Source organism: Bicyclus anynana, chromosome 24 (genome assembly GCF_947172395.1).
Source record: "Bicyclus anynana chromosome 24, ilBicAnyn1.1, whole genome shotgun sequence".
Taxonomy (NCBI): Eukaryota; Metazoa; Arthropoda; class Insecta; order Lepidoptera; family Nymphalidae; genus Bicyclus; species Bicyclus anynana.
The window spans coordinates 3,063,687-3,178,705 of record NC_069106.1 but is presented as its reverse complement, the minus strand read 5'-3'; the positions used below and the strand labels follow the sequence as shown (position 1 = coordinate 3,178,705).

Below are 115,019 nucleotides of genomic sequence, written 5' to 3'. Positions count from 1 at the left end.
CCTCCGATTCCGGAGGGTGTGGGTTCGAATCCGGTCCGGGGCATGCACCTCCAACTTTTCAGTTGTGTGCATTTTAAGAAATTAAATATCACGTGTCTCAATCGGTGAAGGAAAACATCGTGAGGAAACCTGCATACCAAAGAATTATCTTAATTCTCTGGGTGTGTGAAGTCTGCCAATCCGCATTGGGCCAGCGTGGTGGACTATTGGCCTAACCCCTCTCATTCTGAGAGGAGACTCGAGCTCAGCAGTGAGCCGAATATGGGTTGATGACGATAAGTCAGTTTAAGTTCCCTATTTTTGTTTTTTAAAGTTAGTTCAATACATATAAATAAAATTGAAATGTGAATTCGGAATAACCGTGTTTTCTCAAGATCTTTTATTATTTACATGATACTGAAACAAAAACGAGTTTTTCTGAAATTTTTGTCTGTCTGTTTTCCGGGCTAATTTTCGAAATGACTGAACCGGAATGATTTTAATTAAGCTTTCACTGAAAGATAGAGGAGGTTATTGAGCAAACACAAAGGCTAATTTTATACCAAAAAATCAATGGTTCTTGCGGGATATGTGAAAAACTGAACTACATAATCAATACATATACAATAAATATTGTAATAAGGTTAAGTGTGGTATTGGGGGTAATCTCTATATCTACTGAACCGATTTTGAAAATTCTTTTACCACTAGAGAGCCACGTTATTTGTAGGGTACGGGTGGTGTAGGAGTAAGGTAGAGGTGGAATAGGAGTTGGGTATGGGTAGGGTAGGGTAGGGTAGGGTAGGGGTAGGGCAGGGATATGGAAGAAGTTAGTGCATATAAATTAAAGTAAAGCTGAAGTGTGTTGTGTTTGTGTGTTTGTTTGTTTGAACTCGCTCATCTCAGGAACTACTGGTCCGATTTGAAAAAATATTTCAGTGTTAGATAGCCCATTTATCGAGGAAGGCTATCGGCTATGTATTATCTCCGTATTGTTACAGGAACGGGAACCACGCGGGTGAGACCGCGCGGTGTCAGCCAGTTTGTTGGATAAAAGTCGTAAACAAAAAGTTCATTCTCATTTTACATGTAGAATTTTAGAATAGGGATGAATTTTTATCCCATAGAGTGGGTTGTCGTTGGATAGGTATTGGTCCATTTTATCCTGATATATTAACAGAAATTGAATATGCAGACGAAACACCGCACAGAACAGATAGTTGATATTCATTTTCAAAGTATTTATAATATTTTCAAATATGGAAGCCTCAGTTCGCGAGTCGTACTAGCTTTGATTTTCCAAATCTAGATTTTAAATACCATTTTTTCCATTCAAAGTTTACTCTTGAAAATTCTTTGAATTCATTTTAATCAATTCCGCAAAACGTTGAATCAATTGATTCGAATTTTTATGAATGCTTTTAATATCTGCCCTTGAAATTTCAAATATTAAAAAGTTTATTAAATTTGTACTCTAAGAGAGCGTGAATAAATTCGTAGGGGTGTTTGATCAAGACTTCTTTATGGTTTGTGGTAATTTGGTTATTAATATAATTTATTTTTTTTAAAGAAAAATCAACAGCATTAATAAACTTCAAATTAATTCTATTAAATATATTCCAATACTTACGAGTTATGATAATCTGTTACAAAATCAAAAAAAAAATTATATATATAATTATTATTAAAGCTTCAAGAATTTCGCGCTTTATGTATGTTCGACTATTCGTGCTTATTTGAACATGTTTTTAAGTAGTTTTTACGAGTTGTAGATGATATTTAACCCCTCTTTTGTAATCAGTGAGCATGGCCATGTAGCGGACGGGCATTTAAATAGGCTGATAATGATGTTGAGTTGATACGTATATAAATACCTACTATAGTGAGTTTTTATTTTTTGAGATTAGAGGTCAATCTGACAATAATATTAATAAAAAAATATTAAAATATTGCATATTTGCCTGCATGTTTACTGTTACCACGTGGCTTCGATCATCAACAATATAACAATCAACGTAAAAAATTGAAACAAACAATATAAAAATTTGCAACTTAATTGATTTATTTGTAAGATTAAAAAAACTGTTTTGCTTATAACTTTTAATTATTTATTTACTAGTCGCGACTGCACGTGTATTTTTTGAATTGTTTTGTCTTTGATCTTAGTATTAATAATATCCTACCACCAGGATTATTTCAAAATTCAGTGATTAAACCGAAAAACACAAACAACTGATGCATTTATATTATGCATACTTGTCTAGCACAACCCTCAAAATTATATCAAACACCCCCTAAATATTTGCCACGCCCTCAATGTGCAAACGTGGCAGAGAGTAACAAACAAAAATGGCATAAAACAAAAAAGACGTTACTGTCTTCGGTGACCTACTCTCTTTGTGGTAAGGACAATTAGTTTCCTCAAAGAAGCTAAGCAGTGCAGTTTTTGATCCAGCTATCACTTTTCTATATTATCTTGATTTCTTCTTAACGGAAAATGAACGTGCCACGTGTACACGAAAATTGGAAAACCGGCGGAGTTATTCGCATATAGATTACAAGCCCGTGAACAAAAATTACCTGTAAAATGAACCAACGTGCAAGCCCGTGAACAAAAATTACCTGTAAAATGAACCAACGTGAATAACGCTTAGAAGGCTGTTACTATGTCAGAAAATAACTCTAAGCACTATGCCGCCATTTCTGAGCGGTACAGGTGAGTACGGGAGTGAATGGAATTTCTCAGGTACAAATGATGAATTATGACTAATTTATTAATTTACGGCTTTGTTATAGTGTTAAAGATGATTAAAAATAAATGTCGAAAATCCTAGTGCCGTACTAAAATGGTGGTGCCGGAAGTCAGAACAAATGTTAATTCGTCGACAACTGTAGAAGCAAAATACCTAGGTCATTTATTATTGTACGGCATTTATGCAATTCATTTTGTACACATATACAGATACTTTACCCGTAAACGCCGTACATTTTTCTAGCGCAGGAGTCGAAAGATAAGACACTCGCATACTCACCTGTACCGCTCAGAAATGACGGTATAGTGCTCAGAGCTATTTTCTGATAAAGTCAGAAACATCAACACATAACAGCCTTCTAAGCGTTATTCATGTTGGATCATTTCACATGTAATTTTTGTTCAAGGGCTTGTAGTCTATTACTCGGTGTCTTTCGAAAGGTAATTAAATAAGGTAAAGGTAATAATTACTTGGCAAGGAGATATATTGATTAATACAATTTTGCAACATTTTTTATGGAATCAATAGAATAAACAATGAAATCCCGCAAAGCAATTCGTTTCTTTTCTTCTTGTGTGTGAATATACTTGGCTTATTCATTATTTTACGTTACCGGTACTGCTTTACTCGGATCATAATGGTATTTATTGGTACAGGTATGTGGCAATTCGATTGCTTTTTAACCGACTTCGGAAAAAGGAGGAGTTTCTCAATTCGACGCGTATGGGCTTCAAACTAATAGTGATAATGTAGTTTTGATAAATAAAGGTTTGTTATTATTATTATAAATTAAAGCTTTTTTTAATTAAACCAATTTTGAAATTTTTTTTTTAAAGAGTATGTACCTACTTCTAGATTGGTCCCATTAAATTTTCATGAAAATCGGTTAAGTAATTTTGTGTTAAAATCAGAATAAATGAAATACGTGTTCGAAGTCCATTCAAGAAGGTTCCATTTTTATGTTAAAAAGATTATGAGAAGTATATTATTGTCTCAGTACTTTTTTTAAGGTTTTTGTGTATTGTACTTTAGTTTACAGTGGGTTGCAGCTAGCCGCTGGATGCTGGCGGCTCGAGAACGTTTTGTTTAGAAGTGGCATGCAAGAGGCTATGTCCAGCAGTGGATGTCCAACGGCTGATAATGATGATGATTTGGCTTTTTGTATAGTATCATCATCATCATCATCACCTAACTTAACGTGCTCTCCGAGGCACAAGGGTGTAGCACCACCAATTTTCCCAACTCCGGGCTGCGAACTTACAATGGGAATTTCTTGTAGTAAAGAAAAGAGCTGTAGAACCGTGATAGCCCAGTGGATATGTCCTCTGCCTTGATTCGTAGGGCATAGGTTCGAATCCGATCCGGGGCATACACCTCAGTTATGTGCATTGTCAGAAATTAAACGCGTCTTAAACGGTGAAGGAAAAACATCGTTAAGAAACCTGCATACCTGAGAATTTCCTAATTCTCTAAGTGAAGTCTGCCAATCCGTATTGGGCCAGCGTGGTGGAATATTAGCCTAACCCATCTCATTCTGAAAGGAGACTCGTGCTCAACAGCGAGCCGAATGTCAGTTGTAAATGATGATGATGAAAGAATAGAGGACTCAGGACTCGAACCTGACGATTAAACTAACGAGGCGGTTAGAAATGACAACATACATTGTAGCAACATTGTAAGTTGTCTAAAAGCTTTTCATTTGAAACAGAACATTTTCATCCGGGAAAATGTTACAAATGAAGAGGATTGTATGAAAATAAACAAGAAAACTCTTCTATTTTTTTGCATAAAAACGTATTTATGAACCGCCTGTGACGTATTTGTATGTTGTTCATTCAAATTTATTGTGTAGGGGAGAATTTAATTAAACACAATACCCATACTCGCGTGGGCTTACGCTGTGAAAATAAGGGAGCGCTCAGACGTAGCAATCCGTGACCGTAAGAGTCGTGATTGCTCAGTGGATATGACCTTTGTCTTTGATTTGGAACGCGTAGGTTTGAATTCAATCCGGGGCATGCACCTCCAAGAATTTGGAGGTGCATGCCCGAATTGAATTCATAAACGCGAAAGTTTGTATGGATGTATGTTTGGATGTTTGTTAGTCTATAACGCCGCTACTACTAAAGCGATTTAGCTGAAATTTGGAATAGAAATAGATTTAACTCTGGATTAACACATAGGCTACTTTTTATCCCGAAAAAAATCATGGTTTCCCGAGATTTGCGAAAACTGATGATTTTGATGATATGAATGTTTGTTACTCTTTCACGCTTTTACTCTTTCACTTTTTTCTTTCTTTTAAGATATATTATAGCCTGGATTAAGACATAGACTTTTTATCCCGGAAAAATCCATGGTTTCCGAGGGATTTGTGAAAAACTAAATTCCACGCAAACGAAATTGCGGACGTCCGCTAGTGAGAAAATAAATATCACGTGTCTCAAACGATGAAGGAAATACATCATGAGGAAATCTGCATACATGAGCATTTTTAACCGACTTCATTAAGGAGGAGGTTCTCAATTTATGTAAATGATATGATTTTTTTTCTTAATTCTTACTGTGCGAAATCCGGAATCAACATCGGGCCAGCGTGGTGGAATATTAGCCTAACCCTAACCCCTCACGTTCCGAGAGGAGACTCGTGATCAACTGTGAGCCTAATATGGGTTGTTAATTATGACAGGCGTAGCAACTTTTCCCTAAAGGCACAGAAAACCATTCTTTCAACGTCTTTTGTTACTGGCTTCTTTTAAACTTATTTTTGACTGTGCTAATTTTGACGCCAAATGGCTGTATCTCAATTAATTTCGTTTATTGTCATTCGCATCTCATTCATTTGCTTCCTTTCTTATAATAATTAAACGTTCCTCTTTTTGTTTTGTTTCAGAATTCATTATTACGTACAAATATTAATTTTGTCTTGTGTAATTAATTAAACTAATGAAAATTACTTTACAAAACTCCGTAACTTTTTTTTTATTTAACTTCTCAAGTTGCGAGGTTATTAAATGTTTGCTCCATCAACTATATGTTATTTACTAGCGGACGCCCGTGACTTCGTTTATGAGAAAATCGGTAATCATTATACGTGATCATTTTCAAATGATATAATGGGTATATTACGTTATATACACATAGTTATCTAAGATATATGCTATATCGAACTATATTGTAGATCATTAAAGACATAAAGAGAGCCGCTGGATGCTGGCGGCTCGAGATCGTTGTGCTTGGAGGTCCATGCAAGAGGCCTATGTCCAGCAGTGGACGTCTATCGGCTGATAAGGTAAGGTAAGGTAAGGTAATGACAGAAATATACCAAAAATACGAATTTTTGGTATATTTCTAAGGCAGCGTTTTCCATGAAAATTCGCTATAGTTCAATCAATGTACACAAATTCGTAACAAGGTTAACCCACCATCTATTGAATCACTTTATCTATTAGTTAAAACCGCATGAAAATCCGTTCAGTAATTTTGAATTTATCGCGAGGATATTGTTATATAAACAGTAGCGGATCCATACAAGCTTTGCTATAGCTCATTCCTAACCCCTATCTACAACTCCCACCCTAAACCTACCCCTACGCTTACCTACCCTACTCCTACCCTCCCATTCCAAAAGAAATGAAGTTAAAAAAACTCCGTGAGTGACTTTCCTTATTTTAACGCTCAAGTTGCGAGGAAACCTGCACGTCATCAGATGGTAATTGGTTACAGTAACCCATCACCCGTGATCATTTGCAACAACAGCCCCCATATGGGTATGGGGGGCGGTTGTTGCAAATCACGGTGGTGGCACGTCGATTCTCTTTCTACGATCGCTAACGCACCGAAAACTGACGGCCTCCGTGGCGCGGTGGATTTACAAGACGGAGATCCTGGGTTCGATCCCCGGCTGGGCCGATTGAGATTTTCTTAATTGGTCCAGGTCTGGCTGGTGGGAGGCTTCGGCCGTGGCTAGTTACCACCCTACCTACAAAGACGTACCGCCAAGCGATTTAGCGTTCCGGTACGATGCCGTGTAGAAACCGAAAGGGGTGAGGATTTTCATCCTCCTCCTAACAAGTTAGTCCGCTTCCATCCACTAGCGGATACAGGGGGGGGGGGGGGTAGGGGGCTCAAGCCCCCCCCCAAAAGGATCTAAGTCCTCACTGTTTTCATATGTTAAGTTTCTTTATTACCTACATTATTTTTTAACGTGACAAATCTAAACTTCGTTCGGTAGCTTGTACTGCCATACTCTGTGGCATCCTGCCGTCGAGTCCGTGAGACAGATTACCTGTTTTCGGCTGTATGTTGATTTCTAAAATATTTGTCTGACAGATGCGAAAGTCAGAGCTTTTTGTTACAGAATTTGCTCTTCTTTTTGAATCTCTTATTAAAATTAAAAAATCTTTAATAGTTTTTCAGATATTTGCAAAAAACCAAACGGCCTTTTCAAGATTCCGTAGTTCACGAGGAAATCTTATAGTTTCGCCATGTCCGTCTGTCTCATTGACCTCTTATAATAAAAAGACACACAATCAGAAGAAAACCTCATTTAAAAACTGGTAAATTTTGCTTTGGCAGTTTTAGAATCATTGATAAAGAAAATTATACCCAAAGTCTTTTAAATATAGTCATATATAATATTCAGTGAAGTCCCAAATTCAGAGCAAATTCGACCTCAAGGGTTGAGTTTAAGGTTGAATTTGCAAATGCGACTACCTGAATTGAGTGCCAAGAAGTTGTGTTTGGCACTCATTGATTGGGGACGTTTTATGGTCGCCAATTGTGCATCCACTTTTTAATAGGAGATCGATGGTCTGTCTGACCATCCGTCTCTCCGCGGTTTAGCGCAGAGACTATTACTGCTTGAAAGCTGTAATTTACCATGAGTATAACCATTAAAAATTTCGTTAAAGTCATAAAGTAAAATCTTGAAAAGTATTTATTTTTTAAATAACCCCCTTACATGTAAAGTGAGGCTGATTTCTTTTCTCTGTTTTAACTATAGTGTGGGAAATGTCTTTAAAAATATTGTGGGTCTGCAAACACTATTTTCCGTTTTAGATAGGTTTTCGGTTCGTAAAAAATAAAGGTTTTAAGGGCTAAGTTTTGGCTAAGAGTCAAGTGTTCCCAGCCTTCTACTAGCTAAACGGTTGTATAATGATGCGTTAAAAGTTTTACAAAGTAGGCTTTATAATGAAATTAGGAGAAAAACTATCAGCTTAATATCGATTGATACTTAAACGTACTTGTAGCACGAGAACTGCATACGACGACCTCCGTGGCACGTGGTATGCCCGGTGGATTTACAAAACGGAGGTCCTGGGTTCGATCCCCAGCTGGGCCGGCTGAGGTTTCCTTAATTGGTCCAGGTCTGGCTGATGGGAGGCTTTGGCCGTGGCTAGTTACCATCCTACCGACAAAGACGTACCGCCAAGCGATTTAGCGTTCCTGTACGATGTCGTGTAGAAACCGAAAGAGGTGTGGATGTTCTTCCTACTCCTCACAAACTAGCCCGCCTCCATCTTAGATTGCATCATCACTTACCATCAGGTGAGATTGTAGTCAAGGGCTAACTTGTAAAGAATAAAAAAAAAACCTTTTTTAAACTCTCCTTAATATAATATATCCTTAGTATAATATATATATCCTTAATATTCATTGACTTAATATTTTGACTTAGTAGTCATAGTTTAGACTCTGGTTTTCTGGGTTGAGACTAGCCTTTTTATTGGAACGATGTCCTTTTATGCAGTGAATTGGCAGAAATCGCCATTTAATATTTTTTGTACCTCTAGATATGTGGGTGTGTTTGTCGATTTGTCTGTTTGACAAGTAGGTAAGTTATTATTTAAACAAAGCCGGCCGCGTGGCGCAGTGAGTAGTGGCCCTGCTTTCTGCATCCATGGCCGTGGGTTCGATTCCCACAACTGGAAAATATTTGTGTGATGAGCATGGGTGTTTTCCAGTGTCTGTGTGTATTTATACATTATATAAGTATTTATATGTAGTATATAATTGTATATTAATATTATAATATCAACTATCTTAGCACCCATAATACAAGCTACTCTGTATGCTTACATTGGGGCTAGATAGTGATGTGTATTGTTTAAGTATATTTATATATTTATATTATATTATAATATTAAAGCCACTATTTTTTAATTTTCTCATCACTGCACCGTAATCTGCGTATTTTACGATTGATTAAAACGAATCTTGAAGTAAAATTAAAATGCCGCCTTTGAGAAATTTATTTCAACTATACCACCAAATATACCAATTTCATACAAAATTAAAAATAAAAAAACCGCTATTTTTAAACTTTTTATTCCTTCACCGATTTCGTTTAAAATTTATATCTGGGCATTGTATGAATGGCGGAAACAGATTCTGAAGTAAAAATTTAAAATCAGGCCGCCATATTTCTGCACAGATTTCTTTCAAAATTGATATCTAGGCATTGCATGCATCGTTAAAACAAATTATGAGTAAAAATTAAAATTTCAAGGCTACCATTTTAGATCAGAGCTCTTTAGGCTTTTAGCCTTTTCGCTTTTATAAAGAGACGCGAGCAGTTTCAAAACGCTAGACTAATATTAATATTAGGGTTCGAAGTTCTGAAAACTAAGACTCTTAAATAGAATTAGACTCTAGGCTAAAGAGCTAATTGGTCTTTTAGCCTTCAAGTGGGCCAAAAACAAAGAGAGTCTTAAAAAAAGAGCTAGGTGACTTGAGTCTTTTAAAATATAAACTATATGTGCTAATTCAATCTATGGAACCCTACACGCGCGTAGCCCGACTAATTCGGGCGGTTTTATATTGTTTTCCTTGATAAAAAATCCTAATCAGGGTAAAGCCCCCCCCAAACCAAAATCCTGGATCCGCCACTGTTCCATCTAAGACTACATCATCACTTAACATCAGGTGAGATTGTAGTCAAGGGCTAACTTGTATATTATATGTAGAATAAAAAAAAAACTAGAAAAATGTATGGGAATGACAGATCTTGATCACGTGACCTATCGATAGCAAATGTGTTTTTTTTTTTTATGATTTATCTAAAAATTTTTGAAACTGTAACTCTAAAAGTGAAGGACTTTCCAAACAAACTTTCAACCACTATTTCACCCCCTTCAATTTGTCAAAAATCAACTCTGTTATGTAGTTTTTACTATCACCATCATTATCATTATCAACCCATACTCCGCTCACTCGAGTCTCCTCTCAGAATGGGGTTAGGCCAATAGTCCACCACGCTGGCCCAATGCGGATTGGCAGACTCTTGTGCTACCTTCTGATCAGTTTGAAGGCAGTGCCAATCTAGTGCCATGTTTTAATTAAAGCCGCTTCTGAAAGAACCACAGAAATTTTGTCATTTAAACGGCTTAAATTCAAACAACACTGGCTTGGCACCGCCTTCAAACTGATCAGAAGGTAGCACATAGGTAAGATGTTATTTTTTGCTTTTTAGTTTAGGTTAATTTTTGAGTTGGAAGTCGGTTGAATTTTTTTTATTAAAATTTTTATTTTTTAATTTTTAGTGTTAGCACACCTACTGAGTGTGAGCAAAAATTAATAAGCAATTAGTTTAAACGTTATTTTTTTATAATAAGTATCTAAGTCCTACAATCCCAATTTTAAAAATACTACCTTGACTCATATACAAAATTTTACTCCCCCTTTATCCACACGTAATATGAATATTCAGAAAAACGTGAAAGGTGACTGTCCTCCGTCTTCATCACCAGACCCCTTATGCAGTCACAACCCATATGGTTGGAAAGTTCTCATCAATATAAAATTTATCAAGTCCAAACACAAGGTAGCTACTGTGAACCGCCGAGGACTTCTCTTCACTGTCCTTCGTCTTCATCACCAGACCATTAATACAGTCACAACCTATCTAGGTGGAAAGTTCTCATCAATACAAATTTATCAAGTCCAAACACAAGGTAGCTACTGTGAACCGTTGAGGAGTTCTCTGAACTGTCCTTCGTCTTCATCATCAGACCCTTAATACAGTCACAACCCATCTAGGTGGAAAGTTCTCATCAATACAAATAAATCAAGCCCAAACAAAAGGTACCTGCTGTAAATCGTTGACGAGTTCCATCGTCTGTGTTTTGGCTCCATCATCAGATCAACTCCAGACCTTCATAAAATTGTAGTGGTTTAAAATACCTTATGGAAACACTAACAAACGCACTAGCCGTCCCTACAATTTTCGAAAGTTCCCCTCGATTTCTCCAGGATGCCATCATCAGATCCTGACATGAAAAAAATGGGACCACCCTGGAATCAAACCCTTCAAAATAAAAAAAGAATTTTTAAAATCGGTCCACAAATGACGGAATTATCGCTGGACATACATAAAAAAAAAACATACAGTCGAACGTAGAACCTCCTCCTTTTTGAAAGTCGGTTAAAATGCACATAACTGAAAAATTGGAGGTGCATACCCCTGATCGGATTCGAACCCATACCCTCCGGAATCGGAGGCAGAGGCCATAGCCACTGGGCTATCTCGGCTCTCGGTTTTTACTATGGGGTTAATATATAGATTAATAAAAAAATCCGCTCAAAGGCTAGCAACTCTAGCTTGCATAAACAATGCCTCTGTGTTTAAAGAATTCTTAAAACTCAACCCCTAAAGTGGTGAAATAGGGGTTGAAAGTTTACATTGATTTTCAAAGTCCGAAGTCGCGGTAGTCCGCTAGTATTATAATAATGGATTTGACTTTCAAATACTATTGGTGGCCATCTACAAATTCATTATTACCAGCACATTTTCAACAGCCCTAATGTCATATATAAGACCCTTTTAGGGCGTTGGTACTCCTACCAGCACAATTTCATTTAAGTTCCGAATATTACGGACGTGCTTAGGTTTTAAGCTGTCACATTTCAAGTCCAAAATATTACTATACTTTGACCATTCTTCTATGTTATATTTGACAGTTCTGTAAAAATATATTCTCTAATATCATAGAATTTCATATAAGAAATCCTACTAATAATATAATTGCGAAAGTTTGTATGGATGTTTGTTACTATTTAAAGCCGGTACTACTGATTTTTATCCCGAAAACATCCATGGTTTCCCGAGATTTGCGCAAACTGATGATTTTGATGATATGAATGTTTGTGACTCTTTCACGCCTCGACTTCTAAACTGAAATAGCTGAAATTTGGTATTGAGATGCATTATAGCCTGGATTATAATTTTATATAGGCCATATATATATAAGCCATAGGCCTATAATTTTTATCCCGGAAAAATCCATGGTTTTCCGAGGGATTTTTGAAAAACTAAATTCCACGCGGATGAAGTCGCGGGCGTCCGCTAGTCAAAAAATAATATACAGTGATCATATAATAATACTAGTACACGCCCGTGACTTCTTCCGCCCTTAGACCTCTTTAACCTACAGGCTAATTCATTATCTTTGACTTAAGCTAGTTGACATTTATGAAATTGAGTTTCTATGTAATAAATGTCATTCGGTGCTTATTGGTGGACATCTAATTGTAGGTAGATGTCATTTTGTCGGGTGATTTGATGTTTATTAATTTAATTTAAATAGTAAGTTAATAATAAAGACTGAATAGTGAATAGGCCGGCAGAACCTCTAATAAAATCCATTCGTAGCGGCTTAACTTTAAACTGCCTCCCTGCCAAATTTCAACTTTTACCTTTCGCTTTAATATATTTTTGCCTGTAGGGTGGTAACTAGCCACGGCCGTAGCCTGCCACCAGACCAAACCTGAGGCAGATATATTTAGACTAGCTGACGCCGCGCGATTTCACCCGCGTGGTTCTCTTCCCCGTTTCTCGATAAAGGGGCTATCTAATACTGAAAGAATTTTTCAAATCGGACCAGTAGTTCCTGAGATTTGGGCGTTCAATCAAACAAACAAACTCTTCAGCTTTATATATTAGTATAGATATTGATTAGAAGACAGTGCATATATGCAAATGTGTATATGTCAATGTACTGGAGTTACTTGTGTGTACCAGTGGCCAATAATTTAAGTTTTCACTTTTACTACTCATACACAAGTATGTAAAAAAATATCTATTTTCATAATTAACGGTCCCTAAAGACTTTTGGAGACCTACCAAAGACTGACAATTAAGAATTTCTACTCTGTATGAAGAAAATCTTGTTAAGTACGTGTCGTATGGTTATTAAATTATCATTATTTATTCAGTAAGTCTGACATTGTTCAGCGAGTCGCAATGCTGAAGTGGCAATGGGCAGGCCACATAGTTCGAAGAGCCGATGGACGTTGGGGTCCCAATGTGCTGGAAATGCGACCCCGCACCGGAAAGCGCAGTGTTGGGCGACCCCCCACTAGGTATTAATATAAACATCATTAGTATAAACTTTAGCAATATCATATATTTTAGATTAATAAATCAAATATGTATTTATACTAAGAATTCTGAAATACATTTCATAGCATAAATTGTGTAAGGTTTCGTTCAAATGTCAAGAAATATATAGAATCGTGGCCGAAGTATAGACAATAGCAATAAACTTATATCTTAGACGATTTTCAACGCACCTTAGATGCTGGTTACACTAAAGAAGAGATAGCGAGTTTGGTGATGTAGAAAGAAGCGCGAGCGTTTGCGACGAGTGCTGTAAGCAAAAAGTAGTGCCTTGTTAGGCTTGTGGTAAGTTTTTCGGGTGAATCACAAGGTCCAGAGTTCAAATCTTAGAATAAACAAAATAATAAGGAAATTTAAATATTCCTAAAAATTATCCACATACATCCAACTACATCAGGGCGACATACACGCACGCAGCAATGCAGATTCGTAGCAAAAATAATCATGACGGTATTATTACCCCGGAAGAGCTATAGCCCAAAGCGTCAACCGCTCTTTGTTTTTTTCACTCCAGAGAAGCGGAAACCCTCACTCAATTGATAACGCGTCGAACAAGTTCTTGATAGAGCACTCTGTATTGCGCTTCGCCCTACGCAAATTCGCTATCTCTTCTGTAGCATAAAACCGAAGCTGGAAGGGCTTTCCAACTTCGTAGCGCTGTCTACGCAGTCTAGCTATAGCTGCTAATGTACACGTCCGCTATCGCTTTTGTTGTATAACCAACCCCTTATCCGGCCAAATTTGGGCGCGTGCGAACAAAGGGTTTTCGTATTTATTTGATTTAGACGGCCAAAGGGGCCGTTTTGTTACAAAACTAACGGCTTTGTTACTGAAACTCAATATACTTGGCATTATCTTTTGGCCTTTTGTCTTATAGCACCGGTTCCTTTATATTTTATTGTTTTATTTTAATGATATATCTGACGCGGCGACGTGCTCAGTGTTTGTGACGTAATAATTATTTTATTTTGGGTCCACGAATAAAATATTTATTCATAACTACTCGTATACTGTCGTAACTTTGTTTATGGGATATTCGTAGAGTGGGATTCATAGTCGAAACGAATGGTGAACCATGGTGGGACGTTTTCCGTTCAAGCTGTCAAAAGTCATAACTCATGTATTTTGATCCGGCATCTAAATATATCACCGACATTGCTCAACGAGTTGCAAAGCTGAAGTGACAATGGGCGGGGCACATAGTTCGAAGAGCCGATGGACGTTGGGGTCCCAAAGTGCTGTCCGTTAAAAAAACTCTCGTGCGAATGAGAAACGCAGAAGACACCTAAAGAAAACAGTGAAAATTCAGTCTGCGTTGTCATTACGCTTACGCAACGTTTTTCCGGATTTTCACCCTTCCCTATTATTACCCAGCGTTTTTGCTCACAATATTAGAAATCTCCTTTGACACGTCAAATTACCGTCTATTTTGGATAACATTTTCAGGAAAATTCAGGAAACGATTTATTTTATATACCTACTTACATGTATTATACAAAAATACGTTTTTTTTCTAAACAAAATGAAATATCAAATAGAATATATTTTTTTTTAAATAGACTTTTGTACTTACATTAAATGTGTAGTGAAAGTATTCACGATACTTATTTAAATTAAAAAATAGCCTATATGTCTATTATTGGTTCAAGTTTATCTCTGGAACTGCTGGACCGATTTTGACGTTACATCCACTGGCAGTTAACTGATAAACTCGTAGCGATAACATGCAGTAAAACAATACGAGTATCATCATCATTATCAACCCATATTCGGCTCACTGCTGAGCTCGTGTCTCCTCTCAGGAGAGGGGTTAGGCCAATAATCCACCACGCTGGCCCAATGCGGATTGACTTCAGACACAGAGAATTAAGAAAATTCTCAGATATGCAGGTTTCCTCACGATGTTATTCCTTCACCGTTTGAGACACGTGATATTTAATTTCTTAAAATTCACACAACTGAAAAGGTGGAGATGCATGCCTCGGACCGGATTCGAACCCCAGCGTGGTGGACAGCCGCTCTTTTTCTGAGAGGAGACTTGTGCTCAACGGTGACCCGAATATGGGTTGTGAATGATGTTGATAACTAATATTTTTATCAAAATCGGGTTCTCCCAAAATCTTACAATATGAGTGCATATAAGAATAACCCGAGATATGAATGCCATATTTATACTAACTCGTTGGTGTAGTAGGTACTTGTGTGGTTTCATATCACGAGGTGCCTGGTTCGAGTCCTGGGTCGGTCTATGAGATATTAAGCTTTACTTTTTTTTTTAAAAAATGGTTCGTGTAAAGATATCTTGTCGCTTTGTCAACCGTTCTCTTTAATTTGGCTGACGCACTTCCGTGCGTCTCAATTCTAGAAACAGCGTTTGATATCAACAATGTACTTACATTTATCTTGCAATCCAATTAAACACAAGTTAAATACTTATACGTTTATCGTCATGGACTAAGAGCCTGTGACAGTCAGACTTGCTTCATTTTATGAAGCCTGACAGTTTGTCAGCTTTTGCTCCTGCCTTATGGATGCAATTATGGACTGAAACTTGGACTATGGTGGCTTTGTAACGTCTTCATTATTATCAACCGATATCCAGCTCACTGCTGAGTACGAGTCTCCACTCAGAATGAGAGGGGTTAGGCCAATGTTCTTTTTAACGACATAAATTATTGTTAAGATAAAAATTATGATTGTAGCTCAAAAGAAATGAGACGATAACAGAATACATACAAACGCAAGAATTATGATTCACAGGTTCACAGGTTCACAATATAACACCTGTGTAGTATTTATAAAAATTTGCAAGTGTCGAAAACGTAATTAAATGCACTATAAAAGTAAAACTTTATTTATAAATTCACGAATTCCAATGGTCCATCACGCTGGCCCAATGCGGTTTGGCAGACTTCACACACGTAGAGAAAGAAGGTTTCATCACGATGTTTTTCCTTCATCGTTTGATACATGTGATATTCAATTTCTTTGATTTTGAACTTTCAGACTTTTTAAAATGTGGTAAGTCAGGCAAACGCAGACTTTCGTTTTAGCAGTTTCTATATTGGAAATAGTTTCGTATATTAGTTGACGACAGCTTTTAATTACAAGAGGTCAGCATCCTTAAGTGGCTAGAAATTTCTATATTAGATTTCCCCTCGGGCCAGTTTGGTTAATTTATTTTCGGCAATAAAGCTGAGACATGAGGTCTACCATACCTCACTCACGTGGTACTTTTGACCTCATATTAAACGCCTCATTTATCATTGGTTAATTTGCTTGGGTCTGGATAATAAGGTTCAAGGTTTGGTCAACATAAAACTTAACAAATTGGGGTTTCTTTCAAGCCTTTTTTTATTTGCTTCAATCTCACCTGATGATAAGTGATGCATTGATAGAAGCGGGCTAACATGTTAGGCACACGACATCGTACCGGAACGCTAAAGCGCTTGGTGGTACGTCTATGGCCGTAGAGTAACTATCCACGGCCGAAGCCGGATGAAGCCTTGAAGCCAGGATGTTTGAAAGTATTTCCCATAACATCAAGGTGTTATTAACACCACATAAAGAAACCGAACATTTTTTTTATTAACTACAAAAGAAATAATCATCATCATCATCACCGATGGACGTCCACTGCAGGACATAGGCCTTTTGTAGGGACTTCCAAACATCACGATACTGAGCTGCCTGCATCCAGCGAATCCCTACGACTCGCTTGATGTCGTCAGTCCACCTGGTGGGGACACAACACTGCGCTTACTAGTGCGGGGTCGCCATTCCAGCACTTTGGGACCCCAACGTCCATCGGCTCTTCTAACTACAGCCACTTTTGCCACTTCAGCTTCGCAACTCGTTGAGCTATGTCGGTGACTTTGATTCTTCTGCGGATCTCCTCATTTCTGATCACGCAGAGATAATCCTAACATAGCTCGTTCCATCGCCTGCTGTGTGACTCTGAGCCAAAATAGTTATGTTTTCATACTCTCTACTCTTCTCTTCTTGGTCGCATTCTTCATTGCTGAAGGTCGTGTCCGCACTGCAGTCCCTTCGATGCGTTGTTAACTATTCCCCTCCACACAGTCCGGTCCTCAGCTTTTTTAATGGCTGTTGTTACAGGGAGTCCAGTGAGTGTTTTCATACAAATGAATTTAAATAATACCGACTATCCATGTAACACACGCCTGTATGTAACAAAGCGACAACGTATCATCTATACTTTACTTACTTAATATTATAAATGTGAAAGTAACTCTGTCTGTCTGTCTGTTACCTTTTCACGGCTAAACGGCTGAAACGATCAAGATGAATTTTGGTATGATCGTAAATAGGACCTTGGGGCAAAACAAAGGATACTTTTTGACCCTAAAATAAAATTAGAAGGGGGTGAAATAGGGGTTGAAAGTTTGTATGGAAAGTCCTTCATTTTTAGAGTTACGAAAAGTCGTCGAAATTTGGAATGGAAATAGATATTACTCTGGTTTAACACATAAGTTACTTTTTATCTCGGTCGGTCCATGGTTTCCGAGGGATTTGTGAAAAACTAAATTTCACGCGAACGAAGTCGCGGGCGTCTGTTAGTTTTAAAATGAATTACTTCATTATTATGGATGCGCATAAGTGACATATTTTAAGATCTATTTGTAAAAGAAATATTATTTACTACGAAAGTATAAATTTTAGAACATGTTCCTTGAACATTTTGAAATGATATTTCTTAAAGAATATAACCTATATTCTTTAAGTATATATATAAATATATAAGAATTTAAGAGAAATACTCTCGAGCATCCTGTATATAACAACAACTAGGTACCTACTTGTGAAATGAAATAAACATAAAAAGAGTTCTAAACCCAGATTATATATAAGCAATTTGTCAGATAAAATCTAGGTCGAACCTGTAATAAATTGATTGTCATTCTGTCTTCCATAAAAATAGGATAATAACTCAAAGCTTGCCTGAGATGGATTAAGGTTTGAAATAAAAAATGTTTGCTGGCGCCATTGACATATCTAGTTATAGATATAATGGTTTTTTTTAAATCATTAGTTACTACTTATATAACTACGTACTGCCACCTTCACACAGGAAATAAAACTATAAGAAATTGTAATTTAATTGTTATCAAATGTAAATTGTAATACTGTATGACTTTTTCAAAAGAGCAACTGTTGAGTTTCTTGCCGGTATCTTCTCAGCAGAACCTGCCTTCCGAACCGGTGGTAGAATCTTTACAAATAGTCAACTGACGTGTCAAAAGTGCTTGTAAACTGAGCCTACTTGAAATAAATGATTTTTGATTTTGATTTTGATTTTTTGCCTTAATTATTCCCATCGAACTATAGAGACTAGAGAGTCCACCTGTGCTTGCGCTAACACTTGTAACCAAGGTTAATAAAACCATATGGTTTATTTACCATATGGTTAACTTCAAAAAGATGAGATTGGCCGCTGTGCTCAAAAAAATAAGAATTCTGTTGGGAGCAATAATATTATGACTAATGCCAGACAAATCTTTTTTTTTATTCTTTACAAATTATCCCTTGACTACAATCTCACCTGATGGTAAATGATGATACAATTTAAGATGGAAGCGGTCTAACGGTCTAGCGGTCTGTTAGGAGGAAGATGAAAATCCACAACCCTTTCGGTTTCTACACGACATCTTACCGGAAAGCTAAATTGGCGTACAGCCTTTGCCAGTCCATACAAATTTTGATGAAAAATCCGAATGAATTATGATCACTCAGCAATACTGAAAGGGTTACAAAAGTTCGTTGACCTTAGTTCGTGCGAAGTTGGCGAGTTTAATAAAAGACCCATAAACATTTTATCTTCAACCTACTTCTTTACATCAATAAAGTTTGTTTACCCTCATATTACTACTTATACGAGTATGTTTCACAACCCCATAACAATGGTATGTAAAACCATAAGGAACACGTGTGAGAGATGACTCAGTGCTTTTATGTTAACCAGAAATGTTTGTTTTGTTTTATCCAATTTTTTTTTAAATTATAGTTGACTAAACATGTAGATGGCTCACTTGATGTTAAGTGAAAAAGCATCGCCTATAAATAGAGCAGTCATTCGCAGAGCATGGAAGAAGTAGGCCCTACAATGAGATACCCTGCGTTTGTGAACCTGAGGCATAGGTGCTGAGTCTCATAAGTGTGTAATAAAAATAGATTTTATTATAAAACTAACAACTTTAACACAAGATATACGAAAATACATTTTCACCAAAGCATCAGACTATTTTGGTTAGATGTAGTACGGTCACGGCTGTCAAAGCCAACATTTTTGATATGATATGATTTAAACTGAACACAAAATAAATCAACGGATGCACACATACACAAAACAAGTCACAATAGTCTATTGACTAAATTTTCATGACCGTCTGGGCCAATATTTTACAAAAAAGGAATGTGTTCCTTTATGTCTATAATCTGTGGTATATGGTCTATAATGTACACGAATCCTTATGAATTCACGTGGAAGTTGAAACTTATAACGAAATTGGGAAAGTTTGTTATGAAAAGTTACAGGCCCGTTCACAATAGAGACGTGTATTGTGGAGTTTTAATACACTTTTTATTTACTTTCATCGTTATTTTCTTTCAAAGAAAAATCTTTTCATCACCGCAAAATACAAAAAGCGTTGGTGTGCTGGTTGTAGCTATTGATTATGTGTTAGGTTTCAATCGTGAGTTGGGCTGTGAAAGTAATAGTTTTCAAAACCAAATCTCAGTGTCACTGCGGAGTTGAACACCTAGTTAGATGAAGAAGTTTAAAGAAATAGGTATACTAACAGTAGCCTGTCAATATATATATATAACAGTATAGTATATGTAAGACAAAATATTAATTTGTACAACCGAAAAGGAGATTTAAACCCACGTCTTACTAGACACGGGCATAAGTTAGTTATTTCTGCATATCGTCTCCAAAGAGTAAAAAAATCTTTTGTAGGTTTGGGTGTACTCTTCTATAATAAGATCTCCAAGACTGTGATGGACCTGCCAATGCGTAGCTTTAAGCAATGTGTTAAAAAACATTTACTTAGTCGAGGGTACTACAACATTGATGAGTTCCTTAATGATAAAGATGCTTGGAGGCCATTGGATCAGCTTCCACCTTCACACAGGAAGTAAAACTATAAGAAATGTAAACAGTAATCGTTATCAATTGTAAATTATAATACTGTATGACTTTTTCAAAAGAGGAACTGTTGAGTTTCTTGCCGGTATCTTCTCAGCAGGACCTGCCTTCCGAACCGGTGGTAGAATCTTTACAAATAGTCAACTCACGTGTCAAAAGTGCTTGTAAACTGAGCCTACTTGAAATAAATGATTTTTGATTTGATTTGATTTGATGTTACATTTAATACAGGAAATCTAGAAAAAAAATCTAGATTTGTAAAAGAATTACATGACTCGAGATTTTTAACCAACGGTAGGGAGCAACCCAACAAGCAATTGTAGATGAGAATGTCCTCTACATTTTTTGTCAAATAAACTTTAATGTTTAACTCATAATTTAGGAGATAAACGCAATCCAAAAATTTTTGAGTTTCTGAGCCACCCCAAGGGGGGGGGGGGTAGATGTACTTAAGTTAAGCTTGTTGGGTTGCTCCCTACGGATGGTTAATAAATCACGAGTCACGTAAGTCTTTTAGTCATATTTCCTAGATTTCCTGTACTAATTCCAATGTTTATAATATTACTAGCGGACGCCTACGACGTCGTCCGCGTGGAAATCAATGTCAAGTTTCAACCCCTATTTCACCACTTTAAGGGGTTTATTTTTAAAAATTCTTAAATCACATTTTATTTCGTATTTTATTTATGATTTATGAACAAAGTGTTTTAAAATTGTAACTCTAAAAATGAAGGACTTTCCATCCAAACTTTCAACCGCTATTTCACCCCCTTCTATTTTTATTTTATGGGTAAAAAGTACCCTATGTTTTGCTCGAAGGTCCCATTTACCATTAAACCGAAATTCACCTTGATTGGTTCAACCGGTTTCACCGTGAAAAGGTAACAGACAGACAGACAGGCAGACTTATTTTCGTGTTTATAATATTCTAAATCCCGAATCAGGACTCGTAACCTGGATGTCATCACTTGAAGCCGTTACTAACCAATGATCCTACGACTGTAAAACCCGCATAAAAAACAGATTTATTTAACCCAAACCAATGTTGGTCAAAAATCGAAATAACATTAGCATAATAACCGCTGTAATAATGGGAGTTTGCAACGAAAATTCAAAACATTTGGTGCGGCACAAACTAAATGTATTTAACGGTTTAAAATTAAACTTATTACGTTTAAACCGGTTTACCTAGTTTGCAACCTATTATCCAATAACAAAGTTTGTTGGGAAAATTTTAACTACGCTATTTTGTTCATATCATCATTATCAACCCATATTCGGCTCACTGCTGAGTCTCCTCTCAGAATGAGAGGGTTTAGGCCAATAGTCCACCACGCTGGCCCAATGCGGATTGGCAGACTTCACACACGCAGAGAATTAAGAAAATTCTCTGGTGTGTAGGTTTCCTACATCGTTTGAGACACGTGATATTTAATTTCTTAAAATGCACACAACTGAAAAGTTGGAGATGCATACCCCGGACCGGATTCGATGCTATGCCCATCGAATCGAAGGCAGAGGCCATATCCACTGGGCTATCGCGGCTCTTATTATATGAATAATGAATCTTTTTGTTCATAATATGATGGAAAATCCTCATCATCATCATCATATCAGCCGATGGACGTCCACTGCAGGACATAGGCCTTTTGTAGGGACTTCCAAACATCACGATACTGAGCCACCTGCATCCAGCGAATCCCTGCGACTCGCTTGATGTCGTCAGTCCACCTGGTGGGGGGTCAGCCAACACTGCGCTTACTAGTGCGGGGTCGCCATTCCAGCACTTCGGGACCCCAACGTCCATCGGCTCTTCGAACTATGTGCCCCGCCCATTGCCACTTCAGCTTCGCAACTCGTTGAGCTATGTCGGTGACTTTGGTTCTTCTGCGGATCTCCTCATTTCTGATTCGATCGCGCATAGATACTCGTAGCATAGCTCGTTCCATCGCCCGCTGTGTGACTCTGAGCCTTCTTATGAGGCCCATAGTTAGCGACCAAGTCTTGGAACCATAGGCCATCACTGGCAACACGCACTTTGGAAAATCCTAATTGTGTCGATTCATCATCATTATGAAAATTATAGCCACATAGTTCGAAGAGCCGATGGACGTTGGGGTTCCAAGGTGCTGGAATGGAGACCCCGCACCGGAAAGCGCAGTGTTGGTCGACCCCGCACTAAGTGGACCGAGGACATCCATGCAAGAGGCATGTGTCCAGCAGTGGACGTCTATCGGCTGATAAAGATGATAACTATTAGTGTAATTCTACAGGGTCAGGCCTTATAGGAGAGGGGATATGGAGCTTAGACTCACCACGCTGCTCTAATGCTGGTTCACTATCAGTGGCCACTAACACTAACATGCAACCAAGAGATGAGAAATGGACAGAGAAAGAAATATATTTATTTTTAAGCAATGCCACATATAACATTCTTAAAATCTAAATTATTACATAGCTTAATTGTCCACGCAAACAGTGGAGCAATAAAAAAAGAATGCCTTGCAATATGTGGCATAACCTAGTGTTTAGATTAATAAGCCAAATACATAACTCAAAACACAGTCATACGTCGTATACAAAACGTTACATACATAACATTCATATTGCAAGCTATCACACAACAAACATTCGTTTAATATGCATACACAACGCACACACGCACATCTATCTTTAGTAAAACAGCTAATAAGTATTAAATCAGTCGCAATAAAACCTTGTCAAAGTGCATACGTATTTTCTTTAAAACATCTCCGTTACCTGCAGGCGGAATTCAACCTTAACAAGTTCAACACCTAGAAAAAAGCCCTAACTCAATAGCATTTTGCCACATACTTCCTATACAAAAAAAAAGTATGCAGCACTGATTTCCAGTTAGGACCCAGTTCAGGACAAAATGAATCATCCAATCGACCTTGTCACAGTTCCTTTTGTTTCGACCCAATGAATGAAAGAGATAGAGATATTTCCGGTTGCGTCGCCATTGTTTGAAGTATGTCTATTTCTCTTCACGAAATAATCTCATTGGTCGCATGATAGCGCCACTGATGTATTAGAAATATAATTACTACCCCCGAGGCACGGGGAACAACACGAGCATCCTCCTAATTCCAGATTGTGATATTTCCTTTTTCGAAGTCGGTTAAAAATAGAAAATAAGCTTTAGAGCGCTTGTAATAAAAGAGAAAGTACAAATTGTAAGAGACGAGTAGTCTAGTTTAATCCGGATTAAGGCGGTTTTAATAGGATTATACTAGTTCGAACTAGTAATACGACATTAACTCATAGTTCCCGTAACCAGGTGTATTGCCATGATAATATAGTATTAATCTGGATTAAGTGCGAAACTTGGGTATAATTCACTTATTTATTGACTTTAAATAGCTATAAACAACGATTTTTTACAATTAGATATGTATCTAACGTGTGCTAATTATTAAATTGACTTAATGTCATTTAATTACTTAGTAAACAACGAAAGTTTTATTTTTTTTTTATTCTTTACAAGTTAGCCCTTGATTACAATCTCACCTGATGGTAAGTGATGATGCAATCTAAGATGCAAGCGGGCTAATTTGTTAGGAGGAGCATGAAAATCCACACCCCTATCGGTTTCTACACGACATCGTACCGGAACACTAAATCGCTTGGCGGTACGTCTTTGTCGGTAGGGTGGTAACTAGCCACGGCCGAAGCCTCCCACCAGCCAAATTATTAAATATTTATACAAATAATACCTAAATATTGTATACAATGTCGAGTTGTGTGTTGAGGAAGTGTAAAAACTACATGTAAATAAATTGTATAATGTAAGTAAACACATAAGCCGTACGTAAGTAGGTAGCTGTGATAGCTCAGTGGATATGACCTCTGCCTTCGACTTCCGAAGGTGTGGGTTCGAATCCGGTCCGGGGCAAGCACCTCCAACTTTTCAGTTGTGTGCATTTTAAGAAATTAAATATCACGTGTCTCAAACGGTGAAGGAAAACATCGTGAGGAAACCTGCATACCAGAGAATTTTCTTAATTCTCTGCGTGTGTGAAGTCTGCCAATCCGCATTGGCGTGGTGGACTTTTGGCTTAACCCCTCTCATTCTGAGAGCAGACTCAAGCTCAGCAGTGAGCCAAATATGGGTTGATAATGATAAACACAAAATTGCGCATGTGTGGAGTAGCTAAATTCACTTTCCCACTTTCATCCCCCAGAACTTTTAAACAGCTCAACCAATTTTCATCAAGCATGTCTAAAAACACTTGCATATAAGTCACTTTTCACACAAAACAAACTAAATTGAAATCGCTTCATCCGTTCTGAAGGTATAGTGCCATAGACAAACTGACAGACACGTCAAACTTATAGCACCCCTCTTTTTGCGTTGGGGGTTAAAATAACTCAGTGGCATCATAAGATAGCCACTTCTAGACACACTAAGTTCTATAATAAGTAATTTACACGTACATCGATTACTCTCTGGAATGGTCTTCCCTGTGTAATACGTAGTTCAAAGACATTGGAACCTTTTAAAAACCGTTAATTCAAATATTACTTGTCTAGTTGTAATTTGTAGTTTCTGTATATTACTCAGGTATATTTATGATTATTTTTAATATATATTTATTTATTTTATAATATAATGAAAACATATATATTTATTATTTATACATGTAGTATATATAAATACACTTTTTTTTGTTGCACTATCCCGCATTTAATAACATTAATTCCTTTATCTAAATGTTGTCTGGCAGATATTGCTATAAGCGATAAAACCGCCTTTGCATATACTTGTTTTCTATGTTTTCTTTGTTGTTGTTTTTGTTTTGTGCAATAAAGTATAAATAAATAACAAGATTGGACGTCGGTTGACAACATAATTGCATCCACGAAAGAAGAATAGCGGCAATACAGTAGCGTCACCTTCATATTAATTAACCAGAGCCCTACATTTTCGCTTGTCCAGCGGTAGGGTGTTATTTCTGGCTCATTAGATTAGTGGTTAAATCATGTAGTTTCTGAACACGAGGTCCTTGGTTCAAATTCAGAGTCGCGCTGAGATGATGAGTTTTTTTTTAATTCTTTTACCAGTTAGCCCTTGACTACAATCTCACCTAACGGTAAGTGATGATGCAATCTAAGATGGAAGTTAGCCCGCTTCCATCTTAGATTGCATCATCACTTACCGTTGTTAGGAGAAGAATGAAAATCCACACCCCTTTTGGTTTGTACACGACATCGTACCGGAATGTTTGGCAGTACGTCTTTGTCGGTAGGGTGGTAACTAGCCACGGCCGAAGTCACCCACCAGCCAAGTTTTTTCTAAAAAAATTTAGTAAAATTCTCGGTCCATCCATTAAAGTCATCCAGTCCAGTTTCAGAAGCTTGGAAAGTTGGTGATGTTACACCCCCGTGCCTCGGAGAGCACGTTAAGCCGTCCCGGTCACGACCAAAATCATCAACTTCTTTAACAACCCTCATTCGGCTCACTGTCGAGCACGAGTCTCCTCTCAGAATGAGAGGGTTAGGCTAATAGCCAATAAAACCACGCTGGCCCAATGCGGATTGGTAGACTTCACACAGGTAGAGAATTAAGAAAATTACCATGCAGGTTTCCTCACGATGTTTTTCCTTCACCGTTTGAGACACGTGATATTTAATTTCTCAAAATGCACATAATTGAAAATTTGATTGGAACTTACGCCCTACGAATCGAAGGCAGAGGTCATATCCATTGGGCTATCACGGTATACGACCAAAGTCCTGCCCCCCTAGCCATGTGGCACGTCGATTCTCTTTCTACGATCGCTAACGCTTCGAAAACTAAAAATGTATAAGAATTACAGATCTTGATCACGTGACGACCTCCGTGGCGCAGTGGTATGCGCGGTGAATTTACAAAACGGAGGTCCTGGGTTCGATCCCCGGCTGGGCAGATTGAGATTTTCTTAATTTGTCCAGGTCTGGCTGGTGGGAGGCTTCGGCCGTGGCTAGTTACCACCCTACCGGCAAAGACGTACCGCCAAGCGATTTAGCGTTCCGGTACGATGCCGTGTAGAAACCGAAAGGGGTGTGGATTTTCATCCTCCTCCTGACAAGTTAGCCCGCTTCCATCTTAGACTGCATCATCACTTACCATCAGGTGAGATTGTAGTCAAGGGCTAACTTGTAAAGAATAAAAAGTAAAAAAAAAGACCTTATCGATAGCAAATGTCATTCCCAAACATCTTTCTAGTTTTTGAAGCGTTAGCGATCGTAGAAAGAGAATCGACGTACCACTTGGCTAGAGCTGGTTTTAAAATATCCACTATCCGAAACTATCGCTTAAACAAACCAAGACATATAGTATAGATACATATAGACGAAGGTTCTGCGTTTGGGTGAGGGTGAATCTATACTTAAACACAAATTAATATCACCGGGTGTTAAAAGTTACAGTGACCCAATTACATGTTAACGAGGGGAGACTAGCGTGTCTGTTTGTTGAGCTTTGTTTACCGACAGCGAGTGCCTGAGATATTAACTACTTTAGAGTGGTTATAGATAGGACAAATCGAAAATAAACCTATTTTAGAATTTAAACTATCGTGAGCGTTATTCATATTAATTTATTATGAAACACGGCTAAAACTCACGTGATATTAGGTCGGAGTATGCCCGACTAGTTTCGAACCCATACGGGGCCCTTAGTCATGAGCTGGTTCTTACATCGCGGCACGATCCAAACTGTCAGTTCAGTTCAGTTTGGATTTTTTCTCAAAGCTCTTCCGTGACTGTTTTGAAATGGGTTGTTTGAATAAGTTATATGGCCATTATTGGACGACATTATTTCACAATATATGTTGCAATGAGTATAATTTCGTCCTGACTAGAGCTAAGGTGTAATGAATTGGCTTCCTCCACAAGATCAGAACACGATTTCTCGTCATCCGATACATTGTACGAAACAAATTCAGCCTCACTATAAACAATTTGCAGGACAAACAATCAAAGTAATTTTTTTTAATAAATTTAATAATGAAATATGTTAGGAAAAGTTACAAAACCTTAAATCTGAAAATAAATTAGCCTTAGAGAAAACTTCGTTTAATTCCTCAAATGGGTCAAAAAAAACCCCACAAACCCTTAGGTTAAAGGATTCATGAGAATAAAAGAAGTAAGGGTAGAAACATATGTAAGGATTATCATCATCATGATGATCTTGATCTTTGCTTACACCTACATAAGACGTGGTGATGCGTATATGTAAGTCTAGCGTTAGATTGAATCTCTACGTAGAGTAGACAAACTTTGACATCGCTTTACTGTATTTACAATATCACTGTTGTATCAGAGCTGTTTTCTCAGTCCCCCGACTGCGTATAACAGTTTGTTAGTTCTAACTGATAGACCCCTCACATGTATAATGTAGTTTTATTTTATTGATTACTAGCAAACGCCTGCGACTTCGTCCGAGTGTAACTCGATGTAAACTTTCAACTACCACTACCCTACTCTACCCTTAACCATTCGCTGCCCGCAAATATGTTATCGAAAAGCCCGTATGCGTTGAAGAAGCCGACAGACAGGGAATGCGGTTTTAATCTACCGTTGTGAGCCATTTAAAAAATCTTTATAGTCCTCTATCTGGAGCATGATACTGTGCTCGCCTATTGCCCTCAGTTTACTTTATATTTTTTTACATGTCACGTAACGGATACGACCGGTCGTCCATTTAGGAGTCAAGTGGTTAAATTAACAATTAACTTTGTGAGATAAAATATATTAAAAAAAACATTTATTTCTTTAATTTTAATAATTTTAACAATAAATGTCAACCATTTATCTGTATCAGAAACACAAAAATATTAATTTACTTTATTACTAATAATTTTTGGTGCATTTGTCTAAAAAACAAACCCTAGTGTGCGCACTTCGTTATCTGTGCAAAAATGACAAGCGTATAAAAATGTCATCAGGAAATCAGGTAAAGATGCAAATTCACTTTCAGAAAGTGTGTTCAAAGTGTGTTTCCTCGCAAAAGTGTTATAAAACGTCGTATGACAGCCTCTGCTTCCTTACTATAGCTCTCGCCTTTGGCTCGAGCTGCAATAAAGCCTCGGCAGTAATTTTCAACTTACCGTACTTATATCATAATGTACTATTACTCGTATCTATTACTTAATTTTATCAAGTGCAATCCAATTATAATTTTAAGTACTTAAAAGGTACTTACTAATTTTATAAAATTGTGTTAATAAGAGGCTTAGTTCTACTAATATTATAAACGCGAAAGTTTGTATGGATTTTTCGTTGGATGTATGTTTAGATGTTTGTTACTCTATAACGCCGCAACTACTGAACCGATTTGGCTGAAATTTAAAACGAAGATAGTTAATACCCAGTATTAACACATAAGCTACCTTTTAACCCGAAAAAATCGATGGTTTTTGCGATATTTGAAAAACTGAAAGTCGCAGGCTTCCGCTAGTACGTAATAAAGCGAGTTGTGAATAACAAGTAGCCTTGTTAATAAATATGTACCTAAATAATAATGAACGCGACAAAAGCTGTTCTATGGCTCCACATGTGACGCATGCTTCAATTTACAGGCGTCTATCGTTTAGGACATAATTGGGTCAAATATTTCTATTATAAAGCTTCGCGCACACTCCTGCATTCTAGTCTCAGTATACTTAGTCCCATAATTATCCCATTTTCATATATGACAGAAACTTTATTTACTTTTAATTACGGCTTGTTATGGAAGAGCGGAGTCTTCTGTCACAGGAGTGTACAACTCTTAAAAGAAGACTCTAGCCTTTAATTATTTGTTACTGATTGATGTTAACGAAATAAACTATTTTTATTTATTTATTTTTTATTTATATTGGCACATGAAGTTATGTATCTAATTTTAAAAAAAATCTATTTTTTATAATTAAAAGCTACGTTAAATAATTCAATCTGCAATATTAGCTCTCGTCATTAGTTGTGACTTAAAGAGTACCTAATTTATATATATTATTATTTTACCAATTTATAATTTAGTGGTTCAAATAAATAAATAGAACTTCGATAATCCACATTATTACCAACTCCTCAGGATATCACCTGCATACAAGAGAATTCTCTGCGTGTGTGAAGTCTGCCAATCCGCATTGGGCTAGTGTGACTCGAGCTCAGCAGTGAGCCCATTATGGGTTGATAATGATGATAATGACGATGAAGAAAGTGTACAAATAAAATAAATAAACAAAATAACCTCTCAATATTAGTATAGATTATACATTGTAAATTTTCCATTTGTGTGACATAAAATTAATTAATTATTTGATAAATATCGAAGAGCTCATATAAGACAGAACATCTTTAAGTTTTAGTATTTTCTCTCTCTATCTCTCTGATACTCTTTTTAACATTCGTCTGTATACTATTCTTCCGAATAATTAATTAAAGCTACATTTTTTCATATTAATTTCTGCAATCATGAATAAACATCACTGGATAAAAATAACATAATTATGTATTTAATTGTAATTCTCACACGTTGTAATGTGCACTAACCCTTATAACAGTGTAATGTATGCGACTGTTCCCAGAATAAACTGCTAAAACTTCCATATTATGTTATATTATGTGACCCAATATATTTACATCATTATTGACTAGCTTACTGGACGTTCTTGAGAATAGTTCTAAGGAGGTCCAAGGTTCTACCCCACTTTACCGTACTAGAAAATCTGTCTGTAACTAGCTTGATATCGTCGGTTCACCTGGTGGGGAGTCGCCATTCCAGCACCTTGGGAACCAACGTCTATCGGCTCTTCGAACTGTATACCCTGTCCTTTGCCATTTCAGCTTTACGACTCATCATCATCAGCCGATGGACGTCCACTGCAAGACATAGGCCTTTTGTAGGGACTTCCAAACATCACGATACTAAGCCACATGCATCCAGCGAATCCCTGCGACTCGCTTGATGTCGTCAGTCCACCTGGTGGGGGGTCGATCAACGCTTTGGGACTCCAACGTCCATTGACTCTTAAAACTATGTGCCCCGCCCATTGCCACTTCAGCTTCGCGGCTCGTTGAGCTATGTCGGTGACTTTGGTTCTTCTGCGGATCTCCTCATTTCTGATTCGATCACGCAGAGATACTCCTAACATAGCTCGTTCCATCACCCGCTGTGTGACTCTGAGCGTTCTTTTGAGACCCATAGTTAGCGACCAAATCTCGGAACCAAAGGTCATCACTGCGACTCGTTGAGCTATGTCTATGACTTTGGTTACCGACATTCTGACTATCAGGACGTGATAGCCCAGTGGATATGACCTCTGCCTCCGATTCCGGAGGGTGTGGAATCCGGTCCAGGATGCACCTCCAACTTTTCAGTTGTGTGCTTTTTAAGAAATTAAATATCACATGTCTCAAACGGTGAAGGAAAAACATGTGACGAAACCTGCATACCAGAGAATTTTCTTAATTCTCTGCGTGTGTGAAGTTTACCAATCTGCATTGGGCAAGCGTGGTGGACTCCTGGCCTGACCCCTCTCATTCTGGAGGGGACTCGTGCTCAGCAGTGAGCTGAATATGGATTGATAATGATGATGATGATGATGAATCACCTGACGTCTAGAAAGTGCTTATAAACTGAGCCTAATTAAAATAAACGAATTTTAAATTTGTATATTTGTAATATTTACCTAAATATATAAAACTCAAAGGTGACTGACTGACATAGTGATCTATCAACGCTCAGCCCAAACCACTGAACAGATCGGGCTGGAATTTAACATGCATATAGATGTTATGATGTAGACATCCGCTAAGAAAGGGTTTCATCAATTCTACCCCTAAGGGGATAAAATAGGGGATGAAAGTTTGCCAATTTTACAGCGATTTGGCTGAATTTAGAATGAAAATAAGATTTTACTCTGGATTAACACATAGGCTACTTTTCATCCAGGAAAAATCCATGATTCCCGCGGGATGTGTGAAAAACCTAATTCGCGGGCGTCCGTTAGTATTGTATAAAGTTCCCAATATTGTGATGATCCCATCAAGATATGCTGGCATTGATCTAGAAATGTGGCGCAATTAAAATGATTGTCTCAATTCAGTGTTCCTGCTACACCCATTCAAACGCCTGTGTGTAAACAAAAAAGTTATACCCTGTGTTTGCTTTAGAAAGTCCACATTCTATTCCACAGTATTTTTGGAATGAAATGTAGCTTCAACTTTACTTTGGCACAAAAAAAGTAAATAACAAAATACAAATACGTACTTGCAAGTGGTCTGTGTTATTAAATTTTAGATTATGCTTATTTGTATTCATAGAACTTAATGTTGATAATTAAAAAAACAAATTGTACATTTATATTTTGTAATTATTGAGTTATATTTTTGAAACTAAAAGTGCAGTGAAAGTTTTGAAAGCGATTTTAATAGTAATTGATTTTAATGGAACCTTTCTAAAATGTATTATCGAATATTATTCATACTACTAGAAATTGTAGTGATATTATGTAAGGATGTTAGTGACGACGAAAGAGCCACTAGAGCTGCTTTCATACAGAGGTTGTTAAATAAACAGAAGTTCTTAGAAGGCAGAGTAAAATTGCTAGGAGGGACGAATAAGTATGAAGGTAAGATTCACTAATCCTACTAATATTATAAATGCCAAAGTTTGTATGGATGTTTGAATGTTTGTTACTCTTTAACGCCGCTACTACTAAAGCGATTTGACTGAAATTTGGAATGGAAATAGATTTTACTCTGGATTGACACATAGGTTATTTTTTATCCCGAAAAAATCCATGGCTTCCCGAAAACTGATGATTTTGATTATATGAATGTTATTACTCTTTCATGCCTCGACTACTGAAAACTGGGGATTTTTTCCAAAATTTTTAATTTTGCTTTTTTATACAATACAAATAGGCTTTTGATCATGATCTCATTTGATGATAAGTGTAGTCTAAGATGAGAGACGATTGCTTAGAAGATGTTCTAAATAGACATCTTGTACGAGTACTTTGAATAAAATTACCATAAATGTTGTTGGACGGACGACATCAAGCGAGTCGCAGGGATTCGCTGGATGCAGGTGGCTCAGTATCGTGATGTTTGGAAATCCCTACAAAAGGCCTATGTCCTGCAGTGGACGTCCATTGGCTGATGTGATGATGATGATGATGAAAGAAGATCAATTTTGAAATTCTGTTTTAGTCTGACTAATCTCTGGCACTGCAAGTATGCGATTGTATTATAATAAAAACATTAATTGATACAATACATTCTAATGAATCCATTTGTATAGGCAACGTCTATATCTACCACGCTGGTCGATGGGGAGCAGTGTGTGATGATTCGTGGGACGATGCAGCAGCTCATGTTGTATGTCGCAAGTTCAACCGCACTGGAAGAGCCACCCACGGTGGACAGTTTGGAGAAGCTAATGGTAATAATATAGGGGAGACTGGGGCTGGTTGTGACATTTTTTTACAAACTGCCATATTTTTTAATTGGTTTGATTGTTTTACCCGAGTATAGCCTTGTTTGATAAAATAACTATCCAGGATTATTATTTAAAATGAAAGTTATGTTGTAGACTAATAGTAATGACATAAATGTGTGATTTGTGGAAAAAAACCGTGTAACATTCAACCCCGTGCTTGGGGCTGGTTATTACACTACATGGGGCAAGTTGTTACAATAAAAAAACAAACGTATTATAGGAGTTTTTATTAGGAACAATCATCATAGTTAGTTACTTTTCTTAATTGAAATAACATAACATACATCTAGAAAGCAGTCTATATTACAAAGAAAACAAAATAATCTAAAATGAAACGACGATTTTCCTGTCCCATCTTCTTTCTTTCTAACGTCACTATTGCGCTCTCTGTTTCGCGGCAATTGCTACTGTAACAACCTATTCCTGTAACATCCAGCCCCGGTCTCCCCTACTTGGAGCTTGCTCAAGAGATTACTGCCATGTGGAATTTTAAGTCAACTGTTATTGTTCCGATTTGACTAAACAACTCATCATCATCATCATCAAATGATAAGATTCAGGAGATGATGATGATGAGTTGTTTCACTCAATGTTCTTATACCGAAAAGCTTCGACCGACACTTTTAGAAGCTTTCGCTTAACTGTTGGATCAAAGTCGGATACAGAAGGCGACGGTGCGTATTGTGAGGAAGTTCGTCACTCTGGATCCCTGACCGCCGTTTGCTTGGACACTCAAATGTCTCGCAACGGGAGGGTTGAATTTTTTTTTTTTTAATTTTTAATGGTGTTTTGTTTTATTACCCGACTGCAAGAAGGGTTATATTTTTCGCGCGTATCTTGTGTGTATGTATGTAATATTCTTTATTACCTCATATCTTCCAAACCGCTGAACGGATCTTCGTAATTAAGATATCGTTAGATTTATCTTAATAACCTTAGTGTCCTTAGATAGGTGAAATTTAAAAAATACCAACAAAACGACTGTAAGACGCTATAGACTCGAGGTGAAAAAAAAAAAAAAATATTGCAACATGGGTATCAAATTCAAGGACTTTTTGAGAGGATTTCAAAATGGTATATCATGACCATGTTAAAAAAACTACAATTAGAAAAACGTTATTTATTAATTGTCTAACAAAATACGCGAGGCGGATGACTATGAGAGCGAGGTTTATGAAGTGAAGGTTTAAAACACCTAAAATAGACTACATTTTATTTTGTATTTTATATTTTATATTTAATTATTAATATTTTTTATTTGTCACATTGTTAAAAATTAAAAAATGACATATAAATTAATGAGAGAAAAAAAATATAATTTACATCATTTATTTACATTCATCCAAATACATAAAATAAAAAATGAAAACGTGAAACTTAATACTAAGGCTTCGGCTGAATGGGGCGCTGCTTGCTTATGTACCTGTAGCGCTGATTTTCAGACATGACCCCAGGGTGAACTCCCAGACCGATCAGGAATGCTTTTCGGTAGGTAATTTTGAGAAGACATTCTACTATAATTAACTAGGGGTGAAATAGGGCTTGAAAGTTTACATTGATTTCCACGCGGACGAAGTCGCGGGCGTCCGCTAGTAATTTAATAAAGAAGTAATAAGATATGGCAAAATCAATAGTTAAATTGTGATTTTTCAGAAAAATACTGGATGGATGATGTAGTCTGCGAAGGCGATGAAAAATCTTTATCCCAATGTATTTTTACTGGTTGGGGATCGACAGATTGTGATAAAACTGAAGCTGCTGGAGTTATATGTACAAACATGACAGATAACACTGCACCGAGTAATTTGAAACAAAAGCCAACTAAACGTTTACATGAAGTCATTGATGTCGGGACTAGTATACGCCTTGTTGGTGGAAGAAGTAGTGCAGAAGGTAGAGTAGAGGTTAGTGTACAAAGCTTTTAAAAATCGGCCAAGTGCGTGTCGGGCCACGCGCATTATAGGGTTCCGTAGATTAAATTATCACTTTAAACAATAAATACCGATAACGATACCCCACGCCATGGAATAGACGATAAAAAATCATCCTCACTTTGCATGTAGGAAAGGAAAGAAACAGGAATTTTATTTTTACCACTTCATAGACGTAATTAACATATACAATTACAGAATGAGTCGTGATAGCCCAGTAGAAATGACCTCTGCCTCCAATTCCGGAGGTTGTGGCTTCGAATCCGGTCCGGGCATGCACCTCCAAGTTTTAACTTGTGTGCATTTTAAGAAATGAAATATCACATATCTCAAACGGTACAGGAAAACATCGTGAGGAACCCTGCATACCAGAGAATTTTCTTAATTCTCTTCGTGTGTGAAGTCTGCCAATTGGACCAGCGTGGTGGATTATGGCCAAACCATTTTCATTCTGAGAGGAGACACGAGCTCAGTCAAATCAGTGCTGCATACTTTTTTATTGAAAGTAAGCGGCAAAATGCTGAGTTGGGGCCTTTTTCTAGGTTTTCTAGGGCATTCTTTAGTGCTCCACTGTTTGAGTGGACAGTTAAGCCATAATATGTTATAATTTAGATTTAATGTGATATGTGGCATTACTTAAAAATAAAGATCTTTTCTTTCTTTCTTTCTTTCTCAGCAGTGAGAATATGGGTTGATAACGAACGAAATTACAGATCTACCACAACAGAAGATGGGGCAGCATATGTCCAGATGGCTGGACGTTATACGAGGCTGCAGCTATATGCCGTCACCTGGCTCTAGGCTATGCTGAACAGGCTCTCCAAACTGACTACTTCGGCAGCTCGGAGATAATCCTTAGTGGTGTACATTGCGAGGGAAACGATACTAACCTCTTTACGTGTAAACATCAAGAGATTGGTGACGTGGCATGTCCTCGTGAAGCTGGTGAGTTCACATCTTATTGAATTTCATGTGATAGCCCAGTGGATATGACCTCTGCCTCCAATTTCGGAGGGTGTGGGTTCGAATCCGGTCCGGGGCATGCAACTTCAACTTTCCAGTTGTGTGCATTTTAAGGAATCATGAGGAAACCTACATATCAGAGAATTTTCTCAATTCTCTGCGTGTGTGAAGTCTGCTAATCCGCATTGGGCCAGCGTGGTGGACTATTGGCCTGACCCCTCTCGAGCGACTCGAACTTACCATTGAGCCCAATAAGGGTTGATAATGATGATGATGAATCAGTTGAATTGTTTACATATTAGTGTAATAGAGAGGAGGTTCTTCACTCTGGGTTGATTCAGCAATCAAATGACCCGCAACGGGAGGGTTAAAGTTTTTTTGTAAATATTTTATAGCACCTCAAAAACTTCTGGATTAACTATCATTCGTCGTCATCAACCCATATTCGGCTCACTGTTGAGCTCTAGTCTCCTCTCAGAATGAGAGGGGTTAGGCCAATAGTCCACCACGCTGGCCCAATGCGGATTGGCAGACTTCACACACGCAGAGAATGAAGATAATTCTCTGGTATGCAGGTTTCCTCACGATGTTTTTCCTTCACCGATTGAGACACGTGATATTTAATTTCTTAAAATGCACACAACTGAAAAGTTGGAGGTGCATGCCCCGGACAGGATTTGAACCCACACCCTCCGGAATTGGAGGCAGAGGTCATTTCTACTGGGCTATCACGACTCATTCTCTAATTGTATATGTTAATTACGTCTATGAAGTGGTAAAAATAAAATTCCTGTTTCTTTCCTTGAACCTTGCAGAGGTCATATCCACTGGGCTATCACTGCTCTTAACTATCATTAGTGATAGTTAATAATAGTTAGACCAGGAAATTTTTAGGTAACCTACACGCAATGTATTTTTAACGTACCTACTAAAGACACACACTATAAATACACACACAATAACACACTTTTTTATCCATTAAACAGATGGGTAAAGGTCGTTTTTATTTCGGAATCCTCGAAGTTTAATTTTAAATTTTCGTGTAATTATTATCACCATTATCTAATCTATACTAATATACTCAGAGGCACAATATCCGCCTACTTTAAAATACTCGCGACATATTAAAGAGAGCGGATAAATTTACCTCTGAGGATATTATAAAGCTGAAGTGTTTATTTGTTTGCGTGAAAGCGCTAATGTCAGGAATTAATAGTCCGATTTGAAAAATTATTCCAGTGTTACATAGCCTGTTTATCGAGGAAGGCTATAGGCTATATATTGTCTCCGTATTCCTACGGAAACGAGGTATATTATATAGCATAATTGAAATCAATTAATAATTAATTAATTTTGATTTAGGCGAATGTTGTAATTTTTGTACAGGTTACGTAGCGGCTGTGGTCTGTACAAAGCAGCTAGCTGATTTACTTCTCGACACAACAGCCATTGAAAGGTCCGCCCATCTGCAAGACGTGCCAATGTTTCAACTTCAATGTGCTATGGAGGAAAATTGTCTGAGCAAATCTGCTTATGAGGTAATCCAATTTTTACCGACTTCCAAAAAGGAGGAGGTTCTATGTTCGGCTGTACATACGTTTTTTTGTTTTTTTTTTTATGTATGTCCAGCGATATTTCCGTCATTTATGGACCGATTTTGAAAATTCTTTTTTTTCGACTCCCATTTGATAATCTATGCAATATGAAACCTCAAACCATATTCTACAGATTGTTTGGTAATGCTCATACCAGACGTTAACCGTGCTGCAATGATCTTTTTTTATTTTTAAATATTTTCATAAAAAATATCATACTAAAAAATTCAAGCTCTATTTTTTTTTTCTTTACAAGTTAGCCCTTGACTACAATCTCACCTGATAGTAAGTGATGATGCAATCTAAAATGGAAGCGGGACAACTTGCTATATTGCTAGCCTATCAGACCAAGAGGTCCTGGATTCGATTCCCAGTCAATTTTCTAAATTAACTCAGGTTTGGTGATAGGATTCGGCCGTGGCTAGTCACCCTACGGGCAAAGACGTACCGCCAAGCGATTTAGCGTTCCGATACGATAACGTGTAGAAACTGAAAGGAGTGTAGATTTTCATCCTCGTCCTAACAAGCTAGCCCGCTTCCATCTTAGACTGCATCATCACTTACTATCAGGTGAGATTGTTGTCAAAGACTAGCTTACTCACATCTCTGTTACAGATACAGAAAACAAATCCCAACTGGCAGTTCGAAACCCGAAGGTTGCTGCGTTTCACTGCGTCTTCCTTGAACATCGGTAATGCAGAGTTCAGACCCTACCTGCCTAAGCATCTCTGGCAATGGCATCTATGTCACATGTAAGTCCATAGCTTTTAGTAAGATCCTTGGCCATTCATTATTTAACACCCATATTTGGCTTACTTAACAAACTTAAATGAAATTATTATATATTATTATATATATTTAACTTAATTTTATGGTTTACATAAATACGTATCCCCCAATATTAAGAGCTCATACTTGGTGGAGATACTCAACAACATACAAGGTATAGTCTCATAATCTGCCATACCATCAAGTCAACGTCCCGAACAATTATTCTATAGAATCCGCAATCTATCTACTAATATGTTCTTATCGCTTCAGGCATTACCACAGCATGGAAGTGTTTGCAACGTTCGACGTACTGGATGCCACTGGTCGGAGGGTGGCTGAGGGTCACAAAGCCTCCTTCTGCTTGGAGGACAACACTTGTCTACCGGGGGTAGAGAAGAAGTACTCCTGCAAGAACTATGGCGATCAAGGTACCAAACTAAAAAAATCTATTCTTATTTTATAGCTGACGCCGCGCGATTTCACCCGCGTGGTTCTCGTTCCTGTAAGAATACGGGGATAATATACAGCCTATAGCCTTCCTCGATAAATGGGCTATCTAACACTGAAAGAATTTTTCAAATCGGACCAGTAGTTCCTGAGATTAGAGTGTTCAATCAAACAAACTCTTCAGCTTCATAAATTAGTATAGATATAAATACGCGTATTCCAATAGTGGTAGTCCAGTGGCAATGACCTCTGCCTACGATTCCGGAGGGTGTGGATTCGAGTCCGGTCCGGGGCATGCACCTCCAACTTTTCAGTTGTGTGCATTTTAAGAAATTAATATCACGTGATTAGGATTATGATTCCTACGGGTAGTCGGGTACGGGAACCACGCGGGTGAAACCGCGCGGCAACTGCTAGTATTTTCAATTTGGTATTGACAATAATGTTTTCAGGTGTATCGGTAAACTGTTCGGACATATACCAATACAACGTGGACTGCCAATGGGTGGACGTCACAGATGTGGAGCCTGGGGATTACTCCTTCAAGGTACTTGTAGTGTTTGTGTATATTCACCGGTAGTGGGAGAAAGCGGGCAGTCTGTCTCTGGCATCGAGAGAAGGTGGACGTGTGCCACTCGGTCCACCTAGTGGGGGGCCGACCAACACTGCGATTTCCGGTGCGGAGTCGCCATTCCAGCACCTTGGGACCCCTACGTCCATCAGCTTCGAAAACGATTACAACAATGAAACAACTGTTGAGCAACATTTGAGTTTCTTGCTGGTTCTTTTCAGCAGAACCTTCTGAACCGTTGGTAGAATCTTTACAAATAATCAACTGACCTTTCAAAAGTGCTTGTAAACTGAGCCTACTTGAAATAAATGAATTTTGAATTTGAAACATATCTATACAGACAGTTTTTATAAACGCGTCATTGACTTCGTACGTACGTACGTTTAAACTACGTATGATACTTTGACATGGGATATTGCCTAGCGAAGCAGGTCCCTATATAATTCGTCTGAGATCGGTCAAGACCCTTATCTCTTGAATTATTATCTCTTGAATAACATATACCAAATAGGTACACAGATCTATAGACCCTTGAAACTTCTAAGTAAACGTAAAATAAAAGATATGGCCGTTTATGGCGTAAAAAACTTTAGGTATTTTAATACTCTTAAGAGAATCAAACTACGAGGGAAACAACAATACCTACTTTTCCAAATTTGGCAAATGATACCCTAAGCAAGTATAAAAAATCTTCAATCACTCTCTCAATTACTTTACAATGAATTTAATTAAAAGTCATAGCTCATCAGCCACCTACTCGTAGTACCAGGCACCATTCTTCGTGCGGTTAGTAATCTAGATTTTGTTAATCTTTTTCTAAAAAAAATTAATATTTTTTTTCAGGTAGCAGTGAACCCTCACGCACGAATTGCCGAGCAAAACTACCACAACAACGCTGCATCGTGTGTTTTGCGCCTTTCGGACACATATGCTTTTGTTTACGCCTGCAAGCTGCTCAGACCTTAGTTATTTAATTTTTCACTGTGTATATACTTTGATTTTCGTAGATTGAGACCGCTTGCACTCTCACTATTGATTAACCCAAAAGTTTATACCACCTTATAAAACAGTCAATAATTGAGGCGGTAGGAAAATAGCGTCGCCATTTTTCTACAATAAAGCCAACTGTTTCGTGTAAAAAGCCGCGAACGATCCAAGGTTGCCAACTGCGCGTCCACAGATTACTCATACTAAATAATAATATACAAAATAAATTAAAAGAAGCCGTGTCCTTAAGATGAAATTCTTTTTTTTCTTATTTTATTTTATTGATTATACTACATACTACATCTTCAATCTGGATAATTATAATTAAACTCATATGTTACTCCAAGTTATGATTTTGTTACATCTTGAAATGATATGTAAATCAATTAAGAAGTTTTGAGGATTAGCGTGACCAAACAGACAATAGAATTTAAAACATGGACTTTTTGTGATCCACCGATACATACAATTTTATAAAAATTCAAATGTTAGTATAACTACTACAAAAATAACTTTAAAACGAGACTATTAAGAGGAAAAATTTAAAAATACAGAAATATTAATATCTACTATAAACCATGAAAAAATATATATTCTTAGTTAAGTACATTATTAGTAAGAAATAAAACAAGAAATAATTAATTCATAAAATTACTTTATTCGTCCATACTTAAATTACTATCACATGGTTACCATATTACATATTATACTTGAGCAAACCACGACTATACTTTTTAGTTACCTATTAACAATTTTCCCAAAATAGCTACGAATATTACCTATTTTACTAATACTAAGTCTTATTTACAGTGATATTTTGAACTTTTTAAGCTTACATTATAATTATGTTTATAAATAAAAGTGATTGTTTGCTTGTCATCTATGCGTACTTAATCCTACAAACTTCAACTAAATTAATGGTAAATTTTTAAATATATGTTTTAAAAAAAAATGTCATCTTCAGATTATTTTAGGGGAACGGAATTGAATCTAGAATCTTAAATGTCACGAAAATATCAAATCGAAAATATTGTATCAAATTATGAATGAATGAAGTGTCCGAGTGGTTCTTACGTATGCATGTTCTAGTACATACATACGTAAGAACCACTCGGCACTCGGATTCGAAGCAATACCCTCACTTATGTAATAAAATATGCATGTGTATCAACTTTTTTACGTAGTGGGATTGCATCAATAGGGTAGTTGACTCATATCAAATTTAATATAATTGATATTAATTTCGTATAGGTAGTACATGGAAATGAGTCCTAAATAAAAAAAAATTAAAAAGTTAAAGTTTTCATAGAAAACTTTTCCAAACGTCCAAAATGCTGTCGTCCATTTTGAGACGTCACGATATTACTGATGTCACTAAGGCATGTCTAACTATTTGCTTCCGTTTGCGTCATAACCTTGTAAATCGATTAAACCGTTAGGTTAGGGTTTAGTGTTTACGGGCTCACGTGATTTCATGAAACAGATAAAATATAGACCATTATGGCCGATAGCGTTTTTGCTTGTATTGTCAAAAAAAAATTAACATGTTTATGTTTTCATGTCTCAAGAAAAAATATTTTTTTCAATCTATTTATATGATAATGAACAATTTAAGACCCATAAAAAAGTGTTAACCAGCCTATTGCAAGCAATCACGAGGCGAGGCGGTGCGGGATGGCTCTAATAAGTTATTACCTTTATGTAATTAATACTAAGCTTATATTTTAGAATATTCTAACAGTTTTTCAGCCTTTCTTAAACTTGATAAGCAGGATACTGAGCGTGAGGTAGACAACGATCCAGACGGTGGTGGAAATGAATCCGGAGTACACGGTCGGCATGGTGATGGACCAGCCTCTCTGCAGCATGGACCGCAGGGACTCCGTTGATTTAGTGAGTGGGAGGACATAGCTGATGTATTGCAGGATGATGTGCATGCCTGGAAAGATAATAGTTTGTTTGATCTATTAAATCTATACTAATATTATAAAGCTGAAGAGTATGTTTGCTTGAACGCGCTAATCTCAGGAACTACTGGTCCGATTTAAAAACTTCTTTCAGTGTTAGATAGCCCATTTGTTGAGGAAGGCTAAAGGCTATCCTTTATCTCCGTATACTTACGGAAACGGGAACCACGTGGGTGAAACCGCGCGGCGTCTACTAGCCTACTATAAAAATCTCGTGTCACAATGTTTTAGGTCGCACTCCTCGAAAAGGACTCAACCGATTTTTAACCGTCTTCAAAAAAGGAGGAGGTATGTTTTTTTTATTTTTAAGTAACCTCAGAACTTCGTCATTTATTAACCAATTTTGAAATTATTTTTTTGTTTGAAAGAGTATACTTTGACAATTAAATGGATTTCATGACAATTAAACGGGACACATAGGTCCCATTTAATTGTCATGAAATTATCAAAATAAGTGTCATACGTCTTTGAAGTCCGTTAAATTTTTATGTCAATAAAATATATTATTATGAAATATTTGTCATAATACGAAAGTCATTTTTCAAGTTATATTTAAGAAAGTTAACATAACTTTAAAGTTATTTTGTTTTATATTCTTTACAAGTTAGCCCTTGACTACAATCTCACCTAATGGTAAATGATGTTGCAATCTAAGATAGAAGCGGGCTAACTTGTTAGGAGGAGGATGAAAATCCACACCCCTTTCAGTTTGTACACGACATCGTACCGGAACGCTAAATCACTAAAGTTAATTGTAGTCTTACCTTCAATAGGCCATATAATTCCACACAGCAGCATCATAGGCAGGAACGAACCCAAGGCCAAATAAGTCGCTGTCCTTTCCTTGTCACACAGACAAGACACGACAAAACCTGCAAAAATAAAAATAAGCATTAAGTACTGTAAGGTCCCTTATCCTTACTGTAATAACAGTAAGTCACTGTCTCACTATTATATACTATAATGGCCAGCGGTACACGTCCGTCTTCTCTCGATGCCAGAGACAGACTGCCCACTACCGGTGTATATATACACAAACACTACAAGTACCAATCAGGAAATTATTTTCCGGGAAAAAGTACTCTAAATTCTATTTAACCCATTTGAGGTCACTGTACGCAACTGAGTACAGACATATCCATAGGTGTAGATTGTAGAACTCGGAAAGTTAAGTAGGGTAATCATATAATTTTACTTTATTATAAAACTGTTTAGATATTTTGTTAAACATTACGCGGGTAGTCTGACATTTTTTGATAAATTGTGTCAGTTGAAGTTGCATCACGGAAACATTGTGCACGTAAGTGAATGATATTATATTTTTTTTCATAACCATCGATTAAAAGTTTGTTTTTTCATAACATTTGTAGAAAATAGATGTCAAAGTAAGATTTGAATTAGAATACAATAAGTTATTTGCAACCACAATGAAACTAGGGTCATACAAATTGTACTGTACGCGTTTGCGTACAATGACAACATACGTAAGTAAAATAACTGGTTTAGTTTACATATTCCTTACAATGAATAAACAACAATTTACACCTCGAGAATGCTACCTAGGGCTTGAGGAAGCTGTTGATGGTGGTTTACGAGATAGTGATGACGAAGAAAGTGATTTTGCTATTATACCACCCGATTCAAGTGCATTGACTGAAGAAGAGGAAGGTGCCGAAGAGGATATAGCAGGGTGTTTCATGCCGCATGATGTACCTGACACTATAGAGGTATTTACAAATCCTGAAGATGGCAGTAACGACGATAGTAATGATGAACCACTGGCGTCAAAAAGAAGACGTCAAGATGTTACCCGCCAATCCGATCCAATGCCAATCTGGCGGAAATGTGCTCCTTCATACACTTCAACATCACAACGTACTAACATACAAGTCAGTGATAGGAAAAGTTACCCCGAGAAACAATGTACTGGTCTCTAGATGAAGACTGGCTTGGAATTCGTCGCCAAATCTATATCAAGACATAAGTTCCGGGATATAAAAAGAAACCTTCATCTTGTTGACAACAACTTAGCAGCAACATCTAATGATAAAAGATAATGCAAAGATAATAACAATAGTGTATGTACAATGGCAACTAACTACGACACCATAGAACCATTATGGACTGTCAAGCGAAGGAGTTCAAAAAAGCGAGAGAAAACAGACGTAGAGATACCACATTTATCTCAAACTTACAACAAAAATATGGGTGGTGTTGATGAACTTGACCAGTCTATCTCGGTATACAGAATTGCTGTTCATGGTAAAAAGTGGTGGTAGGTGTTATTTACTTACATGTTGGATTAGTCTGATGCTAATTCTTTGCGTTTATATGTAATGAGTAATGATACTAGTAACGATAAACGAGTAATGATACTATACTATGAATAGGTCACTTTCCCGTCAAAACTGAAACACCGCTGCAGTGTGTCCTTTGTCTTGCAAGAGTGCGCTGGTAATGCAAGAAGTGTCTTAAAACACTTTGTGTTGAAAAACCGTGTTTAGAAAATTTTTATACATAAGTGGTCATTGTACTCAGTTGTGTACACCCCTGTAATTTCATGAAAACTAATATTTTTCAGTATTTTCTTTAATTTCATGCTTTTTTCTTTGTTTTTTAATAAGTAAGTAAAGATTATTTAAAAATATCATTTGTACTTTTCATTTGACCTCTAATGGGTTAACAACGCCCGAGACACCGTCTGCGTTTTGTTTATACCAAATACCACATAAAACCAAGAATTTTCCGGTATCCGGTAAAAAAAAGTAGCCTGTCTTTTAATCTAGAGTGAAATCTATATCCATTCCAAATTTCAATGAAATCGGTTTAGTAGCCGCAGCGTAAAGGAGGAACAAACATTATTATATTGTAAAGGGTAAAGTTTTTGTCTATTTGTTGCATTTTCGGGTAGCAACAACTGAATCGATTTGGCTGAAATTTAAAACTTTTGTACAAAAATATGTTTTTTTACACTAATATTATAAAGAGGTAAGATTTGATTGTTTGTTTGTTTGCATTAGGCTCTGAAACTGCTGAACAGATTTGAAAAATTCTTTCACTATTGGGAAGCACTATCCCCGAATGCTATTCTACTAATATTATAAACGCGAAAGTTTGTATGGATGTTTGTTTGGATGCTTGGATGTTTGTTACTCTATAACGCCGCTACTACTGAAGTACTGGATTAACACATAGGCTACTTTTTATCCCAAAAAATCCATGGTTTCCCGAGATTTACGAAAACTGATGATTTTGATGATATGAATGTTTGTTACTCTTTCACGCCTCAACTACTGAATCGTACTGAATTAGCTGAAATTTGGTATTAAGATATATTATAGCCTGGATTAACACATAGACTACTTTTTATCCCGGAAAAATCCATGGTTCCCGAGGGATTTGTGAAAAACTAAATTCCATGCGGACGAAGTCGCGGGCGTCCGTAGGTTATATTTATCGGCGTACCCTCCCTTGAATAACACGGTGAATTTTAAATCCATGATTTTTTTTATTATTTATAAGTTAGCGCTTGACTACAATCTCACCAGATGGTAAGTGATGACGCAATCTAAGATGAAAAAGGGCTAACTTGTTAGGAGTACAACCCTCATTGAAACAGAGTGGTGGGTCTAGGATTTCCCCTATTTTATAAGAAGGGAGGTCTAGCCCTGTATTGAACCGGTAAAATAGACTGCAGTTTAATACAAGCCTATTTAGTATTAAAAAAAAAATACTAGAGAGTTGTGTGAATGTCTAGATTCATTAGTTGCTAACAAGGGAAGCCATTTTTTTCTCAGCAGCAGAGAAGTTTTAATGATGCGTTGTAGAACGAGCGTCGGAAAAAATATTTTAGGGTTCCTTAGGAACCTACTATGTCTAACTAAGTAGATATGTGTGTAAAAATGAATGTATTTTTTTTTATTTTACGATATTTTTATTCGTTAATTCTTTTTTTTCCATTCTTGTCAAATTGAAATACATAATTATATTCGTTTACTTTACTTTACGTTTATTTTTTTTGAAAAAAACTTCCACTATTGGAAAGCTACTTTTATTATTTTTTTTTAAAAAAGAATATGCGCCACATCTTTAATAATATAACCAATATTCCCATTGCCCTCCAACTAGTCGGGAAAGACTGTGCTAGGAGTGGGTACGACAATAGACCAACGGGGCGGGGATCGAACCACCACCCCTCGGTGATGAGTCCGACCGCTCTTACCGTTGAGCTATTGAGGCTTTTCGAAACTTTATCAGTGAGTACTTTAAGATACCTATATTTTACCCCCATATCCCTACATTAACAAGAAATACGCAAGTGAAACCGCAGAGCATCCGCTGGTACATACGTCTGTCTATACGGAACCCTTCTCATGTGAATTCAACTCGCGCTTATAACGTTTTTTGTGTATAGTAGCTTCAAGGGTGGTAGCAAATTCGAAATAGGTCAGTAAAGTCTTACGTAGCATCAGTGACGTAGCGTGCCTTGGGCCCTGTATCAAAATTAGTTGGGGGGTCCAAATGGGGAAGGGTAGGTATAGAACAAAAATGGTCTTTTTAACCGATTTCAAAAAGGAGGATTTCAAAAATTTGACACATATGTTTTTTTTTCATGTTTGTTACCTCATAACTTCGTCATTTAACACGTTCACTGCGGGACGAGGTCAATTGACCTTTCACGTCTACAAGAGGTACGAGGTCGATGTCGTGCCATTGATTGTTTTAGTACGAGGTCAAAAAACCTCGTACCACACCAGGGGAAAGTATACAGAAAAATCAGAGCCGCAGCGAACGTTTTAATTACCAATTTTGAAAATTCTTTTTGTGTAAAATAGCTACTTCCAAATTGGATTTTTTTCTTTACCATTTTTTATTTTTTTTTAAATTTTTATTTTTGAATGTCTATATTTTATTTCCGTATTCTCCACAGAAATAGAAACTGCGGTGCGTCAACTAGTCAATAAATATTAGAAGATAAAATCATAGTAAAAATTATTACATAAAAAATTTTTATCGCAACGCAACTTCAGCGTTGTGAAAAAAAAACATTACTCACCAAATGTCATCCCACAAAGCCCGTTAATGAGTGTCAGGATGACCACCCATACCACAGGTCCTCTGAGGGTTAGACCGAAGACCAGGAACCCTATGACCAGCACCGTGGCAGTCTGGACCATCATCACCAACATCTGGACCAGTACATGGGCGAACAGTATCTCAGTACCTGATGAAAAAAAAAATAAAAAAAAATCGAAATTTTTATTTATGGTTACAGTATTGTGTTTACCACTGCGCCACGGAGGCCCTCTAAAATCCCGCGGAAACCATAATTCTTTTTCGGGAAAAACTATTCTATATGTTGCTCCATAACCTCCTCTGTCTTCTAGTAAAAGTCCCGTTAAAATCGATTAATCCGTTCCAAAGATTGGCCCGAATAAACGGAAACACCGGGTAGGTTTACATCCCTACGTCATTGACATTCCTAGGACTCGTAAGCGATTTGCTTCTTTGTTTCTTATACGTATGGCTAGGGTATGGAACTCTATCCCGAAGTCAGTATTTCCTAATTCTTACAACTTGGGCATCTGTAAGATGAGAGTGAATAGGCATTTTTTTTTATTCTTTACAAGTTAGCCCTTGACTACAATCTCACCTGATGGTAAGTGATGATGCAGTCTAAGATGGAAGCGGACTAACTTGTTAGGAGGAGGATGAAAATCCACACCCCTTTCCCTTTACCCGGCATCGGGTAGAAACCGAAAGGGGTAAGCGCTTGCCTAGAAGATGCCTCCGTGGCGCAGTGTTATCCGCGGTGGATTTACAAGACAGAGGTCCTGGGTTCGATCCCCGGCTGGGCCGATTGAGGTTATCTTAATTGCTCCAGGTCTGGCTGATGGGAGGCTTCAGCCGTGGCTAGTTAGTACCCTACCGGCAAAAATATATCGCCAAGCGATTTAGCATTCCAGTACGATGTCGTTTAGAAACCGAAAGAGGTGTGGATTTCATCCTCCTCCTAACAAGTTAGCCCGCTTCCATCTTAGATTGCATCATCACTTTCATCAGGGCTAACTTGTAAAGAATAAAATAAATACTTGAATTTTTATTTACTAGTATTTTATAGTAGTTTCGTGATAGCCCATTGGATATGACCTCTGCCTCTGATTCCGGAGGATGTGGGTTCGAATCCAGTCCGAGGCATGCACCTCCAAATTTTCAATTGTGTGCATTTTAAAAAAATAAATATCACGTGTCTCAAACGGTGAAGGAAAACATCGTGAGGAAACCTGCATACCAGAGAACTTTCTTAATTCTCTGCGTGTGTGAAGTCTGCCAATCCGCATTGGGCCAGCGTGGTGGACTATTGGCCTAACCCCTCTCATTCTGAGAGGAGACTCGAGCTCAGCAGTGAGCCGAATATGGGTTGATAACGATAGTAGAATTTCTAAGTATAGGTGTAACACTTTATTATAAAATTTTCAATGCTCTTTGAGTTTTAGAACTAGGCCAAGCCGAGGGATTAGTGTTCTCTCTAACTCTAATAAAGCCTTCTACTAAGCCTTATCTAACAGAAACATTAATCATCTTTAAATCTTCAACTTAAGAACGGACATGACAACTTTATTCCACTATGAGTTATGTATATTTGATACATCTTAGTCCTTGTTCCCTCGTCATCATCTACTTACTTAGATTATCTTCTAAAATTTAGATTTAGAACTACAATCTCACCTGATGGTAAGTGATGATGAAATCTAAGATGGAAGCAGGCTAACTTGTTAGGAGTAGGATCAAATCCACACTACTTTCGGTTTCTACACGACATCATACCGGAACGCTAAATCGCTTGGCGGTACGTCGTTGCTGGTAGGGTGGTAACTAGCCACGGCCGAAGCCTCCCATCAGACCTGAACCAATTTAGAAAACCTCAATCGGCCCAGCCGGGGATCGAACCCAGGACCTCCGTCTTGTAAATCCACTGCGCATACCACTGCGCCACGGAGGCCGTCAAAATTATAATATATTAAAATTAAAATCAATATTATCTATAATAAACTATATTCTCCTATCACAGTGTTTGTCATTTCGAAACGTCTTAACAGATTTTGATGAATGTATATTCGCTAAGTTGTTATGTTATATTTTTATTTTTTTTTGACTGCTGAAAATGTAAAATCTATTCTACTAATATTATAAACGCGAAAGTTTGTATGGATGTTTGGATGTTTGTTACTCTATAACGGCGCTACTACTGAAGCGATTTAGCTGAAATTTGGAATGGAAATAGATTTTACTCTGGATTAACACATAGACTACTTTTTATCCCGGAAAAATCCATGTTTTCCCGAGATTTGCGAAAACTGATGATTTTGATGATATGAATGTTTGTTACTCTTTCACTCTGGTATTAAGATATATTATAGCCTGGTTTAACACAAACACTACTTTTTATCCCGAAAAAATCCATGGTTTCCGAGGGATTTGTGAAAAACTAAATTCCACGCGGACGAAGTCGCGGGCGTCCGCTAGTATGACTATAATATAGATTGCTAAAAGCACAAATTTCCTCCATTTCCTCGCCGTATTCGAATAAAAAGCAATACTTACGGGTACAAATTCCCAATCGTTTGTCAGAGAAAAATAAAAAATATGTCACCTACCCGTAATTCCCGAAACTAAGGACCGCTCCAGGATCCCTTCGTTCCGCTCCGCTAACATCGAGCCCGATGTCAAAGCGGTCGCCAAGAAAAAGATGATCCTGAAAATATCCAGAAAATATAACTAAAGCGGAAATTCGGACCATTCGTAGATATCGGTCTTTGATAACTTTACCCTACAATGACCATTGGGAGATATTTGGGATTGCTTTTCAACCGTATCTAATTCGATGTAAATTGGTTAATATTTTATTTTATCTATACTAAAAATATTGAGCCGTGATAGCCCAGTGGATATGACCTCTGCCTCCGATTTCGGATCTGGCATGCAACTCCAACTTTTCAGTTATGTGCATTAAAAAAAAAAAAATATCACGTGTGTCAAACGGTGAAGGAAAACATCGCGAGGAAACCTGCATACCTGAGAATTTCCTCAATTTTCTGCGTGAGTGAAGTCTGCCAATCCGCATTGGGCCAACGTGGTCGACTATTGGCCTAACCCCTCTTAATTATTATTCGGCTCACTGCTAAGCTCGAGTCTCCTCTCAGAATGAGCGGCGTTAGGCAAATCCACCACGTTGGCCCAATGCGGATTGGCAGACTTCACTCACGTAGAGAGTTGAGGAAATTCTCTGGTATGCAGGTTTCCTCACGATGTTTTTCCTTCACCGTTTGATACACGTGATATTTAATTTTTTTTAAATGCACATAACTCAAACACGTAATATCTAATTTATTTCTACCACAACTGAAAAGTTGGAGGTGCATGCCCCAGACCGGATTCGAACCGACACCGTCCGATATCGGAAGAAGGAGTCATATCCACTGGGCTATCACGGCTATTACATTTATGTAGCAGTATGGATTTACCACAAATTGACCGATAACAATAATATTTTGAGCTATTTAAGCATAAAACTAAATACACAAACTGTTTTCTCCAAGTTATGGAAACAATTTGTTACTGGTTAGCTTTAATAGTTTAGCGATTTGTAAGCAAAACTGTTTATTTACTTTGATCTTGTATTAAAGTTGGTATTTTGAAAGTTAACGATAATAAGTAGTTGAGAATTATGGTAGGCGTCCACAGATCGTACGTATCCGACGCATCGCATCAAACGGATTTTTAGTTATACGGTAGATAAAATCCGTTCGATGCTATCCGTACGATGCGGATCAGTGGACGCACTTATACGACTTTCTTTACATAGAATGCCATTATTTAATAGAATGCCAAAAAAATCCTTTACAGTTAAAACAGTCAGCCTGTGGAATGACCTACCGAGTGACATAAGACAGTCCGCTTCTGTAAGCATCTTCAAAGATCGTGTTGAAAATTACTACTTATCAACTATACTATAATAACTATTATTTAAGTAGTTCTGTTTATTTATTAGGTATTTTTATAATTATGTATTTAGGTGTACACGTATGTATTTTATTTGTGTATATTTAGTATGTAATTGTATATGTAGTTTAATTTAGTATATTCTTTTTAATAGTTTAATTACTATAGTATTTTATATTGAGGGTAATATCCGCTTTCCTTTCTTTAAATATTTCATTTAAGGTTGTCTGGAGATCGCTTTTAGCAATAAGACCGCCTTTGCGCATCTTACTTTTCTGTTGTATTTTTTTTGTGTGTGTATGTGTTATAAAGAATTAAAATAAATAAATGGAATACTAAAATCCATTTGATGCAATGCGTCCAATACGCACGATGCAGATCTGTGGACTCTTGCCATTATACGACCTTTCTGGCGCAGTTGAAAATTACTTGATTAAACTGATAGGTGCTGAACGAGAGTTAATTTAGAAGTCCTGGTTTTAATTCTCAGCTAGAGCTAAAACTTACGTTTTATATCGTCGTAAAGTAGTTAGGGTTAGATAAGAATATTTATTTCACATTAGTAATAATATCCTCCCGATCGAATTTTTCTCCCAATCTCATGTCGATTAACCATGTACACAGGATATATTATAGTGTACAAGTGTGTGCGCACAGGTGCACTCTCTATTCCCTTGCTCTCATAGTCCGATGGAACGGCAGACCGACACGACCGGTGAGAGATCAGGTGCTAGACCGACGGCGACACCAGGCTGCTATTAAGATTTTTCTTGTAAGAAAAATCTTAATGACTTATTTTTTTTTTTGGGGTTACCAGGGATTGAACCCTGGGACTCATTGTTCTTAGCTGAACCAACTACCTCGGAACGAATGAGGCAATTGTCGTTAACATTAGAGAGGTATTGGCTGCTTTTTTCAGCTCGAGCCAATTTAGAGTTTTGTTTTTGTTGACCTAGATCCAGTGTGGTGACTTAAGCCACAGTATAACTACTGTGCTTAAGCCGTGGCTTTACCATTCTACCGACAAAGACTTGCCGTCAATTTAACTGACGTAGAGGTACGTCTGTAAAACAAACATAACCAACCGCATCAGAGATTAATTCTATAATCTATACTTTTACTTATAATAAAAAATGCTGCTATTCAAAACCATTATTTCAAAGATATTTCCTTAAAGCTATTTTATATAATTTAACTTACGTTAAAATAACGCCTGGGCCAGCGAAATCGGTGAAATTGGGGACTTCCAAACCGAAAATTGGCTTATGAATCTGAAAAAGATATTCCTATATTATTACAGACGTAACATAATAAATAGATTATGGTAAAAATATTATCATAAGTATTAATTACCTACTATTTGTATTTGTGTACCCTATACAACAAGGCCTATTAATGTAACGAAATATTATGTTAGCCGAAATATTATGTTAAGCCGTGATAGCCCAATGGATATGACCTCTGCCTCCGGTTCCGGAGGGCGTGGGATCTAATCCGGTCCGGGGCATGCCTCCAACTTTTCAGTTGTGTGCATTTTATGAAATTAAATATCACGTGTTTTAAACGGTGAAGGAAAACATCGTGAGGAAACCTACATACCAGAGAATTTTCTTAATTCTCTGCGTGTGTCAAGTCTGCCAATTCGCATTGGGCCAGCGTGGTGTACTATTGGCCTTACCCCTCTCATAATGAGAGGAGACTCGAGCTCAGCAGTGAGCCGAATATGGGTTGATGATGACGACCCTATCCATTAAGGCCTATTAAAGTAACGAAATATTATGTTAGCCGAAAGCTTAGTGTTTAAGTTTTATTGATTTTTCTACAAAATAAAAAAAAAACCTCTACTTTACCAGAACAGTAACAATAAATTAATCGTATCATGTGTTGGAAATTTACAGATACCGTTCTGTAGAGTGTGTCGTGCTATTTACGGGACACCCTGTATAGAAATTATTCTTAATTATGGCAGAACAAATCGTGGAATACAGGTTGTAAACGATACGACTAGACTACTCAAACTCAGAGTCACACAGCGGGCGATGGAACGAGCTATGTTAGGAGTATCTCTGCGTGATCGGATCAGAAATGAGGAGATCCGCAGAAGAACCAAAGCCACCGACATAGCTCAACGAGTTGCGAAGCCAATGGACGTGGGTTTCCAAAGTGCTGCAATGGCGACCACCTACCAGGTGGACTGACGACATCAAGCGAGTCGCAGGGATTCGCTGGATGCAGGTGGCTCAGTATCGTGATGTTTGAAAGGCGTGCAGTGGACGTCCATCGGCTGATATGATGATGACTCAGACCAATATAGGAATAGGACCTGCCTCGCTAGATGTTACTTTTCTGTCAAAGTATATGATCAACGATCTAATGCGATTATAAAAGCTGTCTTTATTGAATCGACGTTAAATAGTTGTAATCGTGTTCGTCGGTTAAAGAGCTCCTTAAAAATACCTTTTTGTGTAGTTTAATGGTGTAAAAACGTACAAAAACTTCTAGTTTATTATAAGATACATACCAAATCTAAGCTTGTTTTCCTCAGAAAATAACAGACAATTTTGTTTGTGACTATGAGTGCGATACAGGTCCTTCTATAATTGGTCTGAGGATGATAATGATGATACTCACATACACAGGCGTGGAGAGTAATCTAGTAGGCAAATTACATATTTCAGACAAATGTTCTGTGGCTTCCATGAACGAGAGGAGGAGATCTCTGTTCAGCATCCATTCCACTTGCTTGTCTGAAAGAGATTTATACATTTAAGTTGTTTACAGACGTATTTTGATACAAATTAAGAGTATGCTAATAGTAAAGCAATTTTGTAAAAGGAACAGGGTATCTGCGATCATTACTTTCGGAGCTACAGGGATTTAAAGGGTCAGATTTGCGGCGCTGTCGCGGATCCCTGAAAAACTCTCCATACAAAATGGCACGAGTTAGTGACGTCGTTGGCTCGCTGATCGTTAGATTTGTATGGGCGTTTAAACAAAATTACTAATATCTTTGTTATTTGTGCGTTTATGTTAATAGTTCATTTATTGAAAAATGTCACATTTAATGTAAGAAAGCTAAAACTGTATATATTTTTATCTAATTGCGATAAAAGATTTTTATTAGATTTTGAAATTTTATAATCTTATTTATTTTGCAAATATCCAGTCAATCTTTGCTTTTTATGTATAAATTAGTTAACATTGACCTCATTTATCAGAATTTATTGTAAAAATCAATATATTCCAACCTAGTCATCATCCCCATTATTTTGGTGGTCGCCCTTAGATCTCTTTAATCCAGCCCTTACAGTAGTATCGCTGTAAAAATGGAGTAACTTCTCCCGTTTTCCCAACATTTGCCTTCACTGCTCTGGTCCTACTGATCGTAGAGTGATGAAAAGTATGAGACGAGTGTCTTGGCATTCCATGGATTCACCGTGCAGGTGCCGGGTCCATCGCGTGGTAAAGAGAAAAACACCAAGCAAAGTCCAGAACTTGTGACTACTGAATGTAGGAAGAACGGAATACTGAATGTAGAAGTACTGAAGGAATTCCTTGACAATCGATCAACACTCCACTTCTCTGCTCGTGTTGTTCTCCCTACCTATCCAAATTTGGTAAGATCCTATTAGAGCAGCTTGGGATATAGAACTAGCTGCACTTCTAGAGAGGCCAAGGTTTTTAAGCAAGTTATAGAGATATTTTGCTGGAAATCCTCTATAATTTGCCCAGGAGTATGAAGAATAATTGTACCGAGTTTTGTTAAAATCCGTCGAGTAGTTTTTGTTTCTATAACGAACATACAGACAGACGAAAATTTTACTGATTGCATTTTCGGCATAAGTATCGATTACTAATTACCCCTTGATAGTTATTTTGGAAATATATTTCATGTACATAATTGACCTCTCTACAGATTTATTATATGTATAGTTAAGAATATAGTATACAAGAAGATCAAAGGCCTACTTAGGTATATTGGATTCAAGCGAACGCCCGCGATTTCGTCCACCCTTTGACCTCCTTAATGCGGCCCTATCGTAAAATCCGATATCAGCGGATACCTACTAACCAATAACTACCTCCCTGCCAAATTTCATCTTTGTTATATCAAGCGGTTTCGAGATTTCATGATGAGTGACCTTTCGCGTTTATTATATTAAGATAATATCCCTTCTATGATGTACATGAGCCGTGTCATTGTCCATTGTCAAACGGTAAAGGACAAACATCGTAACCTGCATTCCAGAGAGTTTTCTTAATTCTCTGCGTGTGTGAAGTCTGCCAATCCGCATTGGGCCAGCGTAGTGGAGAGGTTAGGCTAATGCCTAAAATCTCTCCTTCTGAGAGGAGACTCGTGCTCAACAGTGAGCTGAATATGGGTTGATAATGATGATGATGTACATACCTATAATATTTTTATGTACGTAATTTTGAGATGTAGGTGGTGTGACTATTGTGATAAAATAAGTAAGTACTTTGTTCTTATAAAAGTTAATTAAATAACCTAACTTAAACGGTGAAGAAAAAACGTTAAAAAAGCTGCACCTGACAATTTTTCTTATTCTCTACGTGTGTGAAGTCTACCAATTAACATTGTGCCAGCGTGGTGGACTATTGGCTTAACCCCTCTCATTCTGAGAGGAGACTCGAGCTCAGCAGTGAGCCGAATGTTTCTAACGATGATCACTATAATATACACTCGAAAAACATAATCCTTCCGTCGACGGATAAAAAATAACAGGATCATAATATTATAGCGGCTCACTGACAAACCAAGATACAAAATAAAGCCCTCAAAAAATCTTCAAAAGGAGGCTTTTATAAGATTACTAAAAGGCAATTTCGGGGTGTTAAGGGAGGCAGCTGAGCTTTTATCAGCACCATAGAACCTTAAGGTAATATCTGTGTAAATTGGTACATTGGTTATTTAAAGGGAAATTTATTTTTCCTTACCATACAGTTTTATCATGTACTTATCTATACTAATATTATAAAGCTGAAGAGTTTGTTTGTTTGCTTGAACGCGCTAATCTCAGGAACTACTGGTCCGATTTGAAAAATTCTTTCAGTGTTATATAGCCCATTTATCGAGGAATGATATAGGCTATATATTATCCCCGAAGTCTTTCCCTCTGCCCCCGCACCCTTGAATTCACACCCGCGCAGTCCTTTCCCCTCATCGCCCGCATATCATGGGAGAGTCATCAACAAACCTGCCAAGGTATAGCATCGCCCGCTGAGTGACTTTAAGCATTTTTATGAGGGCCACTGTCAGGGACCATTTCCATTCCAAATTTTAGCTGAATCGCTTCAGTAGTAGCGGCATATAAAGAGTAACAAACATCCAAACATACATCCCTACAAACTTTCGAGTTTATTATATTTAGACAATGGTTTTTTTACTAACACTTCCACTTGGGTCTATGTCTATGTAACACATATGTACAAGGGGTTGATTATTGTAACTAACCTAACCGGGATTTTAACCAAAAAAAAAAACGTTTCACGCATATTTTGCCAAAAACGTCGCTTTTTATTCAAAAAAATATACAAAATATACCATGTATTGCCCCCAAAATGAGAATATCGAAGATATTTCGGGGATTTTCCGACAATCTCGTTTGTATGCAAATTAAAGGGTAGGCGTCTTTTTTCATCTTCCCCCGAGTTTTTGTATTCTGTAAAACATTAGAATCGCTTTCAACGTTGATGCAACGTTGGATATACGGTTATATATTTACTTAACATATTATTATTATTCATAATTATTAAAAAATATTCAAACTGCGAACGATCTGGTAATAAACTCTTTACAAATAGACTATTTGAAATAGTCAACTGACGATTCTAAAGTACCTACTTGTGTACAGTGCCTTCTTGAAACAAACCTACCCTTTCAGAATGTTTTATTTTTTTGTCAAGTCAAGTCGGTTGAATTTTTTTATATATACTTATTTAATATAAAATTGCGAGGCATAGCTAATATTTAAATACTAGCTGACGCCGCGCGGTTTTACCCGCGTGGTTCCCGTCCCCGTTGGAATACGGGCATAATATATAGCCTATAGCCTTCCCCGATAAATGGGCTAACTAACTCAGGAATAATTTTTCCAATCGGACCAGTAGTTCCTTAGATTAGCGCGTTCAATCAAACAAAGAAACAAACAAACTCTTCAGCTTTATAATATTAGTATAGATGTCGTATTCTAACATTTTATTTTGATAACTGTAAATGTGTAAATAAATTGAGAAATAGCATTTAGTATACAATACAAGTCAAATAAAACATGTTCGTTAGTTACCAACAAAATTCATTGATGAGCTTGAGTCTCCTCTCAGAATGAGAGGGGCTAAGCTAATTAGTCCACCACGCTGGCCTAATGCGGATTGGCAGACTTTACACACGCAGAGAATTAAGAAAATTCTCTGGTATGGAGGTTTCCTCACGATGTTTTCCTTTCCCGTTTGAGACAAGTGATGTTAAATATTTTAGTATATATTTATATAATATATGAAATTTTAGTGGACTCAAAGGTGATTACAAATATAAGAAAAGTAATGTAGAACAAAGGTTGTTGATTCACAACGCTTGTCAGGACAACTTAATTAACAAATCAAACTGTAACCAAAATAAGACCCTAGAATGGCAGAGAATGACCTTGAGTGAAGTCACGTACTTGTGAACGATGTGAGTAGGGTTAAAGGCGCCTTTAACAGTTAACAAATCGTCGATAACAGAAAGTAACGACGAGCTAAGTGTATTAGAGAATAGGACGGTAAAAGAAACATACGAAAAATTTAGATGTTGGCTTAAAATCCCCTTGTAAGCGTATTGTGTATGTACATAAGTAGGTTTAATCCGGTACACTGACTTGATTTTTATTTCTTTATTCAGCTGGGACTTGAGTTTTGGTGCTTTTGTTAAGGTTTTGTGTTCTAACTTTTTTCAAAGTTCAAGAACATTCTTTCGGTTAATAAAATCTTTTTCAAATTGCCTTGTACAATGTATGGTATAACGATTTTTTTATTTAACTTTATACATAAAAGTTTATCGCAGACTACCGTAATGTCCTGCGCACATTTGCGCATGGTAGGGGTAGGGATTGAGAACTATTCCTCTATCCGGCAATGCACACTGGCAAGAAATCCTACCTACTAATATTATAAACGCGAAATTTTGTATGGATGTTTGGATGTTTGTTACTCTTTAATGCCGTTACTACTGAAGCGATTTGGCTGAAATTTGGAATGGAAATAGATTTTACTCTGGATTGACACATAGGCTACTTTTTATTCCGAAAAAATCCATGGTTTCCCGAGATTTGCGAAAACTGATGATTTTGAGGATATGAATGTTTGTTACTCTTTCACGCCTCAACTACTAAACCGAATTAGCTGAAATATGATATATTATAGCCTGGCTTAACACATAGGCTACTTTTTATCTTGGAAAAATCCATGGTTCCCGAGGGATTTGTGAAAAACTAAATTCCACGCGGACGAATTCGCGGGCATCCGCTAGTCTCAAATATTATCAGTGTCCACCAACTTATCAGCGGATCATTCGCAACTTAATTCTACTAACAAGTCGAAAAGTTTATTTGGAAAAATCTCTACATTTTCTGATGCAAAACGGCGCATAAAGTCAAAGTCAAAATTCATTTCAGAAATTCATTCATTATAGATAATCGTGATTAATATAATTAGTTAAAAACTTAAAATAAAGTTACGAAGGTTTCAAACGCGCCTGTTAGAACCGCATACCGTTGTCTCACGTCGCGGTATCTTCCAGAGTGCTCCGAGAAAACTATTGAAATCTAAATATCACGAAATCTTAAAAACCGCTTGACGCAAAAAGATGAAATTTGGCAGGGAAGTACTACAAGTAGACAAAGTCATGGGCGTCCACTAGTACTTGAATATACCTAATTTATTTCTATTTGATAAGTATTAATTTCAACAAAAGCAACTCAGCCATCTTGTCTTCAGTCTACGAAGGTCACAACAATGCTTTGCCGTGCTAACAGCCAGTTTCTTCATGCAAAGCTAAAGTAAAAGTAGTAAGTAGTAAAGAAGACTTTATTTTTCAGTACATAAGACCGTCACTTTTGATTTATGACGTTACTTTGACTGTTACTTGCGATGAAGAAACTGGCCGTAAGTGTTGCCACTATTGCAGGTAAAGGAAACCTTTTTAGTATCATATATATGTGGCTGGATGTCACAATTTATGACGGTACCTCGAGTCCTGCAGACTTGTGAAGAAGTTTGCGGAAAAGTGTCCGATAATGATCTTATTGACGGCCTCCGTGGCGCAGTGGTGTGCGCGGTAGATTTACTTGAAGGTCCTGTCACCGGCTGGGCCGATTGAGGTTTTCTTAATTGGTCCAGGTCTAGCTGGTGGGATACTTCGGCCGTGGCTAGTTACCACCCTACAAAGACGTACTGCCAAGCGATTTAGTGTTCCAGTACGATGTCGTATAGAAACCGAAAGGGTTGTGGATTTTCATCCTCCTCCTAAGTTAACCCGCTTCCATTTTCGATTGCATCATCACTTACAATCAGGTGAGATTGTAGTCAAGGACTAACTTGTAGAGGATAAATTGCTTGGCTGTCCGTCTTTGACGGTATTACGGTGGTAACTAAAGTTTAAAAGTTTAAAGTTTAAAAGTTTTTTATTTGAGCAGTTTAAAAAGTACATAAAAACAAAACTAGCCATGTTCGTTGCCTACCACCAGACAAGACATAAGATAATAATAATACTATTTCGAAAACAAGAATTCTGAACTAATCCGTGGTAGAAATCGAACCCACGATCTCTCTGTTGACAACTAAAGCACTAAATAATAAAAAAAAAAATATATAGGTACGAATGACGGACGACTTTGGGACCCCAACGTCTAAGATGGAACTTAGATTGCATCATCACATACCATCAGGTGAGACTGTAGTCAAGGGCTAACTTGTAGAGTTCTGTTTATAAGTAAAGTGGATCTCACCAGTATCATCCATATGCGCCTGGATGTCAGAGCTCATGACGGTGTACACATCCGCATGTCTCGGGTCCCGCAGGCGCTCCTGCAGACTGGTGGAGAAGTTGGCGGGAAACACGAGCACCACTCGCGCTTTGCCGTGCTCCGCTTCCGCCATTGCTACGCTCTCTGATGAATAGGCGATCTGTTTTGATAGGTAAATAAATTAAGTTACTTATAGTAAAATCTATAGAATATTATGGGCTTTTTAACCGGTAAGTGGCTCAAGTATGCCTCTCTGACAGAGAGTTACATATTTGTACCTTTTGCCGTGGAGAACCTTGGGCCATGGAGTCGCAGTGCCAAAAGTTTTACAGAATCATTTCACCGCGACTAGTTGGATCAACTGGTGACAGAAGGGCTGGCTCACTTTTTGCGCAAAGGATCAGCCTGGCTGTCAAGTATTCTTGCCACCATTCCACGTGGGCATGATTTGTATAGTTATTAGGATAAGCTTAAGTTCCATATTGTATTCGTTTTTTAAACAATTTTTAAATTCTTTCCCCTAAAATTAATCGTTAAGATGCTGGGAGTTGGTGCATAATAGTCTAAAGGACAAGGATTGTAAATCAAGGACTCAGGTGTTAATCTAGCACCACAATTGTAGAAGTATTGAGGTTTCTGCGCGTTATTGATATTTTAAAAGTTCTAAAACGCTACAGAAATTACATTTTATTTAACATAATATTATTTTCTTTATTATATTTTTTTTATTCGATAGACGCGTCATGAGCGCTTGTTGACGCTTTTGCCTCGTGTTAATTATACTGATAATGAGACACGTTTGTCTAGAAGATGCATATTCACTTTTGTTTTAAAGAAACTTTCTATGAAATGTTAAATATAGTCTATGGATAACCAAGCAAATGAGAAGAAAAGACAAAACGCATTGTCTGAGGAACATCGACAACTTAAGAATGAAAAAATGCGGTCTTGCAGTTTCTATTGTTGCGGTATAAGTTGCAGTGTGTAATGAACTTACAATTCTAACAAACACGGTGTAATTGTAGCAAACAACATAGACTAAAACATTTTTTTTTACCAGGCTACTGAGTCCACACACAGAAATTTAAAATATTTTACTCGCGTAATTTAGTCCAACGTTATAAATACAGCGAATTCATTTTCGTAATAAACAGCGACAGTTACCGTTATGAGGGGTTTAATTTAATATCGTACCCCTTTTCATGTTTACCCCCTTTCATATTTTACCCCCATTCTCAGTACCCTATTGTATCATTCGCAGAGGATCGCGACAGTTTGCAATTAAAATGTTAACGACTTCCTTTGACTTCCGTACTGCGAATTGATGATATACATTTAGGTAGTTAAGGGTGGTTCTCCACAGGATTTTACAAGCTATATCTATACTAATGTTATAAAGCTGAAGAGTGTGTTTGTTTGAAAGCGCTAATCTCAGGAACTACCGATCCGATTTGAAAAATTCTTTCAGCGTTAGATAGTCCACTTATCGAGGAAGGCTATAGGCTATATTTTATCCATATTGTTCCCGTATTCCTACGGGAACGAGACCGACGCGGGTGAAACCGCGCGGCGTCAGCTAGTCGTCGTAGTCGCTTATATATACCTATATTATGGACTGCTCCCTTCTTGATAATGACTTTGACAAATACCAGCTTGCTTGATTCGATTCGGTGGATCACTAGAATAGTTAGCACATTGGTAACGAAGCGTTAAAGGGGTTACTTTAATGACCCAAAACTACGTTTCAAAATAGCCGAATGGTGGTAATGCTATCAGATATATTTCAGTGAATATACTCAGAATAAATACGCCGTACGTCGTGAACCTTTCTGAGCAAGCGTGTCCAATTGTAGGCTGCAACTGCTCTATACCGTCATCATCATCATATCAGCCGATGGACGTCCACTGCAGGACATAGGCCTTTTGTAGGGACTTCCAAACATCACGATACTGAGCCACCTGCATCCAGCAAATCCCTGCAACTCGCTTGATGTCGTCAGTCCACCTGGTGGGGGGTCGGCCAACACTGCGCTTACTAGTGCGAGGTCGCCACTCCAGCACTTTGTGACCCCAACGTCCATCGGCTCTTCGAACTATGTGCCCTGCCCATTGCCACTTCAGCTTCGCAACTCATTGAGCTATGTCAGTGACTTTGGTTCTTCTGCGGATCTCCTCATTTCTGATTCGATCACGCAGAGATACTTATTCCTAACATAGCTTGTTCCATCGCCCGCTGTGTGACTCTGAGCCTTCTTATGAGGCCCATAGTTAGCGACCAAGTCTCGGAACCATAGGTCATCACTGGCAACACGCACTGTTCGAAGACTCTATACTCTATAAGATCGAAAACTATATATCATAATAATATAGTTTTCGATCTTAATTAATGACACAAAGTTTTTCTACTACTAATACTTTTAGAATAAGTGGGTGGTATTCCATAATATCATAGAAATAAAAAAAACTCACCAAATTACTCTGTCTTTTAGACAAAAAGTCTAAATATCGACAGCTGAATCGTGTCAAATTCCATTCCCACGTGTCAGGGTCTTGTGGGCAGTCGTCCTTGTCGTATTGGCATAAAACGTTGGTGTTGTTGGCACCCATTTCGTGGTTGACCACCGCTATTGGCAGGCCAACGGGGTAGTGGCCAATGGCAAGGCAGAAGAGGAACATTTGTGAAATTGGCAGACCAACGATGAATGCCAATAAACTGTAAAAGAATAAAGTTACCCTTAGATCTCTTCAATCAAGCCCTTACAGCAGTATCGCTGTAAAAATGGAGTAACTTCTCCCGTTTTCCCAACATTTCCCTTCACTTCTCTGCTCCTATTGATCGTAGCGTGATGAAAAGTATACTATAACCTGCCCAGGAGTATGAAGAATAATTACCAAGTTTTGTTGAAATCCGACAAGTAGTTTTTGTTTCTATAACGAACATACAGACAGACAGACGAAAATTTTACTGATTGCATTTTTGGCATCAGTATCGATCACTAATCACCCCCTGATAGTTATTTTGGAAAAATATTTCATGTACAAAATTGACCTCTCTACAGATTTATAAAAGTATCTACCTATAGATATACGAGTATGTTGAGACCCGTGATAGTCTAGACTCTAGATAGTAGTGGATATGACTTTTGCCTTTGATTTGGAGGGTGTAGGTCTGTGATCTCCAACATTTCAGTTAAGTTATTTTAAGAGATTAAATATCACGTATCTTAAACGGTGAAGGAAAAATCGTGAGGAAACCTGCATTTTAAGAATTTTCGTAATTCTTTGCGTGTGTGAAGTCTGGCAATCCGCATTGGGCCAACGTGGTGGACTATTAGCTTAACCCCTCTCATTCTGAGAGGAGAATCGTGCTCAATATTGAGCCGAATATGGATCGTTAATGATGACGATAATAAATATATTGAACTGCTATTGGCAGGTCAACAGGGTAAAGGCGAATGGCAAGGCAGAACAGGAAATAGGATTTGTGAGATTGGCAGACCAACGATGAATGCCAATACACTGTAAAATAATAAAGAAACTCATATTATTTTTTTTACACAATGAACTGCCTTTGGCAGGACAGCGACAAAGTGGCCTATAATAAGGCAGAAAAAGAAGGAATGCAAAAAACTGTAAAAGAATAAAGTTACATATAAGTATTATTTCCCTTTTTCAGTAAACTGCTATTGGCAGGCCAAAAAATCAACAGACAAGTGGCGAATGGTGAGGCAGAAAAGGAACATTTGTAAGATTGTCAGATCAACGAAGCTTCTTACTGCACCAGATTGATAATTTAAAAAAAATATTGTGAATATTAAAAAAAATCCTTACCCAAAGTTTCTAAATAAACTCCAAAAGTTCTTCCAAACCAGTGCCTGCATGTGATGCATCTTCATAGGTTTGATCCTCTCCAGAATACCCCTCGAGTGGTTCTCTTCTGGGGGTAGAGCTTCTACCACGGCTGGTTCGGCGACTATACCCCTTCCTTTGCTGGTCATGGAGACGTTGTCTCCGAACTCTCCGGAGATCTCTCCTATTTCTGGATCTTCAGAGTCTACCCTTGGATCCTGAGGATAAGAATCTCGTCATAATATCTACTTATCTATCTGTATCTATACTATTAATAAAACTGGTCGAATTCTATACATTTAATCGCTATTTCAGATTTTACTTATACCACTAGCGCCACCTAGAATCTATACTCCAAACCGACACAGTCCAAACTCAAAAAGAGGGTAAGCCTACAGTCCTATTAGATGAATAAAGTAGGACTACAGTCTGACGGACTTTCGGCCTTCCTAAAATGAAGTATATCTGGCCCTCACAGATTCTCGGTCTAAGCCCTCATTAGCACGAGCGTTTTTTTAACTGATGATAAAATGCGTTCAAATACAACAAATGCTTTCCTAAGTATATGATCACACGACAGCGTTTTTAAAACACGTTAACGTTTAACGTCCGTTAAAAAAACTCTCGTGCGAATGAGGGCTAATACAACGTAGCATTGGAGTTTGAATATACATTCAGATTTGCATGAAATTTTAACTACATTGAACGCATCCGCAGCGTAAATAGAATTACCATATTTTAGAAACAATGCTCTTAAGAATTTGAATAATCCCTCTAAGTCTAATTTGTTAAATCTCTTGCCATCGTCGAATTTGAATATTTATTGCTATCGTTAACTTTGTTTTAAAGATCCTTGTAAAACTCTAATTGGGTAACATTATGATTTATTACGGATATATTTCTAAAAGCATCTTCTTTCTTACTTAGTAATACAATTTTTATCTCAGAAGTAATGAAAAGGTTTCCTTATTTGAGAAAATCAGGGTGCATAAAGTGAACTTTATTCGCAAGCGACCTTCACCCATCTGTTTATCGGATGAAAATTGTCTTACAACAAATTTAGTACTTTAAAAACCGCCCAAATGCGTGTCGGGCCACTGGCACTGTAGGGTTCCGTAGATTAAGTTAGCACTTTAATCCCTTACGAGATGCACAAAAATACCGATAACGATACACTATAGGATAGACAATAAAAATTCATCCTCAATTTGCATGCCGGGAAGGAACCCCAATTTTTTTCTTTTTTCAAATTTTCTTTTTACCACTTTATAGACGTAATTGTGTATATTACACATCCTTACCAAATAGCATCTTTCTAGTTTTAACAGACTCTGAATTATCATACAACAAAGACTATTTTTTTTTTTAATTAACAACGGAAGTAGTTGTGTAGTTGTAGTAGGAACTAGTATGCAATTTTCGATTTCCAATTACGTTTATTAAGTTGGTCGACTATTACTCTTTAAATAGCAATTGATAATTAGCCGTTATAGTTTTCCTTGTAATTTCATAATATATCCTACTTCTGTGAATTTTTACGTATCCTTAAATAACCGTTTAGCCGTTAGAGGGTGGGGACACTTGACTCTAACAAAAATTAGCTATTAAAAGCTTAATATTTTACAAACGGATCCCTAAATCAACATATGTTGGTATAAGACCCATCACAACTTTCAAAGATCTATCCAACAATACACACTATGAAATAAACGAGCAAAAAATTTCATCCCCACTTTACATGTAGGGGAGATACCCTAAAAAAACAATTTTCAAGATTTTATTTTACGACTTTGTTCAAATTTTAAATTTACATATACATGCTAATTTTCAGCTTTCTAGTAGTTATGGTCTCAACGCAAACGGACGGACGGACAGACAGACATGACGAAACTATAAAAGTGAACCCTCCTTGTGGACTACGGAACCCTAATAACATAAATATAGGCTTACAGGTATAGCAGGAACCTCGACCCTCTCCACCACATCAGCTAAAATGCTGGACCTTCGTCTTTTCCCTCTGTTCTGTAGCACTGACAGCTTCAGGAATACATCTTCTAAGCTCTCTCCGTTGTACCGCCTTATTAGTTCCATCGGTGATTCTTCAGCCAAGAATCTGCCTCCACGCATCAGTCCGATCTACGGAAAATAGACTAAAGTGTTACAAACCAAAGTATATACCAAAATTGGCTAGGCAGAGAGAACAACACGAGCAGAGAACGGGGAGTGTTGATCGATCGCCAAGGAATTCCTTAACCCTACATCCTGTAGTCACAAGTTCAGGACTCTGCTCGGAGTTTTTCTCTCTACCACGCGATGGACCCGGCACCCGCACGGTGAATCCATGGAATGCTAAGATATTCGTCTCAGATAGCATGGGACGGTGACAGTCACCTGTACGACGTTCACAATACGTAATATTATCGTGAATCGCGGCAAACTTTCAAGAGCGAAACGGACTGTCACCCGCATTTTAAGAAATTAAATATCACGAGCATACCAGGGAATTTTCTTAATTCTCTGCGTGTGTGAAGTCTGCCTATCCGCATTGGGCCAGCGCGGTGGACTATTGGCATAACCCCTTACATTCTGAAAGGAGACTCGAGCTCAGCAGTGTGCCGAAACAGCGTGCACATGCTGTTGGCAGCAGGACACGTTGAAATGTGCGCAGAATAGGTTGCGCACAAAAAACGTAACGCTGTCATTTGTTCATCGAATTTTACTGCCCATATTTTTTTCATACCAGGGGCTATATATGAAAAATCGATTTTTATGGAGAAAACTCCACAACATAGTCCATAAGATATTAATATAAACTAATTTCCAGGTCACGGGCAACTCTCCCCGTCAGTTAAGTTTAGTTCCCGGGTAATGTATTTAGTGCCGTCATTTTGACATCGCCCAATATAATAACTGTCAAGTTTGACACCACTAATTTCAAATCCAACTGTCATAGATTATGAATAATAGGCAGATGGTGCGCACGGAAAACGATGGTATCGTAGCCTCTCCAAATACAAAATTCAAAAACTAATACATTCTCGAGTCAGTACGACACGATGCGTCGCATCAGTAACTTTCAATGTTACTCAAGTAAAATGGCGTCTTATGTTTTTAAATATTTTAAAAACTGTTCACAAAAACTAAAGAAGTAAGATGGAGTACTTTTGTATCGGTAATTATTGGTTATTATATTAATTTACGTCTTTGTTATTAGTGTTAAATTTTGAAATACAAACTATGAGAAAAATTTGTATATGCGGATGCATTAACCTCATAAAAAAGGACGCACATTCATGTAGAAAATTTCACTTAAAAACTGGCCAAATTTGCTTTGACAGTTTTAGAGTTATTGGTAAAGAAGTCTTTAAATATAGCCCAATATATAATAAAATCACAAATTCAGAGCAAACACAACCTTAAGGATTGAGTTTAAGGCTAAATTTGCAGATGCGACTACTTGAATTGAGTGCCAAGAAGTTGTGATTGGTACTCATTGAGTGGGGATGTTTTTTGGTCGCTGATTGTGCATCCACTTTTTAATAGGAGATCGATGTGAGGATGTCAAGAAGACGCGTGTCGTTTAGGTTTTTTATGGGTTTCACCGGCTTCACCATGCTGCTTGTGAATACTATCTCTGTATCATATTTACTCTGTGCCCAACTGTCTTAGATTGTAATGTCGGCGTGAAACTGGGGCACTTTATTACATTAACTGAATGTTATCTGTTTTTAATATTAAGAAAGTCAAGTTGGCATTTTCTCTTATAACTTAAAGCCCTTTCATTAACTATGTACTACTCTTTTAATTAGTCTCGCTCTGCTGGCCAAATTCATTAATTTGGTCTTTATTTAACAACTTATTAAAAAATTAAAATCAAGATATAATAAGATAGAAGATAGAATACGAGCCTCAATAACTCAACGGTAAGAGCGGTCGGACTCATCACCGAGGGGTGGTGGTTCGATCCCCGCCCCGTTGGTCTATTGTCGTACCCACTCCTAGCACAGTCTTTCCCGACTAGTTGGAGGGGAGTGGGAATATCGGTCATATTTAAAAAAAATGGCAATATTTAAAAAAAAATAACCACCGTGGCGCAGTGGTATGCGCGGTGCAGTTACAAAACGGAGGTCCTGGGTTCGATCACCGGCTTGACCGATTGAGATTTTCTTAATTGGTCCAGGTCTGGCTAGTGGGAGGCTTCGGCCGTGGCGAGTTACCACCCTACCGACAAAGACGTAGCGAATTAGCGTTCCAGTACGATGTCGTGTAGAAACCGAAAGGAGTGTGGATTTTCATCCTCCTCCTAACAAGTTAGCCCGCTTCCATCTTACATTGCATCATCACTTACCATCAGGTGAGAGTGTAGTCAAGGGCTAATTTATAAGGAATAAAAAAAAAGGTACTTACAATATTAGCTTGTTTAGTCTCGTCGATATAGTGGGTGGTGATGATAACCGTAGTCCTGCCGCCTTTGGTTATTTCCACTAAATGGTCCCATATACTGAAAAAAACAATGATTATTATCATTAGTCTATTTTAAGGTTGCCATTGGCGATAGCTGCATGAAAACCCGTACAGGCAGAGTTTATCGCGAATCGTCAGACAGACAGATGTGGCAGAATTAATTGTTTTGTAATATGTTTGTACTTCGCTTATGAATTGTACCTATGAATAAAAAATATACCCAGAGGCACAATTATCCGCCCACTTTAATATGACGCGAGTATATATATAGCGAGTATAGTTCAGGTACGATGCCGTGTAGAAACCGAAAGGGGTGTGGATTTTCATCCTCCTCCTAACAAGTTAGCCCGCTTCCATCTTAGACTGCATCATCACTTACCATCAGGTGAGATTGTAGTCAAGGGCTAACTTGTAAAGAATAAAAATATATATATATATATATTAAAGTGATTATGGATCCGAGACCTGGTCGCTAACTGTGGCCCTCATAAAAAGGCTCAAAGTCACTCAGCAGGCGATGGAGCGAGCTATGCTTGGGGTTTCTTTACGTGATCAAATTAGAAATTAGGAGATCCGCAGAAGGATCAGAGTCACTGATGGACGTTGGGGTCACAATGGGCCACAGATGGACGTTGAAGTCCCAAGGTGCTGGTATGGCGAGGTGAACCCAGGATCAAGCCATATTCAGCTCAGTGCTGAGCTCTAGTCTCCTCTCAGAATGAAAGGGGTTAGGCCAATTTTCTCTGGTATGCAGGTGTCCTCACGATGTTCTTCCTTTACCGTTTGAGATATGTGATATTTCATAAAATACACACAACTGAAACGCTGGAGGTGCATGCCCCGGATCGGAATCATTCCATCCATACCCTTAGGAATAGAAGGCAGAGGTTTTATCCACTGGGTTATCACGGCAAATAAACATGCCGTGAAAACAGACGTCAATAATTCAAAGGATTTTAGCCAGGAAGTAAGTAATGAGTATTTATTACTATTATAATATGAATGCTTAAAATAACGACTCAATGAAACACAGGGTCAAGGTTTTGCACCTTACACCTTTGACGCCTATTATAGTTTTAACCTGCGGCTTTATCCGCATTGAAGTCTTATTTTGACGAAATACACAAAGACGGTCAGAGGTCAGAAGTTTCACGGCCTCCGTGGCGCAGTGCTATGCGCAGTGGACTTACAAGACGGAGGTCCTGGGTTCGATCCCCGGCTGGAACGATAGAGGTTTTCTTAATTGGTCCAAGTGGCTAGTTACCACCCTACCGGCAAAGACGCACCGCCAAGCGATTTAGCGTTCCGGTACGACGTCGTGTAAAAACCGAAAGGGGTGGATTTCATCCTCCTCCTAACAAGTTAGCCCAATTCCATCTTAAATTTTATCATCCCTTACCATCAAGTGAGATTGTAGTCAAGGGCTAACTTGTAAAGAATAAAAAAATAAAAAAGAGGTCATAGAGTCCTGGTTTTAGAAGCTTCGGCGCATCCAATAACAGAATATAATTTGCCGTCTAAAAATTAGCCAACAAGCTTTGATTTTAAATACAGTAAAAGTTCTGTGTTCTCTATACACGGATTGAAAATTTGCGACCAAACTCATTCAATCACGGCTAAATATTCGTTATTCGCGGAATACTGCCGAAAATGGCGTAAAATGTGCAAGTTTTGGCAAGTATAACCTGCCTGCTATAAGTAATAACCTGGAAATTTTGCCGAAATTGCGAAAGAAATAATGGTGTAGTAGATAAATGTGACGTAGTAAAATTAAGAATTAAGAATGCCACTAATATCAGTCTGATTTAAAAAAGCTTTTAAAACTGTGAAAAAAGAAAATATATTTGATATAACAAAAAGAGTTCTTGCCACCATAAGTATTCCTGCGCTAATCAAGCTGTCAAGAATAAGTCGGGATGATGGCAAGAGTCCTGATGGATTCACGCTGGTTCCCTGGAAAATGGGTCGAGCCCTAATGTGGGACGCTACATGCGTTGACACATTAGCGCCGTGCCAAATCAGGGAGACAGAATCAAGACCGGGAGCCGCAGCAGAAAAAGCTGAAACCGGTAAAAGGCACAAGTATGCCTCTCTGACTGAGAGTTACATTTGTTCCCTTTGCCGTGGAGACCCCTGGGCCAAAAAATTTCATTGAATCATTTCACCGAGGCTAGTTGCCTCGACTGGTGACAGAAGGGCTGTCTCACTTTTTGCGTAAGGATCAGCCTCGCTGTCCAGCGCGGAAATGCAGCCAGTATTCTTGCCACTATTCCATGTGGGCATGATTTGTACAGTTATTAGGATAAGTTCTTGTGTGATGGCTTGGAAGGAAAGCACCACAATGGTTTACGACGTTCATAGTTCGACTGTAAAGGTACACTCTATAAAAATTCTGACGTCTCACCTCTGTCTCAACACAGGGTCTACTCCCACTGTAGGCTCATCCAGGATTAGCAGTTCAGGGTCATGTAACAGCGCCGCAGCCAGGGACACCCTTCGCTGCTGACCCCCAGAAAGGTTCTTCACTTGTCTGTAACAGTATCATTTGTCAGAATGAGAGGGGTTAGGCCAAAAGTCTACCACGTTGGCCCAATGCGGATTCGCAGACTTCACACACGCAGAGAATTGAGAAAAATCACAGGTATGCAGGTTTCCTCACAAAGTTTTTCCTTAGAATGCGCTTAATTGAAAAATTAGAGGTGCATGCCCCGGACGAGATTCAATACGCCGATTTGAAGGCAGAGGTCATATCCACTGGGGTTTTATGGATAATTTTTAAACGTAGGAGCAGCCTGGTGGGCCTATGCTCCATATCCAATCTATACTAATATTATAAAGCTGAAGAGTTTCTTTGTTTCTTAGTTTGTTTGCTTGCTTGTTTGCTTGAACGCGCTAATCTCAGAAACTACTAGTCCGATTTGAAAAATTATTTCAGTGTTAGATAACCCATTTATCGAGGAAGGATATGATCCCAGTATTCTTACGGCAACGGGAACCACGCGGGTGAAACCACGTGGCGTCAGCTAGTCTCGTATAAGATAAAAGGCCTGGCCCCTTAATCTAGGCTGATAATCGCTTAATAAAGCTTTTACTTTTGACGAAATACGTAATCCGAAGTATTCATTTGTAAATTATTAATCAAAAATAAAATTATTAATGAAAAAAATATAAAACTTTTTTTTATATTCTCTTTTGTAAAGTACTAATTTGGTACTTCATAAAATACGATATAGCCTACTTATGTGACTAATTAGTTATTTAACTGTAACCTAAACTTATAATATATTATTATTACACTAAGATAATGTCCAATAACTTAATCTTTGTCTTTCACTAACTACTACGTCATGTTCACGTGATCTTCCATAATATGAATGAAAATATTTAAAAACAAATACCTTGTAGGATTTGGCAACTGCAGTAACGTGACAAGAAAATCGATTCTCTCATCAACTTCTTTTGTGGTCATCCCAGCGATCCAGCCGAAGTAGATCATTGTCTCCCGTATCGAAAACTCGCCGAATAGAGCTGTTTCCTACAAACAGAAAGAAAATAAAAGAATATATATACGTATAGTTATAACCGCGCGTTATATTGATAGCCGCGTGGCGCAGTGGGTAGTGACCCCGCTTTCTGCATCCACGGCCGTGGGTTCGATTCCCACGACTGGAAAATATTTGTGTGATGAACATGGGTGTTTTCCAGTGTCTGTGTGTATTTATACATTATATAAGTATTTATATGTAGTATATAATTGTATATTAATATTATAATATCAACTATCTTAGCACCCATAACACAAGCTTACTTTGGGACTAGATAGTGGTGTGTATTGTTTAAGTATATTTATTTATTTATTTATTAACCCTCTTATTTCCTACTAACAGAGAGACGTGATTTCACGCATGTAGTTCCCAACCCCGTGAGAATATGGGGATAAAATATCTTATTACTCAGTACTATTGACCATTATGTAACGATTTTTATATAATCAACCTCTTTAGCAACTGTGAGTTTTTGAAAATAATGTACGAATGTATTATATCTTTGGTATTCCTATTAAATGGATATATTTTAAGCGAGAAGTACAACTTTGCCTAGTACATTTTTTTTTAATGTGACCGTTAAAAGTACATGCAAAAAAACATTAAACATAAAAAAGTAATTAGGTACTCCCGTTTTTTGGAAAAAAAAAATCATCATTATCAATCCATATTCGGCTTAAAATAAGAGGGGTTAGGCCAATAGTCCACCACGCTGGCCCAATGCGGATTGGCAGACTTCACACACGCAGAGAATTGCGAAAATTCTCTAGTATGCAGGTTTCTTCACGATGTTTTTCCTTCACCATTTGAGACACATGGTATTTAATTTCTTAAAATGCACACAACTGAAAAGAGATGCATGCCTCGGAGCGGATTCGAACCCACGCCCTCCAGAATCGTAGGCAGAAGATATCCACTGGGCTATCACGGCTCTACATTCTTGTTTCCTACTAACAGAGCACCGTGGTTTCACCCACGTAGTCTTTACGACTTTGTTCACATTGTTAAAGTACATACTCATGATAATATTCAGCTTTCAAGTAGTAAGTCACTGCTCTAAACCGCGGATAGACATAGCGAAACTATTAGAGTTCCTTGTGGACTACGGAACCCTAAAAAATCTTCAACCCATCCTGTTTTTTCATCATAAAATAAAGACGAACATTCCGAAAAAGATGACTCAACATTTAGAGTCATTAGTACTATTTTTTGTTCGTAATACAAGTACTAAAATAGTAGTTTTCTGACGTCAATCAAGGTTGTAAAAATATACGCTTACAAAAATATTTCCGACCATTATTTTGTGGTTATTCGAGGTTACATAACTTGAAAAGGATGTAACATAAAGTTAAACTATTTTGGTTCATTCGATAAACATGGAAAATTTTAATTTAGGACAACCATTAATAAATAAATATTTACTAGCGGACGCCCGCGACTCAGTCCGCGTGGAATTTAGTTTTTCACAAACGTCTCGGGAACCATAGATTTTTCCGGGATAAAAAGTAGCCTATGTGTTAATCTATACTACAATATATCTCATTATAATTTCAGCTAATTCGGTTCAGTAGTCGAGGCGTGAAAGAGTAACAAACATTCATATCATCAAAATCATCAGTTTTCGCAAATCTGGGGAAACCATGGATTTTTTCGGGATAAAAAGTAGCTTATGTGTTAATCCAGAGTAAAATCTATTTCCTTTCCAAATTTCAGCCAAATCGCTTCAGTAGTAGTGGCGTTAAAGAGTAACAAACATCCAAACATACATCAAAACGCTTCAGTAGTAGTGGCGTTAAAGAGTAACAAACATCCAAACATACATCAAAACATCCATACAAACATCCATACAAACTTTCGCGTTTATAATATTAGTAGGGTAGGATTATCTACCCATGCCGTGATAGGCCAGTGGATATGACCTCTGCCTCCAATTCCGGAGGATGTGGGTTCGATTCCGGTCCGGGGCATGCACCTCCAACTTTTCAGTTGTGTGCATTTTAAGAAATTAAATATCACGTGTCTCAAACGGTGAAGGAAAAATATAGTGAGGAAACCTGCATACCAGAGAATTTTCTCAATTCTCTATTTATAATCTTCTATTTATAATAGAGAATTGAGAAAATTCTCTGGTCTGCCTACAAGTTATCTAGTTGACGGCCTCCGTGGCGCAGTGGTATGCGCAGTAGATTTACAAGACGGAGGTCCTGGGTTCAATCCCCAGCTGGGCCGATTGAGATTTTCTTAATTGATCCTGGTCTGGCTGATGGGAGGCTTTGGCCGTGGCTAGTTACCACCCTATCTACAAAGACGTACCGCAAAGCGATTTAGCGTTCCGGTACGATTCCGTGTATAAACCGAAAGGGATGGATTTTCGTCCTCCTCCTAACAAGTTAGCCCGATTCCATCTTATATTCCATCACTTACTATCAGGTGAGATTGTAGTCAAGGGCTAACTTGTAAAGAATAAAAAAAAAAAAAATAATAGTTACCACCCTATCTACAAAGACGTAACGCAAAGCGATTTAGCGTTCCGGTACGACGTCGTGTAGAAACCGAAAGAGTGATTTCATCCTCCTCCTAACAAGTTAGCCCGCTTCCATCTTATATTCCATCACTTACTATCAGGTGAGATTGTAGTCAAAGGCTAACTTGAGAATTAAAAAAAAAATCTTAAAAATCGAACCTACCACACGAGCGAAGTCGAAAGTGTTCACTAGTCTATGTATAATCATGATAATGCATTTATTCCATAATGTTCTAATAGAGCTAAAGTACTGGTAATGCCATGTAAGTGCATACATTATGTATTTACTTCAAAGTATATAAAGTTACTTCAATTACTACTTGGTAGTTTACTTGTTATTGACATAGGTCGTATTATTATGGGAATTTGTGTAATTTTCTATTGTTTTGTTATTCGATTTCTACTAGATTTAATAAAGGAAGAGAGAAAAGACGGAAAAAAAACGTGCGACGCTTAACATAATTGATAACATAAACTAATTGTTTTAATTAATTGAATTTAATTAATTATTGAATTTTATTCAGAATGGAGAATGTTACTGGGTATGCAAAATTATTTGAAACGTTCAAACGTTGCAAAATTGGTTTTTTTTTTCAGCAAATTTCGTAAGGCAAATGTACGAAATTGAATAGAAGTACAGATAAAACTACTATCTTTATGGCTTACAAGTAATACTCTATGATTAAAAATTATTTTTAACCGACTTCAAAAAAGGAGGAGGTTATGAATTCGTCGGAATCTTTTTTTATATAATTACTGATATAAAAAGACCAGCAAAGTACGAGTCGGACTCGCGCATGAAGGGTTCCGTACCATATATAAAACTGCAAAAACATTTGTTTGTTTTATGGGAGCAACTCCAGGGTGAGGATCCAACCCAGGACCTCGGGATATGAAGCCACATTGGTTAAATAGGACCAACGAGACAGTAACTTATAGCCGAGGCACTGCGGATTCACCCACGTAGTTTCGGCTCCCGTGAAAATACGGGCATAAAATATGCAGCCTATGACATTCACAAATAACGTTGTTTTCTAGTGGTAGAAGAATTTTCAAAATCGTTTCTGTAAATCCAGAGATTACCCCCTACAATACCACAAACATGACATCTTTGTAATATACTAGCAGACGCCGCGCGGTTTCACCTACGTGGTGCCCGTTCCCGTAGGAATACGGAGATAATATATAGCCTATAGCACTCCGGGATAGTGTAACTTTCCAACAGTGAATGAACAAATAAATCAAAATAAGTCTAGGCCCTAGGGGCTGAAATGAACATTAAAGAATTCTCACTTAAATTCTTTATCTCCCTGAATTCTCAATAATAAAACAAAAATACTTGATTTTTTTTATTCTTTACAAGTTAGCCCTTGACTACAATCTCACCTGATGGTAAGTGATGATGCAATCTAAGATGGAAGCGGGCTAACTTGTTAGGAGGAGGATGAAAATCCACACTCCTTTTGGTTTCTACACGGCATCGTACCGGAACGCTAAACCGCTTGGCGGTACGTCTTTGTCGGTAGGGTGGTAACTAGCCACGGCCAAAGCCTCCCACCAGCCAGACCTAGACCAATTACGAAAATCTCAATCGGCCCAGCCGGGGATCGAACCCAGGACCTCCGTCTTGTAAATCCACCGCGCACACCACTGCGCCACGGAGGCCGTCAAAATAAATATAACTATGATTTAACTTATGCAGGATGTATCCAATTTTTATTAGAACCGCTTAACTCGGGAAAAAAATACTGCTTTTTTTTCTTTTTGTCATTTCCGAAGTGAAAACTATAGAGGTCTTTGGTTTATTTTTTGGAAAGCGCCAGATTAAGTGAGATTGTGGATTACATCTCTTTCAAACGAAAGAGGCCCCTATAGTCCGGGGGTCTATAGGGGCCCCTTTCGTTCACTAATATTATAAAGCTGAAGAGTTTTTTTTATTTGTTTGAACGCGTTAATCTCAAGAACGAGATTAACGCGTTTATCAAGGAAGGCTATAGGTTATATATTATCCCCGTATTCCTACGGGAACGGGAACCACGCGGGTGAGACGGCGCGGCGTCAGCTAGTCATTGATACGGCTGATACGTCGGTAGCTATGTCCCTGAGCCTGTTCAAAACATACAAACAAACCATCAAATCTTTCCTCTTTATAATATTAGTATCAAAGTATAGATGGCTACCATAAATAATGACTTAAGAATACATCCGTCCCTTTAGCATTGAGCTGCGAAGGCCTTAGTTAATCCCACTAAGCAGTTACTTGACCTCACTTAGACCTAACATTTTATAGGTAACCATTACTGCAAGGTTAAGGTTAACTTACACGCATCAGTGCACCGTTTAATGTTACAAAATATCTATTACCTTTACTTAGCTAGGTATACCAACGATATTTTTTACTATAGACATGTTACGTGCCAAAAAAATCACCGCAAAAACTGATCCAAATATTACAACACTGAGCGCACATATGCACAATTTTGTCTTTATTATTCAAAATTCATTTATTTCAAGTAGGCTCAGTTTACAAGCACTTTAGACACGTCAGTTGACTATTTGTAAAGATTCTACCACCGGTTCGGAAAGCAGGATCTGCTGTTAAAAAAACTGGCAAGAAATTCAACAGTTGCTCTTTAAAAAAAATCATACAATAATATAATTTACAATTGATGACAACATTACAATTTCTTATAGTTTTACTACCAGTGTGAAGGTGGAAGCTGATCCAATGGCCTCCAAGCATCTTTATCATTAAGGAACTCATCAATGGTGTAGTAACCTTGACTAAGTAAATGGATCTAAGCTAAGCATTGGCAGATCCATCACAGTCTTGGGGATCTTGTTGTAATGTATATATTGTATGTATGTAATATTATGTATTTATGTATAGTTTTAGTGTTATTTTACACTTCCTCAGCACACAACTCGACATTGTAGACATTATTTTATTATATAAATATATAAATTAAATTAATACAATTATGCACAGTTGTCAGCCTCAGTTTTAATGCGCTAGTGCCCTGTCTATACTGTAAAATATCGTTGGGTAAAACCCGTGCTGTTTCAAGTTCTAGTAATTAGACGTAATGAATTCAATTTATTATCATTTCATAGAATTTTATGTTTTATTGTTTGTTAGAATAACATTATAATTTAAAACAACCTTGTTAATTAACTTGTTACATTTACCAACATCATAGTCAGTCATTATTCATTCATTCGATTTCCGTGGCGCAGTGGTATGCGCGGTGGATTTACAAGAAGGAGGTCCTGCGTTCGATCCCCGTCTGGGCCGATTGAGGTTTTCTTGATTGGTCTAGGTTTGGCTCGTGGGAGGCTTCGGTCTTGGTTAGTTATCATCGAAACCGAAATTTGTGTGGTTCCTCCTAACAAGTTAGCCAGTTTCCATAATAGATCTTGGATTGATCTCTTTCATCGCATAATCACTACTGTACTGTACTATTGTACTGTATATACTGTAATATATACTGTAGTCAAGGGCTAACTTGTAAAGATAAACTAAATAACGTGTAAATTAACTTCTTTGTGAAAAACTGAATTCCACGCGGACGAAGTCGCTGACGTCCGCTAGTTATAAAGATAAAAGTTTTGTATTTTTTAAGTTTGTCGTATCTGTCTGTCTGTCTGTCAGTCTGTATGTGGAACCATTGCTTCCGAACGGACAAAAAGATTTTAATTTAGTAAGTTTACTTATGTGCGAGTATTCTTAGACATGTTTAATGAAAATTATTTCAGCCTTTTAAAAGTTGTGGGGGGTGAAAATGGGGAAGAGTAACCGAATGTCTGCAAATACTCGAGTGGGGTCTCAAATGAAAGCGCACTGAAAGATTATATTGACGACTTGTTCGTGAGTGTATTTAATAATTTCGTGAGATACGGGGTTTTTCAAAATCTTCAATTTTAAATTATCATGTAAGGGTGACCTACACCAACATTTATTTTTCATTTTAGCGAAACGTTTCCCGGATCAGTTACAGTTTACGCTGTATGGTGCGGGTGACAGTTGCCTGTATCATTCATAATACTATTATAATGAATCGCGGCAAGTTTCTAGAGTAAAACGAACTGTCACCAGCACCATGCTACATCTCACGAGCTGTAGGGATACAATAGTGAATCCAACCTGTGGCATGTATCCTATCCTGGGTCCTGGGACCCCGCTCCCGGGTCCTCCCGGTCTGCCACCCAGCACCCATATTTCACCAGAGTTCAGTCTGCGCCTCCCGACTATGCAGGAGAGGAGGGTGGTTTTCCCACACCCTGATGCACCGAGGAGGCCGTATCTGTAAATGTAGAAATAAAAATCAATGGTCTGTTCGTAATTTGCTTTTACGGAGTTTGACGTGGAATCAATGTAAACTTTCAAGCCCTATTTCACCACTTTAGGGGTCGAATCTTAAAAAAAATTTAATTACATTATATTTCGTGTTTTTTTTTTTCGTGTTGATTTATGAACAAATTTTTAAAACTATAACTTTAAAAATGAAGGACTTTCTATACAAACTTGCAACCCCCATTTCAGCCCCTACTTATTTTATTTTCGCAATAAAAAGTATCCTATAACTTTTTTCGTATTATGGTCTTTAATCGTGATAAGTTTCATTTCATATAAATTCATTTAATAGTTTCAGCGTGATGTTAAATAGGGATGATTTTTTTTTACTCGTTTATTTCATAGTTTGAGGTATCTTCGGATAGATCTTTAAAAGATATGAGGGATCTTCTACCAACATTTTTCGATTTAAGAATCCGTTTGTAAAATATTAATCTTTTAAGAGCAAATTGTTGTTAGAGCCAAGTGTACCCACCCTCTACTGGCTAAACGGTTTTTTATGGATACTTAAAAAAATCACAAAAGTAGGCTATTAATGAAATTACATGGAAAACTATAACAACTAAGTAGCAATTGTTATTTTGACGGCCTCCGTGGCGCAGTGGTACGCGCGGTGGATTTACAAGACGGAGGTCCTGGGTTCGATCCCCGGCTGGGCAGATTGAGATTTTCTTAATTGGTCCAGGACTGGCTGGTGGGAGGCTTTGGCCGTGGCTAGTTACCACCCTACCGGCAAAAGACGTACCGCCAAGCGATTTAGCGTTCCGGTAAGATGCCGTGTAGAAACCGAAAGGGGTGTGGATTTTCATCCTCCTCCTTACAAGTTAGCCCGCTTCCATCTAAGACTACATCATCACTTACCATCAGGTGAGATTGTAGTCAAGGGCTAACTTGTAAACAATAAAAAAAAAAAAAAAATTGTTATTTATAGAGTAATATTCGACAACTTAAAAAACGTAATTGGAAATCGAAAATTGCATACTAATTCCGTTATAAATTAAAAAGATAAAGTTGTTAGCCAAATAACTTAGTATTTTAAATCTAGAAAGCTGAAATTTAGTATAGTTATGTACCTATATTAATTACGTCTACAAATCGGTAAAACGAAAAATTTAAAAAAATAAATTAGGTTTTTCTTTCCTACATGCAAAGTGAGGATGCTTTCTTTACGCGTAATATTTAATTTCTTAACACATAACGAAAAAGTTGGAGGTGTAAGCTGCGAACCGGATTCGAACCTACACCCTCCGAATCAAAGGCAAATGTCACATCCACTGGGCGGTCACTGAAGAGACAAATGGATGTCCGAAGTACGGCCTTCGTGGCGCAGTGGTATGCGCCGTGGATTTACAAAACGGAGGTACTGGGTTCGATCCCCAGCTAAGCAGATTGAGATTTTCTTAATTGGTCCAGGTCTGGCTAGTGGAGGCTTCGGCCGTGGCTAGTTACCACCTTACCGGCAAAGACGTACCGACAAGCGATTTAGCGTGGTTCCGGTACGATGTCGTGTAGAAACCGAAAGGAGTGTGGATTTTCATCCTCCTTATAACAAGTTAGCCCGCTTTGATCTTAGACTGCATCATCACTTACCATCAGAAGAGAAATGAAAAAAAGAAAAAAGTAGGTAATAAAGAATACTTACATTGTACCCTTAGGAACAGTCATATTCAAGCCATCCAAAATGACATTAGGATTTGTGGTTGTCCCATACTTCTTATGTGCTCTTCTAACGCAAACAGCTTGCTGTCTTCTAGAAGCTACTGTGGACTGCTGTGTCTTGAACATGCGGTTCCTTCTAGAAGCTAGCTCGTCTTCTATGGTGCTTATTCTTAGTGTACTGTCGTCTGGGTCTCTGACATCTTCCATTGATATGGTTGCCCCCTCGTTATCGTAGGCCGGCATTTTGTGTTTTCTGTGACAAAAAAAAAAAGTTTATTAATATGCCAACTAGGCGTAGTTCCCGTTCCTGTGGGAATTGGGTGATAAAACAATGATATTTTATACCCTAGATAGGGCATTAGAGCATCAAAACCTGAAGCGGACAAATGTGCATAATTGTCTTAATTTCATTTAGGGTTCACTAGCGGACGTCCGCGACTTCGTCCGCCTGAAATTTAGTTTTTTACAAATCAATCGGGAACCATGGATTTTCTGGTATAAAAAGTAGCCTATGTGTTAATCCACGCTATAATATATCTCAATACCAAATTTCAGCTAATTCGGTTCAGTAGTCGATGCGTGAAAGAGTAACAAACATTCATATCATTAAAATCATCAGTCTTCGCAAATCTCGGGAAACCAGATTTTTTTCGGGATATAAAGTAGCCTATGTGTTCAGAGTAAAATCTATTTTCATTCCAAATTTCAGCCAATTAACAAATATCTAAACAAACATCCATACAAACTTTCGCGTTTATAATATTAGTAAGATAATACCTAAATATTATCTACAATTTCGAATTGTGTGTTTAGGAAGGAAACTATATATGTACACATAAATTTAATATGATCTCTCACCTAGGGATACAATCTATTGCATCCCTAAAACACAAAATATTGTAAAATGTAAATATATCAGTGGAGTAGCTAAATTAGGATCACTTTTTGCGTTGATTTTGGAGGCACGTAACATATCTATCGTCGTTATCAACCCATATACGGCTCACTGCTGAGCTCGAGTCTCCTCTCAGAATGAGAGGGGTTAGGCCAATAGTCCACCACGCTGGCCCAATACGGATTGGCAGACTTCACACACGCAGAGAATTAAGAAATTCTTTGGTATGCAAGTTTCCTCACGATGTTTTCCTTCACCGATTGAGACACGTGATATATAATTTCTTAAAATGCACACAACTGAAAAGTTGGAGGTGCATGCCCCGGACCGGATTCGAACCCACACCCTCCGAAATCGGAGGCAGAGGTCATATCCACTGGGCTATCACGGATCAACATATCTATAGTATAGTATAATCATTGGGATAAAATATACACTAACTTCACCTCTTTATAATATAAATAGAAAGAACTTGGCAGAATCTACACAATAGGGTTGACTAGTTGACTCATACTTAATATAAAAATATTAATTTCGAATAGTAGGTACATGAAATACCTAAGAGTCAATAATATATCGATACCTATACTAATATTATAAGGCCGAAGAGTTTGTTTGTTTGATTGAACGCGCGAATCTCTGGAACTACAGGTCCGATTTGAAAAATTCTTTAGCTATAGATAGCCCACTTATCGAGGAAGGCTATAGGCTATATATTATCCCAGTATTCTTATAGGAACGGGAACCACGCAGGTGAAACCGCGCGGCGTCAGCTAGTCACTGAATAAAACTTAAAAGATAAACTTAACTTGTTACTTGATGTCACTAAAGAAATAAACTAATTATCAACTAATAGTTTTGTCAAACACTTGCGTTTGGTTAAGGTTTAGTGTTAATGTGATGTCGTGAAACAGTTAAAATATAGACCATCATGGCCGACAGCATTTTGTCTCTTAATCTTTGTTAAAAATTAAAATTTTTATACTTATATGTCTCATGTCTCACGTCTCAATATTTTTTTTCATATCGGTAAAGAACAATTTAAGACCATTTGATAAAAAGTGTCAAATAGCCTATTATCTTATGGGTGGGAGAAATCTTAGAACAGATTAAATTGTATTACCGTTAGTTGACTTGCTTTAACACTTAATAGTAAGTTAAATTCTTAAACTAATAACACAAAATTGGACTAATAACTGAAAATTATTGCTCAATCAACAACATTGTGATACAAACACAATAGTCCAAAAGCATAGACGTAATAAAAAGTCCAGACACCGTCTTCTGAACTAAAAAGTCATCATCATCATGATCATTAACAGCCGATGGATATCCACTGCTGGTCATAGGCCTCTCGGTGCGGAGTCGCCATTCCAGCACCTTAGAACCCCAACGTCTATCGGCTCTTCAAACTGTGTGGCCTGCTCATTAACACTTTAGCTTTGCGACTCGCTGAGCTACGTCAATTAACAAAAAAATGACGCTCCCCAATTCTAGCAGTTCACATATATACGACGACATGCACACAGATGCACATATGAAGACAGACCGCCATTTTCATATGTCTGGCACTTAACACTCACACACATACCCGGCGCCATTAAGGTGCTTCACTTGTTTGACAGCGAGATACCGTCTGCCTATGTTGTAAGTCTATGTCCAAAGGTACTTTTATAAACTGTCGTAATAATTATTCTGTCAGTTTTTACGATGACAGCTGTGCGATGACAATGGTTTTTTTCCATTGTATCTTTGTTTGTTTGTTTAAGTTGTTTCTTTGTACTTGACACTTGAACCATCTTTAAGAGTTTACGCAGAAATAGTATGTTTTGTTTATTTCTAATATGTGTATAAACATTAGGTTAAGAAACCGGGAAAAATGCGAGCCAGACTAGCCCATCAAGGGTTCCGTAGAGACCATTATCTTTACTATAAATAATGTGAGCGCGGTGGATTTACAAGACGGAGGTCCTGGGTTAGATCCCCGGCTGGGCCGATTGAGGTTTTCTTAATTGGTCCAGGTCTGGCTGGTGGGAAGCTTCGGCCGTGTCTAGTTACCATCCTACCAACAAAGACGTACCAAGCGATTTAGCATTCCGTTACGATACGTAACATTCGAAGCGCAAACGAGACGCCGAATTATGACTTTCACGTGAGTGAAAAGCACGGAGCGATTGACGGGCGACGCAAATTTTATGACGTGAGCGCCAAAACCATTTTTACCTAATTGCAAGTAAATTAAACAACATAACGAAAAACAAAATGGCCATGTTCAAGATATATACCTAATTTTCTATACAAAACAAAAATTTAAGAAAATGAGTTTGCTTTTCCTGAGATTGAAAGCAAAATGTGAGCAAAAAATGTATTTTTCAAAAAAATAAACTATCGAGAAAAGTTTTACAAATTGTGTACCTATTTTGTATAGTCATAACGAAGCTAACACTTTGAAATATCATTTACCTAAATATCAGGCTCCTGACTTTTCCAGAATCTGAGATCCAGAACCATTTGTAGCCACCAAATTACATATTGCAGACTCTTAATCTACCGTTGTGAGCCATTTAAAAAATCTTTATATTCCTCTATCGCGCGGAGCATGATACTGTGCTCGCTATTGCCCTTAGTTTACTTTATATTTTTTTACATGTCACGTAACGGATACGATGGGTGACCGGTCGTCCATTTAGGAGTCAAAAGGTTATGACCTATATTAGTGCCGCGTCTACGGGACTTGTTTTGTGGCGCGAAGTATACATAAATCTTGACTTTTAGCACTTAGAACAGTAACTTATACACTGTATAATGCTGCAGTGAATATTTATAGACGATTTTTGTTGAACATCAGCAAATAACTTCGACCTTGGAAATGCATAAGTTATTACAGTTGTAATATTGATATAGCCAGCACATATTGGATACTTAGGTTATTAGGTATGTTATTAAAGTGTACATAAAACCTCGACATTAAAAACTCAACGAGTACTAATTATGGAACTCATCGTAATATATCTATAGGTACCTACTAATATTATAAAGCTGAAGAGTTTGTTTGTTTGATTGAACGCGCTAATCTCTGGAACTACTTGTCCGATTTAAAAAATTCTTTCAGTGTTAAATAGCCCATTTATCGAGGAAGGCTATAGGCTATATATTATCCCTGTATTCATATAGGAACGGGAACCACGCGGGTGAAACCGAGCGGCGTCAGCTAGTTCTTAATACATACGGAACTAAAAACCCTATTTGTGTATTATTTCAATTTGGTTTGCTAAATGAACCTGTCGCAAATTATATCAAGTCAGACAGTGTTAAATATTACTTACTTCCCTTGCATGACGTCAGATATTAAATGTCACCGCAAAAAATACTCGTCTTGTGACGCAAAATTCACATATTTATCAAAACCTGTTTGATACCGGCGGATCAGTGATCGCACGGTTCCTTTTTTTATTCTTTACTTAGCCCTTGACTACAATCTCACCTGATGGTAAGTGATGATGGAATCTAAGATGAAGCGGGCTAACTTGTTAGGAGGAGGATGAAAATCCACACCTACGGTTTCTACACGAGATCGTGCCGGAAGGTTAAATCGCTTGGCGGTACGTCATGGCCGAAGCCTTCCACTCAATCTGCCCAGCCGGGGATCGAACCCAGTACTCCGTCTTGTAAATCCACCGCGCTTACCACTGCGCCACGGAGGCCGTCCTGATGGTCTATTCACTATTTTGGTCTTTATTATCAACCTATTTAAATAAACATCAAATCAATTGACAAATGTCATTTACCTACTGTGTGATATCCACCAGTAAGCACCGGATGACATTTTTACATAGAATCTTCATCCCCTTCGGTTTCTACACGAGATTGTACCGGAAGGTTAAATCGTTTGACGGTACGTCTTTACCGGTAGGGTGGTAACTAGCCATGGCCGAAGCCTCTTACCCAGCCAGACTTGAACCAATTAAGAAAACTTCAATCAGCCCAGCTGGGGATATAACCCAGGACCTCCGTCTTGTCAAGCGAACTTTAGTCAAGCGAAACGCAGACTACCAAATAAGGTGTGGAGGATTTTGGAGAGTCCAAACCACAGGGATACGCGTATAAATAAAACACGTATATTTTGATTAAATAGAGGTGCGATCGCTTCAGGCTTCGGGAGTGAAGTGTGAATTGTTATTGGGGTGCGGAATTATATTGGATTAGAAGCGCTCGCATTCTCTTAGCTTTATTACAGGTACAAAATTATATACAAAGGAGACAGAGTTACATTTATGAGTGAGATAGCATTACAGTATGAGTGAGATAACAATATTGTGTGAGCAGTACAATGCTTATAGATAAGAATGAGACAATATAACAATCAGAGTGATACAGCAATACATTGCATGATAATATTACAAACTATGGAAATACGGCAATGTATGTATAATAATGATTTACAATATAATGATTATGCTATATACTACATTATGAATAACTAGAATACACTTAACTATAGATAATATGAAAGTAAGGAAGGAACTAATTAACTAATACCTACTTAACATTAACTATATTCTATGCTACATTTATATTTACATTAATCAATGTATCGTCAACTAGAATTAGTTCCCTAACAATTCTTAACAGTCTCCCCCTCGTGCGAAGATAAGATCTGTCAAGATGTAATCTGCAGCACTAAATGTAGGGGTTGACGATACAGGCTAAATTCAAGATCTGTAAGGTCTTATTCAATACAACTTAGTTACAATAGTTAAGATGTAAATATTTCTCGGGTTACAATAATTATCTATTATCTAGTATTAAATTTTGGTTCAAGGAATGTGTATACTTTGTAAGTAAAATAAATATGTAGGTAGTTAATGGTAGTTACTCTCATACTATTATAATAATATTATCAGTTCCCTTCAACTTACATCATACCTAGTAAGTGAATCTAAACCTATAAAAGTTTTTGTGATTTGACTGTTTGTTATTTTGAGAGAGTTTTAATGTTAATATTAATAAATCTAATCTAATCTAATAAAAGTAATAAATAGATTGATTTGTCCTTCCCATGCTTTTACATGGTACTCGATGATAATTACCACCACAGACATATATTTTGATGGTTGCTTTTAGTAATAATAGGTATATTCTCATGTTTAATTAGTTAAATTCAGTTGTAATTTTAAATATTTTTTATAGGATTAAATTTAGAATGTTTATGCCTTGGATTGGTTATTACCGAGACTAAGCGTTCTCAAGTTCTTGAGTCTGGATTTTTTATATGTTCGGTGTGTATATAATATAAATTTGTAGAGATTATCGTAAAACTTCTCCACGTACCGATATTGAGACAACTGCCATGTTATCGTCATAAGTTTTCGTATATTTAATAAACAATCTTCCAAAATATTTATTTGTATTCTAACTATAAGTTGCATTTCTGTAAAGGCTTCTTGGTTATTGATAATTAAGACTTTATTGGTAAAGTGTTGATTAAGTATTTCAACTTGATTTACGTCACGTTTAAAATTACAATTGTGTAGACACTTGACTTCAACGACATCGATAGTTAATTTAATCTCAGATGACTTATAATATTTTTCTTTAAAATTCAATACCTTGGATTTTATGACCAATTTCGGCGTTCCATTGACGTTTTGTTTTAATCTCTGTTTACTGTGATTATTATCAGTAATCCATTTGTCGCTTTGTGGCAATGGTATTGTCCTAGTAAACAGGTGGTCATTAGCAATTACATTAAGTATTGTCTCTTTGTTATTGGCCAATGGCAACAAACTGAGTCCATTTATTTCGAAAATATATTTTATGATGTCTTTTCCTATTGTTATATTTTGTTTTATGATAACGTTAACTGGTTTTTTAAGTATCTTCGTTAGTTTTAAACAATGGCGTTCAGGGATAAGTTGTTTTATGATATTTTTATGGCGGTGTAAGTTCGAGGGATTTATTTTATTATTTGCAGGTGGTATCAATAAACTAGGCTTAGTAGTTTGTTCGGCAAATTGTTGGCCTTTTTTGTTTTTCCAAGTTCTTACTGATTTATGACATTCTATTGTTGGCTTTTTAATTATATTTCTTGTTATTGAACAAAGCGGTTTGCGTATTATAATAATGCTGTTGTGGTTTAAGTTGAAACGTATTAATTGATTACTCACAGGTGGTCGTAATACACTGAGTTTAACTGCTTCTTCGGCAAATGATTGTGATATTTTATTCAATTGTTTTTTTTGAAGATTAATTAAGTGTTCTTGATACTTTAAAACACAGTCTTTGGCATCTTTGCTTGATATATATCTTGCAGCCAATTTGATATTTTTTCTGTTAGTCTGAATATTATAATTATTGTATTTTCTTGTTTGCAAGTTGTTTCGTTTAGTTATTGTGACATATGGCTGGTTTCGTAGTGTTTTAGTTAATATATTCCATGAATATCTTGTATTTGTATTTCTGTTCAATCTGCGCTGATCTTCTGTTGTTAATTTTAAATAAAGTTTCACTGTATTTAAGTTGTTAATTAGGTCGATCTGATGTGGTTTATAATCATTTTTAACTTTGCTACATCGATCAATGATGTTGTATTTTGTCTTCACTTTAGCTGAACTGTGTTTATTATTAGTTTCGCAGTATTTATCTAATTGGCGTAAAATTGTTTGTTCTTCGTCTATACTACAAATGACTACAGCCAGTTTACCTTCTTTTTTAGAAGTACTATCATAACTTGAGCTATAATGACTTTCTTTTATTTGTGATGTGTCGTTTCTTGTAAGAACATTGATAAGAGTGGTGTCCTGATTAATCATTTGACATTCTGGAGTAGCTTTATTATAAGGGTTTTCTTTCGAGGGTGAAGTCATAGTTGTTGCATTTATATACTGTTTGTAGAAATTCTCTGGCATTAGTTTAAAATATGTTATATATAATTTTCTCATAACAATCTTATCAGGTCTATGATTTTTACATATTTTGTAACGTATTTTATTACTGTAGCTTTTCAGTTTACTTTTCTTTAAGCGTTCTTTCTGGTTTGTTACATGGTAACTTTCTTGTTTGTTTGTAAAACTTTGTTTACTAAGTGTAGATGTGACTAATGTAAATACTGTGCTATCGTTAAGGTTGCTGTTAATTATTTCTAAATAACTTGCGTTGTTTTTTGTTATTTCTAATTTGCATTGCTCTGGTTGGCATGAAAGATTTTTCTCTTCTGTAATAGAGTTGGCCAAAACTATTTTAACTTCATCTTCAGAAGCACTATCACTATTACAGGTTGTCTCTGAATGATAATCGTTATTAATTGTTGCTATGATATATCCGGCGTCAATGTCTTTATTTTCATTTATAATTACTTGTGGTAAATCATGGAGGTTATCTGTATAGGTATTAACGATTTCTTCTTCTTTACTAAAACTATTTTCCTCTGTAAATTGCCTAAGCTCTATTTTTAGTTTCGCTATTTCATAGTCTGCATTGGCCCGTTCTAACTGAGCTTGTTTGATATCTATACGTGCCTTTAAAATGGCTCTTTTTCTTGTATAATCTCGTGTCCGTTTATCCATGCGTGGTTCGTCATCTATAGCTTGTGTTCGATTGTTATTTTTGCAGGGGTCTTCATGTGATACTCGTTCTACTTGTAGGTAATTGAATAGCTGTAGTAGTAGTTCATTGCTTATTAAACTATCCATAGTCTTGCGTACGTCGTTGTTTCTATTTGGTTAATAAATTTAACCTGTTCTCTCCGTCTTTGAGGTTTTATTGACTGTACCAATCCTACTGTCCCTAAAACCCTAATAATCCTAACGTTAACCCTAAATAAAATAATTATAAATATCCTAAAATTATAAAAATAAAATACAAAAATACCCTAATAATATATAAATAAAATACATATATACCCTAAAAAATAAAATACATAAATACCCTAATAAACCTAACTTCCCTAATACCCTAACTGCCCTATCAGCCCTAATGCCCTAGCAGTCCTGTTTGAGGGTCTCGAAAGACACACTCTCCCAGGGATGGAGTAATGGGTAAGGTGAGGTGGGAATCGCCCGACAGAGGGTAACACGTGAGGGTTAGAGTGCTCAGGTATCGGGAGGAACGCCCGACACCCTCGGCTGTGCCTACTAGGAGGACCCCTATCTCACGTGAACCGTATCGGCGCGATCAGACTGTTACAGCTGCCGGTTAAGGCAAGCTGGCAGTATCGTCTGGTATACTGCTCCCGCCGTTAGGCGTTAACTCACTGTTCACCGTTTGACACCGTTAGGTGGTGAACAGATGAGGCGCGGTAAACCGCTTAGAGTCTTCTCCAACGCGACGAAGCGATCTTCCCAACAGCCTCGCGGTCTTCAGCAGCTACTCCGAGCTTCGCCTCAATGCACCCGCAGCGAAGGTGGATTCCTCTTCGGTTTGTTGAAGATGACACCCTTGAAGTCTTCTCCAACGCGCCGAAGCGATCTTCCCAACAGCCTCGCGGTCTTCAGCAGCTACTCGGAGCTTCGCCTCAATGCACCCGCAGCGAAGGTGGATTCCTCTTCGTTTTGTTGAAGGTGTGACTCCTTTGAAGGTCTTCTACAGCGCGACGAAACGATCTTCCCCACAGCCTCGCGGTCTTCGGCAGCTACTACTGAGCTTCGCCTCAATGCACCCGCAGCGAAGGTGAATTCCTTTTCGTGGATGCGTCGTAGATCTTCAATTGGTCTGTAGCTCGATGGAACGATCTTCCCCACAAGCCTCGCGGTCTTCGGCAGCTACTACTGAGCTTCGCCTCAATGCACCCGCAGCGAAGGGTCGATGCCTTTTCTTCGGTCTAGGCAGACTTCGATGACGTCACTTCAGTTCCGTGGCCCAACTGAATGATCTTCCAAGCCCGCGGAACCCTGTTCTGCGGCGATAGGTTGATTCCTCTTCAGTTCTTCCACGGAGACGCTCTCTTGCCTGAGCTTATCTTCAAGATGTTTGCCGGCTCGGTGAATCCGGCTCGAAGGACCATGCACTGTGGAGGATTTTGGAGAGTCCAAACCACAGGGATACGCGTATAAATAAAACACGTATATTTTGATTAAATAGAGGTGCGATCGCTTCAGGCTTCGGGAGTGAAGTGTGAATTGTTATTGGGGTGCGGAATTATATTGGATTAGAAGCGCTCGCATTCTCTTAGCTTTATTACAGGTACAAAATTATATACAAAGGAGACAGAGTTACATTTATGAGTGAGATAGCATTACAGTATGAGTGAGATAACAATATTGTGTGAGCAGTACAATGCTTATAGATAAGAATGAGACAATATAACAATCAGAGTGATACAGCAATACATTGCATGATAATATTACAAACTATGGAAATACGGCAATGTATGTATAATAATGATTTACAATATAATGATTATGCTATATACTACATTATGAATAACTAGAATACACTTAACTATAGATAATATGAAAGTAAGGAAGGAACTAATTAACTAATACCTACTTAACATTAACTATATTCTATGCTACATTTATATTTACATTAATCAATGTATCGTCAACTAGAATTAGTTCCCTAACAATTCTTAACATAAGGTATTTTTAACTATCAAATAAGGTAAAGTAATTGTGCATCTTTTGCATACCTTTTAGGGTATACCTTTTAAGGCAAAGGTTATTAATATGTGTCAAGGTTGATCATGCATTCATTGCCAAATCGATTCTTCATTATTAACCATTACTGATACAAGTTTTGGTAATTCTCGGTAAGTGTTTAATTTTCGTTAATGCGACATTGACAAGACTATTACCAGTTCTTTGAATGGTAAGCTTGCCTATTCACTAATTTGAAAGAAAGAAAGAAAAAGCGTTTATTTTAAAATTGTGCCACACACCACAATGCCGAAGCACCGATGCAGCGTCCGATGCCTCCACCACCTGAGCAAGGCAACACAAAAACTCAAGTAGCAGAAGCATCACCACACTGTCATGTTTGGCACTAATATCCGTGGTTCCCGTTCCCGTGGGAATACGGGGATAAAATATAGCCTATAGCCTTCCTCAATAAATAGGCTATCTAACACTGAAAAAATTTTTCACATCAGACTAGTAGTTTTTGAGATTAGCTTTATAATATTGGTATAGTTAATATAAATGGTTTAGATGGTCCATTGTTGTTTGTATGCTAATCTCTAAGGTTCGAGTTCACCAACATTCGTTTAAACATAATCAACCGTTTAAAAAGTTAAACGGCGTTTAGTCTAAATTTCCTGTTCACCACAGCCCATATGCCGGTTAAGGGCGTAAATTGGTCGGTTATGTTAACTTGCTTGCATACCCCGTTTATTTTTCGGTTAAGACGTCTTTGACAGATATATTTGCAGGCTATGTTTGTAAAGCTCGCAAGTTTCGTGAAGTTTACTCTCTCAACTACCAAAATCCAAATGACCCATAAAATTATCTAATATATAAAATTCTCGTGTCACAGTTTTCGTTGCCATACTGCTCCGAAACGGCTTGACCGATTTTGATGAAATTTTTTGTGCTTATCCGGTTTTCAAACCCCTAAATCCTAGGGGTAGGGTAAAAGTAGGGTATGACTAGGGTAGGGGTAGGGTTGAGGTACGGTAGAGGTAATGTAGGGGTAGGGTAGGAGTAGGATAGAAGCAGGAAAGGGTAGAGATAGGGAAGAAGTGCATCATAAGTCAAAGCGAAGCTTGAGCGGGTCCGCTAGTAAAAGAGTATATTTTTCAACTCAGAAATAATTCTTTATCTAAGTCTGCTGATCAGCTGAACCGATTTAAACGGTAATTGAGCAACATATAAGCTACTTTTTATTCCGGAGAAAAACATAGTTTCCGTGGGATTTATATAGGTACTGAAATTCACGTAAAGAAGTAGCAGCGTCCACTAGCCTGAAATCAATTCTGAATTCAATGGATTTCCTCTAAAACATCGATTCCCAACCTATGGTCGGCGGACCCCTGGGGGTCCGCGAGTATGTGTATGGGGGTCCGCGACGTCATCTCTGGACCATACATAAATGCTAAAATCTCATAATCGCTACGCTTTCTTAAAGAGAGCAGATTTTTTCTTTTCTGATGAGAGCACAGATATTAGATATGATGCAAACTTGCTTGCATATGTTTTTTATTTTGTTTACCTCTGCCTTCGCACACTACAGGTGAATTAATATTTAAAGTATTGAACAACTTTATTCCACTCATGAAATTACTTGTGACATGTTTGTGGCAGTTAGTACCGACACTGGGATACTGTATATGTTATTAAGGGGGTCCGTGAAAACTGGCTTGATTTCCTAGGGGTCCGTGGCTGAAAAAGGTTGGGAAACGCTGCTCTAAAACCTTAATCGCGAAACGTGATAATATCAACATAGCAGCTATCATGATAATTTACGTATTACGATCATTCGTGATTGAATGCATGGAAATTTACATAATGCGTTGGAGCCTTCGGAGGCCTTCTTGTCTTATTAAGACACGTTTTTTATGCATTACTAGGAAGGCAACATTATACATTACTATTTTATTATCGATTGTTTCTCACGTAAATAACAAGCGTGGCGTGCACTTCATATGTGCATTAAAATACTGCATATGCATACCCTAATAAATGATTTGTAAATGTTTATCGAATGCAGATTATACCACTTTAGTTAATTGGTGTCACTAGTGCAGGGTTTCTCAAACTTTCAGCTCCACGAACCCCTTACTAACTAATGGGGGTTTCCTCTTCGGCTCCTCTACTATAACTTAGGTATTTCTCAATGCACTGCCTAAACAAACGACAAACGTGTGTCATAAAAACAAATGGAAAATCTCGACGCCCTTAACACAAATGAGTAATTTTTACTGAGAATAATTTACTATGTTAGACGTCATTTGGTTAAAACTTATGAATAAAGAATAGACACGATAGAGTAATCTATCTCTATATTTATACTTATAATAAAACAGAAACAGGTCAACTTCTGTATATGAAGATATTTTGAAACTTTTTTATACGATACTGAAATTTTGTTGACCGGGCATCACGCTGAAACTACTGAATGAAATCAAATGAAACTTGACACGATTTGAGACTACATAGGAAGGTTACAGGATACTTTTTTTTTTAAAGTAAATCAAAAAAGGGTGAAACAGAGGGTGGAAAGTTTGTATGGAAAGTCCTTCATTTTCAAGTGTCAAAATTGCTATGCAAACCACCAGTAAATTATACTATTCCACTACTCATTTTCCAAAAAATATAACTCAAAACATAACCGATTAATATTAAAAAACTTCAAGTCATTTTTAATACTTTAGGGGGTAGCACTTTGAAAAATCTTGAATTACATTGTTTTTCTGCTAGTTTAAATACCAATTTTTATAAATTTTACTTGAAAAAGGGGTTTCCATACATATTTTCAACCCCTATTTCGCCCCCTATTGTTTTTATTTTCGCAGCAATTTACATTCGTATTATGCGTAGTAGTTTCAGAGAGACAAAAAAAAAAAAGTTGGCTTCAGTATCGATTATAATAATGCCTTAAATTTCAAATTATCTTCAATGTACAAAATTTGACCTGTTATAGTTTCATTCTAAGTATAGATTAAGTCAATGAGTCGCAGTTTATTCACGAACTTGGCTACTACTCTGCCGTGTCAAACTCCTCTCCCGTGGTAAACTCCCATCCTCCCAACTTGTATCAATAACGAGCTCTTTTATTTATTAGCCAGCTGTTTTTTTACTGTAGTTAAATAATTTAACAGTCACAATGTCCCACAAATTGCGTGGTACATTATCTCGTTCCGACGCTCAGAAATTGTTACTATCTGGTAACCCAGTTAGCTACCCAACCAAGAATTAAGAATTTTTGTAATTTTTTCTTGACAAGTTAGCCCTTGACTACAATATCACCTGATGGTAAGTGATGATGCAGTCTAAGGTGGAAGCGGGCTAACTTGTTAGGAGGAGGATGAAAATCCACACTCCTTTCGGTTTCTACACGACATCGTACCGGAACGCTAATTCGCTTGGCGGAACGTCTTTGCCGGTAGGGTGGTAACTAGCCACGGCCTCCCACCAGCCAGACCTGGACCAATTAAGAAAATCTCAATCTGCCTAGCTGGGGATCGAATCTAGGACCTCCGTTTTGAAAATCCACCGCGCATACCACTGCGCCACGGAGGCCGTCAAAAAAAGTTGAGCTTCTTAACATGATGAAACTACTCACGGAAAATTAACTTGATAGTAAAAATGCTCCAAGGATCCTGAGCTATAAGTCGCAGTTTATTCAAAAACTTGGCTGCAACTCTACCGTGTCAATTTTAACCAAATTCAGTATTTTAAGGACATCACTGACCGAGGTTCAGTGAAAATTAATTATTAATGAAAAAAAAAGTACATATAAATTCTTGTTACTTGTTCTGACCTTAACCTTTAAAAGGCTTATATTTTGAACAAGTTATATGTTTATTACTGATAGTTTTTTAACCGGTAAAAAATATGAAGGTTGGTTAAAGTCTATACTTGAAATGGTTTGCAGATTGATTTTTATAATTAAACAACTGATTTGTTGGTCGAGTGGCTAGAATGCGGCTTCGCAGCATGAAGTAAGTACAGTGTTCGAGTCCTTGGTTACGAAATAAAATGTTGGACTTATCTTCAAAGAATTTAACATAGCCAAATTCCCAAAGTCGGGAATAGGGATGTTGACAGTTTTTTTAATTGTATATAAATTAAGAGTATGCTAATAGTAAAGCAATGTTGTAAAAGTAACAGGGTATCATTACTTTCGGAGCTACAGGGATTTAAAGGGTCAGATTTACGAAATGGTACGAATTAATGACAAATATTCAAAAACTACATGACCGATTTGAAAAATTCTTTTACCAATAGAAGCTTACATTATCAGGGAGTTACATAGGCTATATTTTATCCCCGTATTCCTACGGGAACAGGAACCACGCGGGTGAAACCGCGCGGCGTCAGCGTAATATATAAAAAGTGCTGCGTCACAATGACTAACCGCCTAACCGCCATTTCTTAATGGTCATTAAATGTCGTAAGTACTTAACGTTATTTGTGTAATAGTTGCATAAAAGTGGAAATCTCTATAACGAATTGCAGCATTACAATGTATCGCGTCATGGCAACCGATCAAAGTATCTATAATATTATACTATACTAGTAGAATCTCGCGGTTTTGCCAACAAAATAACGTTCGTTGTTTATTAAGCGACTAAATGAAATTAAGAGTGTGCAATATGTAATTTGGTGGTTACAAATGGTTCTGGATCTCAGATTCTGGAAAAGTTAGGAGCCTGATATTTGGGTAAATGATATTTCAAAGTGTTAGCTTCGTTATGACTATACAAAATACACAATTTGTAAAACTTTTCTCGATAGTTTATTTTTTTGAAAAATACATGTTTTGCTTACATTTTGCTTTCAATCTCAGGAAAAGCAAACTTATTTTCTTAAATTTTTGTTTTGTATAGAAAATTAGGTATATATCTTGAACATGGCCATTTTGTTTTTCGTTATGTTGTTTAATTTACTTGCAATTAGGTAAAAATGGTTTTGGCGCTCACGTCATAAAATATACGTCGCGCGTCAATCGCTCCGTGCTTTTCACTCACGTGAAAGTCATAATTCGGCGTCTCGCTTGCGCTTCGAATTTTATCCATATCGTACCGACGCGCTGCGCGCTCTTAAGTAAATTTTCAACATTTGTCCACCTCATAGAACAAGAGCCCACGACAGCCAGACCTTCGTTATTTTATAAAAGTTGAAAGTTTCTCTGTAGATGTCTCCTATACAGGTAAGAACGACCAGCGACTATAAAGTTTGGGTTGTGGTTACCTGGGCAGGTAACAGGTAGTAAAGGTGTATAAAATAGTACTTGAAATTCGTTAAAGTATAAAGCTCAATTTTTTAATATTTCCTTCGGGATAACTTTAAAAATCTCGTCATCCATTGCCGGACACTAATGACAGTTGTTACCCCCTGCCAGACAACCCTAAACTTTAATAAAGTATAATTATACTTTCGTTATAGTATAAAAGCTAAATTTTACATATGTTACTTGGGAACTTATAAAAAGATGTTACCTCAATAGCCGGACAGTTTTCGTGGTTTTTACATCTTGCCAGACACATCGAAAGTCCACTATAGGTGCGAGTGCGGGGTAACAACTGTTCAAGTAGGTGCGAGTGAGATAGAGCGCTTAGTCGAGTGCGTGCGTTCAAGAGTTGAAAAATTTAAATTTCAAAGAAGCTTTAGTTGATTTTTTTAATTCACATTGGGCTACTGATGAAGTGGTGCCATTTATTAGCAACAAAACAATATACATCAATTTCAGAAAGTGTCATTCTTTTACTGTTGATAATTGCAACATAGTTGTCTCAAGGATTGATGAAGAGTTGTCATGCCCAGCACACGAGGAAGCAGATACAAAGATAGTATATCATGCATGTAACATCAACTATCCAGCAGAAATAGTAATAAAAAGTGCTGATACCGATATTGCGGCTATAATGCTTGGTAACATGCATCACCTTAAAAGTGATTCGGTTGTTTGGATGCTTACAGGTACTGGAAATAATTTAAGGTATGTGGACCTAACCAAAATACATGCAGAGTTGGGACTGTTAACTTGTCAGAGCTTACCTGGATTTCATGCCATCACAGGTTGTGATTTTAATCCTGCGCTCTTCAGAAAAGGAAAATTAAAACCGTATAAGATATTAAAAAAAGATCCAGAGTACCAGGAAGCTTTCAAGAACTTCGGCAACAACGAATTAATTAAAAAATTAAATCATCAACAAAATATCTTTTATATTATTCAGAGATTTATATGCAATGTCTATATTGTCCCTAATGTAATTGATCTTGATGCCGCTAGACTCCAAATATTCATCGACTCGTACACAGTCTCCGATGTAAACGAAGCTTTTGACCGAAAGAAGTTGCGAAATTTTGACGCTAGCAACCTACCACCTTGCAAAAGCGAACTACTGCAGCAATTTCTGCGAGCAAATTATATATGAACAATTTGGAATAATGCTCATTTAAAAATCCAACCACATATCAACCAGAAAATAATGGCTGGGTATTAAAAGATGACAAATACCAGTTCAAATGGTTTGAAGGGGATCAACTGCCGAGCTATGTTAGTGATTCACTCAAAACTCAATCAGGTATATAATTATTATGACAAATTATAATACATAATTTTTGAATTATTTATAATTGTATAAACTTGCTTAATTTTTGAACTTGCTTATTTTTTTTTTTCAGACACTGAAGAAGAAAGTGATGTCGAGGACGACTCTGCCATCGACTGGAGTAGTAGTGATGAAGAAAATGAAAACATCGACGACAATGTTTAAATTAATAAATAAGTTTAATTATCTTTTTTTACTTGTAATTATACTTTTTTTTTATATTTTTATGATATTAAACAAACATTTTTTACTTTATACAACATGGCTATGAACGTAATAAAATTATTTTTTATTAGATATCTTAAAAAATAGTAATCGACTAAGCATTCGCGCTCGCACCTATAGTGGACTTTCGATGTGTCTGGCAAGATGTAAAAACCACGAAAACTGTCCGGCTATTGAGGTAACATCTTTTTATAAGTCCCCAAGTGACATATATAAAATTTAGCTTTTATACTATAACGAAAGTATAATTATAATTTATTAAAGTTTAGGGGTGTCTGGCAGGGGGTAGCAACTGTCATAAGTGTCCGGCAATGGATGACGAGATTTTAAAAGTTATCCCGAAGGAAATATTAAAAAATTGAGCTTTATACTTTAACGAATTTCAAGTACAATTTTATACACCTTTACTACCTGTTACCTGCCCAGGTAACCACAACCCAAACTTTATAGTCGCTGGTCGTTCTTACCTGTATAGGAGACATCTACAGAGAAACTTTCAACTTTTATAAAATAACGAAGGTCTGGCTGTCGTGGGCTCTTGGGCTATCAGTTTTGATGCGCTAGTCCTCCATCACTAATATAAAATATAATTGGGTTTTTGTACCAAAAATATGAACTGAAGAAGGGTGACATATTTTACACTAAATAAATCGTTTTTCATTGTGAAACGTGAAGAAAATATATAACTACGTAAAACGAATTCCGAGCGATTTTTCAAGAATTACTAGCGAAAATAAATGTAGCTAGTAACCTTTTCAACTTATTTCTTTGTTATAAATAATATTGAAGGACTTTGTAATACTGAAATCCGGAAATTTTTAAATACGAGTTATTTTAATTATTGCATTTTAATTTAATTTTTTTTTAAACAATATTGGCCGTATCTTTTAAATATGACCAATATTCCCATTCCCCTCCAACTAGTCGGGAAAGACTGTGCTAGGAGTGGGTACGACAATAGACCACCGGGGCTGGGATCGAACCACCACCCCTCGGTAATGATTCCCACTGCTCTTACCGTTGAGCTATTAAGGCTTTTCAAATAAACATTAATTAAAATAGGTACTTTTCATTCAATGAATTTATTATTCTTTCCTCTATATTTAACCACTAGCAGAACCTCGCGGTTTCACCTGCGTTGTTCCCATTCTCGTGAGAATATGGGGATAAAATATAGCCTATGTTACTCCCTGATAATGTAACTTTCTATTGGTAAAAGAATTTTTCAAATCGGTCATGTAGTTTTTGAGTATTTGTTATTCGTTTTATAAAAAAAATACAGTATAGATTATAATATATATTATTATATATTATAAATATAGATTAGTCCACTCAAAGCAAACTGGAAGTGCATCATATGGTTAATTATATTAATTTGTTGTTCTTTTCCTTTCAACGTATGCAATCCACTATGAATATATTCTACTAGCAGACGCCCGCGAATTCGTCCGCGTGGAATTTAGTTTTTCACAAATCCCTCGGGAACCGTGGATTCCGGGATAAAAAGTAGTCTATGTGTTAATCCATTCAACAATATATCTCAATACCAAATTTCAGCTAATTCGGTTTAGTAGTCGAGGCGTGAAAGAGTAACAAACATTCATATCATCAAAATCATCAGTTTTCACAAATCTCGGAAAACCATGGATTTTTTCAGGATTGAAAGTAGCCTATGTGTTAATCCAGAGTAAAATCTATTTCCATTCCAAATTTCGGCTAAATCGCTTTAGTAGTAGCGGCGTTAAAGAGTGACAAACATCCAAACATGTGGATGTTATTACAAACTTTCGCGTTTATAATATGAGTAGGATTTAACCCATCCGGTTTCGCATCAAACACTCAAAACCACAACCTGACGTTTCAAAAGTTTTTGTAAACTAAGCTTACCTTACTTGAAATTTTACTTTGACTCTTGAATATCGTGAAATTATTCAGTTTACTTTAAAAATATCATAATATTCAATGAAATCTTTAAAACAAAAATTCAACTGTCTTTTTAAAATACAATATTATGGATATTGTATTTTAAAAAGATCTTGGTGAGTACTGTTTGACTTAAAATAACCAAATTTAAATTTATTAAGGTATGTATTCCATTCGCGCACGTTTAGTAGGTATATCTTGCCCTCCAACATGACCTCTCTATGTATTTTGCACGTGTTCGTAATATTAATTAATATTCTAAACCCATACGGCCCATCGGCCATTTGCTGTGTACATTAGTTTGTTAGCCCTAAATGGTTGGCTTGTAATTATCAACTATTATGTAGCAGCGTGGTGGGTCTGAGCTCTATCATAAACAATTCGACTCATTGTTGAGCACGAGTCTCCTCTCAGAATAAGAGGGGTTAGGGCAGTAGTACACCACGCTGGCCCAATGCGGATTGGCAGACTTCACACTAAGAAAATTCTCAAGTTTCTTAACGTGGTTTTTTTTTTACCGTTTGAGATATGAGAGTCATATTTAATTTCTTAAAATGCACATAAGTGAAAAATTTAAAGTGCATGCCCCGGACAGGATTCGAACCTACGCCCTCTGAAGGCAGAGGTCATATCCACTGGGCTATCACAGATTATATCCTATAGATTACCGCAATTTAATGTATTACATACACGTATATTTACTATAAGAAACAGAAAATCTTCATGTAACCAATGTATGTATTATTCGGCAAACAGTATTTCTTAACTTTTATGACTAGATACTTAATTCCTCACAAAGCTAATAGACTTAGTAAGAGTGTCAAACGTACTCGATATAAAAAATCCTCGTACTAGAGAAAATTGCAGGACTTCGAATTCGTGATTCGAAGCTGTGTAAACTAATCACAATCAGTTTTGGTGAAGTTGGACTTTAATAAGCAGACGTCGCCTGGTTTCAACCGCGTTGTTCCCGTTCCCGTAGCAATACGGGAATAAAATATAGCCTATAGCACTCGGAATAGTGTAGCTTCCCAACTATGAAAGAATTTTTCAAATCGCTTCAGTAGTTTTGGAGGGAATTACAACAAACTTACAATCTCAATTTCGGTTCCCGTGGGAATACGGGGATCAAATATAGCCTATGTTGTTTGCTGATAATGGAGCTCTCCATTAGTGGAATATTTTTTAAAACAGTCCTGTAGTTTTGGCGCTTATTGGCGACTAACAAACATACAAAAAATCATTCCTCTTTATAATATCAGATGTTTGGAGGCATTTGAATATATTTTCACCTTCATAATAAATCTTAATATATAATGCGAAAGGTCATTTATCACGAAATCTTGAAAACTGCTTGATGTACAAAGATGAAGTTTGGCAGGAAGGTTTATTTATACGGATTAAAGAGGTCTAAAGATGGATGCAGTCGCGGGCGTCCACTAGTATTATATTTAGTACAGAATGGTCAATTTAAAAAGAGCAAATGTAGAGTTTCTAGCCTGCTATTTTTAGCAGAACGTACCTGTGGAACCGGTGGTAGTCTATACAAATAAACAAACATGACGATTCAAATGTGCTTATAAGTAAAGCTTACTTTGAAATAAATAAATTTGAATTCGTTATTACCCCATAACCATATTCGGCTCACTGCTGAGCTCGAGTCTCCTCTCAGAATGAGAGGGGTTAAGCGAATAGTCCACCACGCTGGCCCAATGCAGATTGGCAGACTTAAGACGCGCAAAGAATTGAGAAAATTCTATGGTATGCAGGTTTCCTCACGCTGTTTTCCTTCACCGTTTGAGACACGTGATATTTAATTTCGTAAAATGCACACAACTGAAAAGTTGGAGGTATGCCAAGGACCGGATTTTAACCCACACCCTCCGGAATCGGAGGCAGAGGTCATATCCACTGGGCTATCAAGGCTCTTCAGAAAAGACTCACAATAGTTTAAATTCTAAGAAGTGCACTGAGTTCCATGGGTCTTTCGATACTCGAAAACGATTGCGGTATTGGAATATCGTACTAGGGGCAGAGGAAAATGAATTAAGACTTAATTCACTGTTGGTACAGACTCATCAAATTACTCGGCGACTGTGACGAGAATTACACAATACATGTTGGTATACAGATAAGTTAACTTGTGGTCTTGTTCGGCTATGGATCTTGGACTCCTGGGGTCGGATCCTGGATCACCAGAATCATTATCAACCTATTATAAGGGCTATAATATAAATATTGTACCAACACCGCCAACTTCCCAACTCCAGGTTTCTATTCAGAATTTTCTTGTAAGAAAAAGTAGTAGTATTTTTAGTTAAATAACTAAATATAGATCAACAATCAACATTTTGACGATCGCGTGGTACAGTGGATTTTTTTTATTCTATACAAGTTAGCCCTTGACTACACTCGATGATAAGTGATGATGCAATCTAAGTAGGATGAAAATCCACACCCCTTTCGGTTTCTACACGACATCGTACCGATATCGCTTGGCGGTACGTCTTTGTCGGTAGGGTGGTAACTAGCCACGGCCGAAGCCTCCTACCAGCCAGACCTGGACCAATTAAGAAAATCTTAATCGACCCAGCTGGGGATCGAAACCAAGACCTCCGTTTTGTAAATCCACCACGCATACCACTACGCCACGGAGGTAGTGGTACACAAAAGATAGTGCCTGCTCTCTGCACCCACGGGCGTGGGTTCGATTCCCACAACTGGAAAATATTTGTGTAATGAGCATGGGTGTTATCCAGTGTCTGTGTGTAGTTATACATTATATAAGTGTTTATATTTAGTCTATATATATTCATATAACACAAAATCAGCTATCTTGATGTGGTGCCCGTTACGTACTGTTTACCAACAAACAAATTAGTAATGAAGGTAGAAAACGCATGTCATAACTTATTTATTTTTAAATTATATATTTAATTTTTGAAATGTTATATATAATATATTAACCATGTCTAAGTGTTCTAAGCTTATAAATCAAATTTGTTTTCATTGATTTAAGAACAGGTTAATTATAATTATTATTAGGATTAATGACTAGTGATTTATACCCTCATTTTTAATTTGTTTGTTGGTAAACAGTACTCATCTAGAACGGCTTTAGATAGTGATGTGAGTATTGTTTAAGTATATATTTTATTTATTATTCCTTTTTTTAATTTTTAACAACAGGTAATAAATTATAATACAAAACACTATTAAAAATGTATAAAAAAGATTATTGTTTATTTATTAAACAAGGTACAAAACAAGTTCTTAAAAAACATTATTCATAAAATCCTTTTATAATTATTACTTAAAAATAATAACTATTATCTTTTTTATCTTTTATTTTTATCTTGTACATCTACTTAATCATTATGTAGGTAGGTACCTACCTATTTTGTTTGGTGAATCCATCTTGAATATAAAAGTAGGTACCTACCTCAAAAGGTCAATAATCCAACATCCTTCTTTACAAGGGGTCAATGCTCTACATTTTGCCAAACATAAGGTAGATCACAATGTAGGTACCTACCCACTCGGACGTTACTATGAAATATTTTTCTCGCTCAAAAGCTTCTAAAGAGCTTATTTCTGCATAGTTTTTTTATATAATGATTTATTTATTTTGCTACCATCCGCGAAAAGTCGACGAACCCATGCGACAACGTCACCCAGGTCCGGCAAAATACTCTCTACGTACGTTTCACCCCGAAACCGGAGCATCCTCAGGAGATGTTGACTCTACAACGTGCAATTAAATCATTATATAATCATGATGAACTTCCGCAAAGTAACGCCTGCTTCTATCCAATATAGTTTTTTTAGCTTCGTAGAGTATAAATAATACCAATTCTTATTTGTTGTAAAGTTGAGTATACGTTTTTTAGTACGTTGGTTTGCAAAATTATTTTTAAAAACTTTGAATAGTTTTTTCATTTGTTAAAGTATTTTTACATTATACTAGCTGAGTTCCTATGGGAATAAAGGGCCTAATAGCCTGTGTTAGTAACTCTCTGATAATTTAGCTTTCCATTGGTAATTTTTTGTTTTTAATTTATTCAGTAGTTTTGGGCCTATTAAATGAAAACAAACAAACAAACGGCCAATCAAATGTTTCCCCTTTATAATATTAGTATTAGGTATAAAGAAGAAAGATTAGATTATAAGTTAAGATAATAATTACATATACGATTTACGGCAATTTATAATTAAAAACAATTCGTATTTGTTAGTAAGTTAAATACGATAATGCATGGATAGAGTTTTCTATTCAAAATTTTTTGAAGAATAATTTAACTTTTTTTCCCATTACATAATAACTTTGTGGTATTCTCCAAATCAAGGTCATATCCCCTCCGATTTCGGAGGGTGTGGGTTCGAATCCGGTCCGGGGCATGCACTTCCAACTTTTCAGTTGTGTGCATTTTATGGAAATAAATATCACGTGTCTCAATCGGTGAAGGAAAACATCGTGAGGAAACCTGCATACCAGAGAATTTCTTAATTCTCTGCGTATGTGAAGTCTGCCAATCCGCATTGGGCCAGCGTGGTGGACTATTGGCCTAATCCCTCTCATTCTGAGAGGAGACTCGAGCTCAGCAGTGAGCCGTATATGTGTGGATAACGACATTCTCCAAATCATAATAAATATAAATGCGAAAGGATCACACGAAATCTCAAAAACTTCTTAACGTACCTTAAATGGAATTTAACAGGGAGGTAGTTTATAGATAGTACAACAGATTTTGCGAGAGGGCCGGATTAAAGAGTCCTAAGGGCGGACGAAGTCGCGGTTATGCAGTATATATTTATTAAAACAGAAAATAAAATAAAATAATATGATTTTTTTTGAAAACAACAATCAGCTCTTATCAGACCTTTAATTCGAACAAGACAATTAATTATTAAATATAACTTTGTCCTTAAATTTAAAAATACTTGTAATAATACGTAAGTCGAGGTTAAAAAACTTTATATTTAAGTATACATTTTTATTATTTAATCGGATAGTGACGAATACGTCAAATATATTATTGTTTATTTATCTTGAATATTTTATGAAACAGGCTAAAAAATATAAAGTATCGTAAATCTTTGCTTTTTAGGGTTCCTTATAGTTTCGCCATGCCCGTCTGTCTGTCCATCTGTCCGTCCGCGGCTTAGCGCAGAGACTATTACTACTAAAAACCTGTAAATTATCATGAGCATGTAAATTAAAAACGTAAACAAAGTAGTAAAATAAAATCTTGAAAATTATTTTTTTAGGGTACCTCTCAAAATAGGGGTGATATTTTTATTCGTTTATTTTATAGTGAGCGTTATTGGATAGGTCTTTGAAAGATATGAGGGGTCTTCTACCAACATTTTGCGATCCAGGAATCCGTTAGTAAAATATTAAGCTTTTAAGAGCTTATTTTTGTTAGAGTTAACTGACTAAACCGACAAAACGGTTACTTATGAATGCGAAAAAAAATCACGAGAATGGGATATATAGGTAATAAAATTACAAGGAAAACTAACAGCTAAGTAGCAATAACTATTTAAAGAGTAAATAATAGTCGACCTACTTAAAAAACGTAATTGGAAATCGAAAATTGCATACTAATTCCGCTATTATTTTAAAAAATAAGTTATCATTAAGATAACTCAGTGTATGTTATAACTAGACAACAGTAATTTGGCATGGGCATGTATAATAATTACGTCTATAAATTGGTAACAAAAAAATATAAAAAAAATTTTTGGGGTACCTTTCCAAAATGTAAAATGATGATGAATTTTTTATCGTCTATCCCATGTGTATCGTAATCGGTATTTTTGTGTATTACATGAGGGATTAAAATACTAACGTAATCTACGGAACCCGACACTGCGCGTGGCTCGATACGCACTTAGCCGGCTTTTTATCATCTTCTACTATAAAATAAAACGCAATACAGATCTTTATTATTTTAATTAAAATCATAACAAAAAATGTCCATAAAAAGATCCTACAGAAAAATATTCTTAAAAATTTTGACAGTCAAGTTTTATGCGAAGAAGATGACGTAGAGTAAAAAATAACCGAAATGGAATATTACAGTAGGATCTAGATTATATCGAGCCAGTTAAAATTGGAATCTATCCCAATAAAAATAGAGTCCATATTGACTTGGTTATAAAATAATATTCTTAATTGATGTTATGATCTTTAATTATGGTAAATTAAATTCTAATAGCGATAAAAATAGAGTTCAATTTGACTTAATTCTGTATGATGCTAAGGTTTTATGGTAATCTGAGGTCCGTATGATGTCGTAGTTCAGTGACGTCAGAATGGACGTAAATAACGCGGATAGAGACAAAGAAAGCTTTTTCTAGGATTTTCCCGCCTTTGCCCATAGTAATTGTTGGAATCCTTAAAAGGAGTGGAAAATTTTACTCCGCAAGGCTTTGTTCTATTGATACGAAGAGCAGTTTTTTATGGTTTGCGCTTGAGTATAATCATGCTTGAAAAAAGCCAAAAAATCTAAGTCAAAGATATGAAGCGCTAAAAAATGCCTATTCACTCTTGCCTTAAAGGTGTTTTAATTGCAGGTGATCTACAAGTCGCCAAAAGCCGAACCGCATGGCGTGACCTTGGCGTGAAACCGTACGAGAAAAAGTCGTGAATGTGTGATAGGGGTCACAACCCTCACTAAGGAACACGACGCAGAGAGAGAGAATTGTATAGGTGTAAGGAAATACAGACTCAGATGCCGGGTGTTATACACTTCACTGTTGGGTTATGAAAGGTTTAGTGCGGTGTCGCCTAAATATCAACAACGTAGAGATGGCTCAATTCACGGGTAGGGTTGCCAGGTCGCCAAACCTAATAGCCGGACAAACCGGCTAGTTTAGCCGGACATTTTGGTAAAACCCTGGACACCATTATTGAGGATTTTTTGTATCAGTAATAATTTTATGAATAATAAAGATTTTTTGATTATTACTAAAACTCTGATTAAATTCTAATAAAACTTAAATGAAATCGAGTTAATAGGCTAGTTGCCACTTTTTCAAATGGTCTTAAATTGTTCATTATGGTTCTACTAGATTGAAAAAAAAATTATAGTCTTTTGACACGTGATTAGGTACATGAAAATTTTAGTTTTTAAATATGTTTTTGACAATACGAGACAAAAAGCCTAGCCATGACTGTCTATATTTCAACTGTTTTATGACGTCACTATAACAAATCCCTTACAAATGGAGCTCATCAATGCTGCTTGACTTCATTATTTGGCTGAAGCTACTCGTACGGTAACCGGAAAAATAAAATATTTTTTGCAGATTATCCAAAAACCGTATTAATCGTCATCATCATTACCAGCCGATGGTCTTCCACTGCTGGATATACGCCTCTTGTATAGACTTCAAAAAACACCATGGTCTTGAAAAAATACTTGAAACCACAACCCTGCAATCCGCTTGATGTCCTCGGTCCATCTAGTGAGGGGTCGACCAACACTGAGCTTTCCTGTGTGGAGTTGCCAATCCATCAACTTGGGAACCCAACGTCCGTCGGACTAACACCGTATGAATAAAATAAATCAATTCGTACGTTTTCTATAAGAATGGTCACTTCGTTATTACTTTATATGTATAATTACAAAACAAGTTAAAGTTTTATCATTTAATATTTAAATCGTTTATTTTATGCTAATTTTAGGATATTTTTTTCCTTTGTGTTCCAAAATATGTAGGATGTAGGAAGCGAGGCCATCGGGAAATACTAGCAAGTCGCTTCGATGTCAAGTAAATGGAACTTTAAACGGAAAATACCTAAATTACTGTGTTAACTAATTAATCTTACAGTAGCCTGCAAAAGCCAGATACACCTCGCTTTATTAAAACTGAATTGTGTCAGCATTTTTTTTATTCTTTACAAGTTAGCCCTTGACTGCAATCTCACCTGACGGTAAGTGATGATGCAATCTAAGATGGAAGCGGGCTAACTTGTTAGGAGTAGGATGAAAATCCATATCCCTTTCGGTTTCTACACGACATCGTACCGAAACGCTAAATCGCTTGGCGGTACGTCTTTGCCGGTAGCGCCATGGAAAAAGCCTGTCACCAGCCAGATCTTTACCAACAAAGAAAACCTCAAAGGCTCAGCCGGGGATCGAATCTAGGACCACCGTCTTGTAAATCCACCGCGCATACCACTGCGCCACGGAGACCGTCAAACCTACTTGCCTTTAACCCGTATGTCTGGCTCTCGTAAGCTCGTAGTCCGTTTTTTAATTTAAAATTTAAAATTCATTTATTTCAAGTAGGCTCAGTTTACAAGCACTTTTGAAACGTCAGTTGACTATTTGTAAAGATTCTACCACCCGTTCAGAAGGCAGTTTTCGTAATGTTCTTTGAATTTTATTTAATTTTGATTTAGATTAGATATATTATTTTCACAGGCAAGAGATAAAAGCACAATCAAGCATGGTTAACTTAAGAGTGTGCAATATGTAATTTGGTGGTTACAAATGGTGCTGGATCTCAGATTCTGGAAAAGTTAGGAGCCTGATATTTGAGTAAATGATATTTCAAAGTGCTAAATAAATAAATAGCTTCGTTATGACTATACAAAATACACAATTTGTAAAACTTTACTCGATAGTTTATTTTTTTGAAAAATACATGTTTTGCTCACATTTTGCTTTCAATCTCAGGAAAAGCAAACTTATTTTCTTAAATTTTTGTTTTGTATAGAAAATTAGGTATATATCTTGAACATGGCAATTTTGTTTTTCGTTATGTTGTTTAATTTACTTGCAATTAGGTAAAAATGATTTTGGCGCTCACGTCATAAAATTTGCTTCGCGCGTCAATCGCTCCGTGCTTTTCACTCACGTGAAAGTCATAATTCGGCGTCTCGCTTGCGCTTCGAATGTTATCCATATCGTGCCGACGCGCTGCGCGCTCTTAAAACATTATGTTTATGAATGAAATTGCCCTTTCTTATAAACATATAATTTCTTCAAATCTAGAAACATCTATAAAATTTTCAATTTTTAAGTTGGTTGACTATACTTCTTTAAATAGCTATTGCTACTTAATTAAATAGATATACATTGGTAAAGTAACTCAGAGTCTCAAAACTAGAAATCTGTAATTTGGCATAGGTATATCTTAGATTAATAATTTACTGTATTCTGAGAGGTATATAATAATCAAGTGTATAAAAAAATAAAAAGAAAATTTGAAGAAAAAATTTTCGGCGTTCCTTCCCTACAAAGTGAGGCGGATTTTTCTCGTCTGTGAAAGAATGTTTATTGCTATTGGTATTTTTGCAATAAAACGGCAATAAAAAGAGCCGTGATAGCCCAGTGAATATGAACTCTGCCTTCAATTCCGGAGGGCGTGGCTTCGAATCCGGTCCGGGGCATGCACCTCCAACTTTTAGGTTGTGTGCATTTTAAGAAATTAATTTTCACGTGTCTCAAACGGTGAAGGAAAAAAACATCGTGAGGAAACCTGCACGCCAGAAAATTTCTTAACTCTCTGCGTGTGTGAAGTCTGCAAATCCGCATTGGGCCAGCGTGGTGGACTATTCTCTCATTCTGAGAGGAGACTCGAGCTCAGCAGTGAGCCGTATATGGGTCGATAACGACGAAGGTGCTCATTTTAATCTACAGAACCCGAATTTTAGCCCGACACACACTTGGCCGGTTTTTATTATTTTTTTCGAAGTTTAGTACTCGTATAATGTATTATTTATTTATAATAAAATCCTGTTTCTTATTGTTTCCGTGAGTAAAGTTGACATTTTATTTACTTAATTTACAATTTTGTTCCATCTACTACTTATATTTATAAATACGAGTATTTTATTTGTCAAACTATGTTTTTGTAGTTTATTTATTAATTTGCCAAATAGTGAAAAATGTCTATTAATCTGCTTTTCTATTTAGTAAAACAAATTGGTCGACCCCCCACCAGGTGGACTGACGACATCAAGCGAGTCGCAGGTATTCGCTGGATGCAGGTGGCTCAGTATCGTGATGTTTGGAAGTCCCTACAAAAGGCCTATGTCCTGCAGTGGACGTCCATCGGCTGATATGACGATGGTGTTGAAAACTAATTTCTTTATATAATCTATACATATACATCAAAAAAGATATATTTAATAAAATGAAAAATAATATATTTATTATTTTTGTAGTTATTTACTTAACTATTAAGTTACCTTTAAATTTCGCCGAGCAGGTATTAAAATATTAATTATTGTAGGTATATCTACTAATTACTAAATTAATAAATAATTAATTAGTCTAGATCCATTTCTTTATGATTTATTAATTGTCTTCACAATTAGTGGATAGCCTGCTTCCTGTTTGGTTCTCACATACCTATAACTAGAAACTTTTTCTCTCATTGGTACAGATTGCTTTATTATTAAAAGTTCTTGAGTTCGATTTCCGAGCTTAAGAACTTTTCGAGCTCTGTCAAATAAAAATGCAATTAAAAAATAATAATTTGTTGCTTCTTTGATTTTTAGTAAATTTTGAAATCAATAAAATTTTCTTATTTATTTTGCAAATATCCAGACAAACATTGCTTTTTATGTATAAATTAGTTAACATTGACCTTTACCCGAATGTATCTTAAAAATCAATATATTTAAACCTGGTGGGGGGTCGACCAACACTGCGCTTACTAGTGCGGGGTCGCCATTCCAGCACTTTGGGACCCCAACGTCCATCGGCTCTTCGAACTATGTGACCCGCCCATTGCCACTTCAGCTTCGCAACTCGTTGAGCTATGTCAGTGACTTTGGTTCTTCTGCGGATCTCCTCATTTCTGATTCGATCACGCAGAGACACTCCTAACTAGAGTAGAGACTAAAATAGCTCGTTCCAACGCCCGCTGTGTGACTCTGAGCCTTCTTATGAGGCCCATAGTTAGCGACCATGTTTCGGAACCATAGGTCATCACTGGCAACACGCACTGTTAACCTAACCTTTAGTACCTAGTACCTACTTAATATACCAGCGATAACAAGATACGTTTTAAAGTATTTTCATACAATACCGGTTGTTTTACCATTTTCTCGTTTTTAAATTGCCATAATTTTGTAAAGAATCTGAACGAAACTGGACTTTGAAACAGACACTTTTTGCTACTAAAGTGGTGTTAATTAATTTATCACACACATAAATATATTGTGTACATATTAAGCTTATGTGCCTCATAACAAGTCTCTGAGTCACTTAGTGAGCCCGGAGTATCTCTGCGTGATCGAATCAAAAGTGAGGAGATCCGCAGAACTAAAGTTACCGCTGCCGCGGATCCCTGAAAAACGCCCCATATAAAATGATACGATTTAATGACGTCGTAGATACATAATGATCGTTAGATTTGTATGGGTGGTCAAACAAAATTACCAACTAATATCTTTGTTATTTGAACGTTTTTGTAAATAGTTCATATATTGAAAAATGTCACGTAAGGAAGTAAGTAAAAGATTTTTAATAAATTTTGAAATTTAATAATCTTATTTATTTTGCAAATATCCAGACAATATTTGCTTTTTATGTGTAAATTAGTTAACATTGGCCTTATTTACCCGAATGAATCATAAACATCAATATATTCAAACCTAGTCACCATCCCCATTGGTGAGATCACCAGACGATGCCTTTGCACTTAGCCAAATCCCTCGCTTGGATCTCATTAAAAAGCCTACGGCAATCACGAGGAGATTTTTATTATTATTATTTTTTTTTATTATCTACTAGCCGACGCCCGCGACTTTGTCCGCGTTAAACTCGATGTAAACTTTCAACTACCCCTATCCTACCCCTACCCTATCCCTACCCTACCCCTACCCTACCTCTAGCCTACCCCTACCCTACTTTTCTGGTTGATTTTTTACACCTTGTGTCCGAAAAATCCAAATATCTTACGGAACCCTATTTTCTTCCAAACTAAAATTTAGCCTATGTTACTTGTGGATAATGTAGCTTTCGAATGGTGAAAGAATTTTTAAAATCGGTCCAGTAGTTTTTGAGCCTATTCATTACAATCAAACAAACAAACAAACGTACAAACATACAAACAAAGTAGTTTTCCTCTTTATAATATTAGTAAGTACAAGTTCGCCCTTGACTACAATGTCACCTGGTTGGTAAGTGATCATGCATTCTGAGATGGAAGCGGGCTAACTATTTTTTTTTCTACAGGACATCGTACCGGACCTCTCTTTCTACGATCGCAAACGCTTCGAAAACTAGAAAAATATATGGGAATGACAGATCTTGATCACATAACCTGTCGATAGCTAATGTCATTCCCTTAGCGAAGCGTTAGCGATCGTAGAAAGAGAATCGACGTGTCACTTGGCTAGGGGGCTGATGGTTAGTGATGAAGCAATCTGAGATGGAAGCGGGCTAACTTAATAGACGTAGGATGAAACCCACACAAATTGATTTTAATGATACATTCGGGTAAATAAGGTCAATGTTAACTAATTTATACATAAATAGCAAAGGTTGACTGGATATTTGCAAAATAAATAAGATTATAAAATTTCAAAATCTATTAAAAATATTTTATCGTAATTAGATGAAAATTCATACAGTTTTAGCTTCCTTACATTAAATGTGACATTTTTTTAATATTTGAACTATAAACTTAAACGCACAAATAACAAAGATATTAGTAATTTTGTTTAAACGCCCATACAAATCTAACGATCATTAATTGCCTACGACGTCATAAGATCGTACCATTTTGTATGGGGCGTTTTTTAGGGATCCACGCCAGCGCCGCAAATCCGACCCTTTAAATCCCTGTAGCTCCGAACGTAATGATCACAGATACCCTGTTCCTTTTACAAAAATGCTTTACTATTAGCATACTCTTAATTTATATACAATTTAAAAAACTGTCATCATCCCTATTTCAGTTTCTACACGACATCGAACGCTAAATCGCTTGGCGGTACGTCTTTGCCGGTAGGATGGTAACTAGCCATAGCCGAAGCCCACCAGCCATTCGTTTATTATCTATACTAAAGCCATACTGGAGGAGTACTGTTTTGCAACAAACAAATTAAAAATGAGGGTATAAATCACTAGTCATTTCCCAACTTATAATAATTATAATTAACTTGTTCTAAAATTAATAAAAATAATTTTGATTAATAAGCTTAAAACAATTAAATAAAGTTACTATATTTTGAATAATATTTTATAAAACAACAATTCATAATCTATAATATAAAAATGAATCGCAAAATGCGTTGGTAAGCGCATAACTCAACAACGCCTGGACCAATTTGGCCAATTTTTTTTTTTAAATGTTCCTTGAAGTTCTAGGATGGTTATTACGGCGAGAAAAATTCGAATAATTGCCGGAAAAACCATAAAAATAGCCCTTTTTGTCTTTTTTCCCATACAAATGTTTTCTAACTTAAACGTAGTTAATTTGAGCTTTATTGTTATTGTATAAAGTTCATATTAATAATAATTCTAAAACGGGGTAGGGTAGGGGTAGGGTACGGGAAGGGTACAGTAGGGGTAGTTAAAAGTTTACATCGAGTTTAACGCGGATGAAGTCGCGGGCGTCCGCTAGTTTAAAATAAAAAACTTATGAAATGGCATGCGTTTTCTACCCTCATTTCTAATTTGTTTGTTAGTAAACAGTACTTCTCGAATATGGCTTTAGTATAGTTTTAAATACTGTAAATGCACCGAAAAGTATTAAATCATTAAGCAGGTATATAGTTTCGGTTAACCAAAGTTCTCCGTATAATTCGGGCAAGGCCGTCTGTGGCCGACTTCATAATTTCATAATAGTAACGAGTTGAGGCGTGAATCATATTACGTTGTAGTAACTTGCTTTTACTTAGTAATCCTTTATTTTTAAAGACTTTTGTTTTTATCACATAAACATACGGCACTCAGTCACTGGACATTTTTAAAAATGCCGTAAAGACTCACTCATTCGCCGTGATAATGAGCCGTGATAGCCCAGTGGATATGACATCTGCCTCCGATTCCGGAGGGTGTGGGTTCGAATCCGGTCCGGGGCATGCACCTCCAACTTTTCAGTTGTGTGCATTTTAAGAAAGAAAGTCTAGAACGGTGAAGGAAAACATCGTGAGGAAACCTGCATACCAGAGAATTTCTTAATTCTCTGAGTATGTGAAGTCAATCCGCATTGGGCCAGCGTGGTGGACTATTGGCCTAACCCCTCTTATTCTGAGAGGAGACACGAGCTTTTTCGATAAATGGGCTATATATCACTAAAAGAATTTTTCAAATCGGACCAGTAGTTTCTGAGATTAGCGCGTTCAATCAATCAATCAAACAAACAAACTCTTCAGCTTTATAGGTATAATAGTATAGAGTATAGATTAATATCAATATATTTAGGACTCTTATTCCATGTACTAAACGAAGTTAATATTGTATTTATTAAATTTGATATGAGTCAACTGCCCTGTAATTTATACCTATTAGGTGGTTAATTTAGACCAAGTTAGAGAAATAGAGACTAAAACCGATTCCAAGTCCTCCTGATCTAAAAACAGCAGCAAAACAGGGTTGTTTTGATGTATTTGTCCAATAAAATTAAATATGCAACTACCCACATTTACATTTTTTTTTTATTACTCTGGCCACTGGCGTTTTGGCTCTGAGTTTATTTATTTCTCAACAAAGCACGTTCAATAGAACAAAAAGCAATCTTCCGATGACACAAGGTCTTTCTAACCTCAGCCGCGCACGCAGCTCCGTTTCACAATAAAAAAATCACTCTAATATTATCATCTCACTTAAATTTTCTAATTAACCTTGAATACATAATCCAGACACAAACATAACTTACAAAACAAAATTAATCCGATTTAAATGTATGTACTTGACAAGAATTCAAAAATAGAATACCTTAACAGTCGTCGCACCAAAAAGTTCCACTATATTTCATTAAACCATAAACAATATTTTTTTTTTACAAACCAAACACGTAAGTACACAACACAGCGCGAAATTTTAAAAATCGAACGCTACAGTTGGTCGACCTGCGCGCGCACGGTATGCGATAACACTGAACTTGGCGTATTGCAAAGCGTCTGCGAAGCCTGCTTGCCTTCACTGCTTGCCATTTGAAATACAACCTTAGTGAAATAAAAATAGAGTATATTTTACCTCTTATAATGTCTTTTTGATTAAGTTAATGATAAACAAGTTAGGTGCCCACTGATTCTTTTCGCGTATTTCCCAAGTTTTCGAGGCCTTTATTCCGAAGGTGGTATATTCTTACTATTACAGTTTCATCACTAACTTTTTAGACCAA

At 37.0% G+C, this 115,019-nt stretch overlaps 2 protein-coding genes across 2 annotated transcripts; one reads left to right on the top strand and one right to left on the bottom strand.

Moving 5' to 3' along the window:
* The first annotated feature begins 31,412 nt into the window (after positions 1 to 31,412).
* On the top strand, positions 31,413 to 41,164 carry LOC112046237 (lysyl oxidase homolog 3A). Its single transcript, XM_024082812.2, has 9 exons — positions 31,413 to 31,920; positions 32,595 to 32,735; positions 34,446 to 34,696; positions 35,437 to 35,668; positions 37,073 to 37,224; positions 37,897 to 38,033; positions 38,323 to 38,480; positions 38,952 to 39,046; positions 39,914 to 41,164. The coding sequence occupies exons 1-9, from the start codon at positions 31,752 to 31,754 to the stop codon at positions 40,034 to 40,036; spliced, it is 1,458 nt and encodes a 485-aa protein (XP_023938580.2). The 5' UTR covers positions 31,413 to 31,751; the 3' UTR covers positions 40,037 to 41,164.
* On the bottom strand, positions 40,695 to 114,771 carry LOC112046232 (ABC transporter G family member 20). Its single transcript, XM_024082807.2, has 16 exons — positions 114,611 to 114,771; positions 80,426 to 80,695; positions 78,574 to 78,733; positions 71,759 to 71,895; positions 70,765 to 70,890; positions 68,304 to 68,397; positions 65,847 to 66,032; positions 63,879 to 64,114; positions 62,517 to 62,760; positions 60,030 to 60,207; positions 53,659 to 53,774; positions 52,228 to 52,298; positions 49,683 to 49,780; positions 47,081 to 47,248; positions 42,789 to 42,896; positions 40,695 to 41,996 (listed from the first exon to the last, which is right to left on the bottom strand). The coding sequence occupies exons 2-16, from the start codon at positions 80,683 to 80,685 to the stop codon at positions 41,803 to 41,805; spliced, it is 2,376 nt and encodes a 791-aa protein (XP_023938575.2). The 5' UTR covers positions 80,686 to 80,695; positions 114,611 to 114,771; the 3' UTR covers positions 40,695 to 41,802.
* Between the last annotated feature and the right edge of the window lie 248 nt (positions 114,772 to 115,019).

Coding starts and splice junctions, on each gene's coding strand:
- LOC112046237 (XM_024082812.2), top strand. CDS start 31,752: ATGTATTATCGAATATTATTCATACTACTAGAAATTGTAGTGATATTA. Junction 31,921..32,594: donor AGGGACGAATAAGTATGAAG/GTAAGATTCACT, acceptor CCATTTGTATAG/GCAACGTCTATATCTACCAC. Junction 37,225..37,896: donor TGAGCAAATCTGCTTATGAG/GTAATCCAATTT, acceptor TCTCTGTTACAG/ATACAGAAAACAAATCCCAA.
- LOC112046232 (XM_024082807.2), bottom strand. CDS start 80,685: ATGCCGGCCTACGATAACGAGGGGGCAACCATATCAATGGAAGATGTC. Junction 52,299..53,658: donor TACTCTCCACGCCTGTGTAT/GTGAGTATCATC, acceptor TATCTTTTTCAG/ATTCATAAGCCAATTTTCGG. Junction 42,897..47,080: donor GCTTTGTGGGATGACATTTG/GTGAGTAATGTT, acceptor TTATTTTTGCAG/GTTTTGTCGTGTCTTGTCTG.